Source organism: Peromyscus maniculatus, chromosome 5 (genome assembly GCF_049852395.1).
Source record: "Peromyscus maniculatus bairdii isolate BWxNUB_F1_BW_parent chromosome 5, HU_Pman_BW_mat_3.1, whole genome shotgun sequence".
Taxonomy (NCBI): Eukaryota; Metazoa; Chordata; class Mammalia; order Rodentia; family Cricetidae; genus Peromyscus; species Peromyscus maniculatus.
Genome location: NC_134856.1, coordinates 70,975,933 through 71,097,828, shown reverse-complemented (window position 1 = coordinate 71,097,828; position 121,896 = coordinate 70,975,933). Strand labels below are relative to the sequence as shown.

Here is a 121,896-nt window from a genome sequence, read left to right as displayed (position 1 = left end):
CGAGGACTTCCTTCCAGGGCCTCTGCTCACCATGGGGCTTTACCTAATGGGTCTCATACTGAAAAATACTTCTCCGGACCCCATAGAAATCCCAAGGATGTTTGATTCTGCAGTGGGCATTTCCAAATGGTGGTGGCGGTTTAGCAGCTTTGACTCAGTGACAAGGGCAGTTCGAGACAAGGGCGAGTATCCCAGGACGGCTCTTGATCTTCGCTTCTTTGTCCCATATTAATTATAGGCATCTTAAAGTTTGTTGTTTTACCAATACCTGTGTTTCATTAATTGTTTATGCCACGAAGCAACACAGTCAGAACCTTTCGTGTGTCTGGGTTTCCAGAGAAGAACAGTAAGTGGAGTGAGCACTAGGGAGGATTCGCTGGTACCTAGATTGGGTATCAGTGGTGGAGAAGTCGGAAGTTCAGAGTTCTGGCTTTGGCGTTTCACCTCTTTGCTTCTCACTGGTAAGGGAGGGTGGAGCTTGTTGACTCCTAACTGTTTGTAGGCTTGTGTATGGTGAGATTAAAATTCTTGGTACTGGAGAGTCGGCTTAGCAGTTAAGAGTACGTATTATCCTTGCAGAGAGGTTCCGTTCCCAGCACCCACATGGCAGTTCACAACCATGTGTAACTCAGTTCCAGGGGATCTGGCACCATCTTCTGGCCTCTGTGGGCCCCCCACACACGGTGCACATACACACATGCAGTCAAAACACTTAAAACACACACATCTAAAGACCTCTGAAAAACTGTCCTTGTTCCCCTGTGAGCGGGCACACTCTCCTTTTGAAGGCTGTGGTGGACAGAGTTGTTTCTGAGATTGAGACACTGGCCTAGGAAGGGCTGAGGATCTCTCCCAGGGTTTCTACTCTGTGTGGAAGTGGTGTAACAAGACATTTTGGTTTCTTGATTACAAACTGAAACTTCTTTTAAAAAGTTTAAGATTATAATCAGTTCGAAGATGATTGCCAAAACAATTTGTACTTTTTAAAAAAGGCCATCTGTTCATATTAAAACAGCCCCACAACTATTTTAACCATAATTTGAGTAAGAGTGACTTCAAAAGCTCACATTCTACATTTTTACGTCAAAACCAAGGTTCAAGAAATCTTACCTGGTGTGTTTGTCAGCTTCTCACTACTGTACCAAAATGCCTGAGACAACAAGCTTATAAAGAGAAAAGGTTTATCCTGGTTTCAGTTTTGGAAGGTTCAATCCATGATCAGTTGACCCTTGTGCTTCATGTCATAGTGTGTGGTGGAACAAGGCATCAAGGAAGGGGTGGGGGTGAGGGTGAGGAAGGACTCCCACAGTTCCTTGGAGGGTATGCCCAATTATCCAAAGCTTCTCAAGGGCTTCCAAAACCTTCCATTAGTAACAACCTAAGAAACATGCCTTCAGGACATGAGCCTTTGGAAGACATTTCACAGCCAAACTGTAGCACTTTCCCTAAAACATGCTTGTTAGTTGTTTAAAATATTTTTGTGAAATGGCCGGGCAGTGGTGGCGCACGCCTTTAATCCCAGCACTTGGGAGGCAGAGCCAGGCGGATCTCTGTGAGTTCGAGGCCAGTCTGGTCTACAGAGCAAGATCCAAGACAGACTCCAAACTACACAGAGAAACCCTGTCTCAAAAAACCCCAAAAAATAAATAAATATTTTGTGAAATGCAAGAATTGAGATAAAAAGAATGCTCAGAGAAAATAATAGGAAAAGGCCAGAATGAAGTATTTATGTATGACCATATATTTGCATTTTTAGCAAGGACTTTACTTATATTATCTCACTTAATCCTACACCAACACTGGGAGGTAGGAATCAGCTTCACTGAGTTGAAGCCCAATGGGTTAGCCCACTTGTTAGTGGAAAACCTAAAAAACATCGGCCTGTTTGATTCCAAAATCTGTGCCCTTAAGCTCCTGAAAACACTATCCCAGAAAACACTATTAACAATGGAGAAAAGGGTTGGTTTGGTTATTATAAGTAGGAGTTCCAGAATGGCAAAATGATGCATTAGTAACGTAGAGAAAGAATGACCGAGACTGGAGGGCATTTGGTCTCTTTGCTGCTGTCTAGGAAGCGAATGAATGCACAGAGCATGACTGAGGTTCTGGGGCTGGGGAGGAAGGCTGTGGGAGAAGGATGGGGTGGGCGAAGTGTGTGAAGCTGAAGGGATGATTTAACCCTCCGGTCACAGCAGTTAAGCTGGGGGTCGTGTAGCAGTGGATAATGGAGGCGGGCACAAAGCCTGGAGCAAGCTGGGATTACCAAGGAGCCAGAGAGCCTCTGGATAGGAGTCAAGTGTGGGTCCAGAGAAATTTCTGTGTGCTAAGGCCAGGCGGGCCAAAGTGTCAACGAGTCAGCACCTCCCTCTGCCTGCGGGGCACCAGAATCCAACAAGCCAGTCAGAAGTTTTGCTCTGTCGGCAGCTGGGCACACAAACCCTGGACTAGAGTTGGCCACAGAAGTGACATACAAGCATGGAATAGATTCCTTATGAGCAGGCTTGCACAGCATCTCCATATGTGATTTGGAAGATAACATACTTGAACGGTTGTTGGTTACTTTGTTTTCATAAGTGAGGCAAAAATCTATGTATGTTTTGCTTCACTTATGAAAATCTGTGTATGTTTTGCCTCATTACATAGCCCGTATTTAGCTGGTTGTCAAGGTGATGGTTCCATTTCAATATAATCTTGAGATCTTCATCAGTCTTAAAGGATCTCTAAGATATTAAAGGACTGTTCTAACTGAAAGTGACTAAGGTCTAGTAGTTATTATATAACGCACATAAACAGGAAATAATTCAGAGGAAAGATCTGTATTTTTTGTAAGTCTGGAGACAGTCTTCCTTAGTTTTAAACTCTGGGAAGCCTCCATACATCCAAGAACCTAGGAACAATACACGATGAATTGCTTAGTGTATTTCAGAAGTGAAGAAACCTTCTAACTCCTTCTCCACAGTGAAAACGGCTGCAGTGCACCTAGCTCCGTGGTAGAGAATGTGTGGTAGCATACTGAGGCCCCAGATTCCACTCCCAACACAAAAGAGAAAGAGGAGGAAAGGGGAGGAAGAGAGGAAGCAGAATGGGGGAAGGAGGAGGAAGAGAGAAGAGAAAAAGGATGGGGAGAAAGAGAGGAGGGGTCTAGGGATGGGGAGGAAGAGGAGTAGGAACTGGAGGCTGCCTGGAGAAGAGATGTGGGGAGGGTGGAGAATCACCAGCGAAGGTCGGTTCAGCCCTGCAGCCGCCTGTCTCCACACAGATGCCAGTCCAAAAGGGGACTTCTTCAGCTGCCTGAAGTCTGTGGGCACCAGCTGCAGATGAGGAACTGAGCTAAATGCCAGGTTCTTAAATGCTGCATGTGGGAGCATCTGAAACAGATCTTAGTCACTTGGACTCTGCCTCAAACACCCACACAACAGAGACGGACCCCAGTGCTTAAGAGAGGAGCAGAACAGCTGCACACCTCCGGAGACTCGGTTGTTTGAACCCATGCTCCTTCACCCTTCTCACTTCAGAAGTGGGGTTTCCATCCCAGATCTGAACACTGAGAACATGTACTTCTCCAGACAGGGAGGGCATGCGCTAATTGCAGTTTTCAATAGCTTTTTAAAAGGAACACTGCACTCAATTACTTCCCAGTTTCATTTCCAAGCATCCTCCTGCCCCAAATCTGGGAATTTATAACATCCCACCAGACGTTGACAGAGTGAATTGCTTAATATTGATAAAATTCAGCAACAGAAGTTCATATGTGGTTTTTGGTTGCCCTGAGACAACAGGTTCCCATTCGTTTCTTACCACGGTGGGAAAATGTAAAGCACAAAACTCGAGAGAGATAAAAAACTTTCTGAGGAAATACTTCTTTATTATCCTGATAGCAAAACACATACCAAATGTACCATCTTAAGTGTTTCCAGTGGATGCAGTGTGTAGCATTAGGTACGTGCACACAAAATTCTAGAATGTTTTTATTGGCAGAAATGAAACTCCATAGCCATTAAGCACTCCCAGCCCCTGGCAATGGCCATTCCATATGCCTTCTATGGCTTTGCTTCTATCTATCTCATAGGTATTTAGAGGCCTTGTATGAACAGAATCACACAGCATTTGTGTGATTTGTATTTTTGTGACTGATTTATTTCATTCGGCATATTTTCTTCAAGGTTCATTCATGTTGCATGCCACAGTCTTTGCTTTGCCTTTTTTTTTTTTAACAGAGTCTCATGCACCCCAGGCTAGTCTCAAACTTCCTACATAGTTGAGGACACCTTGAACTTCCAATCTTCCTTCCTCCAACCCAAGTGCCACCATGCCCCATTTATGTGGTGCTGGGGAATCAAACCCAGGGCCTTGTGTATGCTGGGCAAGCAGTCAGCCAACTGAGCAACATCCCCATCTTTTTGTTGTTACTTTCTGGGTATCGAACACTCCATTGTCTATACATCCCATGTTTTGTTTATTCATTCACCCATCAATGCCTTTGACAGATGATTGGGTTGTTTCCATTTCTTAGCTATTTGTGAACATTTGCTGCTATGAATGTAGACCTTCTAGGAAATAGTGAGTTCTTAAGCTGCCCCAGGGAAGAGTAGGTACACGTGAGGCCTCACTGAAGAGTAGGGGCAGTGGAAGATGCTCACGATGCTTTACAAAATCACCAACATCTCCAACTATGTCAAGACCTCAAAGAATGTCGCTGGCCACATCTTCAGTGTATATGCTCATTTCCTTCGAAAACAAAACAAATTATTTTAAACAAAATTGTTTTCCTTTTGGACTGGCTGACAGTGTTTAGTATGAAATGAAATATTCTAAAGTACATATTACAAAGGATATAGAAATGTTACACTTATTAAAATCTTTCAAACCATCAAATTTGGCCCATCCATTTATTAGTAAACTAAACTAGTTCCATGGGAAGATAAAAACTAGTTTTTGTTGAACATTTGATTTGTAACCAATATTAATTCATGACCATCCTAAATTGAATGTTAACATCATCTTATTTCAAAGTCATTTGGATCTTATTAAATATCTTGAACCAATTATCATCTCATTGTTATACCAGTTTTGTTACAGTTTTTTTTTAACACCTGGGCTCCCCACTGGACCCTTCCCTGTCCCCTGGAGAAATAGAAATGAAGACATGTGGAGAACAGTGGCTGCAGTTAATGCTGTTGTAAGTATTTTCTGCTTGAAGTAATGATGGTAGAAAGGTTTAAAAGCATTTGCAAATGTGATTCCTTCCCATCAGAAAGCTTCCTTCCCTTATTGCTGTTCCAGAGGATAAAGAGAGAGCAGACTAAACTATGAATTAAGAAGATCCTGGAACATTGTTAGACCCCTCCATCATATGAATATTATGCATACTTCATTCCTGTCTAAGGGACTGTGAGGCAGAAAGGATGAGTAAAACATCTGGGTAGAAAGAAACTAGTTTACCTAGAGATGCACTTTGGAAACCGTAAGTTTTATCTTCTTGTAGTGGTTATCAGAGAGACCACAGAAATTTCATAATATAAATTTCCCTCTAAGAAATACCATTCCAAACCAGGTATATAAACCAAAATCTCAGCTCTTGGGAGGCGGAGGCAGAAGAATGGCTATAAACTTGAGGCCAGTCACAACCCAAACCAAAGTAAACAAAAAGGCCACCACATTCTTCACTGACACATACAACATGGGGATTTTTATTTCTTTGAATCCATTTTCAATTATTTCTAGTTTTCATTTTTCTTGAGATCATCGAATCAACTCCGAGCAGATTAACATCAGAGATCCAGGAATCAATCACCGCAAGAGTTTACGGTGCAGCAGTCGACCAAGTTCCTGCATGTGTTAATCTTCATGGGGGAAATGGAGATGCTTGTTGGACTAGACAAAGAGAGCAGCCACTGAGAGAAAAATGGAAGGCTGCCAGGTGCAGAAACACGCTGTCCAGAAAAATCACGGATGGTAAAGATCATCCTCTCTCCTTATATAAGCGGCCAGATGTTGTTGAACTCAAGTTTTTAAAAAAGCTCATGAGTCATAGAGAGCAGCAGAGCTTAGCAGCTCCATCAGCTAAAGCACGTTGTAATATGTGTGATAAGCAACTTGTAAAATGAGGAGAATTGATTCTGCAGCAAACAGTTTTGGAATTCCAAGGACTCCTTAAGTTATAAATGTGAATGATATTGAAAGCGAACGTTGGGTAAGTGAATGAGAACTGTGTATACAGTGTAGGATCAAAAAAACAAACACACAGCTAAACTTAGGACCAATTGATCTAAAATACTCTGGAAGATATTTAGCTTTTGATAGTCCTATTTAGCTGTTGATAGTCCTAGCTGTCTTTTATTATCAAGTGTGTATAGGTGTGTCAGGGTTTATTTCTGTCCATGGTTCATGGGAGTGGGGGGCAGGGAGGCAGACAACGGGAGTATGAGGCAGCTGGTGGGTCACCTTGCCTACACAGCTAGGAAGCCAAGAGCCATGGATGTTCTATTCTGCTTGCTTCCTTCTTTATATTCAGTGCAGGACTCTTGTGTAAGGGACAGTGCCATTCACATCCAGTATGGATCTTCCTTTCTCAGTTAAACCATCTAGAAACACCTCACAGACAATCCCAGAGTTTTATTTTCTAGGAAGTCCTAAACTTAGTCAAGGTTAATTATCAAAGTGGATATCTGCACGCATATTTTAGAGATAAGAAAAATGCCTTTGACCTTTGTCCATTCAGGAATCTTGATAGTTAAAGAGAGTTGAAAGGACTTTGGGAGGTCTAGACTGGCTTTAAAAATGCAGCAGCGTACCAGTCCACATGGAGAGGAGGCTGAAACGTGGTTTACCAGAAGGAAAGATGTCTAAGCTATGACAGCTGGCTAGGCCTGTAGGTGGGAGAGAACATTATACAGGAAATGGTTCAATGTATTAACCACTGTATAACAGGGCCTTAAAGGAGAGGCTTCCCTTTAAAACCTGGAGGAGAACTTCATTTAGAGTGAGAAGAAAGAGACAGAGCTTGCCATTAGAGGGAGGGGGTGGAGCCCGAGGAGGCTTTTCAGAGACAGGGTCAAGGGGTCTTCGGAGAAACTCCTGGAGCAAATATCAGACTTTTATAAGATTTTGGTGATCTGATAGGAGGTCTCATATCTCTTTGTTTAGTTCAATATAGCATATGCTGCTGTGGGATGGTCTATATGTCAAATTGCTCTGATTGGTCAATAAATAAAACACTGATTGGCCAGTGGCCAGGCAGGAAGTAGGTGGGACAAGGAGAGAGGAGAATTCTGGGAAGCAGAAGGCTGAGGCAGAGACACTGCGAGCCGCCGCCATGACCAGCAGCATGTGAAGACACCCGTAAGCCACGAGCCACGTGGCAAGGTATAGATTTATGGAAATGGATTAATTTAAGCTATAAGAACAGTTAGCAAGAAGCCTGCCATAGCCATACAGTTTGTAAGCAATATAAGTCTCTGTGTTTACTTGGTTGGGTCTGAGCAGCTGTGGGACTGGCAGGTGACAAAGATTTATCCTAACTGTGGGCAAGGCAGGAAAACTCTAGCTACAATATGCTACCAAGAGCAGGAAAGGGCCAGGTAGGATAAATTAAGAGCTATGGAATCACAGCACAGACTGTGTCTCAACGTTCCATTACAGAAAGCGCTGCAGGGATGTAGGACCTGATGTCTTAAAGGAGCCGGCCCTCTCTGGCCATCACTTCTATAATGCCCACCTCATGCATCATGCTGTTCCCCAGGGCTCCTTTCAGGAAAGCGTGTGTGTGTGTGTGTGTGTGTGAGTGACAGAGAGAGAGAGAGAGAGAGAGAGAGAGAGAGAGAGAGAGAGAGAGAGAGAGAGAGAGAGAGAGAGAGATGTGCTAGGGCTAGAAACCAGGCCCTTGTATCTTACAGGACAGAGAAAGGAGACGAATGTCCTCCTTATATCAGAATGAATCCAGGTTACCAATCTTTCTTTCCAGTGGCAATCAAGACTCTTTCTGCTTGACTCTCAAGAGTCAGCCTTTCCCCTGGAACATAACCTGATACCCCAAAGTTCTACCATCCCTAAGATCTCCTTGGGGTTTCTTTATTCCTGTTTATAGACCTTTCACCTCCCCTCACCATTTTCTATCCTTCTCTGTCTTCTTACTTATTATTTATGACATGGGTGCTGACCATAGGACTTCTCACATATTATCCCAGTGCTGAGCTATAGCTTCATAATTCACATTTGTAAAAAGGGTCTTATTAAGTTGCCCAGGTAGGCCCTGGACTTGGGATCATCTTGTCTATGCTACCCTGCCCTGCTTCCTCTGTAGTTTTAAAATCTGTTGTTGCCATGGTACTGATGATATGATAGAAAGTCAAGTTTGTTCTTAGGTCAAGAGAACAAACCACCCTTATTACCCCATATTATTCAATCAACAAGTATTTATCAAAGCTTTTTAGCACTGTGGTGGGAGATTTCAATGTTATTTCTGTCTCAAGATGGGTGCATATACTGCGTGGGTAGGAATGAAATATGAAATTTGTTTCTTTTTCTAAATTTAAAAACCAGATGTAAAGACTTACTAGCATTTAACACGTGGCTGCCATGGGAGCCGTCACCTGGCCCTGTATAAGTTGTCACATGTCAAGTCTAGTCTTTAAGGTAACTTGAGGGCAAAAAGGGGATTCTACGATGTGGATGGAACGACAGTTCAGGGCATGTACCATACAATATGCTTCTGAGCAAACTGATTTGGGATGACACTGTCTAGTTCATTTTCTCTAACAGCTTAAGATAGTTTAGATTTATTTGTGTATGAGTATTTTGCCTGCATGCATATCTGTGTACTGCACACATGCCTACTTCTCACAGATGTCAGAAGAGGGCTTTGGATCCCCTGGAACTGGAGTTACAAACGGTTGTGAGCCTCCATGGTGAGCCTGAGGCTTGGTTCTTCCACATTTGCTGTGTTACACTTGTGACAGAGTCCTCTGAGGACACCTAAGAACTTGCACAGACATCCTGAAGTTGTGTGGGACAAACAATTTTCTAGGTTATTGTTGGATATTATTCACATGGCAGAACCAACTTCCTTGTTATAATAAGGAAGGTCTGGGGTTTTGTTTGTTTGTTTTTCCATGTAACCATCCGTTGATGTTAGATTAGGTAGTACCAATGAGCTTCCATTGTGGAACCATGCTGATCAGTACTCAGTAGACTGTTTTAAAAATGTCTTTTAGCTGGTTTGGTGGTTACTGTTTCCAAGAATAAGACTGTAAGCCCAATCATTTTATACTACTTCCATTTGATGATGGATTGCTGCTGTCACATCCAACCTTATAACTTTGTGAGTTGGATAACACCCGGCTCATGATGGGCAGCTCAGGTCGCACGGTAACTTAGTGGCTCGTTGTCAAATATTTAGTTTCCACTAAGGCTACCTTTGAAAGGAACAATGGTTGTCTGTATATGACAGTAGATCCTTGATCCAAAATTCCAAAGGCCGCCTCTGGGATTCAACTTTGGGGCCCTACCAATGGTTCCAAACTGCATCCTTATCTACCATGGATGCCTCAAGTACCATCGGGTCTGCGGGAATGTATGGACCAAGGAGTAGAGCAGCCTGCACAGCAGTCTGGGCCTGTTCTAGAGCCTTCTATTCCAGGTCCCACTTAAAACTAGTAGCTTTCTGAGCCGTTTGGTACATGGGCTGGAGTAATACACCCAGAAGGGAATATGCTGCTTATGGGATCTAAGTAGGCCCACTAACCATTGTGCTTCTTTCCTGGTGGTGGGAGGGGCAGATGAAACAACTTAGAAGGAAAAATCTCTACATGCACCACACTCCTAGAAATTTTACTGAGGTAGAAGCCCTTGAATTTTGATTTTAAATTTAGTTCCCATTGTTCATGCAAATCCCACATTTTTTTTTTTTTTTTTTTTTTTTTTTTTTGGTTTTTCGAGACAGGGTTTCTCTGTGTAGCTTTGCACCTTTCCTGGAACTCACTTGGTAGCCCAGGTTGGCCTTGAACTCACAGAGATCTGCCTGGCTCTGCCTCCCGAGTGCTGGGATTAAAGGCATGCGCCACCACTGCCCGGCTACATATTTTTATATGCTATCACTGTGCTGGATAGTTTTATTAACTTGACAAAAGCTAAAGTCATTTGAGAGGAGGTAACCTTAATTAAGAAAATGCCTCCATAAGATTGGGATGTAGGCAAGCCTGTAGGGTGTTTTCTTAATTAATGATTGATGGGGGAGGGCCCAGACCATTGTGAGTAATACCATCCCTAGGCTGGTGGTCCTGGGTTCTATAAGAAAGCAGGCTGAGCAAGCCATGTGGAGCAAGTCAGCCAGCAGCACCCCTCCATGGCCTCTGCATCAGCTCCTGCCTTGAGGTTCCTGCCCTGTGTGGATTTCTGCCCTCACTGCCTTTGATGATGGACTGTTCCATGGAACTGTGAGTGTGGTAAACCCTTTCTTCTCCAAGTTGCTTTGGGTCATGGTGTTCCATTACAGCAATAGTAACCCTAACTGAGGTGCTCTCTCTCTCTCTCTCTCTCTCTCTCTCTCTCTCTCTCTCTCTCTCTCTCTCTCTCTCACACACACACACACACACACACACACACACACACACACACACACTTGTTTCTGTTGCTGTGATAAAATACCCTGACCAAAAGAAACTTAGGGGAGGAATGGGTTTATTTTAGCTCACAATTCCAGGCCATAGTCCATCACTGCAGGGAAGTCACAGAGGCAAAAGATGGAGACAGCTGCCCATAGCACATCTACCCTCAAGAACAAAGAGAAACAAATGCATACATATAAACATGGCTGGGAGATGGCTCGGTGGGTGAAGACCTCAGTTAGAATCCCCAGAACCACACAACAGCTGTACACATAACACAAACATCCACGATTTTGGCTCTCTTAGTAGGAGATCGGAAGTGGAGACAGGAGAAACCCTAGAAGCAGTGGACAGGCTAGCCTGGCATCTGCGGTGGAAAACAACAAAGAGGATCCTGCTTTAAAACAAGGTGGGAAGTGAGGGCTGATATCCAAAGTTGTCCTCTGATCCCTACACACAGGTGCCTGCATTCACATACAAATTCATGCACACATGCACATTTTATACACATGTACACACACACACACACACACACACATACATACACAAAGAACATGCGTAAGTAGATATGTTTTTACCCACACATTATAACCACTGAATAATCAACTTCTTCATCGATCTTATTAATAGGAAATGCACAGGATATATGTCTTAGTTAGGGTTTCTATTGCTATAAAAAGACACCATAACCATGGCAACTCCCCCCCACACACACCCCACCCACCCAGAGACAGGTTTCTCTGTGTAGCCTTGGCTGTACTGAAACTCACTCTGTAGACCAGGCTGGCCTCAAACTCACAAAGATCTGCCTGCCTCTGCCTCCCTAGTAACTTCTTGGATAATAGGCGTGCACCACCACCGCCCTGCTGACCTCGGCAACTCTTGTAAAGGAAAACATTTAATTGGGGCTTGCTTACAGAGATTTAGTTCATTATCACCATGGAGAGAACATGGCAGCCTGCAGGCAGACATGGTGCTGAAGAAGAAGCTCAGAGTTCTACATCTTGATCAGCAGACAACAGAAAGAGACCGTGCCACGCTAGGCCTGGCTTGAGCATATGAGACCTCAAAGCCTGCCCCCAGCGACACACCTACTCCAACAAGACCACACCTACTCCAACAAGGCCACACCTCCTAATAGTGCCACTTTCTATGGACCAAGCATTCAAACACATGAGTCTATGGGAGCCATATCTATTCAAACCACCACGGCATATAACTTTCCTGAGGGGGCTGACTTTCTAAAAGTAGTCACAGCAACATACACCCATCCCATTTGATCTTATAATACATTACTATTCTTCTATCAGGTTGTGGTAGTCTTCTTCCTTCCTTTGTAACTCCAAACTTAAAAGAAATGTGGTAGAAGTGAATCCGCCATACAAAATCCAATGTAGGCCCACCCCTTACCTTTATAACACAGCTGCCATGTTTTGAGGAAGCCAGGGCCTTAGAGAAAGGCACGCGGGAGATGCTCTCAGCTGAGAGCCAACAGTGACACATAAACGTTCAGGTCAGGGTGTTTATGTGACTTTCTATGAGAAGGGAAATGTCCCATGTCTGCCCTGCCCCTTGTGGTATCGCATGCCATGCCAGGTTACTGAGCAACGGTGGTATAGCTGGCTTGAACGAGGACGTGCATCGCTGCTTTTATTTAGCACTAACTTAATCTTGAGCAGTTAATGGTTGTCCTTCCTACTAGGCAGTTTAGTGTTGAAGCTCTCAAAATTTAGGTCTTCTGTCTGAAGCGTCAGACCTCATGGGACAGAAGTACCCAGACCATGCCTCTCCCAGACACAAGATATGCCAAATAAATACCTATTGTTGGTTTAAGCTCCTCAGCCTGGGGATGTTTTGTTACAAAGCATCCTAGTAAGGGTTCTACTGCTATGATGAAACACCTTGACCAAAAACAAGTCGGGGAGGAAAGAGTTTATTTGGCTTATGCGTCTACATCACTGTCTGTTGTTGAAGGAAGTCAGGACAGGAACTCAAACAGGGCAGGAACCTGGAGGCAAGAACTGATGCAGAGGTCATGGAGAAGTGCTACTGACTGGCTTGCTCAGCCCAGGGCCAGAGCCCAGGGATGGCATCACCCACCATAGGCTGGGCCCTCTCCCATCAATCACTAAATAAGAAAATGCCCTACAGCTGGCTCTCGTGGAGGCATTTTCTCAATTGAGGTTCTCATCTTTCAGATATTTCTAGTTTGTGTGAAGTTGACATAAAACTAGCCACCACACAAAGCAATAAATAACTGATTCCTCTCTCTGGATTGTGTTGCTCTCTGTAGCAAACAAACAAACAAAAAAACACAAGTGTCTTCCCTGTCCTTTCTTATTTTTTTTTCTTTGTTAGGGTTAAGTACCACTGCAGTACATCACAACCCTACCTATCTACTGAAAATTGCCACCATCTGTCTCTTCTGACCCAGGTTTCTCAAGTGAACCTTCTGCACTCAGCCTTCTGAAGTCTACTCAACACTCACCAGGCTCTCCTTAAAAAGTGAGGCCATGGAGCCATGCTGTAGATGCCAGCATTTGGGAGGCAGAGGTAGGCGGATCTCTTAGTTCAAGGCCAGCCTGGTCTACATAGTGAGTTCCAGGGATACATAGAGAAACTCTGTCTCGACTCCCCATCCCCATCCCCAAATGAGGCCATGGTGACGTGAGTTCAGGCTTACTTCCCCCGCTTTGAAAATGTAGGATTGTGCCCCAACTTTTCATGTCTACATGTCTTCATGTTTGCCTTTCATTTCTGAGGGAAGTCTGCTCTGGTGGGAAAATCCATCCACTTCCAGCTGGGAAACCACATGCATCAAGAACAACCCAACCAACCCAACTTTGAAAAGGTAAGAAAAAGACGCCTTTTCGGTAAAAGCAACCACTTCCGGGGGCACTGCAGCCATTAGCAAGGATCCTGGGTGGATGAGCGTGGAGTCCGACCAGCCCAGTGTCCTCAGCAGGCTCAGGCAGCGCAGACAGCCTACACCTCAGCAGTGCTCCTTCCTGTCTGCTCTGAGCTTCCTCCACACGTCCATCAACAGTCCTGTCCCATGATCCTCCTGGGCATGGTGTCTGCAGTGCATGAAGCCTCCGGAGCGTGGCTTTTGTGACTGGTGTGGACTGTCTTTCCACAGTTCCTGCCTCTCCCCACACTGCGCACCACATCGGGTCCTGATGTGTTAACTGTTGTTTTGCCGGTCCTTGTACCACAGCTTTGTCATGCCCACGGGTGCGGTCCTGCTGTGCAAAAGACGAGGGTACCTTCTCTACTCAGGGTTCGGATGCAGCCCTGAAGTCTGACTGCGGCCAGGTGACCGTGCAGGCTCCCTCAAGAGCATCCTTTTCTCGGTCTTTCATACCTCTTCACCAATCCCCTCCTTCCTTCCTGGAACCAGCCGGTCCTCCCATCTTGGGATCCGAAGGGATTTCATGAATAGCAAATTAAGTAAAATTTGCAAATGTTGAATTTTCCAAATTAGACAGTTGGACAGAGAGTGTAGCTAAGGGTTTTTAGACTGCATTATTTCTATTCCAAAGGGAGGGAGTAGCTCCCTGATGCCTGGGACGCTCTCTTTGGGAAGACGTAAGCGTCTACCACAGGAGCTGAGCTGCTCTGACAGGTTGTTTTCACTGTTTCAAAATACCAGAAACATGGCGACCCATCAGAGACAGCCAAAGAACACAGGGAGACGCTCCATCTGCACCTCACACTTGAGTACGAAACTGAAACTCGAATAAATTCCAGCCAGTTTTTAACTAGACATTTTAATTTGTTTGGAAAACCCCAAGGTATTACTAATTTTATTGTTTAAAGAGTCTAAAATTTCCAATATAACACATACACTTCTTTACCCACTCTTTTTTGCTTTTGTGGTGTTGGGACTGTGTGTGGCAGGAAAGGGTCCCACTACGGAGACACATTTCCAGCCCTACTCCAAGTCTGTGGTAGTTAGTGTTGTCACCTTGACAGAATCTAGAATCATCTTAGAGATGGGCCTCAGGGCATGCCTGTGGGGTATTATCTTGATTACATTAAATGATGTGGGACACTCATCTTAATTGTGGGTGGGGTCATTTTCTGACCAGGGGATCTTGGACTGTATAAAATGATATAAGTGAGCTGAGCACTGGCATGCGTTCCTCTGTTTCTTGAGTATGGATGAATGCTGTGTGACAGCTCCTTCCAGCTCCTGCCGCTAAGACTGACTTCCCTGCAGGATGGACTGCAGCCTGGAATGGGGAACTACAATCCTTTCTCCCTTAAGTTGCTCTCGTCATGGTTTCACAACAGAAAAGTAACCAAGCTAGTCCCTCACAAATGCTAAATAAATACACGGATTTGTTGCTAATTGGATTTTATGTTTTTGGAGTGATGTGAGTAAGCTCAGCAGTATCAAACCCCAGTCAGAGCTTTGCAAGAGAAAAAGAAATAATGTTTTCCCCAAGATGACAGTCTTTCATATCAGCATCAGAATAGTCTGATACACAAAAAATGCAGAAATATATTTACTGTTTTTTCTTTTTGATGCATAAATATACAAGCCATCACAATTTTGAGATAGATCAATTTTCTTTCTAATCTGAACAAACACAATCCCCACAAATGATAATGATGTTTTCTTAAAATGCAAGATTTTTAAGAAAACATTTCTAAGCTGCATACTTCATGGATAAATTTCTATTCAAAACCAAGTGCGTGTCTATTTTTCTAGGCCTTTGGGTAGAAATATGGCATAGTGGGAAAGTGTCTATAAAATGTGAGTTTTATGAATGCAGTCCTACACAATTATTAATCAGTAACTTGGGTATGGAACAAAGCCAGAAGTGACTCCCTTTGTGACTTCCGCCTTTGGGGAATCTGGGCATAGTCTGTTTTCTTCTCTGGCTGAGACAGAGATATGCAGGGAAATCTTTCTTCACAAGTAAAATTCCTTGTTCTTACAAAGCAAGTCTGGGGAGGAAAACAGGAAAGCAGCAGATGGCTCCTGGCTTGATGTTTACTTATCTTAGTGCATGTTTTGGATTTAATCCAGGTTGACCATGGGATAGGTACACACAGTCATGTTTTTAGGCTACTGGCTCACACGCATTTCAATGATTAAAAGTATATGAGGGGTAAGCAGTTGTGAAACATGTCTTTTTTTATTATATTATTAGTTTAAAGGACTCTACAATATAGCAATATGCCACAGATGGTTCAGAATCAAACAAAGGCTGTTTAGTTATCTTGCATTTGCTCCTTTTAGGAGGCAAGATACCCAGCACTGTGGACTCTTAAGCTTATTTTTAATTAAAGTCCCTACAAATTAGGAAATGTCACATATGATGGTGCTAATAGGTGTGTGTGTGTGTGTGTGTGTGTGTGTGTGTGTGTGTGTGTGTGTGTGTGGTGTTATGTACAAGAACTTCCGTATGTGTGAGTGCTTCCTCTGGCACCCTGGATTGTGTGAGAAGTCATGTAAGGACATTTAGCTAAATAATTCAACCTCTGCTCATGTTTAGGACAATATTTAACTCTCTTATTCTTCCATGCAAATAAGAGAAAAAATTTACACTTGCTTAGTGTTGATTTTTTGAAAACACCCTCTGCCTCTCAATCCCACCCTTTGCCCACATCCCACGTGGATAAAAGGATTCCGCTCAGGAGGGCGGGCCGTGCTGCCATTGTGTTTTTTCCTAATTAAAATGCAGAGTATTAAACACAGTTGAGTACATCCATGCACACGCGACATGCTGTCATCACACACAGGAAGCAAAGCTCAAGAGCACACAGTGAAGGCTCATTTCATAACATCATTAAGGTCCATTGTACCCGCACTTCTGAAAGGCTTTGTCAAAGCAGTTAATAACGGCCTGTCAGGAGCGGGCAAACAGACAGACGCTCACGTGAGGCTGTCCTTTCGCTCCTGGATTAGCAAGGGAATTTAGCTATGTTCTTACTATACAGGCTCAGGGCTAAAGCTAAGGGACCGTAGGTTCTGATTACTGTAAAATGTGATATATAATAAAAAGTCTAGCACTAAAGGAGTTAAGTGAACAATATTTGAGTTCTTGGGTGGGAGTACCCCTGGGAAGAGCCATTGAGCATAGTGACATACCAAAGCAGAAGGTGTATTCGGGAGCAGAAAGGTGGGAGGGATTGGGGGGATCAGAAGTTTAATTTGGAATGAGTCAAAGGCAGGCATAGTCTTCTCTTCCTGAAGAACCTTTAGTATTTACATTATAATCTCTGGGGCTTGGGGCAAAAATGAGCCCATTAAAAAAAAATCTTTTATACCCAGCTGAGTGAAGATAGCTAGGGAGACGGACTTTACACTCTGGCTTCCTGAGCAGAAGAATCATGTTATCTGAGAAAGAGACGTTGAGGATTTTTGCTTCATCATATTCGGTATTTTTCTTTCCCATGTTCATTGATCACGCATATGTGCTGAAACAAGAGAGGGTGAAAAGGTGTCAGGGTTTTATTTTTAGTTTAAAAACCCACCAATGATGCGTTAGATGCCTTTATGACATTTTCAACAAGTGTGTTTTGTGGCACCCTTCCCCCGTCAGCATCAGTTGGTAACAAAACACGAGGCAGCCAAGGTGTGATTTGATAATAGCAGCCTGACAGCTTGTGATCAATTACTGTGCATCTAAACTCGTATGTGCTCATATGGCCTAGAGACCCAGTCAATGCTGGACAAAAGGTTCTCTGGTGATTTAGCTTTGGGCTCTAGTCAGGATCTGGTAGAAATGTTGAGGCCACAGTCTGGTTGTCCCTGGTGGAGACAGTTTTCCGTTGGTGAAATGACAACAGCTTGATTGAAAAGAGAGAAAAAAAATACTGGAAAACACTATCTATACCTGAGGAGCCTCTTTTGGATAGCAAGAAATGGGATAGGATCGTGAAAAGGCTGAGCAGTGAAGGCGTGGGAAAGGGGGCCGTCCTAGAGACTGCAGCCTGCTGTATTAAGGAAGCACTAGGCATTGCTACTAGAGCACTTATATACCCAAACCCTCGGTCTTGGTGGCATTTGGCTTTCTAATTTCTAATAGTGAGACATTTTATATATATATATATATATATATATATATATATATATATATATATGTATGTATATATAATATATATATAATAGTGAGTGATTGGTTTCTTTGGGTAAGATGCCCTCTTCCAGATCACTTAGGGTTAATTGGGGTCACACCATTGAGTACCATGCTGGAGGTCTGTTTCTCTTTGCTGACACAACTCCTTCCAATGTGACTGTAATCCCAAGCAGTCAGTTACTAGACACAGACAACACATGGTATATAGAATATTGGCTGCTGGTGGTGACTAGCTGGGCATCGTCAATGACGATAGAGAAAAACCAGTGTAGGGCCATTGTTCTGCTTCCCACTTCTCAGTACAAAATACAAATAAGCATGACATGTTTCCATCATCCTGATACGCACCTTGAAGGGTACTAGAAGGATTAGAAGAATTCACCGTGTCTCACAAAGTGTTCCCATCACAAAATACAGCTACATTTTACTACTGTTTTTAGTAGTTTGTTAAATTGATGCCAGCATTAAGGTGTTAGGCAAAGAGGATTAGGGTTTGGTATGCAACACTTACATTTAGGTCTCGGAAGTATTCGTTGTAGTCTAAGGCATAGCCCACCACAAAGACATCTGGGATCTCAAATCCAGCATCTTAGCAGAAAGGGACAAGGAAGAAAGTTTAGAGCATGCAGGCATACTATTGCCATATGCTGCTATGGCAGTTACATGGGGAGCAGAAGTGAGAAGTAGTGTGTAGGACAAGCCCAGTGAGTGCCTGGACCAGGATGATAGCTTGGGGACACAAGGCAAACAGGAAAGCATGTATGAGGAATTGGTCTGTAGTGTACAGAGTCGAGAAAGTGTTCAGGAGGCCCCGTGGATAACGAGAAGTGTGTGTATGTTAGCCATGTGCCTTTGTTCACAGAGAGTGGTATGTCATGTCATAATGCCTGAGGAGATGCTCTTAAAAGCGCAAAGGACCATTCAAACAGAAAACATCATGGCTCTGCCATACATAACCACATAACCAGGTGTACCGGTGGCAGCAAGCAATTCTCCCACTGTGTCACTGGACTCAGCCGGCTGAAGGACTGGAAAGCAAGACTCCTGGGAGACAAGAGGAAAGGAAGTGGCTTGTTCAGCTTGAAGGGGAGACTGCTGAGGGTTCTTTCTGTGCCAATCTGGGCATCTACACGGCCGGGGATCCTAATTAGCTCTTTATCGCTAATGGGAGTGGACTGAGAGGAAATGGACACAAATGCAGTGTAAGGTACTTGGGTTCAGCAAAAGAAGGTGGTTGAGAGGAAGACGATGTTTATTAAGAAATAGACAATGGGAGTAGAGAGTGGGGGCTGGAGAGATGGTTCAGCAGTTAAGAGCACTGGCTGGCTGCTCTTCCACAGGACCCCGGCTCAATTCCCAGCACCCACATGGCAGCCCACAACTGTCTGTAACTCCAGTTCCAAGGGATCTGACACCTTCACACCAAGGCACATAAAATAAAGTTAATAAATTATTTTTAAAAAGAAAAGAAACTGATGACAGTTCTCTCCCAGAGATCTTCAGGCAGGATAAATGTGTGTGGCCCAATGGTTTTCAAACTTGCTTCAGTCTGTTGGAATCTTGTCAGTTCATTTATTATAGTACAATAGAAGAGAGACATGGGGCTGGAGAGATGGCTCAGAGGTTAAGAGCACTGGCTGCTCTTCCAGAGGTCCTGAGTTCAATTCCCAGCAACCACATGGTGGCTCACAACCATCTATAACAAGATCTGGTGCCCTCTTCTGGCCTGCAAAATAAATAAATAAACCTAAAAAAAAAAAAAAGAAGAGAGACATGGATGCCTAGTTATATGAAACTGCCCTTTGGTCCAGCCTGTGGACTAGGAGCACAGACAGTGATCTTTATGGTCACCACAATCTAGGGTTTGTTTGTTTGTTTTTGTTTTTGTTTTCTCTGGAGACATTGTTTCTCAGTATAGACCTTGGCCGTCTTGGAACTCTGTAGACCCTCTGTAGACCAGGCTGGCCTCCAGCTCAGGCTGGCCTATCTCGGCCTCCCAAATGCTGGGATTAAGGGCATGTGCCACCACCACCCAGCCCATCATTTTGATCTCTATGACCTGATATACTTTCAGTTTACAGAAAGTACTAGAAATAAAGGATCAGTTTTCTAGGGTCCTGAATTATGGGGTCACTGAGTAGGTAGCCTGTTTGATTCCTTGAGCTTGCTCTTTCTAGGAAGAATAATTCAAGAAGAGCTGTGGATAGTGGTGCATGTCTGTAATCTCAGTCAGTGCTTGGGAAGCTGAGCCAGGAGGTTTTTAAGTTCATTACCAACCCGGGCTACACAGACAGGCCCTGTCTAAACAAAGAGAAACAAATTCAAAGTGGGGAAGCAAGGGCAGAGGAGAAGACACCAGCATTTGAGCACATAACAAAGAGTCAAAGACGCTGTCTCGGAATGCACTCCAGAAAGGAGAACCAGATTCTGAGCTAGCTAACACGACAGAATTAGATTCTGGGGAACCCTACTTGAACACTTTCCAGTGAGCAATGTAGTCCCTACAACGGGTGTGGCAATTCAGACTATGAAAACTGAAGCCCCGAACCGTGGCTTGGGTCGAACATTGTGATGCTATGGAGTAAGAAATGGATGAGTCGGTGGGGTTGTCAGGAACCAGAGGAGCCCCATGGCTGACTGCCGCGTGCAGGTCCTGCCTTGTGGGCGAATGTCGTGACCGGAAGCAGACTGCCTGGGCTCAGGGCTAGCCCTCTTCATATGGTTATATGACCCTGGCATTTAAGCTACTTAAGCTTGTGACATTCCATTTCTTCATCTGTTAAATGGGTACAACAATAGCAGCTGTTGTGAAGACTACATTAGCTAACCCCTGTGTGCCTGTAAGAACCAGGCCTGGCACATCAGAGCTTCTTACAGTGCTAGTGGCTGTTGTTTAAAAGTGTGTGTGTGTGTGTGTGTGTGTGTGTGTGTGTGTGGTGCTGGGGAGCTAGGATACTTCTTGGCAAGTGCTCCAGCACTGAGTCACATCCCCACCCTAGCTGCTCTTATTTTATGTTGTTGTTATAAAATGACACAAGAAATTCATAACTAATTGAATTTGGCTTTATTTCCTTGTATCTTCTCGAGACCAGGTCTCAGGATATCCTTGAACTCATGACCCTCTTGCAGGCTCCTCAGTGCTAGGATTATGAGCACATGTCATCATGCCTGCCCTTAACTGGATACATTTTTTTTTGTTTGTTTTTAAGATTTTGTTTTTATTTCTCTCTCTGTCTCTCTGTCTCTGTCTCTGTCTCTGTCTCTCTCTCTCTCTGTCTCTCAGTGTGTGTGTGTGTGTGTGTGTGTGTGTGTGTGTGTGTGTGTGTGTGTGTGTATGCAGGTGACTATAGAGCCCAGACACATCTGATCCCCATGAAAATGGAGTGACATGTGGCTGTGAGTTGCCTTGTATAGATGCTGGAGTAGAACCTGGGCCCTTCAAGAACAGTATGTTTTTAACTGATGAGCCATCCCTCCAGCCCCAGGTTTTCAATGTCAATTAACAAAATTTCCTCACAAAATTTCTGCTTGATAACCCCACATAATGATATTGACATACAGACCAGATCCCAAAGCCAGTATTCAATAGGAATAGGCATGGACTCTAGCTATCTGCCCAGAGGTGACCTGTGGTGCAGTTAGGAATCCGCAAAGGACATACGTGTTAAGAATGAAGAAACCCTGGCTCCTGACCCCTCCATACTACTACTTTGTCTAATTTTTTTTCATCTTACTAATGAGAACTGGAGCCAAATTATCCTAGGGGCTTCAGAGCAAATGCAAGTTAGAGAATTTTAGCTGAAGTCTGCCTTACGCAAGTTAAAAAAAAAAAGTCACTGCTTGTTTAGAATAATAAATAATTAAGTGGCTTGTCTGTCCCTCCTGGTATCAGAACCAATCTTATTATGAGGAGGACAGCAAGGCACCCCGGATAAGCAAAGTGCCCCAGAGCACATGTTTGAGTCAAGTGTGAACCCAGCATCCTGAGAGCTCTGCTTGCTCACGTTCTGTGTGTGTTCCTGAATTTTTGATGGAGGTAGCAGGGAGATTAATGAATGTGCAGGGTCTGGAAGGAGGTAGGATAATCCTTCTAAAGCTTTGGGGTGCCTCTTTGATTGGTGGCAATAGCTGCCAGTTAGGGATCCTGAATGTCTGAATTAGTCCTAGGGGAGTAGGTCTATCTCCACCCTAAAACAGACAACTGCATACAATGTAACAGTAGAAGCATCCACCCGCACCAGGGGAACACCTGTAATCCCAGGACTCAGGGAGCTGGAACAGAAGGGTACATGCCTATTTAAGGCCAGCCTAGGCTACAAAGCTGAGTTGTATAGTAGCCTGGACTGAGTTACATACCAGTGAGGTTTTTTAAAATACAACAAACAAAATTTAAAACAAATCCAATATATACAATGGAGTTGTTGTGAAAGATGCAAACATAAAGATGTGGACGCTCAAGGAGCCCTAGCCTCCATCGCAAGGTGGTGGGGACAAAGAATTTGTCGGACTATTAGTCTCACATGAAGTGCCAAAATGAAACACCAACACCAGACAACCACCCCAAACCCTGAATCACTTACAGTCGGGTCTGAAGCTGTCACTTCTGGCTGTTCTCTTCACCAACAAACTGCCATTAAAAACAAACAAACACACCCCCCAACATTTAACAACTCCAATGAATCGGGATGCGAATTGCATAGAGAATTAAACACCGTTGAGCTGCGTACCCTCCCCCGAAGCCTGTGGCCATCATGGCAGCCTGCTTTAACTCCCGCCTTTGTGGCTGCAGCATGGCATCCCTGTGCTAGATAAAAGGAAGCGTGCTGAGCCACTGCTGAGGGCTCTCCCAGCTGCTCCCAGAAGCATGTGGAGAAGGGCTCCTGTTAAGGGCCTTCCTCTCCCCTCTCTCTCTCTCAGGCTAGCAATCAGATGAGCTCTTTGTCAGGGTGGTCAAACCACAGCATCCCTGGTTCAGGGCCAATGGCTTGGGACAGTGTTCTGTGAGAGGATGCTCCTTGGTCTTGTTTGGAAGGACAGAGCACTATACTGTGGTGTCTGACTCACCTGGCTACCTTAACCATGTTGGGTTTGTATTTCTCGATGCTGCTGAGCAGTGCTCTCATAGTCCTCCCAGTTCCAACAACGTCCTTTGCAAAAAGCAGAAAGTTCGACAAAGCAATTTGCACATATACAAATGCTCGGCAACATAACACTCTTTACACTTGCGGAGCTATTCCTTATTAATACAATGCACATTAATTTCAAATACCAGCCAACAGGAGTCAACATAGGAAGCAGAATCAGCTATGTGTTCATGGGCATATCATTTGGAAGCTGGAGATTATGCTGGTGAATATTCTGTTTTTGCATCCTTTGGCTGTGTTGAAGGATTCAGTTCAGCCTCGGGAGAGCATGTGAGCCCTTCCTCATTGAGTGTACCCGGACTCTTGTATGCACAGTCAGGAACTAAATTTGGCCTGGAGGTTACATTTCACAATACAAGAGACACATGAATTTTCATGGACATGGGATGTACGTCTGAATACACTGAAAGGATAAACACCTCCTTGGCCTCCCTGCTCCTTAGGGGGTGCTGTGGCTGGGAAGCTAAATGTGTCTGGGCAGCAGCTGGCGACAACCAGGAGTTCCGAGCTCCTGGGCTGCAGTGAGCACAGGGGCTCCGCTGCTGATGAGCTGTGGATGAACAGAATTGGCCGCTGCGATTTACCGTCCTCCTGACGGAACTCAGCTGTCAGGCGCTGATGAGGAACACAACAGGTCTGTGTCTAGCCAGGGTCCAGCGACTCATTTGGCTGGAAGGTCTACTCCCTGAGTTGTGTGGAGCCAGAACTGTGCATACAGAAGGACACACAGACAAATGTGGAACAAAAGCCTGACCACAAGAAGATCCTCTGGATTTTTGGTGGCTGAGAAGACAGGTGTGCTCTTGAGGGAGCATGACTGTTTACTGTGGGGGTCTGCCGCAGTCACAAGACAGCCTTTCTGTTTCTTTCTTAACAGAAAAGCAAAACCAAAACAACCAAAGACCCCCCCCCAAAAAAAAACCCATAACTTTTCCTTAGATTGTCATGTTAATTGATTGAATTTATGTTTTTTGAGGCTCGAGAATGGATTAGAGGTCATTAGGTAAGGAGAATTCTAGCCTTGGTTTTCCTGTTAAATAAATAACAGTAAACACATCGACTGGTCCTACAAACTAGGTTACTCTCCCTGCGACTGTCCGCCTCATAAATCCACGAAAGAACCGACGAGATGTGTGTGAGATTGGGTATAAAACAGGACCAGCTATCAAATAGTCATTATTAAAGTGTTGACTTTGAATTATTTGAATCTAGTGGCTACAGTTGGCTTCTGTTGAACACATCTGAAGAGCCGCATGCAGCGGGGACTCAATACTTGGCCAATTTGATAAACAAGGCAAGGATTTTAAAATTCACGATTGGATTCTTATCACTTCCAATACTGAAAAGGAAAGGCCAGCTTACCTCAACAATGAGGACATTCTGGAGGGAAATAAAAAGACAAAAAAAAAAAAAAAAGACATTTCAGAATATGATTAAAAAAAAAAAAAAGCTTGGGTCACAAGATAAACGCAAGTTTTGCTGACAGTTAGAATTTCAGAATGTGCTTAGTAGATCTTCACCATCCTACAAGTCCAAACAGTCAGAGGAAACTTAAGGATCCCATATTCATTTTAACCTCCCTGTGGAATTACTCGGTGCTGCAATTTTATTGTCTTTATTCAGGTTAGTAGCAGGCTCATGTCAGACCTTGTTGTCTGCTTGAAGCAACTGTCCATAAAATTATGACATCTCAATAGTGCCATGTCCCTCTGTCTCCCATCTTTGGGAGGCCAAGCTCACCAGGAGGAAAGCCAGCCAACATAAACTACATCATTAATGGACCTCAGCAGATGATCATATACTTAACTGTGACAGCCCTATTCCCAGATAGCCACCCAAATCCCTGGTGTATTTACCCTTGCATTTTCAACTCTGAAGAAATGGAGTGGGGGTGGGGTGGGGTGGGTAATCGAAAGGGCTTTGAGGGGCCTGCTGTGTGTTTTTACTGACATGGCCAGACCCCTTGCTACATGCTCACAAGGTATTCATCTACTTTCCCCTAAGAAACAATTACGCTTCATCCCAATTTCTTGTTAGGTAGCTTCTTTACCCAGTAGGCTCTAAACGTCATGTAGTGGGGGATTGTGTTTGTCATGTTTACTGCTGCATTCCCAGAGCCTACCGTATTGCCTGCATGCAGAAGCAACAATTATTTTTGAAAAGAATAAGGACTGTTAAGCGTATCAATGAATTAAAATCAACCAATTAATTGGATAAGTAGTAATATGTTAATGCTGCCCACCAAATTATGACTATAATAATATGCCATTCCAATCACTAAAAGTGGGAAGAATAATCCTTGAAAGTAATGGGGTTTTATTTTATGCTTTTCAATCTTTTATACTTATTTATTTTTGTGTTGATGTGTGTGGGCACGTGTGCCAGCCCCCTGAGTTTTCATTCATCCTTGATTAATCAGATCAAACCATAAATTTCTTATTTATATCTGATAAAAAGAGATTTAGTGAATAAAAACATTAACAAGTCACCTCCCCATACAAGAGCACTGGTGAAGTTATATTTTACAATCCATGTCAAACATGTAGAAATGTCTTTCTGGTAGTACTTTTCTCTTAGGTATGACATTCTTATTAAACCTATTTATTAAGAATATTAATTTTCACTTGGGAGGCAGAGGCTAGCCTGGTCTACAAAGTGAGTGCCAGGACTGTTACATAGAGAAACTCTGTCTTGAAAAAAAAAAAAAAAAGGAACATTAATTTTGTGATCAAGATGAAAGGCTATATTGTCTACTCCCAAAGCCTGTGCATCCTTTCCATGCCATTGCACATTAATATCATGTGTGAGGCTCTGTCCATCATGTCCTCTAAGGCTCACACTATCGGGAGTCCCTTTAGCATTTTGAACATGGCTTGCTATGGCCTTTGCCCTTGATCCATAGCACTTAACTTGGACATGTATTTTCAGTTTGATTGAGGCTTTACCAAGCCTATTAGCTAACCAGGATGCTTAGAGAATGCTGTGGCTAACTGAATTTCCTTGTTCACAGTCCCTTTTGGGTTCAATTATGTAAACAAAAATTTCTTTCCAAAATATGTTGGTATGTATTCTTGTCTAAATAAGTAGGAAGCCCTGAAAAGAATTGTCTGTCTGTTTCTCTCTCTTTCCTCCCTCTCCTGCTCTCCCTCTCCTCCTCTGTTTTCTATTTAGAAACTATGTAAAATAGAAGTCATCTTTGAAAAGATTAACCACAAAATTCTAAGACTGTAGGTAGGAAGTGGACTTGGATGTGTATTGATCCTGAGATACATTGTCAAAATCATTCCTCCATATTTTCAGTTTGAAAGGCTTTAAAGAAAAATACCCCCTCCCACTTCACCTCTCCTCTCTCCACATGTTGCTTTAAGAGGCAGTGGTCACTTGGAACCCTGCACTGTCTTCCTGGCTGGTCTGCCTGTATTTCTCATATGTCCAGAACTTTACATTTCTAAAAATACATGCATTAAAAAAATCCTTTTTTTGCAAGGCTGAGATTGAAGGCATCCGAGGCAAGTGTTCTGGCCTCAGCCTGATGTACTTACTAACACGTTTTGTATAGCTACTTTGGATTTTCAATGTATTCAAATCATGTTTGAAAACAGAAAACCTCAAGATTTTCCCTCGTCACTCCCTCCTTCCTTTTTTCCCCAAAATACACTATGTAAGCAAGCTCTCTTCCACCAAGCAGTACCCCAGCCCTGAACTTTTCTTAAGCTTTGATGTGTATTTAATTTTAAAGAATTTAAATGCATTTGTGTACTTTAAAAAAATTAAACTTACCATAATATCATTTTATATAACCAAAATCTAACATCTAACAAAAATGATAAATTCTTAATATCACATAAAGCTAATCACATATTCAAATGTTTCCAGTTGTCCCTAAAATGGCCGTTGTAATTTGTCTCTTCAATCTATGGCCACACATTGGACTTTACTGTATTTTGAATGTATTCTCCAGAGTTCCTGCATTAGAAAAATCAATTAAGGTGGTGCCCGATAGAAGGTGATCCAACCATGCGTTCTGCCCCCAAAAACGGAGTACTGCCATCATTACAGGAATGGGTTAGTTGTTTTCATAGCAGATCGTTATAACAGCTAGGTAGGTCCCCTTTCTTATCCCTCTTTCTTGTCTTTCCACTGTCTACAACGGGATGATACAGTATGAAGGCCCAAGGTATGGATGATGTCATTGTCCCAACCTTGGAAGCGTTTGTTAGTGTCTAAGGGAACCGATTCTTTCATTTTCATGCACCAAGATTGGACTCAAGGGCTAGGAGACAAATGGCAACCCCTCTTCCTCTGGTCAGCCCAGAGCACTGACTGACAGGAAAAGGCATCCAGAAAAGCTTTTGTTCCAGGTATGTTAGTGCACGCCTAAGCATAGCACCTGGGAAACAGCCCGAAGAGCATGAGTTCCAGGTCTGCCTGGATCATACAGCGAGACTCTATGAAGGAAAGAAGGGAGGAAGAGAGGGAAGGAAGAGAGGGAGGGAGCGAGGGGCAGAGGGAGGAAGGAAGGGAAGGAAGGAGGGAGGAAGAAAGGAAGGAAGAGAGGGAAGGAGGGAGGAAGGGAGGGAGGAAGAGAGGGAATGAGGGAGTGAGGAGGAGCTGGGGGAAAAAAAAGAAAGCACTCTGGCAAATGAATCATTTGGGCTCATTTCTTTCACTTTGTGTAGCTCATTTTCCTTGTGAGACATCGTCTCCATCTGTCTTGAACAATCGGCACTTCTTCCCTAACCAGCCTTTCATTACTGTCCTACTGCTTTTAATTTGCTCTGAGCAGTCTACTCAAAGTCTCGCTTTCTGAGTGGGCAACCTTGGGGATTTTTTTCAGAACTCCCTGTGCCTCCCAAACACTTCCCATCTGATAACCGTGATTGCTGAATCGGAGATGTTTGCCAATTACTGTCTTAGTCATCTCCTCACACCTAGCTCACTTCCTCCCAGAAAGCCAGTAAAAATCTGCGGGGGCTGTAGGCGAAAATTCTATAGGGACTCTGGAGGCTCCAGTGTGTGGTTTTGTTGCTATTCTGAGATCTGAGCAAAGCCCATCACTTCGAGTTTTCCTAATGAAGAAGGAAGCAAGCAGGTAGGCAAGAATTATGTAAACACACCATTTTCTTAAGCGGTCTATTCCTACTTTAACCTTTGAAAACACAGAGCGATCAACATACCACACTGTCTCAACAGCAGCAACAGGGGGTTGTGGGTGTGGTCACCCTCAGAGGGATTGGCATGGCTATGATGGGCTGGAGGGTGGCTGCTGACTGTGAGGAGGAGTGTGAATATAAATCCCACAGAGAAAGGAATGCCACTCAGCATTTCATTTTACATGATAACTCTCAAAATCGCCAGAGTCATCCATCAGTGGGCATTTCCACTATTGTTCAGGGCCTAGTCAGAGGCAATAAAAAGGAATGATTTAAACAGTTAAGGCAGCCAAGGAGGGGTGGTGGTGAATTTTGGCAAGTTTCAAATTCTGGCATTTGATTAGAAACTTATTGGGGGGGGGGGGGGGGGCTTGTCCCCTGAAATCTTGCACCGAACCTGCACAGCTGTGCGTCTTCACTGCCAGATCTGGGCCTGCGTCCCTGCTTCTCTGGTTTTATTTCGCCCTTTCAGGGGGTTCTTTCCCACACGAGTAGAATCTTCCCACTTTCACGGATACACACATTTTGTGAAGTGCCAGGATTAAACCAACTTGGGCAAAGAGAAAATGGGAGCAAGAGTGTGTTGTGCAGACAGCTTGAACACACTGAGTAAATGCTCTTCGGTGTGAGAGGTGACTGAACAGAACCGGGAGGGCTCCTTTTGTTCCATAGCTGTGACCTATTTAGAATCGTGACTCAGCCAGCCTCCCTTGACATCGAGAGAAGGCAAGAAAGGAAAGGAGAGCGAAAGACAGAATCCTCCCTCTTCGTGAACTCCAACATCTTTAGAGGAGCCCAGAGGTCCCGGAGCTGTTGGTAACGCACATGGCACAGCTGAACCGGGGGAACTGTGTCCATGTGCTTTCTGAGGCTCTTTCTGTCAGAAACAAGTTCAAGAACCATTTCTGGGCCTCCTTTGGGCTGCAGCCCCCGTCCTGCAGCTTTACACACACAGGCAAATGCTCGGCACGGCTCCGCCCCTCCACTCTCTTGCACTTCCTTCACTCTAGTTTTTATTCATATTAAATTAATTAATTTATTGAATTGATATTTATTAGCTGATTTTTTTCTACACTATAGCATGATTATATTCTTTCCCCCTTAAGTAGCTCCATGACGTCACCTCTGCCCAAACTCAGCAAGTTCAAGTCTTTATTGGGACAGTCCTTCTGCTCTAGAAACCCAACCCAGCTACATTTTCAGCTATTTTACCATTTCCTTGTTCAGTTCCTGACTTGTTTCCTTAGTCACGGAGGGCCAGCCCTGTCCAGCTTCCCTACTTCCCCCATTTCTAAGTCTGCTTCTCTTTTCTCTTCCTTCCTCTGTGTTACTGCCACACTCCCCACCCTCTCCCTAAGATCATTCAGGATCATTCAGTTCCTTCAGTTCAAGAATCTTTCTTCTTCTTCTTCTTCTTCTTCTTCTTCTTCTTCTTCTTCTTCTTCTTCTTCTTCTTCTTCTTCTTCTTCTTCTTCTCCTCCTCCTCCTCCTCCTCCTCCTCCTCCTCCTCCTCCTCCTCCTCCTCCTCCTTTTTTTTTTTTTTTGTCCAAAGAAAGGGCTTTGTGGAATGACTCAGGCAGCTATTCTTGAGGTGCTCAGCAAGTGAATGAGAGAAGCCATGTCTAGATTCCCGGTACTGGTAGGGTAAAAACAGGATAAACGCAAATGTACTGGCTGACTGATGGATTGTATGATGAGCATACGAGAAAGCAGAAGTTCGATGATGACCCGTAACAACCTTGCCACCCTTGCAGATATTTATTACAGTTTTGGATTCTTCAGCCACTAAAACGAGGGCCCATTTGGTAACGGAATGCTTTATTCTCTTAAGTTGGCTCTGGCTCACGCACAAGTCTGCATCACCGGGAAGAGATTCTGGGATTGATAGGATTTCTTTGTTGTCTTGAAAAGTCTTCTTGGGCAGACAAGACTGAACAGGTGAAGGGTTGACTGTAAACTGCCCTCTCCAAAGGCTCCTGGGTTGAAGGCTTTGTGCCCAGGTGGTGGCAGTACTGAGAGGAGACCGTGTCAGGAGGACACCCGATTTGCTTCATCACTGTGCTATTTGGAAGTATCGACACATTAGAGGAGTAGATTGCTGGGGGGCATGTCTTTGATACATGATTTTGTATGTCCTACTTTGGAAGACGCTCTCTCTCCCACCCAGCCTCTCCTGTCTGGCAGGGTGAGCACACCCTTCCTTCACCTCCCTTCACTCGTCATATTCTGCCTCACCACAGGCCTGAAAGCAATGGAGCCAATGGACTGGACTCTCTGAAACTGTGAGCCAAAATGAATCCTTCCTCTCTTTGGTTGTCTTCTTGGGTGTTTTGTTACAGCACTAAAAAGTCTGAGTAACACAAGGTCCTTATTTTATAAGTAAAAAGACATCCCTGAATGAATGTTAAAGGAAAAATTTAATCCCCCCCCAACACTCTACCTACCACTGCTCCACCCCGAGCAAGGGGAACACTCTACCTACCACTGCTCCACCCCAGCAAGAGGAACACTCTGTCAACCACTGCTCCACCCAGAGCAAGAGGAACACTCTGTCAACCACTGCTACACCCCCAGGTAGGCAAGCACTCTACCACTGCTACACCCCCAGCTCTAGTTATTTTCAAACACACACACACACACACACACACACACACACACACACACACACACACACACACACACACACGCCCAGCCACGCACTTATTCACGTCCTCCATCTTTTTAAGTTTCATCAGTCCCGAAGCCTCTTGCCTCCTCTTGGCGACTCAACACCTTTCTCCTCCAGCCCTAAACTAAATCAGCTGTTCTTTCTTTTTCTTTTTATTTGATGTGTCCTTTCATAGCTACCTTCATTAACTTTTGTTGCTCTCCAAACCATGCTCTGTAAAGCAGCCAAAGTGTTCTTAAAATATGAGTTGGATCCCATCACTTGCCACCGGAAACCTTGCCAAACTGGCTTAGATTTAACATTTCCCTCTGCCATGTCCTTGCTCAAAATCGACTGAAACGGTCTTTCTGATTTCTACCTGAGATGATGCACTTACTGCTCCCCCCAGCGTTTATTCCAACCTGTGCTGGACCAGGCTGCGTATAGGCGATGCTGGAGATGAGCTGGTGAGCCCGGTGGACTCTGCCCACTTCACACTGACTTTCTGGTGGGAAAGGCAAATAAAAAAGGGGCTCCTAAGTAAGTGCTAAATTGTAAATTGCAGAAAGGGCTCTAAGGGAATTGGGCTTGAATATAGATATATGCTGGGCTGGGGGATGGTCGAAGAGCATGCCAGGCACCCATTCCTGACAGCTTTGCAGGGAAACCATGCTGCACAGAGCAGATATTGGGGTTCAGCAAAAGGAAAGTGGGTTCCAGGAAGAAGGCACAGCTTGTCCAGGGGGTTGGCGGGAAAGATTTAGCTAGTGAGGGTCCAGTGCCACGAGGCCAGCAAGGTATGACAATGTGGTAGGGGTTGCTAGCCAGATTGAGCACGACTTATTGCAGTCAGGAATTTGGCTCATATTTATGGAGCGTTAGATGAAGGCTTGTTAGGTAAACCACACACACCTAGTTATATTGGAAAGTCAGGTAATCAGTGAATAATTTTTTAGGGTAAGTGTTAGCATTCTGAACTGCCCCTTGGGGCCGCCCAACTTCCTGACGTCATTTTATGTAAAAGCCTCCTTTAAGGAAAAATCCCTTCCTTATTCCTCTTTTCCTTCCTCGCTTTCTGGCCTTGAGGTATGCACACCTCCGCTTTCCCTCTTTCCTTCCTTTTCTGTTTCTCTCTTTTCCTCTCTGTCTGTCTCTCTCTGTCTCTGTCTCTGTCTCTGTCTCTGTCTCTCTCTCTCTCTCTCTCTCTCTCCCCATCCCTCTATTCCCTCTAGCCTCCCCCCAAAATAAACTTTTCCACGTGGATGCTGTGCCTGTATGGTGTGAGTAACTTTCCACCATGCCACACCACCCACCACCAAATCTGCATGGTGTGTCTCCCTCACCCGTGGGACACCTTGGCCCAAGCTGCCAAGGCCTCCTGCGGCACCGTATCACTATATTGATGCTGCGTGACTCGGCAGGTTCCCCCTGGCGTTTTCTCTTACCCACCGGCAGTCTGAGAAACCCTGGGACCCCGTACCTTCCAACTGGAGGATCACTGGGACCCTTCATCCTATCAGTAAACCCCTCCCTTCTGGCCATTTTCCATGAAGTGAGGAGGATTCTTCTCTTCTCGACCATGGTTTCTCAAAATTCCAGTATCAGCAACCACGCAGGCCCTGCCCTCAGGCCCTTGTTGCTAGGTGACGGTGACAGGAGATGGGACAACTTGTGCCTACTCAGCACCCCATGGCCCAGAGTCTTTAGATGATGATCTACTGGCTCTCTTGTGTCGTCATTAGTCCTTGCTGACCCTTTGGGATGCTGAAGGTCAGTCTGTTGGACCTTCTATCTCATTGTGGAAAATGTGTCTACCACCTAACCTCTATCTAGCCTGCTGGAGTCCTTCCTTATTGCCTGCTCCCTCATGCTCCTCCAAAGCAGTTACATCATCACCTGTCACCAGGTCCCTTTCCACAACATGTGCCCCCTCTAAAACGGCCGGCCCTTATCCCTCTCCTTATCTGTAATTTCATCTCCAGCCTCCTTTCTCTATTGCTTAACTTTGTTGCCAGGACCTCATTCGCCTGTTCCACCCGCGACCTTGGCGTCATCACATTGTCCTGCAGCTGCTTGTCCCTCTTGCCTGACCAGCTCAGGCCAGGGAATGCCCAGACTTGGGGGATGGGGCGGGGCAGGGGGTGGGGTGGGGTGGGGTGGGGGGTAGAAGGACAGATGATGAGTGCGGCCTTGAGCCCGGCCCCAGGCTGACAGGAGGGCGAGGAGCCAGTGCATTGGGGGATGGGGACCCTTGGGTGCTTGGGGGTCCCAGGCCCCTCGGCTGCCAAGCAGAAGGGGTGGTGGATAAACTGCGGAAGTGTCCGGCCACTTGACTGTATTTCTGCCTGATTTTTTTTTTTTTTTTTTTTTTTTTTTGAGACAGGGTTTCTTTGTGTAGTTTTAGTGCCTGTTCTGGATCTCGCTCTGTAGCCTTGGCTGGCCTGGAACTCACAGAGATCTGCCTGGCTCTGCCTCCCAGTGCTGGGATTAAAGGCAAGTGCCACCACCCAGCTCTGCCTGATTTTTGAACGCTTAAGGTTCTGTTCCTTATGTGTTCAGTTTGTCTTGGAAAAACAACAACAACCCCAAAACCATGTGACCGAATGATTAGGCACCAGAGACCCATCCCTGTAGTCAGGGGTGCCATCTTGATTGAGGTCAAAGACAGACAGGTCATTTGGCTTCATAGCCATCTTTTATGTGGTTGAGGCTTGCCTCTGCCAAGTCTTCCCCCTACCCCACCATGTGGCAGATTTCCTCCCTCCCACCCACACCAGGCCTTCTTTCTGATTTGTCCTCGTACACTTACAACAAATTTGATTTCTTGCAGCTTTACAGTTTGCTACAACGTGGAAGTCAGAGATGAAGAGGCAAGCTTTGTCCTGCTCAACATGCACTGATTCTCCCTTACCTTAAGATTTATAAATTAATTTTATTAGATATGATTAAAAATCTGTTAAAATTAAAACTATTAACACTGGGAATTAAACACAATGCTTGTTTAATAAGACATCAAAGCTGCACCTCAATGCTTTTATATACAAGAATACACCTTGCTCTGGCAGCTAAACTTTATAATTTAAAAAATCACCCAGATGATAATGGTTTGATTATGGTTATGCCATATTTTCTCCCTCTTAAAATAAAAGAGGATACTTTATTTTTGATATTGTAGGAAAACATTTGAGAGATTTAAATGCTTCAGATCACTTTCCCCTTCTATGACACTGTTAGATTAAGGTTTCAAAAGTTCAGATTTTAACATTAATAGAATTCTGATACTGTTTGGGTCACAAGCTCAGGATTTTAAATTTTCCTTGGTTGTCTTCTAAATATAAACTTACACTTCTTATCAAGCTAAAGACATCTCTGTCCAATCTGTACCTGGCTCTCACTAAACAAAAAATGTACATACTTTTAACACAAATATGTAATTCTGCTAGAACTCATGGGAATGAGTCTACTGCTGTTCTATAGATACCCATTGCCTGCTTTTCTACAATATGGATTTCAATACTGATTGGTAATACTAATATATCTAAAACTTTTATGTCCTTTTGTAAAATAAAAATTCATTTAAGCCTCAGAGGATCAAAAGAAGCCATTGGATCCACTTCTTAGAGGTCAAAAAGACTCTAGATAAGTATGACTGTACAGCTTGAGTTTTCAAACTCCCCCCTCCCCCAATTACTAAGGCTGTGGCCCTAAAGGTTCCAAATAAGTTCATAAATTTTAACTTTTATCTCTAGTCTATATTCTTCAGCAGGTTTTCACTTGGCTGACAGACACATCCAAGCAGCAGTTGCTGACTGCAACCTGTTCCAATGGACCATGAGCTCTGGACTTGCTGAAGGCGGATGTGATGTGGACCAGTACAGCCAAATGTAATTATTCCCTGTCTCTATGGCTAGTTCAGATGACCATATGCTTCTGATAAATACCCATTTATTGGCCTTGGCATGAGTCTGGCAGGAGGAGCAAAACTGCAAAATAGGCTGGGAAAGGAGTGGGGTAAAAAATGGGCTTAAAATCCATCCTTACCTTTGACTAGCCTTTCAGCACCCCTGGGCTCTATCTGTGCCCCATTTCAGCTTGAAGTAGTTATGAAAGAAAAAATGTTGTCTTGTGCTCCCTGCTCCCAAAACAGGCTAAAAGGCTAAGTTAAATGTAAACTTCCTGGCACAGAGGACAAAATGGCTACTGAATGCCCATTGATATACCAGGAAACTGGACCCAAAATTGTCAATTGATAGATTTATTAACTAAAATGGTTCTGCAATAAGATAAGACACTTGACCTTTTTTATGCAGAACCAAAGAGGCATTATATGCCCTTAAAATTATTATTTCTTTATAAATCATTCAGGATTATAATCTGGCTATACTCAAAGATCAGAACTACAGGGCCTTAAAATGGTAATAGATCATGATATTGCTGCCAATGGCTTAAAAAGTCTCTCCTTATCTAAGGTCTATTCATGCTTAAGAATGTAAGTCTCCTTGTCCTTACTAACTTCATTAAGCTATAATTAATTAGGAAAACTCTATATCCATATTTAACTTATATATGCTCTCAAAGTTAATTTAGATATACCTAACATATTTTGTTCCCCTGGTTCTCAAACACCTTTAGAGATCTGAGAATATAGCATTTAATATAAAAGCTTTTTATGATAGAGAGACAGGTCAGCTCCTGGCAGCATCCTGTATCTTCTCGAAGAAGATGGATGGCTGCAGAACTTCCACCTGGGGGCTTATGGCAAGGTCAGCCATGAAGCAAAAAGCTGCCTTGGACTGCTGCTGAGATCCTGTCCAGACTGTGAAAAGGTAGAGCAATGGGGGATTGATTGCCCCATGCTGCTAAGTCAAGGTGGTTCAGTCTCTCCAAATTCCTACTCCATAAAAAAATTCTGTCAGATCTTCTGGGCCTAGCAGCCAGCTAAAGGTAAATACTGCTTCTGAGACTTGTGCACCCCAATGGAGAGACTTGGGATTGCTGCCTAAGTATCTGGAAAACTGCCTCACTCTGCTTATTAACTTATCCTTCTCAGATCTGATGGTGTTTGATTACCAGATACTAATAGACTTGCCAATTTTACAGCTCTCCACCAAACCCCAAAGCACCCTGGTAACTCATTAGTTAAGTTTTCTATTAAAAGTACAGACAGGCATGCCTCATTCATAGACTTCATGGTACAGGAGAAACTGGTTCCAGATATAAATTTGGAGGTTCAAGATTTTAGCATTGATAAATGTAGTTTTTTTTTTTTTTTTTAAATATTTATTTATTTATTATGTATACAGCATGTATGACTGCAGGCCAGAAGAGGGCACCAGATCTCATTACAGATGGTTGTAAGCCACCATGTGGTTGCTGGGAATTGAACTCAGGACCTCTGGAAGAACAGTCAGTGCTCTTAACCTCTGAGCCATCTCTCCAGCCCGATAAATGTAGTTTTGATAAACAGATAGAGCATTGACTACAAAGAGTTCTTAGGAGTCCTTGAATTTCTATGAATTTTTAACCCTTTTGCTATGACACCAAGATATAAATCTGTTCCAGCTATCTTACAGATACCTGCAGGTTTCTGGGAAAAGTTCTGCTACTGTATCAAGAAATCTGGTCTGATGAAAACTAAGTCTCCAGAGTCCATTTTTCACCCCACTCCTTTTCCAGCATATTTTGCAGTTTCCCTCCTCCTGCCAGACTCATGCCAAGGCCAATCCACGGGGGTCCTCCAGATAAGCCAGCCCCTGCACCAGCTCCAAGGATGCCAACCACCAACGGAAGATGCCAACCGGACAAATACTGGCAGGCTGATTTCACCCACATCCCTACTCATAAAACAACTCTGTATCTCTTAACTCTTACACTTTTACAGGATAGATGCACCCCCACCTCCAGAGAAATAGCAGGCGTGATGGCTCCTGCACTCCTAAAGAACACCTCATCTCTCAATTCACTGCTGGTACCACCCCTCCAGGCTCAAGTGGGCACCTACCCAGCAACCAGAACCTGGTTGCAAGATGTCCCAATAAGGCGCATAACCACCCTTGTGTCTTACTCATTCACCCTCGCCTCTTCTGTACAACCAGGGGACTTCTCTATTCCATTCTTTCTGGCAGTTATCACTTTCCCCATGACTAGACCTGATGGCCCATGATAACAATCTATTTTTTTCTCCTAGCAACCTGCCTTCTCAGCTCCCTCAAGGAACAGACACCAGAGGACTCCATGATGACAGCCACCCGAATGCTTCTTCACTCACACCTCCTACCATGTGTGACTCTGACTCCCAACGTCCTCCTCCCACTTTGCCCCTTGTCAGTAGGAAGCAGTCTAGAGAATTCACTGCCCTTTTTCCTTCACTTGCTACCCATAACTCGCCTTTTTATAATAACCAAAATGGAGGAATGTTAGCATTCTGAACGACCCCTTGGGGCCGCCCAGCCTCCTGCCGTCATTTTATGTGAAAGCTTCCTTTAAAAAAAAAAAAAAAACAACAACCCTCCCTTCTTCTTCCTCTTTTCCTTCCTCCCGCTCATCATGAAGTGTGCACACCTCCGCTTTCCCTCTTTCCCTCCCTTTCTCTTTCTCTCTCTTTCCTTCTCTTTCTCTCTATCTCCATCCTCTATTCTCTCTACCCTCCCCCCAAAATAAACTCTCCACGTGAATGCTGTGCCTGTATGGCGTGAGTAACTTTCCACTGTTATACCACCCACTGCTGCATCTGTGTGGTGTGTCTCCCTCACCTGTGGGGCACCTTGGCCCAACTGCCAAGGCCTCCTGCATGCTGTATCATTACAGTAAGTATGTCCCAAATACCACACAAGACACAGTTACAAAAAATACATTTACTATATATTTATACTGAATATTTATTCAATATTTGAAGTTCAAATTTGACTGCATGACTTGGTTTTTGTTAAGTCTGGCAACTGCTAATTGAGAGGCCATTGAAAGCTTTCAATGGGCAAGTGGCATGGCCCAATTTGTATTTTAAGAAGACCCCTTGGGTGGCTTTGTGGAGAATGATTTGAAGGCTAGCAAGAGTCAACCAGAGGTTGAAGTTCAGGAAAGCAGGTTGGTCTCAGAGGGTAGTTCAGTGGAGGTGGTGGGTTGGGGTGGGATGTCCAGAGCCTTGCAAACCTTGACGTGAGAAGAGCCATCTAGGAGGTTACCATCAGGAGCTCTTGTGTGGCTCCTGAGATTCTGAATTTCTAATAAGCTCCTTGGTGGCCTATTAAGGACCTAGGTGGTGAGGACCCAGAGCCAGCAAGCTCCTAGAAATAACCACAGCCCCAGGACCACATTAGGCCTCATCCCTGTTTTTGTAAACAAAGCTTTATTGGAAGACATCCATCCGCTTCAGCATCACCTCTAGTTGCTCTCATGCTACCACAGAGTCGAATAGCTGCAACAGGGATTGTTAGTCCACACTGTCTAAAATATTTATATTTGGCTCTTCAGAGAAAACCTTGCCTGCCTAGACTATACTTCGGGTAATGAGGGTCAAGACTTGGAAGACAGCCAGGAAGGTAAAAGGCAGATAAACACCCAGACCAGTTGAAGATATGGTGGTTGGGGGACGGTCTGCCCTGGCTTAGCTGGCCTTTCCCTCTGCTGGGAGCTAGGCCCCTGAACTTCATTCTTTAAAATCAAGCGTGTTTGCCTGTTGCCGAGTGGCTAGTCGTTGTTGGTTTATCTTAGAAGTTCTTGGCTCAAGGGGCTCTCCTTGGTACCTGCTTCAAAGTATAGAAATGTTTCTTCACGAACAGGAGGCTATAGCTATAATTAGATAGCATCAGGTAGCCTGAGAGAAACTGTCTTGCCAGCAGGTAGATGATGTTGACTCCTGTTTGTAGGCACTCCTGGCTAACTGTCCACCTTTCCCCCTGAATGCACCCCCACTTTGACCTCTCAGTAATTTCCAGCAGGAGACACCAAAGCCAAGACCTGCCGTACCTTCTGCCTGCTCTGCAGCTGGGAAGAAGTCACTCCCCTCCCACCGCCACCTCCAGCCCTCAGAGGGTACACCTGTGCTTGTCTGTGAGGGAAATCACTTCAGAACAAAACAGAAAGGTAGGAGAGAGGAAGGCCAGATGGAATCCTGTAAGAGCTGTCATCTTGACAATCCTCTCAGCAAAAGCACAAAGAGTATATAGACCTTGTGTAGTAGTGACTGTGTGGAAAGAACTAAGCTAAAATGACTAGAAGGACCCTTCCAGGGTGTTAAAAGCTACGGATTTCAGGAAATTGCTTCTAGTATTTTAGCTTTTTAAGGCCATTTCCTGCTGTAACATAGTAATGTTAAACGATGTCAAAAGATGCCCAATAATAGGTTCATGTTAACAAGTTCACTGCAGTTGCCACAGAGCAAAGTTTACTACTCCTGGAACTCAGGAGGCTGTCTTCAGAGGAAGAAGAAACTGTTTTCTAGTCAGAGGCCGTGCAGCTCAGTAGCGCTCCAAATATTATGATACACAATTTTATTAAATGAGCTGCTGTTCTGCTTTTCCCGATCCGAGGAATTGTGTAATGATAACAGCTGTGTGTAATAGACTGACCCATTCTACTTAGAAAGCTGTAGTTTTGTTTGTTTGTTTGTTTCTGGGGGGTGGTGGTCAGGTTAGAACAGGATATGTGAAGAGGAGCAAATTCTGCAATTGCTAATTGCTTTCCGCTCCCAGGGAATCTGCATTTCAAATCACTCCACCAGGACCGTCTGCTTTGTAAAGCAGCCCTCCCTTGGAATCCCAGGATTTATGCTAGAATCCAAATAGTCCTTTCACTTTATAATTAGTCAAGGGCAAGTTTGGAACTCCAAATCAAAATAGGGTATTCCTTCGCGCTTGCCCCCCCTCCTCTGAAATCTAGTAGGTTTCATTCTTTGTGTCGGGGTGGGGGTGTTAGCCCTCCAGCAAAGGGTTAAAAACTGTGCTCTCGAGAAGCACCCCCGCCCCCCAACACCACATTGTACGTTTCAATAAACCGTTTAAATGTCTTTCCACAGTGCTCGCTGCAAAGCAACAGAAGAAAAGCAGACCAAAGAGAAAGCTTCCTTGGGGTAAGGGTGCCTCTGAGGTGAGTAGAAAGAAGCCCAGCTAGGGCCCGGGCTTTTGTTGTCTGAAATGAGACTGGAATTGGAAGCCTCAAGGATCTGGTCTGTGGCACGGCCTAGCAGCTTTCTAAGGGCTGTGTTCTGGAGAGGAGAAATCATTAAAGGGCTTCACACATCTATTTGCATGAATTAGCAAACCCAGGAGAGCTTCTGAAATGCATTTGGAGCTCTGACCCGACATGAAGGTCACATAGACGTCCCCAGAAGTGTACGCCTCCTGAGAAGTTACATTAACAAACCTTTCCAGCCAGTGTTGAAAGATCCTCGCCTCCTATGATCTGCATCTCACCCATGGACTGGTCGTTCTGCAGACATCGGGAAGCGGGGAAGAAGAGGAGGACAGTGACGTTAGTGCACAAGGAAACCTTAAAAGCACATTTTCCCCACCTCCTTGGTTAACGGCTAGTTTGCGCCTGGCAAACACAGCGCACCGAGCTAGCTCACATAGCTAGCGAGGGCTTGTGGTTGCCTATGGTTACCAAGAGCCACTTTCCTGCAGGCTCCTGAGACAAAGCCAGCTAATGGCTGGCTGGCGGGGAAAGGCTGTGGAGGGGCGGGGGTGGACAGCTGAAGAGAGGATGGACAGACTTAATATGCCAGAGACGGTACCTGTCCTGAGGCAGACAAATGGGAAAAGACAGTCACTTGCGCGCACTTTCCTGAGGGGAGGGGGTCCGGGAGCGCCACGAGTGACTTCCAATGAGCCCTAGCTAGCTATGTGATGCAATGGAGAACAAGCCAATTCTGATTTCACAGGAAATGGGGCCTTCCTCTAGTCTCTGTCGTTGGAAATTCAGTCCCTCATCGGATGACAAGAGCAATTGCCGCAGACCATGGGCTCAAGCAGGATCTGCTCTTCTGACACGAGCCCTCAAGCTTTAGGACCCTTCTGTAGCTCCAAGAATATGTGAACCTGGCAGATTTATTTTTTAGTTCAAATCTTTATTTATTTAGTTTATCAATTAAATTTATCAATTTAATTCAAACGAGTTCATCATTCATTCCCCCCCCCAATGTTTAAATATCGAACAGTCCTGTATTCTAAGAAAACTTCAAAGAGCAAGCAAGCATACAAACAAACCAGCAAATACTCATTTGCTTATTTATTTATTTTAAAGTGTACCCCACGAGAATCACTTGGGGAAGAATTAAAATGGAACTTGTCCTCTGCTTCTGCCTCTGCCTCATGACAGACACAAATCAGAGGAACTGAAGCAGACAGACGCAGCCAGTCTGCTTCGTGACCAAAACAAGAATGTGGTGATGTTGCAATGCCTCGATACAGATGATGAACTTGAGGAGACAATCATATGTGTGCCGTGCTGAAGCAGGAGATGTCCTCTGTCACCGGCGCGGACAGCCATTCCATTTGTTAGTCTAGCCGTCTCATCCCTTGTCTTGAAAAGGATTTCCCTCATTCTGGAAGAGTTCATCCCATAGGGTCAGGCAGGGCCGGGCTTAGCAGTGTGGAGAAGACAGCTCTGCTGGAGGAGCCTGCCAGCCCTAGAGTCCGGCCGCTCAAGCCACTTCCTGGAGGCATTTTCTTGAGCTGGCTTGAGTTGGATTCTGCTGCCTACAGGTAGCAATCTCTGTCGGGATATACAGTTACTTTGTCAGGGGATTGGTTGTCTGGGAAAGGAAAAAAGAAAAAATAGCCCAAACACCAATATGACAATTCTGCCAGTGAAGTACCTTTGTCTGGCCCAAAAGGGTGGGAAAAAGGATCAAAAGTGGAGAGAACGAGAGACCTTAAAAATGTTCACTTCTGAGCCAGGCATGGTGGCACATGCCTTTAATCCCAGCACTCAGAGGAGGCAGGGGCAGGCTGATCTCTGTGAGTTCAAGGTCAGCCTGGTCTACAATGTGAGTTCCAGGATAGCCAGAGCTACACAGTCAGACCCTGTCTCAAAAGAACCAAAATAAATAAAAGGTTCACTTCTACTTGCTAAAGCATTTTCCCTTAGTGCAGCATTGGAGGGAGCATCTGAAGGCATACCGTTAAATTAGATAATACTAACAGTCTGATCCTTGAAAGAGAAGAATCACCGAATACCCAGAATTCTAGGCTTTATTTGTATCAGTGATCCAATCATATTCACAGGCAGTTACTGATGGTTTTTAGTGGTGCTCTTACCCTGCGTGGAAAAGTCACAAAACATGACAGAATCCACTAACAAGAGTTTTATTAAGACAAGGAGAAAAGAACAGACGTGATCAGGCCTGCTGAAAGGAAACGTGTGTGAAGGGGGCAGGGGAACATGGGGGCTGTCTTTTACAGGCCAAGCCACACCTGTGCACACATGCCCACGTGGCTATTCCACGCATGCACATAGATCACGTGGTTGGGCAGCGCACTTTGCGCAATCACACAACCACGCATCCGACACCCTCTTGTGGCCTCCGGGGCACGTGCACTCATGTGGCATGCATAGACACATCTATATATAAATCAAAATCTTGAATCTTTAAAAAGTGTCAAGGTAGAATGCTTTCTTATCGCTCCAGGGGACACTGAGATACAGGACTCAACGTCGGACGATCTGTATATTAGAGTCAGCTGTGCTGTGACCAGCTTCAGGAAAACACATTTTCAGGTCAGGGATAATCATAGCTGGACAAAACCACAAGCCACAAGGCACCACGTAACAAGTGAGATTTGGGTTAAAGGATCAGAGTACATTTTGAAATAATTCTGTTATTATACCTACTCTGTTCAATGTTCATCTCTATCCTATTGATTTTATATTTGTTTGCTAAAAACACAACAACAACAACAACAAAACCATGGACCTTTGGAAAACTAAATATTGTACTCAAAGTCACACAGCATGCTGCCAAGCGAGTCTCATTTGCAAAGGCCTTTCTTAGTCCAAGATTCTAAACATGTTTTTAATATTAGATTTGTCCTTAACCCATCTGGAAGTTATGTCTTCCAAGTGTGTATATAGTCAATTATCCAAACACCCTTTACTGAATTATTATTTTCCCCTATGGGCTAGAAATGCCCATTGTTAAAAATAATATTTTTTATTCTCATGTAAAAGGGTCAGTTTCTATATTTTTCCAACCTAACATGGCTATTCTAGTATGAACTAATCTGATATGCTCAATTAATTAATTTGACTTACCAAGTAGTTATAAGCAGGAAATAATGCATTAAACTTTTCCTAATAAACTTTTATTCTTATAATGTTTTATTCTTATAATGTTTTTAAGTATGTCTTAATATCGAGTGGGGTCTTTGCTTTCTTTTTCTTTTTGTTTCATGTCTTGGCTGTTTTTGTTCTTGCTCCTTCTTCTTCCGGTGGGTGGTTTTGGAGATCGAATGAGTTGACTGGCGTGGAACACTGGGAACAGAGAGCGGTGCCTGGCCAGCCTTCAGTCCACCAGACACCCACAGTTACTGTTTAGATCGCAAGCACTCCCGCACCACCACCATGCTGACAGTTTCGTCTCCAGCTTGGTGGTCCTGGGAGGTGGCAGCACCTTTAAGAGATGGGGCTTAGCAGAAGAAGAACGTGTCACTGGGGGCTTGAAAGTGATATTGGCACTCTGACCACCTCCCCACTCCATCTCATTTCCTGGACACAGGGTCAGTGGCATTGTTACCATGCTCTCTCCATCATGTGAGGCCTCAGCACAGGTCCAAAAGCAATAAGACCAATCGATTGTGGACTGAAGCCTCCAAACCTTGAGTCCAAACAAGCCTTTCCTGTTTGTAAGTTGGTTATTTCAGGTATTCGTTACAATGGTAGAAAGCCAATAACTCAACTTCATGATCATTTTCTCCCTTGTAATCCATTCGGAGATGACCTCTTCCCAGGCCCACTGGGGTCTGCAGCTCCCCTGGTTTAAGGACTATAAAAATAAGGGAGTTTTTCATTTTATTTTATTTTATTATTCTTATTTTCTTTTTTGTCTCCTTCTGAGATAGAAAAGGGAACCAGGAGATCCAGTTCTCCATCTGTAAGCTTTCGACCAACCTTGGGGCTTTCATTCCATTGAGCCCTTACTCCCGTTTTTTTGTTTTTTTGTTTTTTTTTTTAAGAAGGTGGTGACAGACTCCTGAGTCTTTCCGGATGGGTGGCTCCTCTCAGCTCCTCACCTCTGTAGGCATTCAGCGGGGTCACTTTCTCCAGTCTGCAGTGCCTGTGATCTCCATCCGCCTGTCCACTTTCTAGAGCTTAAATGCTGACTTCCCCCACCCATGGAGGACTTCTCTTTCTCCTTTCAGTCCTCTGGGGCAAACATTTGATCTCTTTGATCTCATTCTCTTGGAGTTGGAAAAATCTCCTGGTCAAAAGAATAGACTCTCTGGCCTGAGTGGAGACCTAGCATTCCAATCAGCCAGGTCATTCACTTGGCTGAGGGACCACACCTAGGAAGGTGAGCTCAATGGGTAGAATAATGAGTACTTTAACGAGAGGTTGTGTTTTCTTTCCTAGTATCCCCGCCCCTAGTGCAATAGCTTTCAAGACCACAGCTCTACAGACAGGGAAGTCTGCTCTTCCCTGAGCATGCATTCACTAACGCGTTGAGTTTCCCACGATTTGGTCGTCCATCCTTATCTTCCTCCAAAGCCTTCCTCTCTGCCATACGGCTGCTTGTCAAGCCATGCATCTGACCTCCATGCCTGCATAAGCAGCATGGCCTCTTTTCTCCTTCTCCATCCTCTTCCTCCAGGCAGCAGCTGAAGTTTACAGCTGGCCTGCCTTGGTTTTCTTATAAACTCTAACAAAATTCTTGGAATTCTGCTTGGGTCTGTTCTTCAATTCTTTTATTAACAAGATCAAGAACCCAAATGGGGGGACCATGATTTCCCCTGTATTAGTTCTAGCAAGGCTTCAGGAAGGGATAAAGTTAATTGTATATATCCAGTCCGCTGTCTTTAACCATGATCTATAGCTAATGGTTCCCAACTATCATATGCAAACTATTATACAGAACTAGGGGTGGTGTTTGTTTTAAACTTAAGGTTACTCATCAGTACTTCACCTGACTGGATTGGTGTATTCTGTTGCTCGATCTTTAAAGCAGAGTTGTGCTAGCCTCATAAAATAAGCTAGGTGGTTCCTTCTCCACCCCACATAATTTAGAAGTTTTTTTTTTTTTTTTTTTGAATGAATGAATGGGTTGATCTGTTCCACCAAGGTGCAGTAGAGCTCAGATGAGGAGCCCAGATCCATCCCAGTTCTACCTAGCAGATATGGTCCCACCCCTCCCTAGTAGTCCTAGTAGCAAGAAGCATACAGTGACTCTTGAGAGCAGCATGGGCAGGGAGTAAAGTAAGGTACAATAGCTGAAGTGGCCAAGAGAAATAAACATCATGGTAAAAATGCTGATGGTAAAGGAGGTGTGGACAGACGAAAATCCTAAAGGAAACCTCTGGCATTTAGCTCTGTCATTCTTAGAAGAAATATTTGGAAAGTTAGTTTAGGTGACTTGCCTTCCAGGTAATGCTACACACACAGCAGGTCCAGACAGCCCAGTTGGTGATGTGATTCTGCATACAGAATTGGATGGCTTAGACATCTCTTAGTGGAAAACAAACTGAGGAAGAAGAACTACTGAAAATATCCTGTCCCGTGGAAGAACCGGAAGAGGAAAACCAAGAATATAAATAAACAAAAGAACCACTCTCTAAGCCATTTATTTTCCAAGGCGGAGTATTTTGCTTTGAAACCCCTGTGTCCTAAGCATCCCCAGCATTCTCCCCTCCACAGCTGCCTCCACTCGTGGCCTGCTCACGCTCACTGCTGATGCTCCAGGAAATGGACAGCGATGCAGAACAGAAATCTTTCATGACATGAAATTTTAATGTTCACAGTGGAAAACGTCTAGTTAAGATGTTGCGCAGGGCTCACATTGAGTCCTTTCTTTTTAGTATGTGTGATACCGAGTCAGATAATGAGGACGACTGAGCTGGCTCTGGTGTCCTGGTTTTCCAAGCATGGGCCAAGGGAGGTAGGACATGACTCTTAATTGGGTCCCTTAGTTCTTTAAGCTGCATGGGATGGCACGGCACAGGGAGGCTGCCACACAGAGTCTCGCACATTCTCTGCGTCTGTGCCTGCTTCCCACTGTGTAGTCTCGCTTGTCTTGACTTACTGGCTTCAAAGGAAGATGAGGCGGGACAACGTTCCATTACTAAACCCAAAGGGCTGAAAACTACCATGAGAATGTTTGGGAATTTATCGCCCCTTGACATTGTCTTACCGTTTTGTTTGGTTTGGGTTTTCTGTTTATTTATTTATTTTGATGTTTCAAGACAGAGTTTCTCTGTGTATCCCTTGTTTTTTTATTAATTTTTTTTTTACTCTTTTGGGGGTCTGCCATCCAGATCCCTAATAAATCACACATGGAGGCTTATTCTTTATTAGAAATGCCTGGCCTTAGCTTGGCTTAGTTTCTTGCCAGCTTTTCTTAACTTTAAATGAGCCCATCTACCTTTTGCCTCTGGGCTTTTCCCATTCTCTTACTTCTGTAAATGTTACTCTTACTCCGTGGCTTGCTGTGTAGCTGGGTGACTGTCCCCTGGAGTCCTCCTCCTCTCTCATTCCTTCTTTTTCCCAGATTTCTCCTTCTCTATATTCTCTCTGCCTGCCAGCCCTACCTATCTTTTTCCTGCCTTGCCTTTGGCCATTCAGTTCTTTATTAGACCATCAGGTGTTTTACACAGGCAAAGTATCACAGCTTCACAGCGTCAAACAAAAGTAACACACCTTAAAATAATATTGTACTACAAGCCCTGACTGTCCTGGATTTCACTCTGTAGACCAGGTTGGCCTCAAACTCACAGAGATTTGCTTGTCTTTACCTCCTGAGTGCTGGGATTAAAGGCATGTGCCACCACTGCCTGGCAGTTTTCTCTTTATTTAAGTGTATTTTGCTTCTGAAAACATTTGTTTAGAAACCCATTTTGACCATCTCTGGCATGGGGGTGGTAAAGGAGAACCTGGAGACAGTGAACAGATAGCTGGTATCTACTACCCTAGAACAGACCCTCAGGTTCCAGTCAGTGGTGTCCCCCTCCCCTTTTTCAAGACAGGGTTTCTCTGTGTAGCCCTGGATGTGCAGGAACTCAATCTATAATCCAGGCTGGCCTTGAACTCAAAGATCCACCTGCCTCCTCCTTCCAACTGCTGGTATTAAAGGCTTGCATCACCGCAGGGAACAATTTTACCTCTCTGTGCTTCAGTTTTCTTGTGCATAGAAAGAGTGTATTCATGGTTCTTACCTCCAAGGATTATCAGGAGGGGTGGAGGCACTGAGCACTGAGAAAAGTACCTTGCATGCAGAAGTCACTAACACCTGCAGGACACACTCTCTCTTCTTGCCATCTATGGTCTGAAGCAACAGGTGCACCTGCTGTTTCCTAACACTGGGGTTGTGATTTACTCTTTGTTCGAGTTACTCAATACACTGAATGCGTGTAAGATGTGTAAGCTGTGTGCCTCATAGTTGTGGTCCACTGCGGATGACGGCAACCCACAGTGGTGGTGGTGGGGGCGGGGGGCTGACTGCAACCCACGATGGGGGGTGTGCTGACTGCAATCCAGGAGGCATGTGGTTAAGAATGGTGTGCTTCCAGTGACACTCTGAGTCATGGTCACCACTGTTTGAAACAAGTTCATCTGTGAGTTTATTTGGGGTTTCTTAGTGATTTCCCAGCTCCTAAGCCATAGTCCTGATGCTTTACAATGGTCCACTTGGTGGGTATAGTTTTTAATCTCCTTTTGCTATTTTCATCAACAGAAGCACCAGGGATCATGTTTGGAACTCATGTTGGATTCACGTTTTTAACTACCCAGCTATGGATAGATAGATCAGTAGGCTTGGAGCTGACCTTAGAAGTGCCTTAGAAGTCTTTATGGTCTGGCATGGAGTTCAGTGACGGAGTTCATGTGTAGTATGTGGAAGGCTCTAGGATGGTCTCCAGAACATTAAAAAACACAGTGGTAGAAGACCTAGATGGGATCTAGCATGGATGGGTAAGTTTCTGATTATTCCAGATTGGACTACATTATTACCTTCTGATCATAAAAACTGTGTAAATAGATTTGTCTACTTGTTAACAAAAGAACTTTTTCCAAATTTCAAAGTCACAGAAAAATTCAGTGTTCACAAATTTTGACAAACATTATGAGTCCCCTATTTGTGAACTAATTCACCCCTGCTGATGGATACCACTGGCTGCAGAGGACCCTGGATGTCAGGCACTCATCATGGCCTTTGTCCTCCAAGCCATGCCTTTTGTTCATGCCACATCTTGCCATCTTTCTTCACACAAGTCATTATTATAATTCATTTATTTTATTGCATGTATCTCTGTGTGGTGCCAGTGTGTGGGCGTTCACATGTGTGTGCCTATGTGCATCCCTGAGTGTTCATATATGTGTCAAGGCCCAAGTTTGATGTCAGGTGTCTTCTTTGATTGCTCATTCCATTCTATATCAAGGCAGGGTCTCTCACGTGAACCCAAAGCTTGCTGATTCTGTCAGTCTAGGTAGACAGCCTGTCTTTTGAGTGCTGGAGATACAGGCAGACTGACACGCCTGCCTGACAGCTGTGTGGGTGTGGGGCATCCCAACCCTCTTCACACTTGCACAGCAAGTGTTTTACACACTAGGCTATCTCTTTAGCCTGGTAATTCTTAATTTTGCCTGGACTTGACTTGTTTTTCTGTGTTCCGACGTTTTACACATTTCTGAATGTTAGCAAACCATGACAGAATATAGTGGATGTTGAAATTGACAAGAAATCAATTTAGGCACCACAAGCCCTTTCTGCCCTATTTGGACCACTGCGGCTAGCACTTGGCAGCATCCAGTGTTTGCTGAAGCATCAGAAGCATGTGGGCATAGACACTTTGCTTATATTTTAATACTTCTCCCCTTACTCGTTTTAGACGAGAAGCATTTCCAGATAGCATGTGGTTTTTCTTGCTTCCCCCTCCTCCTCCAGACTCCTGAAGGAGCTCATTTTCAAAGGGAATAAAATAAACACAAAACCAAAGCGATAAACAAACACATATGAAAAAGGATCTGTAAAGACAGATGGAGAGTCAGAAATGACTCTGACTTTGGGCATCATGGGAAATGGAAAGACTAGGAACATAGACCTACTCACTTACATTTCCTTGTTCTCATTACTGCTATGTATTATATCATCTCCCAGTCTCCTCAATATTTTCAAAAGGCTGAAATGCAAAAATCCATGGAATGAGCATTAAGATGAAAAATTATTGATTTTTAATCAATAATTTAATGCAATTTTAATGTAAATGATACATTAAAAATGCCAAAGTAGTAATAGTAATCAGGAGCATGTGTACATGCGTGTTTTATATGCACAATTGAGTTTCCTTTGCATTCCCCGAATTCAGCATTCCTAACTTTGTAAACATGGTGTGACTTTCTCCCATATCTGAAGGGTTTCCTGTTTAAGGACAATGATTTATTAATCCTTCGTGATTGGTGCTCTCTCTACCCCATCTTCAAAAGGGTTGCTGGTTAGCCAAGAGCAATCCCCAGTTAACAGAGCAAAGTTCTTCTTGAGAAATAAAGGAATGTTTAATTAGAAAAAGGGACCACAATGATATGAGGAAACTAGACCAACAGGAATAATGACGGGTTGCTGAGGAAACAGAGAAGGATGAGAGCAGAAGCAGCCACTTGGTTCTAGAAGATTCTGAGAAAGAGGAAATGGAGTTTCCAAACAGATCCAGCCACTGTGCTTGCCATGAACCTTGTGTGAAACCTTGGCGCAGGGCAGGATATCCTTCTGTTTTGAACCGTGGTATGGACTTCTTGTTTTGATTTCAATTATAGTTTGAAATCATGGAGCAGGACAAACAAGCTGAGCCTCTCAATACATCTGAACACCCCCACCCCTTGCTCATTTCCCCACCTCGGCATGCAAACACACACACACACACACACACACACACACACACACACACACACACACACAAAGACTGTGTAGAGCACACCTTAACACATGCATGGCCAAATCCCGGTGGTGACTAGTTCTTACAACACCATTTTCTGCAGCTTCCTCCTCCTCCTTTAAATAACCCAGGAAAGATTTATAACTGTAACTTTAAAAACTAACTAGATGACTCCTGGCTGGGGTACTCACAGGCTCCAGGGTTGAACTTTCTGCTATTATTCAGTCAAATGGACATAGATAGCATCATGTCTTCTCAATGTGGACTTCTACCTGTAAATTAGTGCAGCTTTCAGACACATCAGAGAAGGTTCTCTGTGCAGTGGATGGTGGTTGATGGAGAAACTAACACCCACAACAGGCCAAAGTGACTAAGAGAGTGTGGGGTGCTCGGCCACAAGTGGGACATCTATTTTATACCCCGTCCCCAAGGTTCGGGGACCATCACAGAAGAGGAGGTGGAGAGACTGTAAACCTCGGAGGCTGTCTTCTGGATGTGACAGGACCTCTACTCTCATGAACTCACAGCGCTGTGGGGGCCTGCAAAGGTCCCACACAGGATCGAGTCGGTCAGCATTCTAGTATAGAGCAAGAAGGAGCTTCAGGAGAAGGAAAGGAGTCAGTTTTCTGTAAGGGTGTGGCCCCGGCAGGTGGACCATGCTCTAGTAGATGCCCCATACCCAGAAATGTATGGACAGTACAAATTAGAGTCTATGGACCATTAAATAATAATTTTAAGAAGAGGACACAAAGTTGGGGTGTAGGGAGGAGTTAAGGAGAGGAGTTGGAGTAAATATGTATACAATGATGAAATGCTCAAAAAAATTAATGAAAACATTTAAAAAGTTAAAAAAAAATCAGTCAGATGAACACTGTTCAAATCTTAAGGCAGCTCATTATCGTTGTGTTAGGATTCCTAGACACAGCGGGGATAAGAAAGGGCCAAGGGAGAACACTGGAAGAAGTTGCCTTCCTGGGAAGCATCCAGAACATTCATCCACTTTAGGCATTTAGATGAGATCTTTCTTCAGCCCCACCCAGTTTCTCTAGATTCACCGGTAGCATCCCTGCTCATCTCTAGCTATTTCTAAAGATGCCATGCCTGCAGAATGAAGTCCCATTTTGTCATAGAAATGTTGAGGCTGCAGTTAGAGCATATTGCAAAATACCAGAACATGGATATCTATTTTTATTCTTTTAGGTCTTCTAAGGTTTTCGGCTTAGTTTTATGTTTTGAGACAAGTTTTTTTTCTGTGTAGTCCTGGCTGTCCTAGAACTCATTCTGCAGAACAGGCTGGCCTCGAACTCAGACATCCGCTTGCCTCTGTCCCCCGAGTGCTGGGATTAAAGGTGTTGCACCACCATGCCCAGCTCCTCTGAAACTTCTACAGCTGGCTGAGCCTGTCAGAGTTGTGCAAGGTAGACTTGTCTAAAAATGAGCCTCCTGCCCTCCTTGTAGGACTGTTTGTGTTGAGGGTGGGGATGAAGGAAAGAACTGTCGACTTGGAGGAACAAAATGGTCCTGTATTTTCCAAAATCATCTGGCCAGGCTGCCTGCATAACACTGTTCCTTCCTACTTCTTGGCTCGGATGTAGCACCTGGGTCCCGCTCAGCAGACCCAGTCTCCAGGTGACGCCGCCCTCTGCCCCTTTAGGGCTTGCACCTGTGGTGATGAGCCTAGGTGTTTTAGCTCAGCGCTAACAAAACTGCCTTATCTGTTTTTGGTATTTGGACCTTCATCTACCTTTGCCTTGGGCAAGCCTGATGGTCAGAATCATTAGCTGAGAATTCCCTAAGTCTTAGCTGTGCTGAGTACACAGCTGTCACGAATCCCAAGACCTATGAGATAGGATCTAGCAATTATGGTATTTATCTACATGAGTTTTAAAAAAAACATATGTCTGTATAGAAACCTGCATATGACAGCTTTACTTATAACTGTTAAACAACAGAGAGGTCCTAGTGTAGGTAATGGACAATATACTATGGTACATTGAGCCAGTAGACTGGGTTATTTGGTGTTGAGAAGTGAGCTAATCAAGCCATGAAAATAAATGAAGAAAACTTAAATGCATATTTCTCAGTGAGAGAAGTCACCCTGTATCACTTCAGTTACATGGTATTCCAGACAAGACAAAACTGTGGACGTAGTTTTTAAAAAAGATGAGTGGGTACCAGAGGTTGGGGAGAGAAAAAACAAGTAGGCAGAGCTTAGGATTTTTAGGACAGAAACTATTTCATATAGCATTTTAATAGTATTGATAAATATAGGTCATTGTACAGTTAGTCAAACCCATAGAATGTTAAATACCAAGAGCGAGCACCAAGCTGAGTATCATATCACATGCTTTTAATTCTAGCTCTTGGGAGGCAGAGGCAGAAGGATCTCTGTGAGTTCTAGGTTGGTGGTGGGGAGGTGCTCTTTCTACCTTCTGAGCAGCTTTGTAGGAACCTAAAACTGTCCTAAAAACAAACTGTTAAAAATTCCTCCTAAAAATAAAAAAACAAAATTCCTGCTAGGAAGAAGGAGGGTGGAGTCAAGGAGTCGCCAGCCAGATGCAGAGGAAGCAAGACGAGAATGTTGTTTTGAGAAAAGGTACCAAGCCACATGGCTAAACATAGATTAAGAATTATGGGTTAATTTAAGTGTAAGAGCTAATCAGTAACAAGCCTGAGCTACCAACTGAGCATTTATAAGTAATATTAAGCCTCAGAGTCGATTAGTTACATATTGGCTGCTAGGTATTTGAAAACAGGCAGGCAGGAAGAAAAACTGCCTCCAGAGTTATAAATCGAGAGCAACAAATTTGTAAAAGGATTTCAATTTCCCCTTTCCAGCTTGTGCCTGCTTGGGACATGCTTGCCAGCCTCTCTACTGGGTCTGGCCACAATCTACCTTTCTGTGTGACTTGATCCTCTACATTTGTGCTCTTCCAGAGCTTCCCAGCACAATTGTGGTCGGATCTCTCTCTCCTCACCTCCCTTTTCCTCATCTTTTGTCTCCTCTCTTTCTCTACTTCCCCACCTTGCTTTTCTTCTCACCACCTTTTTCTTGCTTACTTCTCTTTTCCCAAGACAGAGTCTATGTAGCCCAAACTGACCTCAGACAAGACCCTCCTGCCTCACCCTTCCAAATGCTGGGATTCCTGGAGTGCTCCACCACGCCTGGCTAACAGACTGCGTTCCTAAGGAGCTCCCCGGAAACAGGGATGCTGCAGGACCCTAGGCCACCCTCTGAGTAGCCAAGATAAATGTTCCACGTATGCCAATCTACTGGCTAAGCTGAGTACATGTCCTGCATTTTATTTTATGCCTGCTGCTGAACCCTCTACATAGAATGTCTCCCTGCAATAACTCTGCCTGTTAAAATCGTGATCACCCCTAGACCGCCAGATCGAAGTCCGCTTCAATGTGAACTGTTGCCTGACTGCACCTCGCCTGTCCGTCAGCCTGCTTCTGGTCAGCCAGGCCCAGTTCAGGAAGCACTGTTGCTTCCTCCTTGTGACAGCCTCTCCTTAGTCAAAGTAGCTGTGTCTGTTCACCTCTGCTTCTTGGAAAGCAACCTGAAGGCGGGCTGTGTGCCTGTGTCCCATAGACGTTCCTTACCACCAAGATGGCCTGGCTCTGTCTGTCTGTCATTCACTATCATGCCCACTCTTTCCCCTTTTATGGATACTGAAAGGAGGACATTCGGTTCAGCAGATATTTATCAAAGTATACTGGGTAAACGACTTTAATATGGCATTTAAATTAGACATCATGATGGCACAAAAGGAGAGATGTCATCCCCACTTTATAGGACCAAAGAAAAGTCAGAGCCCATCTCCCACTTGGATACCATGTTGTTTTCTGCATACAAGAACCCAGCATATTCCTACATCCTGGGAAACTAAATCATAATAAAGCATGTTTAATACAAACTTACCATGAAATACTATGTCTCTGAAACTCAAAACACCCAAACTTAAGATGAGACGATGTTTCCAGATTAAATAGGATCATATATGGAAAAATCAATTATGACAACCAATGGTAATGATTGACAACCTTCAACAGAACATTTGACTTCTCCTTTACTGTGACCCGCCTGCTGTGGCTTGAGTGTTCATGCTGGATCCCCACTTACTGGTTGAAATATAATCACTAATGGACTGATACTAAGAAGTGGGGCCTAGCAGCTGGAGAGAGAATTCAGTGGTTAAGAGTACTTGCTGCTCTTGCAGAAGACCAGGGTTCAATTCCTAGTATTCATATAGTGGCTCACAACCATCCTTAACTCCAGTTCCTGGAGGTCCAATGCCTTCTTCCACTCTCCACAGGAACTGGGTCATGTGTGTACATGGCACACAGATATACACACAGGCAAAAAAAAATCCATACACATAAAATAAACCTTTAAAAAATTTAAAGGAGATTTTATGGTTTGGTCTTTTGAATTAGGATCTCTCTATGTAGCCCTGGATGGCCTGGAACTTACTATGTAGACCAGCTGGCCTCAAACTCAAAGAGATCCTCCTGCCTCTGCCTCCCAAGTGCTGGGATTAAAGGCGTACGCTACCATGCCCAGCCTCAGGTGGGTCCTTGTGAAATGAATAGGTCTAGTGTCCCCATAAAAGTGATACTGAGAGCCACCGTGTCCCTTCTACTGTGTGAGAGCACAGATGGAAGGTGGTTCTCTATGACCTGGGACGCAGTCTGCAAGCGTCTCCATCCGGGACTTCAGAACTGTGAGAAATAAACTTCCTTGTTCGTAAGCCACCGGGCTTATGGTAGTTTGTTATAGGAGCCTGAACAGATTGAGACATTACCTCCCCTGCTTCTCAAAACAAATCAAAGAAGCAACAACAGCAGATTTATGCACTGAAAAAATCCTCACCAATTTTCCTTGGGTTAAAAACTTTTAGTATAATACAGGGCTAAAGAGGAAAGGCAATTGGTGTGAAATATACATGGGACAGGAGACTGGGGGAAGGCCAAGTACCAAGTACTTCCTCTTCTGTTTTTAATTTTTAGATTTATGGGTTTTGCTCAAATTTCTCCAAATATCTAGTGAGGTATCAGCGATATACAAGAGGGTCAGAGGGCAGATCGCTTCTAGAGACATTTTTTCGTTAAAAAAAAAAGAGAGAAAGAGAAATGAAGTATAAGAAAAGATGGCCTATTTGACGTAGGCATGTTGATCAGTAGTGCGGGCTTGCAAATACTTGGAGTATGAAGTCATGTCTTCAGAACTGGGTGGGGTGCTGAGTTGTTACATTTTCTCTTTTCCTCAGGAGGCCAGGGCTTGCAAAGCTGAAGAGTACATGTGAAATGAGTTGGGTGGTCTTGGGAAAAATCTGTGTAAACATCATGGCTCATCTAAAAGTAGCACCAGACTCTGCACGGGTCTCTCCATATTATCCCAGCAAAAGCTGGACTCTCATAGTGTGCTCCAGCAAACCCTCACTCTCTACTGAACGTTTTTTGTAACCACAGTCAGAAGAAAGTCTTCGGGGAAACAACAGGAAATGAGGTTGTTTTCTCCCTGAGCTGGTGGAAGCCTGGAAGATGAGCGGTCCTGGAGGAGGACCACAGCAGTGTCTGGATGAGAAGGGCTGAGCTCTCTCCACAAAGCAAAAAGGAGGGTCCGGTGTAAGAAGTTCCTGGAAGAGGTCTTACCCTAGCCTGCCAAGGAGGAAGGCAAGGTGTCTGAGGAGAGACCTTTGCTCCTGCTGCCTGTGCTGCAGATCACCCTGATGGACACTCGCCAGTGTAGGTCCAGGGTAGAGAGGCTCTGCGCTCCGACGGTCACGGTCACGTGATGCGGCCGTGGATCAGGGAGCTTGGGACTCAGTTGTTTTCCATCAGGCACCTCTAGCTAGCAATAAAACACAGGCTCCTCCCCTTTGCTCTTGTCATATACTCATTGTCATTGGCTGAGGAACACACGGCTCTTTGTTCCATGGGGGAGGGGAGGGGGGAGAGAACAGGAGGGTGGAGGGAAAATACTTCAAGCAATGAACAGTCTTCAGCTTTTGTCGCAAGAACACTAATGCTGGCTGGCATAAGGCTTCTGAAGTCAACAGAAGATGAAGTAGAGGGAATTCTGAGAATCAGAAATCTACAGAATCCCAGAATCCTTGAGAGTGGAACAAAGGGGCCACTTAGAGTTCCTGATGCTCCTGCAGTTGGCTGGGCCTGACGATGGCTGCATCTTCTTAGATCAGAGAAACTTGCTGGGCCCTATTACAGTTTAATCTGACCTGTCCACCCACAGGACATGATGCTTTGAATGCTGCTTCTCCAGCTGGTGGGAGGCAGGAAACTTTGGGAGTTGGGGCCTCACTGGTAGAAGTATATACTAGGGGTGAGCTTATAAATTGATACGTGACCCCTGGTTCCTTTCACAGCCTCTGATTTCTACTCCACTGTGATGTGAACAGCCCTGTTCCATGCTCCCACCACCACGAACTAAGCTGCCTGCCAGGCTTTCTCTGCCAAAACCCACTGAAATCCTTCTGTGACTGGGTGCCCAAGGCAGTCTTTTCTCCCTTAGGTTGTTTTGGTCAGTTTGTTTTTTAATCACAGTGACACAGGTGACTAATACAGACCCCAGGCATACAGCCACTTGCAGAGGGAGGCAGCCCAGGTTCAGGACTAGCCACCACAGCACTGAGGCTTGAGTTGCCACATGAGGGTACCCTAGCCACTGGGGGCAGTAGCTCTTGCACATCAGGATGTCTGGGTAGATTTTCCAGCACTGCCAGGGAGGAGACCTCTAGGGGGAACTGGATCAGCATCTATTGGCTCTGAATGGATCCCTGTCTATTCTAGTTGCTATGGTCAGAGTGAAGATCTGCTCTGTGTGTTGCAGGGAGATGGAGGTCACAGTCCCATAGATCTTCAGAGACATTCCTGGCTTAATTCCTGGGCATAGCCATGTGGCATGTAGCTGGTTCAGCAGCCAGCAGTCTCTAGAGCAGCAGGGGCTGTGCATTCTGACTCCCATCACCTGCTGGAAACTAGAAGATGGGCACTCTTCTGTAGCTGGCTTTTTTTTTTTTTTTAATTGATGGAACTCATGTTATTAGAGACTGGAAGATTTGGGGAAAGGGCTATATACCAGAGGAATGGTATGTTCAGAACTGTTTTGGATACTTAAGTTCTGTAAGAGACCTAATCCCATCTCATCCTGAGGACCGGTGACTTTGGCCGCTAATAGCATAGACATGGCCACTCTCAGATCTCTCAGCACAGGAATCCCAAATGACCCAAAGGAGGCTCCTTAGACAGAACATGGAAGACAGAGATGGGAGAAGAGGTGACAGTCACCTGATGCTAACTACAGTTGACTCACTTGGGGACATTCATGAGAAGCCCGAGAAGCATGCAGAGGCAGAGAGGGACTCTTGGATATAGAAAGTAGAACAGGTTTAACTTAAATTCGGTGTACTTTTGTACACATTCATAAATAGGTCTAATTTTGTGTTTACTGACTGGTAAACAGCATTAGGCTTGGCTTGACTTTGTGGTCCTGGAGAACTTCACAAAATCTTGTCTCAAAATAAAAGGGCTGCCGTACAGCTCAGTGGTAGAGTGACTGCCTAGCATGTGTAAGGCCTTGGGACCAATCCCCAGCATCATGGAGTGGGAAGAAAGAATACAGCGCGATCCCATTTATATCATCAACTCCTTAAAGCAGATGGACTCATAGAAAGGAAAAGCAGAATGGTGGTTTCCAGGAACTAGACTTGCTCAATGGACACAGAGGTTTCCATTTTGCAAGATTAGAAAGTTCTAGAGATGTGCTGCACAACAAAGTTAACACACACACACACACACACACACACACACACACACACACGCACACACACGACTACTGCTCTATATTCTGACGAATGGTGAAAACACCCAACTTTATGTCACATGATCTTTTAAAAACTACAATGAGACATGACTTTAAGATACTATTACACATTAAAGTACTTTACAATTTTTGACATCTGGTGAGAGATTACTAGGCACGGAGGCAAGAAAATGTTGAGAACAATCAACTCATTAAGATCACCTGAGAACTGACCCAAGCGGTAGAACCGGAAGTCAAAGTCATTGCAGCAGTCATCAGAACGGGATTCTGTGTGTTCAAGCAGACACGCTGGATCCTAGCATGTCATGGAGAGAGAGCCATGTGGCAGGAGTGGGTGGGGAAGCAGCCCACAGCTGACAGCAGGCTAAGAAGCTGGGCTTCAGACAACCTCAGAAGACAGATTCTGCCAACAACCCGAAGGAGCCTGAAAGCGGCTACTTTTCCTAATTGAGCGTATTTGGATGCAGCCCGACGACAACCTTGATTTCTGCCTCGAGAGGCCTGAGCAGAGGCCCTAGCAGTGCCAGGTCAGACTCCTGACCATGGGAACTGTGAGATAGTAAAAGATTTCTGTTGTAAGAGCTGAAATCTGTGGTAATTGGTTATGCAGTTAAAAGAAATCTACACAGCTGGCCAGGGTTGATTGATTATAGAAGAGACACTGCGGAAGAGATACACGGGAGGTAGCTGACAGAAATAGAAAATAGGAAACTGGGCGCGGGGGCACATGCTTGTAATCCTAGTGCTCAGGAGGGTATGGCAGGAGGACTTCAAGTTCAAGGCTGGCCTGGGCCACAAAGTGAGACTCTGCCTTAAAACAAACAGACAAACAAGCAAACAAACGAAAACAAAACAAACCCACAACTGGAGACTTCTGGCTAAAATCAATGCCAGTGGAAATTGTAGTAGATTGACATGCTCAAAGTACACACTCGCGTGACTGTCAACCCAGAAGTGTACACCTCACAAGCAGAATCTAGTTCAAAACTGAAGGTGAGGGGAAGGGCCTTTCAGACAAAAGGTGCAGCATGCTCATCAATGAGAGATCTTCACTCAGAACATGTCACGGGAATACCTCAGGCAGAAGGAAAATGCTACCAGAAGGAAACAGATATGTGCAAATAGAAGAATATCAGAAATGATAGTTATGCGTGAGATTCTCCTCTCATTGAAAGCTGTGAAAAGGCAACGTTCAAAGAATAGTTTTAGATTTAGAAAAGTTTCAACGTTATTACAAAGAATTCCTGTATAGTCACCTCCCCATTTCTCATTGTTTAGACATCTTACACAACTCTGGTACATTTTCCCACAAACACTGATACGTTACCGCTTGCATTTGCCTTTCATTAGATATACTTTACATCTAATTATATGACCAGAGTTTAAGTGGGTTGACTATGTTCCATAATCCAACATTTTTAAGAGAAAAAAATCACTTGAAAAATAAAACCCAACTCAGAAGGAAAGTATCTAAACTTTAAGAAAAACAAAAGGGTTCACAGGCCCATTTCTAAATAAATAGATAACAATACATGCTAGCAAAGCTTATAAAAACACTGACTCTTAGCATTCTCTTACAATTAGAATATTAACTTCATTAATTAAAACAGTAATTAATAAATAAATAGTAATAGCTAAACTGGTGATGGGTACCAGGGCAAGTTTTACTTATATAACCTGATTTTCTAGATGGGAAAATAAAATCTTTTTAAAATTTTATTTTATTGTTGTTGTTGGTGGTGGTGGTGGTGGCTGTGGTGGTGGTGGTGGTGGTGGTGTGTGTGTGTGCACTCTGCACACTCATGCATGCATGCATGCATCATAGAGCACATTTGGAAGTGAGACAGTAACTTTGTGGGGCTGCTTTTCTTCTACTTTTAGAGGTTCCAGGTCCTGCCATGGGTTCCATGACTCAGATTATTCGGCTTGTGTGGCAAATGCTTTTCCTGGATGAGCCATCTCACCGATTCTGAAATGGAATGTTTGACAGCTGGTCCAAATCCACCCAATAATGGGCAGAACAAGACTGTGGACCTCCACTTGTCCCTTAGTAAAGTCTTCACATTTGACTCCTATGTGTAACTTCAAGTTAACACAACATATCAGGGCTCATCAACCTGGCAATGCTGTTGGTGTTGATACTCAGAAACATGTCCTCACAGGCTCCCACCTTTTCACGTCTATTTGGAAAGGTGACAAGGTAAAGCAGAGCATGCATGGCACTGATAACACTATTCCATGTGGTCCTCAGAGGAGGACTTCACCCAGGTCAGCTCTGCCGTCTGACTGCTGACAGGGATGCTCACACTGAGTCACGGTCTGGTGGCTGGGCCTCTCTTGTGAAGACTGAGCATTTGACCATCAGGCAGACTCTGGACAGAAGACAAGATTAGCTCTGTTATGGTCACATGTAGTGGCTTTTCTTCATACAGAGCTTGAGGCTCTGTGATACCTGGGGGTAAACCTAGGCTTGTGAATGGGAACACGTGGTTGACATACAGGTTCTAACTTAGCTATGCCTAGTGATGCTCTGTTTATGAGATTTTCGGAACTATCCCTTACAAAATTTCAGGGCTGATATAAGCTTGAAAACCACCAGCCTACTAGGAGACACCACAGTATATTGGTTAAGCTTGTGAATTTGCAGCGTGACAACTTGGGTTCTAATTCGGGTGGTGCTAGTAATGGTAGTGTGTCTCTGGCCAATAAAGCCCTTTGAGCCCCCAATACAGCTGGGCTTGGTGTAGGCTTCCAGCAAAGGAAATAATTAGTGCTACAGTAGGGATGCATGAATGGGAGGTGAGATGGAGGGGCCAGGTTCAAGGGCAGGGGAAACAGGGGAGGCTCACTGGAGAGGCAAGGGATCCAGCTCCCCGGACAGACTGGATATAATCTGTGTCACACCATCCAACATCTCCTAGGAGTATAATTCTGGGTGTCCCTTTAGTGGAAAGACAGCCCCTCTGTGATCGTAACTATAAAAGCTGAGGCTTGGGGAGGGGAGCCTATGTCTTCTCCATCTAGATGGAAGGTGCTCATTCCCAGTGAGCCATCCTCTCTCCATAACGGGAGTTTTGCTTTCTTCTGCAGATTCCAGACTTCCTTACTCTAGTAAATAAAGCAACTGCATGTTTCACTGGGGAGAGGTAGGGCTGGCACACAGAGCCTAGCCTGCTTTGGGGCTTCCCTTCACTCCTATTCCATAGGGCCCTACGCTCACACCAGCCTGTCCCAATACTTTGATGCACATACAGAAAACTACCGTATTTGAACACAATGGTTTACAATTTCACATGTACACATATAAATGTAACTATAACATGTGTATACACACATATAGGAAAAGGATGCTTTGAATGCAAAAAGTAACAATGAAATTTTAACCTATTAGAAAAGTTATATTAGTACAAACCCTATTCTACTAAACTTCCTTTCACATAATTTTCAGACCTCTAAGATATGTGATATACAGTCGGTTTAAAAATAAAATTAAAATAGTTCTTCCCATGTCTTTCTTCTGCTGCTCTGATGCAGCCAGAGTCTGCAGCCTCAGCCAATGCCCTGCCACGTTGTGTGCATGCACAAGACACGGGGCTTCCGTGCCCTGGAAGCACATGCCCGGGAGGAGAAGCGGCCTTTCTCTGTTCCCAGCTTCCCTATGAGAAGCCTGGTCCACTAAGGTCAGCTTCCAACATGGACCTGCTCATTTCAGTGTGCTCCTCGTGAAAGAGAAAAAAACTGAAAGTAAATGTACGCCCTTTGACAGGATGGAGAGGCATCCGGGCTCTTGTGGGGTACCAGATCATGGAACATGGAACAGTCACTAGAAAAGGGAAGCGCCACAAAAGGACTAATTATTTTTCTTCTTCTTAAATTGTGAGGCAAAAAGTAATCTGAGTTGACTGAAAGGCTTTCCCACCTACCTCTAGTCACTGAGTCTGACTGTTAACAAAACCAAATAAAATGAAGCAAAATTGCTTTTGCCATCTCTGGTTATCTGAAGATGTCAGAGGCCCTAACCATCTCGCTTCCCTGCAAGAGAATGAAGAAAGATATTGGTATTTGGTGAGTGAGTGTGTGTGTGTGTGTGTGTGTGTGTGTGTGTGTGTGTGTGTGTGTGTGAAAATTAGACCACGTGATGTCTTGATAAGCCCTGTGGATGGCAGGAAACTCTGTTAGCGTTTAGATAGTGTGAGTCAGTCATCACAGAGGCATTCATGGGCTGATAAGAGCAACATGAGCCTGATATGACACTCTAGAACTTGAGGGGAATCCAGGGCTTCTTTGTAAGTATGACCTGTTTTTCCCAAGAAACACAAACTTGAAAAACAAAAAACAATGCGTTGACACTTTCTGCCTATCAAATTGGAAGCTGTATTAAAGTAAGGCTATCTGGAGGTGGTAATACCATGAAAAAAGGGACACCCTTACCCACTGCTGGTGGACTATATGAAATACAACTGTTTTGCAGGGAAACCTGGATATCAGCTTTCCAGTGCACTTGATTCTGGGAGCAAACCCAACAAAAAAATGTGTGCCCAGCACTTGGATGAGCAAGTATGTTTACCACAGAACTAAGAATCTAAATGTATGCAACAGAGAAATGCTCCCAACATCTATCTGTAACTGGACATACAATGGGACCCTTGCCAGTTGTTAAAAGAAACCTTATATTCTTCTTGATGCCCGACTTGGGATTTTCTCCAGCCGACACAACAGGACCCCTATTTTTGAAGCCATTTAAATGGAAACACAATTGGTTAACAGGAGAGTTGGGGCAGGATATGTAGCTCAGAAGGCCAGCTGCTCACCTGGAAGGCGTGAGAACGAGAGGAAAAGCTCTAGCTCCACATGGTTTAGAAGCCTGGCATGGTGGCACACACTTGTATTCCTGGTGCTGGGGAGGCAGAGAAGGAAGTTCTCTGGGGCTTCCTGGCCAGCCACCCTGGCCTACTTGGCCAGCTCCAGGAGAGGGAAAGACCCTGTCTCAAAAACTAAAAGGTGGCAGCGGCACCTACAGAGCAATACTCTGGGTTGTCCTCCTCTCTTCATACACATAGGCACGCATGTGCACGCTCATCTGCATGTGTCTTCATACATTTGAAGGACACACACACACACACACACACACACACACACACACACACACACAAGGGTGGGAAAAGAGGAAGGGACGACCGCTCATAGAAAGGCAGGGTACAAGGCAGATTAAATGCAAGTGACAGCAATGCTTTCCTCCTGTCTCTGCTTCTGTTTACTATCTAAGCTCACATTTCCCCCAAGGGAAAAAATTCTCCCTCTTGAGTGTGAGATTTTTCAGAAAGATCTGATCTACTTTTGAATCAGTCAACCCTTGTTACCAAGGTGTACATGTGCTATAGTGATTATCCAATTTTGTATCAGATTGTTATGTGACTTTTCTTGGGGAGACATGATCAGCTACTCACCCAGAGAAGACTCTCTAACAACAGACCAAGGAAATTATTCTACTCAAGTTCAGCTTGTTAAACAAAGGAGTTTATTGGGGTTACTTACAGGAGCATGGGGTGAGGAGATACAGTAGTGTGGGTGATTCACAAGATGCTGTGTCACTGAAAAGTTCCACCCCAGTGTGTGTCACAGTCTCCCTAAAACTGTCCAGGTGGAGTCATGTCATGTGCCCTCACCCTTCAGCCTTCTGCCTCTTACATACTCTAGAACCTAAGATCCCATGCTGTCATGACAGAATTGAATGCAGCTTGGAGATGGGGTGGGGTAGCATGGGGAAAGTGGCTGGAATTTCAGGTGAGGAACTAATGAGCCCTCTATCTACAAGGGAATATCCATGGGTGTGCTTTGGTGAGGGGTGTGTGTGTGTGTGTGTGTGTGTGTGTGTGTGTGTGGTCACAGCTATTCTCAATAAGATGGCCACACTATGCTGGAAGATAGTGTTCCACAACACACATATTATTACAAACCGAGTATTTTTGCTCCCCAGATTCATATACTAAAATCTTAAACCCTCATGTTAGGCTGTCCTAATGCTGTAAGGATTTAGCATTAGCTAATTCATCATTAGCATTAAGCTGGAAAGTAATTATGGCATGGCATTAGTGCCCTTCTAAGAGACCCAAGGAGAAGTCAGCCATCTGACTTCAGGAGGACTCTCACTAGAACCCAACCATGCCTTAGTCCTGGACTTCAGTTCCTAGAACCATGAGAAATACTCTTACATACTTGTTTACATACCACCCAGCCTCTGGTATTTTGTTAGAGCAGTCTGAGCAGATGACTGCGGTGCTAATAGACTATTTAGAAGAAGTGCTAACACAGTATCTATCCTTATACCAACGGCTGAGCTCCGGGTGTGGACCATTGAGAGAAGCTGAGGGGTTGGCCTTGTACAGTTGGGCCCTCTGGGAAACGACTGGTGTCCAGAAAGCAACTCCAATTAGTGTCTGTGACAATTTCAGTTGATGCAAGTCTTTACCAGAGTTTTCTTTCCACAGTAATTGGACCCGATCTTCTTGAGAGGTGTAAGCCTAATAATCACGTCTTACTTTATTGCAAGTAATGGGATCTCTCAGTGACATGCTCTGGGTAGGGATCACGTTCCTATACTTGCGTGACCATCTCTAGCTACGATGCTTGTTGAAGATCAGATGAAACGTGTTGCCAGCATTAACAAATGATTTCGTGTCCCTCACAAAACTCAGTGCAATTGCTTGTCTAGAACAATTTACCCACGACCTCAAAATCCAGCAGAATGCTTCTAGAATATATTGATTTCTAACTAAAACGAACACAGGCTCCATAATGCTATCCCTGGAGATGCTTCCTTTGTACCATGTACTTAATATAGAGAGAAACAAAACACAGCATGAGCCTTTGAAATTCAGGTTTTCATGACAACAGACCTAAATGGTTAGGATGAATGACAATATTTTAAACATGCCACCAAAACAGTCAAATGCTCTCATTCAGTTGGGGAATCCCAACTGTGTTGCAGGAAGTATTCCAAATTGAGCAATAATGCTGCTTTTTCTGGGCACTCTCAGTCAACAGTCCTCTGACTCTCCTCTCTGGTATTAGTGATGGAGGGAGTAGGGTAGAAGATGGACCTAGAATGAACTTCAAGTTTATTTGGGAAGATTAGTGGAGATTCTAGGTGTCCACATTTTTAAAAGCCAATGAAAAAGCTAAGTGTGTGGGTGCACATTTGAAATCCCAGAACATGGGTACTCTTCCAGAGAACCTGGGTTCGATTCCAAACACCCACATGGTGGCTTGCAGCCATCTGTGGCTCTAGTTCCGGGGGAGTTGGTGCCCCCCTCTGGCCTCCATGGGCACTGTATGCATGCATATAGCACACAGACATGATACATAGACATACATGGAGGTAAGACACCCATAAAATAATACATCTTTAAAAAAAATTCCAGAACATGTGAGGTTGAGTCAGGGGAAATCATGAGTTCTGAGTCTGAGCAACTTGGTGTGACCTTGTCTCAAAACAACAACAACAACAACAACAACAACAACAACAAACAAACAAACAGTTGAAAAGAATTATGCTAGTCACTAGCAGACAGAATGCCAGTCTCCTGGGGGATGAATGCAGTCCTTCTCCACTCTACGTCAGATAAAGAGAATGAATTAATAGTTGTTTATCTCTGTGGAAATGCTTTTTCACATACAAACTGGCGAAACAATACAAGTGTACATTAATTTTTCAGAACTTCAAAAAATAAAATCATTGGAATGAGAGAGAAACCTGGGTCAACACTGGGGAAAAGCAAGAGCGTGTGGCAAACACGCTCTGAAGCAACATTCTATAAATGGGTTGATCTGTGTTGGAGGGTTCTTTTATCCAGTGAACACATCTGATGAGGATAGGAAGAAGAATAAAAGACTATGTATCTCAAAGAATCTATTTTTTTCCTACCAGGTTACTCCATCCCAAAATTAGATGTCATATTTCTTCTTTACTTCTGTTCAAGATTCTAGAAGGGTCTAGAATTGCAAAGATTGATGGAAAAATTCCAGGTTTTCTGAGGTTATATGAACTTTCATCTACAAAGCCACAGCCCCAGAGCTTTTAGCCCCTTGCTTCCCATTCCTCTGGAGGCCTGAAAACACAGACCTAGGGCAAATGGTTGCTACATTGATTCTTCAGGAGAGGGGAACAAGCCTTGCTCTGCAGCCCAGCCTGACCTCGAACCCCAAATCTTTCTGCCTCAGTCTCCTAAGTGCTAGGATTATGGGCATGTGCCACCACAATGATTAATTTTTAGAATTAAAAAAAGCAAAACAACAATCATGATAACACAGTTAAGTGGACAAAGATTCAAGAAGGACATTTTATATATAAATACAATCTATGCATAAGAACTATATTTAGAAACCAAGGATCCTGCTTCCAAGGCAAATCACTGAAAAGGGAGATCATTTCCTGGCAACTTTTTCTAATAGGTGGTTGAAACTAAACTTTGAGACTTTCAGCCCAATCAGTAAACCTTAAGTTATCAAAATTCAAAGTAATTATGATTCAAAAATCAATTTGCAGTATTAGAAAAGTCAAATTTTCTAAAATATTGTCTAAATCATATGCCTTAGACAGCATTATGCAATTTTAGAGAGAATTAGCTGTGTCTTAGTTCCCTTATGAATGCACACACATCAGAAGGCCACAATGAAATTCCCTCTATTGCTCAAGTGACCAAGCCAGACTTCTGTTTCCTTTCTCTTAGGTCGCCGAACAGGCTGAGAGCAAGTCAGCACGTCTCCAGACAGAAATGAAGTGGGTTTGTCTTCGTTGGCACCATGTCAGCCATTAAGGGGAGGAAAGGGAAGCAGCAGGCTGGATGTGTTGTAATCGAGGATAAGAGGAGACATGACAGACAGAAGGTTGCTTCTTAAAGAAAAGACCACCAGGGCCTCGGTGCACTGATTCACTAATACGCGTTGCTGAAGTAAAAGCAGAACAGCTTCATTTCTAAGATTTCATTCATATTGTTCGCTGGCAGAATCTCCAGTAGTTAGCATTCAATTCCTCGGTACTTCCTGAGCCTGGATGGATACCCACGTCCCCGACAGAGGGTGGATGGATACCCACGTCCCCGACAGAGGGTGGATGGATACCCACGTCCCCGACAGAGGGTGGATGGATACCCACGTCCCCGACAGAGGGTGGATGGATACCCACGTCCCCGACAGAGGGTGGATGGATACCCACGTCCCCGACAGAGGGTGGATGGATTCCCACCTCCCCGACAGAGGGTGGATGGATACCCACCTCCCCGACAGATGGCTTCAAGGCAGAGAGTCTTGTCGCAGGTCTCACCCTCAAGGGCCAGGGGCCGGGAATTTCACCAGGAATCTCCCAGCCGTTCCCCGCACAGTTGTCTGTGGAGTGGGTGGTTGTGAGGAGGAGCCCGAGAGCAGAGCAGAGGGCTCGGTGCCAGTTCGTCCCCTCCTGACAGAGCTGGCGTTGCCATTGGTGAAGAAAATGACAGCACAGAGGTGGGAGAAGAAAGCTGAGGGCCCCGAGCAACGGAGATCACTCATCCAAGCCGCTGGTGGAACTGCATGGCAGTGGGACCAGACTGCCCAGGATTTCCCTCCCTTAATCTTTAAATTGCTCTTTTGGAAAGCAGCAATCCACATTCTAGTTAGGCATTAATCCCTGCCCTGTTTGATGGGCCAGCTCATCAGGCTGTGGACTGGTGCCAACAGCTCACTGTTGTGGGGCCCCAGGTTATTTTGATCTGCTCCATGGCCACAGACTGTATTCTGAACTGCAGCTGGACGCGTGTGTGTGTGTGTGTGTGTGTGTGTGTGTGTGTGTGTGTGTGTGTGTGTGTGATCAGAACCTCAGAGCAGGACTAGACCCCAGCAGTTGTGAGTCCTCACCTTTGACAAGTGAGAGACTTAATCAGCTGTGACATCAGAATCGTATCCAGAATCTAGAATCATAAACTCCTATCCTGCACAAACTGCCTCCCGGGAATGGAAGCTTTCCCTAGGTGTTGCATGGGAAGTTGGCCTCTACTTTTTCCTTCACATTTGGGCCAAATAAAAATGACACCTAGTTTAGGGAGCATTCTTCCCTCACCAAATAGTGGCAAGGTCCTAAGGATCAGGCCTTATGAGTTAAAGGAGGCCAGGATCATGCTGACATGAGTGGTGTGCATTCTTTCTCCTCCACTGTCTTGGTACTTGGGCATGAATGTTGGCTTAGCTATTCATTCATTTATTCTTTCAACAAACATCTGATGTTCTTAAGTTGATTCTAACAGGTGAGATTAGTTATTCAGCACAAATTCTCCCGTATAAATGGAATAACAAGGTCTAGAGATTTTTGAAAACAAAGAGGATTGCATTTTTCTCACTAAATTATTGACTATCCATTTTAACTCAAGACCAATATAGCAGACACCTGGTAATGCCCTTCAACCCATCCTTCCTCCCTCCCTCCCTCCATCCCTCCCTCCCTTCCTTCCTACGACACAATATCACTGTGCAGCTTCACCTGGCTTTTAACTTGCTATGCAGCTCAGGCTGGATTTGAATTTGGTACCCTCCTGCTTCAGCTTCCTGAATTCGGGGTTACAGGCACGTGCTACCACCTGTAGCCTCTATTTGTCTGGTGACACACAAACCTGTTTACTTAGTGAAAAATTCACTGGACTGCGTGTTTATGATCAGTGTACTTTTCTGCATGTCACATGTCAACACGAAGTCTATTAACCATGCAGACAACAGGCACAGTTCCAGTACTCCAGGAGTGACTGTGCTGATAGAGACACACTACAGTGTTTACAGAAAAAGCTGCAGTGGATGAATGCCAGTGTCCAGGGGATCCAGTGGGCTCGGCCGACCAAACACGGGCACTGCTCCTCCTGGTTTGGCTTTCCTTCTAGTCTACGCTTGCTTGTTCATCACAGCAGTGTGCTGCTCTGTGAGTTCATCACAGCAGTGTGGTGCTCTGTGAAGGGGGCATCATAGGAGGCTGCTGAGGAAAATGAACTATTTTATTCTTTGTAGCCTTGTTCTGTTCTATTATGTCAGCTGAAACATTTAGCCTTTTAAAAATTACAAACAGAACTACTGAATTTCTAAAATTAACAGAGGTACCTCAGCTTGATAACAAAAGGAATTATTTCAGCATTGTGTATGAGATATGTGCTCACGATGACATATTCTCTCAGTTTCTGTCTTTTTCTCTCCATATTTAGTTGCGAAACTGAGATTGTCTAAGGATTTCTAAAGCTGACAAAAGCTAGTGTTGTGGAAAGTAACCACTTTTCTTCAGCACTGGATAGAGCCAGGGCCACCTTCACGCTAGGGAAATGCTCTAGCACCTAGCTCTACTCCAGGCCTGGGGAGTGAGTCCCCGCTTCTGAGACAAGTCATATTATCATGTCTCTCCATTGGGATGTCTCTCTTCAGATCTCTATGCAACCCACTGCGCCCTTCCATCAAGACCATGTGCACCCAAGAGCTCCCTGGAGGCTCCGAGGCAGCATGCCAAAGCACATTAGGGAGGCACTCCAGCCAGACGCGTGAAAGGCGGGGCCACACGGGGCTCATGGCTCCGTCACTGCCTACGCCTTCTCTTGGATCAGGCTCTGATTTTAACAGTACACAGTCTTTTAAAGCATTTTTTTAATTATGCATTACTTGTGTGTTTGTGCGCATTTGCCATGAGTGTGTATGGGTGGAGGTCAGAGGACAACTTTGTGGAGTCTGTTCTTTCGTTCCACCTGTATGTGGTTCTGGGGACAGACCTCAAGTCGCCAGGCTACAGCGGCAAGTGCCTTTACCTGCTAAGCCATCTCAGCCCCCTTCCCCCAACCTTCTTACCTGGAAACACCCTAAGGACACACCTAAACTTCTAGAAGCCTCTGGTGAGCCTGGAAGTATCTACAGAAGCCTGAGCCATGGCTTCTAGCGAAGTCCCTTACTGCATCCTTTCTGGGGTGGAGGCCTTTTCCAGTCTGTATGTGGATATTATCTAACATCTCAGTCAGTTCCTTTCTTTAGCCAATCTGATCTATAGTATCAACTTCTCCCTGTGTGCTGGTGACTGTTTATTTTCATCTCTTATTAAGGTGTCTTTATGGTACCAAGGCTCATCCTTGCAAATATCTACTAGGATCTTCTTATGAGCATCTACAGGGTCCTTCAAAGCTGTACAAAACCATCTGCTTCTCCTGCTAGTGCTTCTCTGGAGTTTCTGATCTCAGTAGGGCTCGTTAGGTATCAGATGCCTCAGTCAGAAAAAGTGAGTCACAGAATTCTCTCTCTTCCTCCTATCAAACAGATTCAGCCAGCCATCTATTAAGTCAACCACTTAAGGAATTAATAGTTATTGATTATTGCATAATATTCTAAGAAAGTGGGAAAGGCTTTGTAAATCATTTATATGGCACCTGAATCATAAGGAGTCAGTGGATTGCTATGAGTCTTAGCAATGCTACCACTACTACTTACCGCTTCGATCAATTGTTAGATACACAGATGACAGACAGATAGAATGAATGACAGGGCTTAAGTATCTGTCAGTTTACGTTAGTTCAAAATTACATTCAAAAATACTTAGGGGAAGCACTGTTCAGCCCCTGGCTGTCTAGTGAAGCTGTTGCTGCATCCTCTGAGCTCTTTGCAGGACCCCAACAACACAAGCCATTGTTCCCAGGACAGTGATCTGCCTGTGTACTGCATCTCCTTCTGGCTCAAGAATGATGAAGGGAAAGCGCAAGGTGAACTTGGTTTCTTAGAAGCAAATGAAATAAGATCTGAAGAAAATACATTGCAGCCAGTAAAGAGAATTGAAAGTGGATGAGATTCAAATGTACCTGAAAACAGTTGACCAGCCATGGGTGCCCTGCTCCCTTAGACTTCTGATGAAAGCCAGCACCCTGGGGACTATGATGCTTTCTTTGAAGCCTGAGAAAATAATGTAGTTCATGCCTTTTTAGGCTTGAGGTACCACCTAATTCAAAGGCAGTGGAAGCCCAAGCAAAGCCACAGTATGAACATTAAGCATCCCTCCTTTAGCAGCTTGAAAAACAAGTCTCCATCACACTTATAAAATAGCAAAATTATTTTGGCTTCAAAACAAATAGGCTTAATGTTGAAATAATATACTCATGGGTATTCTAAAATGTAAACTATCAAGGTGAATAGATAATTAAAATGTGACCATTACATCAAGGAAAATGCAGCCAAAGCTTTAAGATGATCTCGTAGATTGGTATTGCCATTTTGTGTACTTTAAACATAGAAGAATTAAAAGGGTGGATGTTGTAGAATATTAGTTTAAGATGTGCTACATTTGTTTTTGTTGTGGAACATTTGTTTTAATGATGCAAAGATGTGTTGCATTCTTTTATGTTGCATTTGTTTAACTCTGTGAAGCTGTGTTACTTTGCCTGTCTAAAACACCTGATTGGTCTAATAAAGAGCTGAACAGCCAATGGCAAGGCAGGAGAAAGGGTAGGTAGGGCTGGCAGGCAGAGAGAATAAAAAGGAGGAGAAATCTGTGAAGAGAGGATCAAGGAGTGAGAAAAGAAGGAGGAGGACTTCAGGGGCTAGCCACCCAGCCACCCAACCACCCAACCACCCAGCCACCCAGCTACATAGCAAGACACTGAGTAAGAAGTAAAGAAAGGTATACATAAATACAGAAAGGTAAAAGCCCAGAGGCAAAAGATAGACAGGATAATTTAAGAAAGGCTGGATAGAAATAAGGCGAGCTAAGGCCAGGCATTTATAAATAAGAATAAGACTCTGTGTGATTTATTTAGGAGCTGGATGGTGGGCCCCCAAAAGAATAAGAGGGAGAGAGAGAGAGACTTATTTCAAAATTGCTTCATTACATAAACATGTACCTTTCTGACATGTTGTCACTGCATGTTATATTTATGATGTATTAAACACTGTAATTTCTCATGCTATATTTGACATTCCCATTCATATATATGGTATATATGAATTCACACATATATGACACATCATATATATGATACATATTATATATAACAGACATATTATGTATGTTATATATCACATACTATATATGTTATATCTATATCACATATTTGATACATGTATATGTATGAATTCACACACATATATATATATTTTATAAACTCTTCCAGGCTTCCTAATACAGCCTTTCATTGAACATTCATTGATTAAAAAATCAAAACAGATGACTTTCCACAATAAAAGCATTAGATGCAACAATGGATTCCTTGTTTAACCACAGAATGATGATGTAGCCATGCTTCCAAGTCCCTTGCCCCAGTGGAATACACATGGAATGCCGCTATCTTGATAGCTGACCTTTTTGTTTCAGTTTAAGGAGATTTTGTGAACACATTGAACCAGTCAGAAAGAATCACTATTGTGACTTCACCAGAGAGCACAGATATCAACCAAAAGGAACAACCCTTGAAATACTTTTTGAAGACCTCCAAAAGGACAAGAAATAAGGCTCACATCATAGCTAAAAGATACACATATTGCACTTTAGTTCAATGATACTTTGTTTCAAAAGCAAACAGCTTTGACTTTATTTACATTACCTCAGAGTATCTGCTGGTCACAAGACATACTCTGCAAAAGCCAACATACAATGAAGCCACGGCTTTACTTACTAGATACAAACAATGCCATGCTTTAAAATAAACCATGTTACAGAAACATAAAAGATATTTAGTGTCCTATAATGTAGCAAACACTCTTAGGATCTGGGGACTCTGCTGTGAATAAAACAAAGTGTCCATCTCATGGACTCTCAGTCAGGAGAGGCCACAAATACAGACAGGCAAACAATATGTCATTGACACATTCTTAAGAAAGTAACACAGGATAAAAAAAATGGAGAATACTACTTTAGATCAGGTCCAGCAGGTGATGTTTAGGAAGTAAGAGTACAGAGGTATCATTTCACCCCAATTAGAATCTTTATAGAAGTACCATTATAAAGATTTGATGGACAATAAAATTGAGGTTTGCAAGATTTAACAATTTGCCAAACTGGCTTCAAGTATTTTCACAAAGTTTCATGATAAGTGAGTAGTGTCTGCTTTCCCTCACCTTGGTCTTAGAACAAACTCTGCCTATCCTTTGCATCCTTAGGTTCTTCCGCCTCCAGAGGTCTAGGTAGAAGGACTTTCTATGATACAAAGAGGCTATCAATACTTCAAGTCCTTCCTTTGCTTCTGGCCCTCGGAACTCGCAGGGTCCCAGCCAGTCCCTCAGAGGCACATGAGGTGCAGCCTGTCATGTCCCATGCACATGGTGCTCCGACCATCCCTGTTTTGGGTTTCCTCCTGGTTCTGAAGATGTACGAGGGATTGGAGAGGGCTGTGTCAGCAATAACTTCCCTTTTCCTGCTGCTGCAAGGAGAACCCTACCACATCATCTCTGTAACTCATGGCTCAGCCAATGACTCGTCCCATGTGCTCCTCTAATCATCTGCTTCCACGCTTTAGCAAATGCCAAATCCTGGTACCAATTACGCTGTGACTGACAGGTATTCTCTGCACTCAGCAGAGGCCAGGTCCTCTCATCTTATGAGGCTTTTCATATACTATGAAGAACAATCGAGAATTACTGAAGTAGAGAGTCACTTGAATCTTCACATATCATGCCCACACTCATACATTGCTTCACAAAAATGGAGTAAATTAAGTTTTTTACTTATATGAATAAGTGATAGCCCACTTAGATACATGGACAGAATATAGATTTTTACAGATCAGCCTTGGGATTGCTGACCAGTTAATACACATTTTAATTTAACAGGGAAATTAAAAAGGAAGTTGCTACAAGACTCATTTTACAGGTCAACCACAAAGCCTACATGTAGAAGAGTCTCCTCAGTTTACCAAGGGCTGGCTTGAGGCCTATGAGCTGCTTGTTCCCATCTGAGCATGGCAGGCCTTGGCTCTAAGAAGCCTGAGGCTGAAGTATGAAGACACAGAGATGTCAGAGGTCCTGATGTTCCTCTTGGCTCTGCCTCTAGTTCTTTATGTTTGGAGCATAGCCAGATACTTGTACCCACTTAGGGTAAGAGGAGGCCTACTTACTGTTTTCTAAAATGAACACACTTCAGAAAAAAGGGATAAAATAGCTAAGTATGAAAATGGAAAATTCCCAGAATGGTGATGGAGATAAAGTGATGGAGATAGCGAGTCACATAAATTATCATTTCTGCAGGATAAAGGCATACAATCTTGAATCATTAGTTACACAAAAGAAATAATTCCTAACAAAAATGCAACATAACTGGTTTTGATTATTTCCTTTCGCTTGATTTTTGAGTATCCTGGGTAGCTTCATCAGTATTAGTGAGGAAGTCACATCCTTCCAAATGCAATATCTAACAATAAAAAATATTTAGAGTAGCTTTCTTTCATTTCTTTCTGCCCCTTTTTATTTTAAAACTACAACTCAAATCATTTCAAAGCAAAGTTTTCTAACACAGTATAAATAGAAAACACAGAATAAAAGATCATTTCATTCTGGAGCCAGGCAACAAAATGTCATGACCTTTGCCCTAGGAGTTTGATTTTCAGTAAAATTTCTTCATAGACTTTTCTAGCAATCAAGTGTTTGGAACAGTAAATGTGGGAAAATTTTACTTGAGGACAGCACTGCTTTCTAGGATATGATCCAAGGCATTTGAAATGAATGCTGAATGGGGCCTTTTATAAGAAAGTGTATTCAGTATTGCTAGATCCACAGCAAAGGCCCCGGGGCCCAGAGCTGCATCACACCCTTGAACCCCACCACTGAGTGCAGAAGACCCTCCTCAATACATCTTTGTAGAATTGCATTTAGTCAAACATGCCTTCTGTCTTTTGTAAAGACTACCACGGTACATTTCAAGGTACCATTTTTATGCAAAAGACTGCTTATGTATTTTGATGATTTTCACAATCTCATTCAAGTAGGAATACATCGGTGAGCAGCCTGGCCTAACATTTTGCCTAAGGACTGCTGGCATGGCCAGAACTTGAAGGGCTGAGCACTGGAACCTTCCTTGTATCACCGTGGTTTGAAAGAAAATGGCACCCAAAGGGAGTGGGCACTATTAGGAGGTGTGGCCTTGTTGGAGTAGGTGCGGTCTTGTTGGAGGAAGTATGTCACCGTGGGAGGTGGGCTTTGAAGTCTCATATATGCTCAAGATACTGCCCAGTGTCTCAGACCACTTCCTGTTGGCTGCAAGGCGTAGGAGTCTCAGCTCCTTCTCTAACATCTGTCTGCCTGCACACTGCTATGTCCCACCATGATGATAATGGACTGAACCTCTAAACTGTAAGTGAGCCACCCCAATGAACTGTTTTCCTTTATAAGAGTTGCTGTGGTCATGGTGTCTCTTTACATCAATAGAAACAAACCCTAACTAAGACAACTACTAAACATTTCATTGGATCTGAGAACTACTTCTCTTCCGACCCTGGTAACTGAGATTATCAGAAGCAGGGAAATAGCATGGCCTTTTTCCAAATGACCACTTTGATTCCAGCTAATGTGAGAAAAAAAAAAAAAAAAGGAGGAGGAGGAGGAGAGGCCTTGCTGGGGTCAGTATGAAGGAAAGAGGATGGATTTCCTTAAAATTTATTTTAAAATTACATTTTATTTATTTTTGTGTTTGTGCGTGTATGTGTGTGCATGTGGAGATCAGATGGCAATCTGTAGGAATCAATTCTCTTTCTCCTTCCAATTCTCTCTCTTTTGTGGGTTTCAGGGATCAAACTCAGGTCGTCAGGCAGCAAGGACCTTTATCCGTTGAGCCATTTCTCTGACCCCTAAATGCAAATTTTTGCTTCTATCCTGGGGTGGCAACCAACCCAGCTCTCTGGCCTGTTGTGTCAGTAAGTGAAAAGTGGATCATCTACCTTGCTTCAGCAGCTAGCCTTGAACTTGGGATCTCCTTGCCTCAGCCTCTCCAGGGTATATGTCACTGTGTTCAGCAGACCTGCCTCTTTCATTGTAAGAGTGCTCATCATTGCTACCTCAGGGTGCAGGATGCATTTGTTTGCACTGCAGCTAGCCTTGCCAGGCTGGGAATCCTTCTGAGGCCACAAACTGAGTGTGATTTATTTTTCCTCCTGCATTCACAGGTCTACCAGAATCACTGATCCAAAGACTTCCAGCAAATGCTAGCTAAATGGATACATTTTAAAACATTGCCCGTGTATATCTCAAATTCTTTCACCTTTGCACAGGAAAGAGTCCTGTGCTGGCCAGTTTTATGGCAACTTGACACAGGCTAGGGTCATCTGAAAGGAGGAAGCCTCAGTTGAGGAAATGCTTCCATAAGATCTAGCTGGAGGACATTGTCTTAATTAGTGATGGATGGGGGAGGGCCCAGCCCATTGTGGGTGGTGCCATCCCTGGGCTGGTGGTCCTGGGTCCTATAAGAAAGCAGGCTGAGCAAGTCAGTATACAGCACCTCTCCATGGCCTCTGCATTGGCTCCTGCCTCCAGAATCCTGACCTGTTTGAGTTCCTCTCTTGATGTCTTTGAATGATGAACAGTGAGTGGTATAGATCGGTGGACCAAATAAACCCTTTCCTTCCCAAGTTGCTTTGGTCATGTGTTTAATCCCAGCAATAGTCACCCCTAACTAGGACACGAGTTGCTGAGGAATCGGCTGAAGTGCAGGCTGTTTCTGGGGCTGGGTGCATTCCGAATTGTCTGGGATTAGCAACGTTAGCCACTACAGTGATGTGGAAGTGTAAACCAAACAAACCCTTTCCTCCCCAGCTTACTTTTTGGTCATGGTGCTTCATCACAGCAATAGTAACCCTGACTAAAACGATCCCTTTCGTGTCATAGCGAAAGACTGATATGCTAGCTATACTTGGCTCTAAATTTGGTTTTCCTATGCTCTCATTCTCTAGTTTATCCTCTAACATAGAAGAGTGATACTGTGTTTCATCTTGCTTCCTGTTCCAAGTCCAGGGAGCTCTTAGCTTCCCTGTGAAATGACCGGTGGACTCAAATTAGCAGCACAAAACCCTACCTTACTGCCTAGTGCCAGACACCACTGGCAATGTTGGTTTCCTATCTCGAATTTATGAAATACATAACCTTGTCCAGTGAGCTGAACAACAGCCGAAGATTCAGAAAAATCCCAGTCTCAACACTTCTTGTGTACAGGGGTGGGTGCGCTGGGGATCCAACTCAGAGTCTTCTGGATGCTAGGCAAATGTTCTGTTTCCTGGGCTACACCCCAGCACCAAGTATTTAATAGTGGGAGGAACAGGAGGGTGGGGTGGGGGATCGGGGTTGGGGAAAGCAGAGTGCTTTGAAAGTCTGATAGCCTGAGTCATAACTTTCATTGGACAAGTTGGCTGACCACAAGCAAGTCAGTAAACAATTCATGTATTTTAAAATCTGTTCTGTGTACAGTGGAGACAATGATTACCACGTTAAGCGGCTGGAGGCAATTAAGATAATGTGTGCGAAAACGCAAGTGAGTAAGTACTGTCATCAATGTGAGCTGAACGTGAAACAGCTAAAAACCTCAAATTTCTGGGTGTCAGTGTGGGGTAGAGCACTTTCCTCTAATTGCATACCCACCCAGCTTTACTACAACTAACTACACTGTGCAAAATTATAAGACTACAAAGCAGTTCAAGCCCACTTAAATTTTACTACAAGAGAATATAAAACAAACCACCACTGAATTGCCCTAAATTAAAGCTGATCTGGAGCAGTTGACATTCAATACAGTTAACAAAAATTGTTATTACACCTGACTTTTTGCATTAAAAAAAAAAAACAAAAACCCAAGTCTGTGACTATGGTGTTTACCTTACAGCTGAGGAGAGAGATACATACAGGGTTAGGTAATGTATTTTTTTACAAGATTATTTAAGCATGGTACATCTGCATATTCATTATCAAATCTCAATTAAAATATGCTGACCTCAAACATAAAATGCAGTAATATTTAGAATTATTTTTACAAAAAAATCAGTTCCTTTGAGACAAAAAAAATTACATACATCAATACTAGTATTTCATCCAGTGAATTATGACAAAAGCATTCAGTCTCAAGTCCTTCACTAGAATCCTGACACAGCAAACTGTCCCTCAAGGCAGCTCCTGGTATCCCTTTTATTTTTCACTTTATTTTATTTTTTAAATTTTATTATTATTATCAATTTGAACTCACTCTGTAGACCAGGCTGGCCTCGAACTCCCAGAGATCCACCTGCCTCTGTCTCCCAAGTGCTGGGATTAAAGGTATGCACCTCCACCGTCCAGCTTGGTGCCCCTTTTTGAACTGTCTCTGTGCTCTGGTTGTGGCCTCTCACAAATGTTGCTCTGCTTTCTGCTATAACTGTTTTTTTTTTTTTGTTGTTGTTGTTTGTTTTTTTTTTTTTCATTTTAATGGAGTCATGGAGCCTTTTGAGTCTAATTCATCTGAGACTCTTCCATGGTGCATCATAGCTTCTTTCCTTCCTTGCATGCTGTGGAGTCCTTCCTTCTCAATTGCTGAGTGGTGTTAGATTCACGGGTGTACACCATTTACCCACCCCTTCAACCATCATGGACATTTGGGATGGTCTAGTTTGAATAAAGTAGTCATGAACATTTGCAGACCAGCCTTGGTGAAAAAATGTCTTCATTTCATTTGGATAAATGCCTAGATGAAGGGTTGTGGGTCATGTTAAGTGTGTGTTTACTTTATAGGAAACTGCCAAAGCAGTTTCAAGCTGCCTGGACCATTTTACGTTCTCACCAGCGGGTTTCAGTTTCCCCACCCACCAACAACTGTACTTGCTTCACTTCTGGATTGTGGGCATCCTAGTAGGTGTGAAGGAGGTGGCCTCCTAATTTTGCTTTGGATCTGTTCCCACCCCCACTCCCACCCCACGTCTAATGATGCTGACAATCTTCCCACTTTGTCGTTTACTACTTATCTGTCTTTGCTTGGTGGAGGGCCTAGTTGTCTCTTTGACAATTGAAAAAGATTCAATTCCTTGTCCTCTTTTGAATGAGTTATAAGTGCATTATGTATTTGGACACATGACCTTTATCAGATTCTTTTAGAAATTATTTTGTCTAATTGGTGCCTGTTTCCTAAACTATGAGGTCACCCTTGACATCTCTCACTCTGTGTTCACCTCCCATGTGGTCCTGGTTCTCACCAACACTGTACACAGATCTCACACTTCTCAGTCCCCACAACCCTTCCATCCCGGCTCGCCAGCTCTCTTACCCAGCTCTCTATGGCTGGCAACCTTTTATCTGGTTCCTCTGGTTCTGCCCTGCTGCTGTCCATTCCATCCTAAGCACAAAATCCTTGCTGTCCTCTGAATCTATGAACCAGACCGTATTGCCTTTCCATCTGCCCTGAAGGCTCCTCTTTACTGACTTCAAAGCTACAGGTGCTTACCAAAATGGAGATGATTCCATTTACTATGTTTTGAAAGCAGATTCGGCAGTATAGGTTAACACAATCTTTACACTAAGTAAAATATAACCATGACATCTAAATGTTCCTGCCCTTTTACCATCAAAATGCAAAGCATTTTGTGGAGTACGGTTTAAATGGCTGCCCAGCTTTCAAGGCAGAGTCACCTAGCAGAGCAACTGTGGAAATGGATAAGCTGATAGTTAGCTTCCCTGGTTGGCCCAGAGGCAGCTTAGCTTAGCAATGAGAGTGTGACATAGTCAGGGGACACTGGGTGAACTGCTTGTCTTCACTCGATCCTTTAGATAACGGCATGCGTATTGATTAGGTTTCTGAGATGATCAACTGTGTGATTTCCAATACTATAAATTCCTCTGTTGGGTGGTGTTATTGTTACTATGGCTCCAAACCCTTTAACCCATGTCAAATCCAAGCTCATAATTCTTTATGCTCAGACAACAGTTAAGTAAAATTTCCCGATGATTATGGCAACCAAGAGGTTAGAACCAAGGCAGGCATAAAACCTCTTATCCGAGTGCTTAGAAATGACCAGAATGACCCTTTGAAGTTTGCCCAAATGATTTAGCATGCCTCGATTAGAGTATATTTTCATTTTTCAGAAGCTAATAAGGATAAACCCCTTGGGACAGTGATTTCAAAGCAAGCTTCAGAATCTGTTTTTCTCTGTCACAGAGACTAGCCTTCACCTCCTGAAGGCCAGCAAGCAGCTGGCTCCAAGGAGCATGAGCAAATCTTCCTCGAATCCTACGTTAGAAACAGGATTTCCACGGGTATTTTTGAAAAGGGACAGAAGATTTTTAAATTCAGGGACTAATGAAATTTTATGTTTCCCCTAGGGAAACCATTAGACTTCTGGGAAATATCCATGTGCCTTGAATTTTTCTTAATGTTGATAAATTGAATGACCATGAACTGAAATACAAAAACTGAAATTCAAAACCCACAACGTTCCTTGACTGCCTCAGCTCAAGGGCTCCAAAGCTATAAAGTTTCAAGCCAGATAGACAAAAAGAAATCATAGGTTCAGAACTCAAAATCATATATTTAAATAAGAAAACAAAGTTAATAATAGCCCCAAGTAAACATTGTTTTAGACACTGAACCCACTTGCTAAAGTTTTCAATATTTTCTTCAGGAGTGAGGAATGTGACTATTTCTACTAGATTCCAATTTGGTCTTAGTTTCTGTGAAAATAAAAAGGAAGTCATGATGTGCTCTTAAAAAACGTACTCCTCAGGCATTTGCTTTCTGCTTTCTGTTTTGTGAGCCAGGGAGAGCAAATCCAACGCCCTATGGCCACAGGACTTCTGTGCGAAAATAAATGAGATCAAGAGGAAAAACAGAACAAAGGTGAGCCTGCGGCCATGTAGTACCTGGCAACCACATTCTTCTTGGCCTGCCAACACCCTCAGGCTACAAGGTGTTCACTGGCCCCAGTCCCCCATGGGTGCAAGAGGATCCTAACCTTACAAATTTGAGAGCTGGTGCAAAGGCAGAGTTTCAGAGAAGTCAGTGACATTTATTTTGGAACATATCAAGAAAATATGATCCCGAGTCCTGCTTTGCTTCATCTAAGGTCCAGCTCATGGAAATGCCTTTCAGGGAATTCTAGAAAAGCTTCAACTGCAGATGCAGCTTCCTTCTCTGGCTATACCCATGCCAATGCAAATAATGTGACATCAGGCCTACCTCAGGGACAGTGGTGATAATAATAATAATAATAATAATAATAATAATAATAATAATAATTAGATCCAGTGTTAGTGTTAGGATGATATAGCCCCAGGGCTCTTCCTCACAGCATTCAATTTATTACTCATAAAATATCTTCTCATGAAATTTGCCCATTTGCTTTTATTTTACTAGGGAGAACACTATGACCAGAAACATTCAGTAACTTGGTACCAAAACAGAGTACGCGATACTGAAATTTGTACCGATTACATCTTCCTTTTTCTTTAAAAAATTACTACATTTTTATTTGTTTATTTGTGTGCATGCTACAGAGTGCATGTGGAGGTCAGAGGACAACTTGTGGGAGTTAGTTCTCTTCTTCCACTGTGTGGGTTCCAGACATCACTGAATTCAGGTTGTCAGGCTTAGTGGCAAGCACTTTTAGCAGCTGAGGCGAGCGCGCACGCGCGCACACACACACACAAACACACACACACACACACACCTGGTCTTGCTACTCAGCCTAGGTTGACCTTGAACTCCAATGCTGCTGGGATAGAGGGTGTTCATCACCAGACCCAGCCCAGATTCGTCTTTCTTCTGTACTGTGCTTAATGGTGCCCATATTGCTTTGTGTTGTAATTGCCTTTCTTCAAAGGCTTCTGACATTTGGACGTGGAAATCAGTCCGGCTTCTGTTAGCATGGTTTCTACAGAGACGAAACCTTCACAGACCAGGTCTGCTCGATAGAAATCAACACACCAGAGCTTCTCATTTTCCTTTCAGTGACCCCTTCCCAAAGGAGGCTCCCATGATTCCACAGGCAAGGTGAGAATTGTACAGGCCACCCAGCCGTGGAGTGACTATTTTCAAGCCTGACTGCTTGCTTTGACACGTAGGATTCACTGCTGTGGCTGGCACATCACAGTTTATTAGCACCAGCAACATGTTCATCTTGGTAAGTACAGTGGTCGGATCTCAGTCTTCTTTGCTTTGCTGATTGTTTCGATGCTTTGGTATTTTTGTTTTTTGAGATAGAGTCTTGCTATGTAATTAATCCAGGGTAACTTCAAACTTGCAATCCTCCTGTCTCTGCCCCCCAAGGGCTGAAATGACAGGGGAGATTTCAAAGTCTTCCAGATTATGGGTAAATTCCATCTCTCTGGTGGCAGAACCACCCCTCTCCACTTGGCTCCCGGAGCGCGGGTCCCTGTGGCAGGCTCCTCCTCATCCTTCTTCACTGGTTTTATCCTATTCTCCTGGTTTCTAAATATTTGCATGCCCCGGACTCAGCCCTTAAGCATGTTCTTCTGTGTAGAATTCTTCTCCATGTACTCTCATTCCCTGGATCCATTCTTTATCACGACAACATCATCCCACTCAACTTTCTGAGTGACACATCCAGCTGCTTACCCAACTTGGCTACCTAAGAGCAAATAGGCCCAAATCAAACTCCTGGTTCCCTCTTTATTTTTTTGTTAGTGAATGACAACCCAGTTCGTACTTTTGCTCCAGCCCAAGCCTGGGGTCCACCAGGATCGAATTCCTCAAGAACAGCTTTGTCTCTCCAAGACCCAGTTTAATCCGAGGACTTCAAGCTACCATTGTCTCTCATTGCACTGGGTTCCCAAACATCTCCCTGCTTCGACCTTGGACTTATTCCTTAAAACACCAGTCAGATCGTGCCACTAAACTCAAATCCCAAGAAAAACTTCACGCCTTTTCCAAAGCAAAGGGCTAAACCCCTGACATGGTCTGCCAGAGTCAACAGTATTTTACCTCTGTTTCCCACTCTTAGTCATCTAATATCTCCAGCTGATTTTTCTCAGGCTGCCTAAGCTTTTCTTCAAAAGTACCAAATGCACCTCTGCCAAGGGCCTCTAACCTTGCTGCCGCCACTTTCCAGAGCCGACTTCCTGGTCCATATGGCATGCACCCTTCTTTTCTCCAGGTCTCTGCTTCAAATGCCTATAGTTAGCAGCTAGCTGCCCTGACCTCTGGCTCCATTTCCTTCGAGCCCACCTTGTCTCTCTGACCCTCTTAGTTTTCTTCATAGAACTTTCCACTGATATAGTTCATATCTTCCATTTTATTTCCAATGTGTTCTATCAAAAAGGTAAAGTTGGAAATGTCAAGGAATCGATTTTGTTTACTGCCTAAAACCTGTCACGCAGAACAGGGACAGACACTCAGTGTGACTCTTTGTGGAGAGACTGGGTTACACAGCACTGTGTTCACTGGAACACTAGCAATAGCATCTCTCTTTCCTGCAAGGCCCACGTGCCGTATATTCACGTTTTCCCATTAGCCAGTCAGGCGCTAGCTCACTGGTGCCATGGAGGACCTAAGCCCTATCCCTTCCCTCCCTGCCATCTTCAGCCAATAACCACACCATTATGATCCCAAGAAAACCACCATAGTTCTCAAGTTCACGTAAAGTAATAATGTTGCTCCACAGAGAGAGATTTCTTACATTCATGCATTTTTTTTTTTTAACTGCAGAAGAAAACTCGTTTCTGTGGGAGATTTTCAGCAAGTCTCCCTTCCCCATGACAAAGGCCCAGAGCTCAGTGCAAAGGAGGCTGGGCAAGCAAGATGCTGGTGTCAGCTGCCTCTGTGATTGAGGCAGGGTGGTGTGCTGGGGAGCGGGGACAGCTGCTGACTAGGCGGTCAAGAGCAGCTACTGAGGTGCATGGTCTTCTAATTGCAGAAACAAATCCTCTGCTTGTGCTCTCTTGCCGTGTTACAGACTTGATTTTGCTAAGTGGATATCAGTTACTTATTCTGTCTCCATGGGAATAATATTTGGACATTTTCTGTTGTTTCTATTGTGCTCTACAAATAAGAATCCATTAAAGTGTCTTCAGAATGTGCTCAGTACTAATGAGCTCATATTTGTAAAACATGGCAATACTTTGATATAGTAGCCTCTGAAGTAATACTTACTATAAATTTAGCTGAACTTTTAAGAAAATCTGTGCTATCATACTAGAAAATATCTGTCTATCTGTCTATCTATCTATCTATCTATCTATCTATCTATCTATCTATCTATCTATCTATCTATCCTACCTACCTACCTACCTACCTACCTACCTACCTACCTACCTACCAATCACAGGTCTAGGGCGCAAACTCAGGGAGTTGTATATGCTTGGCAAGCTTTCTGTGACTTACATCCTAGCCCTTGGTTTATAGCCCAAGCTGCCTTGAACTCACAATTCTCCTGCCTCGGCCTCTTACATGTTGGGATTCCAGGTCCCACACTGTGTAGCTTAAAGGCAACTTACTTTAAGAAACAAGATTGTCAAAGAAAACCTCTATTTTTTAGAAAGATGTTACTTCATCTTTAAGTGACTCCCCAGAACTGCGGTCATGTTCTTGGGATCACAAGAAGACAAGCCAAAATAAGGGATTTCTTTTCTTGAGTGTCCCTTTCTAACTGATGTTTTCATTTTGTTTTCTTGTGTGGTGTTTCTCCTTGTCTGCCTTTTCATATTTGAACATGAGATACCAGCGTAGCCTGCTGGAATATGGTGTACATCTACTGGGGAGGCTGGGTGGGGTTGGTGAGATACTAAGAGGTTCCCATGGGAGAGATGTCTTTTTCAGCTGTGAAATTCCATTGTCATATGGAGAGGCCTCCTCTTCAGATCCGTTCAGTTTCTGCACAGAACACCCACTGTCTAATCCCAGGACCAGTGTGGGCAGAGAGCTATAATATGTCTGGCTGGTCGGAAAGTACACTGGCTGTCTCAGGACCTTGTGCAGAGACTATAACCAAAGCTGCCCAGACGTCTGCTTTACTTCATAGCCACACTCTGGACAATTTTTTTTCATTGTTTCTTCTTTCGGAAAAATTCATCTTCCGTCTCCCGCAACAGTGGGTGACTAGGTGCGAGGGGAGGTGAGTATGCACCAGTAGAAATGGGATCTGTGACCAAGATGTGCAACTGGTCTGTACACCACCACTGCCCATGTCTGTTGTGTCTGCTGTCTTTAGAGTTCCAAGTCTCTCAGTGCCACAGCTGCTCTTCTCTGGCACCTTCCTGCCCAGGCCCTAGGGTCTGACTTAACTTCCAACACCATTCGGCTCATGACCTCTGGCCTTGCTGTCTCTCTCCTGCTCAGCCTGTCACCTGAGGCTGTGTGTCAAATTCATGTCATTCTAGTGGAGGATGCAAAGCAGGTGCGAGGGGGCAACTCAGATCTGTCAGGGAACCAAGGGAGCTGGAAAGCCAGCCTCGCAAGATCCCAAAGGAAGGGGAATCCCAGAAAAAAAACCAAACAAACAAGTGAGTCGAGGTCACGGGAAGCAGACTAGAGAGGCTGTTAAGCCCTGAGTTCTGGGGTCAGACAGCTTAATTTTGCATCTTGGTCTCTTCCCCAACCAGCTTTGTGATATTGGGTATTTTCTTTAACGGTGCCTTATTTTCCTCCTTCGTAAAATGGGGGTAATAGCAGTTGCCTAATTCATCATACTTAGGAATTAATATTCCTGAAAACACTTAAGTGAGTACTTTTGAGATAGCAATAAATGAATTATTTTAATTATTATTTTGGATACATTTAACTAAATGATTGGACTAGAGGACTATCTTTTATTTTGTTATTTGTGTGTATTCATGTTTTGTCCACATCTACATCTGCATACCACGTGCATGTCTGGTGCTCACAGAGGCCAGAAAAGGGTGCCAGTCCCCTGAGACTGTAGTTGCATGTGGTTGTAAGCTGCAATGTGGTGCTTGGGATTGAAGTCAGGTCCTCTGAAAGAAAAGCAAGTACTCTTAACTGCTGAGCCATCTCTCCAGCCCTTGAGGAATATCTTAATTTAAAAAATACAAGAGATAATTTTCTTTGTAGATTTGTTCTACATGTAACAAGTGAACTAATAAAGTAGCTGATAGAGGGAATGGCTATCTCTGGAGAAGCCTTGGCTCACCCACCTCTGACAGGAGTTTACTTGTATCCAATAAAAGAAACAAATGTTGTATTACCCAAATTTTCAAAACATATTCACTAATCTTCTAAAATTATTAACAATTCTAACTTTTAAGAATGTTACAACCCATCCTTTTTTTTTCCTAGCCCAAACTGATCTGTCCTAGAAGGCTCTGGATGTGGCTGTCCCGGTTGTTGTATCAACTTGACATAAGCTAGAGACGTCATGGAAGAAGCCAACTGAGAAAATGCCTCTATGAGATTGCCAGTGAGAGGTCTGTGGTGCATTTTCTTGATTTGTGGTTGATGTGGGGCCTCGTTCACTGTGGGCAGTGGCACTCCTGGAAAAGTGGTCCTATGCAGTAAAAGAAAGCATTCTGAGCAAGCCATGGGGAGCAAGCCAGTAAGCAGCTCTTCTCCATGGCTTCCGTCTCAGTTCTAGCCTCTAGGCTCCTGCCCTGTTTTCCCTCAGCGGTATGAAGAGCTCATCATATCAGCTCGAAGATGAAATAAACCCTCTCCTCTCAAGTTGCTTTCCGTCATGGTGTTTATGACAGGAATAAAAAGATAACTAAGAAGGTGTTTGCCTAGCAGGTACTAGACCCTGGGTTCAACCCCCTGATCCATAGGAGAGTAAAACGAAACCGCCTTTTGTGCAATTGATTCATAGGTTGATTTCGTCTTAAGTAGAGGCAAGGAACTGTGATGTGTTTCTCCTGCAGCCAATCATTCGCCTGCCTGCAGTGTGACACGTTACAGGCATTTAAGAGAAACGGCAGGAGGATGTCACTTCCTAAGAGATCTGGGCTCTGAGATGGCTGGAAACGTGCAGGTGTTCAAAAGCCATTTTCAGAGCTGCGGCTGGAGCTCAAATAAGAGTGCGTGTCTTCTTGGGCCTGATTTGCATCCTTAGTACCAACACAGACTACTCAATTAGTTAATTCATCTGAAGACAAATTTTAATCTTAAAAATTACAACATGGGAAGAGATCACATCATGCATTTTCATGTCTTAGATTCTGTAGTTGGCTGTTTTGATTTTGGGGGGTGAGGGGCGTGCTGGGGCCCAAATGTTTTAGAAACAGCACCATGGCCTTTTAGTTGTCCTAAATACAGTGTTCTCTCTACTCAGCCAGAGGTAGGCTTTACAGGTCAGGGAAGCCCACTCCAAGTTCTTTTGTTTTACTTTGTTGTTTGAGACAGGGTTTCTCTGTGTGGCTCTGGTTGTCCTGGAACTCACTTTGTAGATGGGGCTGGCTGGTCTTGAACTCAGAGATCCACCTGCCTCTGCCTCCAGAATGCTGGGATTAAAGGTGAGCGCCACCACCACCAGCACACTCCAGTTGGTCAGCGGTGACCTTCTGGTGTCATGACCCAACACTTCCCTCTGGACCAGTGGATCTCAACCTTGCAAATGCTGTGACCCTTTAATACAATTCCTCATGTTATGCTAACCGTCAACCAAAACATTACTTTTATTGCTACTTCATAAGTGTAATTTTGCTACTGTTATGGATTGTAATGTAAATAATTTTTGGAGACAGAGGGTTGTCCGAGGGGCTGTGACCCAGAGGGTGAGAACCACTGCTCTGAACTGTGGCAACTTTGTCAGTGAAGGCACAGCTGAGTCACTGCAGCCTCTGGTCCCTGCAACTGCTTTTCCTGAGTCAGGCCTGCTGTGGCTCCCAGCTGTGGCCCGTACGAGCTGCAGGCTCTGGAAATATGCGGCACCCTTTTCCTTCCTGGCAATCATCCTGTTTTCACAGCATGATTTTCTAATCTGTCACTATCTTTTTTCAGTTCTGTTTCTATTGATGTGGAGGAAAAAATGCTAGGTAGACTGACAATTTGTAAACTATGCTGGTCGGGGAATCTAGACTTAATTAACAAAACTAGATAATTCTCGTCCGTGAAAGTTATGAATCCTTAATATTTCAATGTGCTAGGATTGTCCTTAGCAACGCTAAGCTCAGGCCATAAAAGAAATATACGCTGCAATTGAAAAGAGGAAGAAGAGGGCTGAAGAGATGGCTCCGTGGCTCAGTGTACTGACTGCTTCTCTGAAAGACCTGGGTTTTATATTAGCAACCACATGATGGCTCACACCATTTCTAACTCCAGTTCCAGGGATCCCATGCCTTCTTCTGACCTCCATGGTCACCAGGCACACACGTGGAGCACAGACACAGATGTAGACAAAATACCCATACACATAAAATCAAAGATTAAAAAACTAAAAGAAATGGGGCTTTAAATTTAAACAGTGACCACCATGAAAGATTTTAAAGAGACACCATTCCTGTTGAAATTGTCTAAGCTGTTTTATTATATGTCTGATTGTGTTTATATTTTCCTCTTCTAAAACCAAACTATTTCTGTAAAAACTGCTGACAAAGTCCCCATAGTCTCATAAAATAACATGAAACATACAAATTTATAATGACTATTATGGTCTTCAACATCAGTTACCAAATACTGGTAAGAACAGCCTAACTTATAAAGGAAAATTAGTTTATTGCCTGTAATTATTTTTGTGCAGGAAATTAGGTGTTACTTGATTGTAACAAATTACCACATTGTTATAACCCTGTAGCATGAATCTTAAATGGTCTTATTAATAAGAACAAACCTGGAGCCAGGTATTGGGGTGAACACTGAAAGATCAGAGAAGCAGAACAAGCCACAGCTACCTCACCTTGCCAATTCCTCAGCTGATCCTGTTTCCTCAGACTGGAAATCTCTGTGTCCTCATCTGATAGATCTCAGCTGAACTGCTGCTCAAAAGCCTAAAAGCTTAACCAGCCTAGTTCCTGGTCCTCAGGCCTTAAATACCTTTCTGCTTTCTGACACTACTTCCTGGGAAAGGCGTGAGTCACCATGCCTGGCTGTTTCCAGTGTGGCTTTGAACTCACAGAGATCCAAATGGATCTCTGCCTTTGAATGCTAGGATTAAAGGTGTGTGTGCCACCATTTTCTGGCCTCTGTATCTAGTGGCTTTTCTTTTCTCTGACCCCAGATAAGTTTATTAGGGTGCACAATATTTTGGGGAACATAATATTACCATGCACTTGCTAGGCAGGCAAGCAGAACCCAGGACCAGGTGCCAGTGTTGTGCCTCTCTGGCTGGCTTTGACCTTTCTGCCTGGTTCTCAGGATTCAATTCTCACTGTATGTTTTGCTTTGTGCTATGTTCTATTTCCTACATCCAGGTCTCTTGATCAGTTCACTCAATACACCTAAGAGAGTACAGAGAGATGCTCCAAGATGAAGATGTGGTGGTTTGAATAAAAATGGTCCCTGTAGGCCCATAGGGAGTTGCATTACTAGGTGGTGTGGCCTTATTGGAGTAGGTGTGGCCTTGTTGGAGTGGGTGTGGCCTTGTTGGAGTAGGTGTGGCCTTGAAGTGGGTGTGGCCTTGTTAGAGTAGGTGTGGCCTTGTTGGAGAAGGTGTGGCCTTGTTGGAGAAGATGTGGCCTTCTATGGAGTAGGTGTGGCCTTGTTGGAGAAGGTGTGGCCTTGGAGTGGGTGTGGCCTTGTTGGAGAAGGTGTGGCCTTGGAGTAGGTGTGGCCTTGTTGGCGTGGGTGTGGCCTCGTTGGAGAAGGTGTGGCCTTGAAGTAGGTGTGGCCTTGTTGGAGTAGGTGTGGCTTCGTTGGAGTAGGTGTGGCCTCATTGGAGTGGGTGTGGCCTTGTTGGAGTAGGTGTGGCCTCGTTGGAGAAGGTGTGGCCTCGTTGGAGGAGGTGTGGCCTCGTTGGAGGAGGTGTGTCACAGTCTCTTCTCACTCCCTGTGGATTGGATCTGGATGTAGAACTCTCAGCTAAGTCTTCAGTACCATGTGTGCAACCATGCTTCCCTCCAAGATGAAAATGGACTAAATCCTCTGAACTATAAGCCAGGCGCCATTAAATGTTTTCCTTTATAAGAGTTGCCACGGTCGTGGTGTCTCTTCACTGTGATGAAACCCTAATTAAGCCAGAAGCCAAGTTGTGATTACAAGCTATGGGTCTGGAATCAAGCACAGCTTCACTTTCCGGAAGGAGGCCTTGGGAACACAACCACAGCTGACCTCAACAGGCTCGCCTGCAAAGGCGCTGTAAGGATCCCTGACTTGACGGGTGGCCAGCAGGCGGGTGGGGGCCTGACCTGTGAAGGTTTAATGAGTTGGACACATACATAGCACAGAATGGTGGTCACCCAGAAATGCTCAGTGAATTGGGGCTCATGTGTAGCTACTCACTTGCACAGGCTGGTGGATATGCCTGCTTCCTTCCCAGGACTGTGGCCTACAAGCAGCTCGTTTCTACAGCCACGATGCCAAGCTCCAAACCCAGGTCTTCTACCTCTCTGGGTCCAGCAGTGACTAGATTTCCCTCTCTGATGCAGGCAATAACTCTATTCTCAGAAGGCTTTCACTAAACTGTATAATTATACTGTATAATTTAGTAACACCATCCTGCATTACTTTTTTTACTTGCTCTCCCACTTTTTGATTTTCATCAGGGAAGTCAGACTCAATATGAAACTAAATTTGATTGTAAAGAGTGCACATTAACAGCGCCAGCGAGATGGCTCAGTGTCTAAAGGCACCTGTCCCCAAGCCTGAAGTGCCAGGTTCAATTCCCAGAACCCAAGTGGTGGAAGGAGAGAAGCGACTCCTGCAAGTTGTCCTCTGACTTACACACACACACACACACACACACACACACACACACACACACACACACACACACGATAAATAAAAATATAATAAGAAGTCTTCTCAGCCGGGCAGTGGTGGTGCACGCCTTTAATCCCAGCACTCAGGAAGCAGAGGCAGAGTTCCAGGCCATCCTGGTCTACAAAGGGAGATCCAGGACAGGCACCAAAACTACATGAGACACTCTGTCTCGAAAAACAAAACAAAACAAAAGTCTTTTTAAAAGAGTGCACATTCATAAAAAATCTACATGCATTTATTAAAAGAGTGTAAAGAACAATAAAACTAACACGTATGAAACAGACTGGCATTTTGCTTTAAAGAAAAGCAGCAACAAACGCCTCTGACTTGGTGGAAATCTCAAAGTAGCCTTGCCAGATATGTGCTCCACTGAAGGTTCTTCAGCCATGCGTGCTGAAATCCAGGAGTAAATATATCTCATGATCCAGAAGTCAGGGCCTGGAGAGATGGCTCAGCAGTGAGGAGCACTGGCTGCTCTTCCAGAGGACCCGGGTTTGATTCCCAGAACCCATACAGCAGCTCACAACTGCCTGTAACTCTAGTTTCAGAGGATCCAACACCCTGTTCTGTAGTCCACAGGCACTAGGCCCATGTGGTGACACACACATGGAGACAAAACACACGTGCACATTTTAAAAAGTCTTGCAACAACAACAACAACAACAAAAGAGCCAGACGTTGAAGAAGAAGGCAGGTGGACCAGACTCACTGCTTCTGGATGCAGCTGAGCACAGCCACATCTCAGCATCTCTGTTCAAGAGCCTCGCAGTCACGAAGCACGGCTTTCACACCTACTTCCTGTTACGTTTAAGGTTTGTATGTGGCTTGATCCAAGCTATGCCTATCCGTGGTTCATTATTTATTGAATAGGTCTCTAGATCAATGTTACAGAACCCAAGATTTAGGAAGAATCAGAATAGAGACAATGTTTTTCATAGTATTTCATTTAGTCAAATACTTGGCAATAATAATGCTAAAAGGGTGGAGGAGAGAACTATTACATTTTGAAAAAAAAATCAATTCCAAGTTGTATATTTTTTTTCCACATTTCACTACCCCCAAAATCAGGATGCATTTCAACAATGCATGTTATGCCCATGTCATGGCTTAATTTTGCAGAACCTTTATTTATTTTTCTTCTTGATGGAGCAGAAAGAGAGGTGTCGTTGACAGCCAATGATGCCTTAGATTTAATGAAACATTTTAGACCTTTTTTATTTATCTTTCATTGACCCTTCTGTTTTAGGTTACCTTCCTCATCCTTTAATTTAGCTCGCTCTCTCTCTCTCTCTCTCTCTCTCTCTCTCTCTCTCTCTCTCTGTGTGTGTGTGTGTGTGTGTGTGTGTGTGTGTGTGTGTGTACATGTGTATATGCACTTTGAACAGATCCAACATCCCTAAGAGCTAGGGGACTCTTCTGCAGAGAAGGGACTCTCTAAAGTACTGGAGTCTTGTTTCCTCACTCTAAGTCCAAGATGAGAACCCAGGAAAAACAAATTTTCCACTGCCAAAAAAAATTAACTTTCTTATATGAGGGTCAGTAGAATAGAGAGAAAGAGAGAAAGAGACAGAGACAGAGAGACAGAGACAGACAGACAGAGACAGAGAGACAGAGACAGAGAGAGAATTGACAAAGTACATTATATAGGTAGGAAAATGTCATAATGAAACCATTTATTTTGTGTAACTAATAGACTCTTATAGAAAGAAAGGAACAAAACCAGTTCAGCAAAAGGCCTGGTACAGGACAAAGTGAGGATTACTAACACTGAGCTACTGGGATGCTGTTTCTGCTTTATCCAACCTTCTCATGCTCACCAGCATGGATTACCAAGGACTGACTTAAACCTTTGTTCTCAGCTGTGCCAACAAGAGGGGGAAAACAGATGCTAGCTTTTCTTTACCTTCCTGGGAATAGGTCTGTGGCCAGCCTTCAGCTTCAATGTGCCTCTTTAATACGGATGCCAGCTTCCCAGGGGCTCGGATCCCTGTGTGGTTAATCTCACTGTGGTTACATTTTGGGTTGTGTTTTATCTTCCATTTTTTTATTCTTTCTCTTGATGTTGCCTCCACACGAGAATTATGAACTAATACAAAGCACAGTGTATTCAAAGAACTGGCAGGACAGGGGGCTGTAGATGTGGGGGAAGTCAAGCCTGTTTAAAATAGCATCCCTCCTGGAGCTGTAAAGCCTTGAAGCTGGGATACTTTCTGTGCTCACAGGTAAGCTAACCAAAGTGAAGGAAAAGCGACCGACTGAGGGATACACCCTCACACTGGCTTATGTATAAGTTGATGAACCTTTAAAGACATTTAAGACATTTAAGAAAAAAGAGACAAGTTTGGCAAATATCACACCCTCATGGGAAAAGGCTGGCTGGAAATCCATTTTTCTGGCACCTAACAACATTTGCCTGCAAGTGCTCCCAAATCTCCCAATTGTCTGCCTTAAGTCCTTAGAACAGGTACTTCAAAAGGCCTCCTACACAGCCTGCATTTAGGTTAAAGAAGAGTTTATTGATAGGAATCTTCCCTAGATTGGGGTACTCCCTGCAGAGAGGTTTTGGACTGGCTTTTAGCAGGCAACAGTGAAGACATCCTGGACTGAGATCAGTTTTAAAATTCAGGTCTTAGAATTGGTGTTTCTGAAACTACAGAGGTGAGATAAGCTAAAAATTCAAGCTATGTGTTTTGCAGATTTGTGTTTAAACATCACACAAGAGGCTGAGTGGTAATATGCTTGCCTACCATTTGTGACAGCCTAGGTTTGATCCCCAGAACCACATATACCAAAATAGTATGCAGGAAAGATTTCACTCTCTTCTAATCCCAGCCAAGAGAGAAAAACTAGCTCTTGGGGGTCTCCCATTACTGAAAGGTGGGTTCTCATCAAGGATATGCATGCATTTATGCATGCATTGCTGAGGACTCTGGCTTATTAAAGGGGGTCTCCCTCAGCTTCCAATTTTATTTGCATCCAAGACTTTTTCATCTGCCTCTACATGAATGTTAAAAGCCGACTGCCCAAACTGGCACACATCTACCCCAGCCTCGCTTCTGCCACTGTTTACATTCTGATATCAGGCTTTTCATTTTGGACCCTGAATATTCCTAGCCTTCTTGTGAGCACCACTGAGCACTTAAAACACTTTTCAGAGTCCATTTCCCCTAGCACTTTTAGAGGCCTGTAAGAGAAGGACTTTTATGGGATCCACAGTATTCCATAAAACTGCCACAGTCATTTTCTCCATATGAATGCATATGTGTTGGAGTTTAAGAAAAATAAAATACTTTAAGTAGTTTAAGAAGAATAAAACACCTTAAAAATTAAATATGTAAAGCCACAACGGAACATAGATGGTCAGAAGACATAATGTGCCTTTGGGTTCTAGCAGCCAAGCAGTGCAGACCCCTAGGCAAGTCAACTCCTGGGAGAGGTAATCAATTTGATTTCTTGTTAAATAAAGTAAATGGTGAATAGTAACATACATTTCATCAATATAACAGGACAAGCTACTGAGCATAGCTGTATGTGTGTATAGGGGATGTCATACCTGTAATCTCTTTTCTTTCATGCAAGACTTTCAGATCTGATTGTTTCTTAAAAGCAAATTGTTACATAACGATGACAATTATTTACACATGCTATTTCTCATATATATATATATATATATATATATATATATATATATATATATATATATTTGGTTTTTCGAGACAGGGTTTCTCTGTGTAGCTTTGCGCCTTTCCTGGGACTCACTTGGTAGCCCAGGCTGGCCTCGAACTCACAGAGATCCGCCTGGCTCTGCCTCCCGAGTGCTGGGATTAAAGGCGTGCGCCACCACCGCCCGGCCTCTTGTGTATATTTTAAGAAGAAAATGTAACTGATTCCCTAAAGTTTTAGCAAACACATCAATAGCTTATACAACAGTGAAGTTTTCTGTGAAAACCCTGGGGAATTCTGAGGGAAATGTTTGCATGTTACAATGGACATGGGCTTGAGAGATAGCTGGGGTTAGGTTTTAACACCATTTCTACTACGTCCTGGCTTGGGACATTGTGTGACTTAACTCACCTCCTGGATGAAAGGTGTGAGAGAACCCTAGCAGGACTTCTGATCGGGTTAGCTGAGATATGACTGTCATGAAGTGAGAATTAAGCATCAGGAGAAAGACAGAGGAAGGACTGGAGAGGAAATGGATAGGCTGGACTCCAAGAGGAAGGAGGCTTCACACTGTTAGGGAATTCAGGTTGCCAGGGCCCCTCCTTCCATTAAAGAACAGGAATATTTGCCAAGCCCATAATACATCAGTCTCAGGCTGGAGAGATGGTTCAATAGTTAAGGGCACTGGCTGCTCTTCCAGAGGTTCTGAGTTCAATTCCCAGCACCCACATGGTGGCTCACAACCATCTGTAATGAGATCTGATGCCCTCTTCCGTCATGCAGGCATACAAGCAAGTAGAGCACTCATATACACAAAATACAAAAATAAATAGATCTTTAAAAATAGTAAAACAACAACAACAACAACCCATCAGTCTTATGCTAATTTCTAAGCTGCTGGTCTCTAGACTGCTACCATTCATGCAAATTCATTTCATATCTTCTATAAAATTCAGCATAAGGACAGAGACATGTCCGACTGTCTAGATCCATGAGATGTTTAGAGCCGTGTGTCCCATAGGAAGGTCCAATGGGGCATCCTTGGGAAGAGTACCCCTGACATGACCTATGGAGGCTGAGGACTGGGAAGAGAGAAAGGAACTTTCCTCTTGCTATCCTCAGAATCCTATCCTTGTTTTCCTAGGATACAGATGGAAATGGCCCCTGCCATGGGCTCTGAAGATCAAGAAAGGCAAGAATACTGAATCATCCTTGTCGTTCATTCTCACACATAACTTATCCTAGTTTTCCTCGCACAATAGGATAGAAGAGGGGGTGGTTAGACTTCACTTCCCACTTAACAGCGTTTAGAATCATCCGGGAGGGCCATCTGTGGGCATGGATGTGAGGGCATTTTCAGAGTGATTAACAGAACGGGGGAGGTTGTTGTCATTATGACCACAATACTTGACAGAAACATAGGAAGAAGGATGTGTGGCCCATGGTTTCAGTCCCCAAGGTGTAGAGGAGTCGGTCACCTGGAGCACGTGGCACAGGCCGCTCTCATCACAGCAAACTAGGAAGCAGAGAGAGCAAGACAGGAGCTAGACCCAGACTATAATCTTCAAAGCATGACCCTAACCCCGGTGGCCACCTTTCTCCAGCAAGGGCCCACAGCCTCCCACACCACCCGCTGGGGAAAGACGAGCTGTGGAGGTGCGGTCAGACTCACGTTGTGGCAGAGATGTTTTCAAGCAGTGTGAGCCCTGGGTATAGGTGGGGAGGAGCGAGGAAGCACCAGAGGCCCGCAGAGGAATGTGAGCTGGTCCCTCCTCCTCATTTATTAGCGTTTTGTTCTCACTGACCTCCGCCCTCAGGCGTGCTGAAAGGGGATGACCAGTTCCAGTCTGACCTAGCGCCTGAAACATCTCTGAATGGGGACAGCGTGTGTGCCATGGGTGGAGAGTTGCTCATGCCATGGGCCAGACTGTGACTCCGGCTTTCCCCTCCATTTTGGATGCTATGTAATTAGAGGGATATCTTGCCTGAGTGAGCAGGCAGACTGTTACATGAGGTAATGGCTCGGGAGATGATTTGTGTTACCTTGGTGATGGACAAGAGGAGACATATTTGGCTAGAAGAGAAGAGACATCACAGCTGGGCTTCAAAGGACCTCAGGTGAAGGGCAGAAACAAAGAGACACAGTGAGTGAGGACTGAATGTCAGCGGTGAAGAGATGATGGCAGGTGCTGCCTCCCTTCTCCCCGGGAGCCCTGGGTGAGAACCACAGCATCCCCATCCACAAGAAGTAATGTGGCAATTAAAAAACGTCTGCCTAGGTGCAGTGCTAATGAACACAATGCCCCTGTTTTAGAAATGAACACTTTTTCCTGTAGTCATGTCATATAAGCGTGGCTTGGCATGGCATTTAAGAGTTAGAATGTTGGCCTCTAGGTGGGAGCCTGGGGAAAACAGAGAGAGGATGTTTAAAGGGTAAATAGTGTAAAGGCTCCAGAACATTAGAAAAAGCCCAGAACAGGTTAACATGGTATGGAACACAACACTGTTGGCAAGATAGAAGACCAAGCCTCAAAAAATTCAAAAGGATAGAATGATTACAGAGTCTGATTTCTGCAACAGAATTAAATCAGAAATAATACAAAAGTCTCTGGAAACCTCCTGCAGGTGGTTGAAAATCAAACATAAAATAACCAACAAATGAAAGAGGAAGTCCTGCCGGTCATGGTGGCACACAGATATGCTGAAGAGGCAGAGGCAGGAAGATCATGAGTTCCAGGCCACCCTGTGCTGCATTAAAAGTAAGTAAGTAAGTAAGTGAGTAAGTAAGTAAGTAAGTGAGTAAGTAAGTGAGTAAGTAAGTAGTGAGTAAGTAAGTAAAGGAGAAAAGAAAAGAGACAGAGGAAGTCAGAACAGAAACTAGAAAACAAAGTGGCCCTCCCCTCTTATAGGATAGACCCTAACAAGGCCAGTTTTTTGTTTGTTTGTTTTTTGTTTTGTTTGTTTGTTTGTTTTCCAGGGACAAGTTTGCTAAGACTTCTGCCCCATATTATCCCATCGTCCTATGTTGACTCATGTCTGGCTTCAATTAGACCTTCAGGAAGTATGTCCAGTCTAGTAGCCAATCAGGGTCCTACCTGGCCACAAACAGGAACTGTTCTTGCTATTTTCAGTCAAACAGACTCCTGACACAGCAAACAGACCCCTGACAGACACTGCAACCACATTTGCTGACCAATGTCATGAGCTAATCATAAGATGATTCCTGTACCAGTAAGGGTCTACACCCAATCACTTCAAAGTGCACTTAACCACGCCTGGAATTCCCCTAATTCTGCTTAAAAGGAGCCTGTGAGCTTCTCTCGGGGTCGCCATTTGCCAGTTTGTTGGATGGTTTGACCCCAGCATGCTAGATTTTTTTTTATTAAAAGCTCTTATTGATTGCATACATGACTGGTAGTCTTTTATGGGACTTCTCATGGACCATAAGAGAAAATAGTCTGAACGTTGAAGCAACATATCAAAATCTATGAGACACAGCTAAAAATGTTCTGAAAGGAAAGCTTACATCATCACGTTTGTAGTAGACAATGAGAAATATCCTAAACCTCTGAATTAAATCTTCATCTTAAAAGCAAGCCTCAAGAAGGATGCAAAAACCATAAAAGCACATCCTGATGTAAATCAAAACAGTAAGATAATGGGAAAAAAAATCAAGGAATTGCTAACTTCCTTTGAAAAAATAATTTAAAAAAAGGCAAACAGTGAGGCACATATGAAAGATGCTGGAAAGAGAGCTCTCAGAAGAGAAAGCCTAGCGTAGCTTCCAGGGCCCTGGGGTTCAGGAGAAGGACTTCCTGCAAAGAACAAAAAGGCAGGCAGAGTGATAAGGAAAATGGATTTCAGATTCCTACATGGTGAGAGGTGTTGTTGAAAACGAATAGAACTATAAATTAAATGGGATAAGTGCTTCTGCATATAAATTGAACCTCAATAAACCACCCTTTCACTCTTCAAAGAAAGGATTTTGTTTATGTGCTAGGACAACACAGTGAAGACAAGGGCCAAGTGAATGAGAAAAGTCTTGTTCAGATGGAAGGATGGCTAGTTAATTCAAGGTAGAAGGAAGGTAGAGAGGAATGCTTTTATGAGAGCACAGAACCCACCAAGCAGGTGAGGATGCCCATGAAAAAACAAAAGCATCTTCACTGTATCCTGGGAGATTCAGGAATTTAGAAGATGCAACTTAACCCAACTGCAGCTACCCTAGACCTGAGGCAACTGGAAAGTGTCACATGAAAATGTAGGCAGAATTCCAGGCACATCCTCAAGATGGCTGTGCTGGCTATTTTTATGTCAACTTGACACAAGCTAGGAAGAGAGACTCTCAACTGAGAAAAAAAAATACCCTTCTAAGATTGGGCTGTGGGCAAGTCTGTAATGCATTTTTCCCATTGGTGATTGATGTGGGAGAGCCCACCTCACTAGGGGCAGCACCACACCCACCACGGCCAACTCAAGCAAGCCAGTAAACAGCATCCCTCTGAGTCTCTGCTTAGATTCCTGCCTCCAGGTTCCTGCCTCAGTTCCTGCCCTGACTTTCCTCATTGATGGAGTATGACCTGAGACTTGTAAGGTGAAATAAACACTTTCCTCTTCTTGTTGTTTCTGGTCAAGGTGTTTTATCACAACAATAAAAACCCTAACTGCCTTGGTTTCTGCCATTCAGTTTGTGATGGTGTGGGTATGTACCAATAGGAAGCCACTTATGACTGACTATAGAATTCAAATGCGCTTAGTCAATGATAATACTGTCATGGTTTTGACCAAAAGAGTTTCTTAATAAATAGCACATCAGTTTTAGTGACTTATTGGCCATTCAGTAATGAGCATCACACAACTAACATTATGGTGAAAAGAGACTAAGTCAAGGGTGTGTTTAGAAAACCACTGGTATCAATTCCATTCAGAGGTGGCCAGGAAGCCATCATAGGCTGGTGGAGGAGCATCTGTGGAAGATCCCATGCATGCAGCCTGGTCTCCTCACATTGACATCCCCTCCAGACTTCCCTTCTCCACCTCAGATGATGACTACAGAGAACCAAGTCTCCCCACAGGATTGGATTCTCTCCTACAGGGCTCCAGGACCAAGAATAACACTGAGCATGAGAGCACTTCGGTCTTCACTGGACTTTCTTCACACTGACCATCATCTTTATTCACATGGACAAATACGGGTGATAAGTTTTGAAGTCCCGGTTATTGGATATCCATCACCACTGATGTAATAAGCCAATCAAACCAAATTGATAAATCCAGGTTTAGTGAACAGAGCAAAGTAACTCCCCTGGGTGACCCTCAGGAGGGCAGAAGAGGAATCACATGGCAAATACCATGGCCAGGTCTTAAGTAGTCTGTAGGTGTGGTCTTGAGCAGCCCTAGGGAGGGGCTAACTCTTGGTGGGCTTTCTGAGGGGCAGAGTTTGGAGGGGGCAACTCCAGTAGATATCCAGCAGACATCATTCTCAAAGAGTCTTTCCACATATTTGAAAATAGAAGAGTATTGCTTAAATTCTTATAATTGTCGTTGTATTCTTGTACATTAAAAAAATTATACTCAAGCTGGGCGTGGTGGTGCACACCTTTAATCCCAGCACTCAGAAGGCAAAGGCAGGTGGATCTCTGAGTTTGAAGTGAGCCTGGTCTACAGAGTGAGTTCCAGGATAGCCAGGGCTACACAGAGAAACTCTGTTTTGGAAAAAAAAAAAAAAAAAAAAAAAAACAACAACAACCAAAAAAACCAGTAATAACAAAAACTATACTCTTAATTTTCACTTCAGTGTTTAGACATAAGACTCTTCATTTTTATAACTTTACTAGTTCTTTTGTTCTAAGGAATTTTGAGTTCTAATAATTATGAAATAAAAATAGAACATGTAATGACTTACCTTGTAACTTTTTAGTCTGATGAAGTCCACCTTCATAGAGACAAATCGATCTGAATTTCGGCTGATGTTCTTAAGGTGTTCTACAAGATCAGCACAGAATTTATAACCTCCTTTCAGCACACACAGGACCAGAATATCATGGTAGCCTATGTCTTTCATTATATCTTTAGCCAGCCGCTCAATTCTGAAAAAAAAGTAAGAAATAAAAGATACATTAAGGTGCACCTAATAAACAGTAAGAATGTTTTATACAGATCGGAACATTCAGGTGAATATAGAGAGAAGCTTAGGAAACAGAAAGCTCCAGGCAGATAAGTTCTGTTAAGGTGAAAACAAAGTATGCTGTGGAATAATTCTCTTGTACACTGAGAAGATTTGTAACTTGAATTGACTTAATAAAATGCCAACTGGCCAGTAGTCAGGCAGGAATTATAGGTGGGGCAACCAGACTAAGAGTTCTGGGAAGAGGAAGGGCAGAGTCAGGAGTCACCAGCCAGATGCAGAGGAAGCAAGATGAGAATGTCATACTGAGAAAAGGTACCAAGCCACGTGGCTAAACATAGATAAGAATTATGGGTTAATTTAAGTGTAAGAAGTAGTTAGTAACAAGTCTGAGCTACCAGCTGAGCATTTATAAGTAATATTAAGCCTCTGAGTCGATTATTTGGGAAGTGGCTGCTGGGTATTTGGGAGTTGCTGGTGGGACAGAAACTTCTGCCTATAAAAGTGTTTAGAACATACTTCTAACAGTGATATCACAGCTCCTGTATTTTGTAAACAGTGACTATTAGCGATCATACATGCCACATATCATTCTATCATTACAGAACCTGCTTGTCAAATTTTAAAGTGTTTTGATGGTGTTTAGTGATATCTTCATTTTATAGCAAAGAAAGTAGAAATAGAGAGAGTGCTGATTGGTTTTTTCGCTAACTTGATACAAACCTAGACCTATGTGGGAAGCAAGAATCTTAATTGAGATAATGCCTCCATAAGATTGGCCTGTAGGCAAGTCTGTGAGGTACTGTTAGACTAATGATTGATGTAGGAGGGCCATCCCTGAGCAGCTGGTCCTGGGTTATATCAAAAGCAGGCTGAACAAGCCATGAGGAGCAAGCCAGTAAGCAGCCTTCCTCTGTACTCTCTGCTTCAGTTCCTGCCTCCAATTTCCCACCCTGCTTGAGTTCCTGTCCTGACTTCCCCCAGTGATGGACTGTTACCTGGAAGTGTAGGGAGAAATAAATCCTTTCCTCCCCAAGTTGCTTTTGGACCTGGAGTTTTATCACAGCAAAAGAAATCCTAATACAGGGAGTGATTCTCTCACCTTATACTGGAAGAAAAGTCAAGTTCAACATAACCAAAACAATAACAACAACAACAACAAAGCCATATATTCACCAAAGGAGCACACCACATATGGGAAAGCTGCTCCCATAGAACACCAAGAGGTGCAATAAAGGATGAAAGCCAATATGGAGGATGCTCCCTGGAGGCAATGAACAGGCCTTGGCCTGCCCCTGGCAGCTCACTGGAACTGTCTTCACAGGTTTCTACTCATTCCATGTCTACAAGGGCATAGCTACTCCCCACATAAAACTAAAAACTTAAACAGAGGTAGGATCTCAAGCATGTACTTCAAAAAAAAAAAATCCACACTAGCATTTAAAGTTGGATTAGATTAAAACAGACAAACTGAATTATGTATGTATGCACACACAATTTTATAATCTCTATATTCTAAATATGTGGTATAGATTCTATATTACACTTTCTAAGTGTTCATATATATGCACACATGCTATGTTTTCAGGTAGTATTTATCTAAATTTGATCATGCAAAGATCGTACATCAGGATATCTGGCATGATTTTACAAAGAGGCATTTAAATTTATAATTTTTCATTACATTTATTTATTTAGTGTATGAACACATGTGTGCATACATACCACAGTGTGTATGTGTGTGTGTGTGTGTGTGTGTGTGTGTGTGTGTGTGTGTGTATGCACACACATGCATGTGTATGTGGGGGGGTGCTTGCATGCATATATATGTATATGTATGTATATGTATATGTATATGTATATGTATATGTATATGTATATGTATATGTATATATGCAAGTACATGTACATTTGGAGGCCAAGGGTCAAATTTCATAGGAGGGTATCATTTCGTAGGAGCTGTCCATCATACTTTTGAGACAGGGTCTCTCAGTGGGTCCTGGAGCTTACCAGTTAGGATAAGCTGGCTCCCTGCAAGTCCCAGGGCCTGCCTGTCTCTGTCTCCCCAGAGCTGGAATTACGTGCATAGGTTACCATACTAGTCTTTCCCCCAGGTTCCGGGGCTCAAACTCAGATCCCCATGCTTGCACAAGGACTTTTCCAACTGAGCATCTCCCCAGCCCCGCCTCCCCAAATCTCACTTTAAACACAAAGGCTCAGATTAAAGCGAAAGAGAAGGGCATGAGATATATATATATATATACACATACCTTTTGTAACTCAATTGGAAGACAAACAACCAAACAAGGAAACTGGCAAAGGGCTTGGATAAACACTTTTAACCCCCACAGAAAAAGAATAGGAGTAGCCGATAAGCACACTAATGATTCAGAAAGTGTAAGTTCAAATCACAGGGAGATATCATTATACATCTACTAGGACGTCTGTGATCCAAAGGACAGACAATACAACATGTCAGCAAATATGTGGAGAAAACTGGGGTCCTGCTGAACTACTAGGGAGGCTGGAAAAGGTTACAACCTCTTTAGTAAACAACCTGCAGTTCTTGAAACTCACCAGGAAGTCCATAATTCTACCCCCAAGGACCCCATCCAGGAGAAACGAAAAGATCCACCCATACCACAATTGTACGAATACTGTTCACAAGTCCGAATTAGAAGTCCAAAGGTTCACTGGCTGCTAGATTGATGATTAGATATTTTATGACTTCATTTCCACGACACATTCAGAGACATTTCCAGGGAAAGAAAGCTGACAGTAGCAGGTTAGTGTAATCGCAAGACTAGATAGTGGAGATGGGATGGACCCAAGCATAAAAATGTGCTTGTAGTATAGAATCATTCCCCCATAATGGGTGAATTCTGCAGTCTGTAAAATATGTCAAATGTTTGTTTTAAAGGTGAGGACTGAAATCCTGGGCCCCACTCTGGACCACTGATGCAGGACCACTCCTCTCCTCTCCTCTCCTCTCCTCTCCTCTCCCCTCCCCTCCCCTCCCCTCCCCTCCCCTCCCCTCCCCTCCTCACCATAAAGGATAACAATACATACTCTACCAAGTTCACTTTCACCCAGACTTGATCATGCTTTCAATCAGGGCACAATTAACGAAACCACAAAATTCAAGTGAGGAAAGTAAGAATTTGTTTACACACAGGGCCTCTCAAACTGATGCTAGGGGAAATGGCTTGTGAGGTGTATGAAAAGTGAATAAATGAAGTTACTTTTTGCACACATTGACATAACTGTTTGAGTCAAGAGCCTTCATTACAATTTTGGGGGGCAAAATTCCCCCAATCTTTGATATGCTAATGAGATTTTGCACGATGGAAAACTGCAAAATTCCCTAAATTTATTTGACAGAAATTTTCTTTTTTTAAGGATCAAATGTGGTTGCCATGGGAAATCCATCTTAGGCCATGATAAACTCCAAACTAGAACTTGTTTTTATGATATACTATGAGTTGAGACAGCAAACAACATACAAGTCTTAGCCAATAGAAATCTTAGACAATCTAGGAATTTGTGTAAGTGACAAATCCTTTTCCTTACTGACAGTGATTGATGGAAAGATATTATCTGGGAAAGCGTCCTGTGGATAGTTTTGAGCATTTCTTTTGCTTCAAGGACTTGGTTCACAGAGTGAAATTGAACCTCACCAGATTATAACAGATTAAAAAACAATAGACTATAGATGGAGGAAAGAGTCAGCCTGGGGACTCCAATTGCTCACTCTCCACTGTCTTCCTCTCTCTGGGTTCTGGGCCTCTGAGGAGTCGCTGATCCAGGACCTGGTCTTCCATGTGAGTGTGAAGATTTACTTATTCAGTCTTGGTACAGGAGTGGTCTAGGTGGCTTAGGTACTGAGGCGGTTCTGTTACAGGGCTACATCTACAAATCCAGATCCATGGTAGTAAATCAAAGGCAGCCTTTTAAGAACCAGGAGCGAGGGGAAATGTCTAGGACTAGAAATGAAGGACCTAGAATGGGAGAGAAAATACCTGTGCTCTCCACAGACAGGCTGAAGTTGCACATTCTGTTATTCTCAAAACATTACCACGGATGGCCATAATCATACACAAGCTGACTGGCCAACCAGTGACACACTATTCCAAAGGAAAGGAAAGTTGCAGGGAAAGGTCAGGGTTTTCAGAGCGTGTCTTGTGAAGGTAAAGTTCACCTCCTAACTCCCCCTGGTTAAACCAAAAATCTGTGAAAAGCATGAGACAAATGTTTCTGGGTGCAAAGCCATGCTTTCCGGTCCTCAAGTCCATGGTAAGTACAGGACATTGCTTTTTTGGTGTGGGTGGGGGAGTATTATTTATATTAGCTTATGTGTGTATATCTTTCTTACCAATCTTCCTGAATAAATGCCTACATACACCACTCAGTGAAGGCACACACTCCTTGCGTTCAAGTTTGCTACCTTATAGAAGTTCTCCCTACCACCAGGAAAAGTCTCTAACAGTACTGTAAGTGTCCCACAAGAGGGGACCACCCAAATGCAGTGCTGACCCACCACACAGCACTCACCTGTCCACTATGATGCCATGAGGGATGAGCACACACTCCAGATCTCCATAATAGTGCTGTGGATACGTGAATAAATCCAAGTCATATCCCGGCCAATTATCCATAAGCTGTAAATCAAAGTAGTTCTGTTATGGTATTTTTCATGATTAATTTATTTTCTTAAATGTAAATAATAAGAAAAACACCCGTCATTTGAAAACAGAATAATGTTGAACAGGGAGATTAGGTCTGCACATCTCAATACATTAATATCTCCCCTCAAGCTCTTAAAAGCTTAGTCAGAGGTTCTTGTTTATGCAATCTGATAGAACAAGGGAGTGCTAAGATAACAGTGTATACTCCACTCCTAACTAGGCTACTATTTATGCACCCTGATAAAACAAGGGAGTAGTAAGCTCAATGGTGTGTTCCATTATTGGCATCATACAATATAAAAATGCAAACCTAATGTCTTTTAAAAATGATTTTATTATTTTTATTTATATATGTGTACCTGCATGGGTTTATGTACCTCCATGTGCATGCAGGTACCCTCAAAAGCCAGTTCAGAAGCCAGAGAATATCAGATGCCTTGGGAATGGAGTTACAGATGTTAACTGCTTGATATAGGCGCAGGGAACTAAACCTGGGCCCTCTGCAAGAGCAGTAAGTACTCTTAACTACCCAGCCACCTCTCCAGCCCCTAAACTCAACATCTCAGAGCTAACCTGTTGGAATTATGTAGAAGATCGTGTTTATGAAAGCACTATATTGGTGCAGCTCAATAACAGTGAATGTCCAGTATGTCTGAAGTCCTAAACTCTGTCTCTGGCGCTGTAAAAAGAAGTATGTATGTGAAAGCACATGCTTTGTATCTATACTATAAAAATATTATGACTATATTATACACATTGTATAATAAAGAGTATTTTGATATATTCTGCATTTCTATTCACAGTGAATTGCCTCATCTGCCTGGGAAGGTTTACCTATGAAAAGTATATCCCGGGATCACAGTAGACCCAGACTTCTGGGTGCCCCCATCAGTCCAATAAAGACTAAAATAGGATATGCTTTTTAAGGAACTTCAGCCTTTCTTAGTTAGAATGTGGTGGTCCAAGAAAACTGGTCTATTCACAGAACACAGACTGATAGCAAGGCAGTAATCCTTTCTCTTGCTTAAGACTTAATGTACAAGTTTTTTTTTTTTTTTTTTTTTGGTTAGAATAATAACAAGATGTGGAAGAAAATGAAGGTGAAAGTTACTTTTCCTTTCACATAAACAAGAAGGATACAATAATGAAAATGTTATACCTGAAAACCTTTCTGTATAAGGTTTCATAGCTCTTTTTCTTTAGTCCAGCTTTGAGCCATGGAGGGCTTTTATAACACAGACCCAGCCTGATTTTTTAGCTCATTTCTACATCTAGTCCCTGCCTTCAGATTGGTTTCCAGTTTAGTCATGATTCTGTGCATGTATATGCATATATATAATATTTTATTAAGTCTTTGAACATTTTGCATATGCATGTAATATATTTTGACTATATTCACCCCAACTCCTCCTCCTTGCTTCTTTCAGATTGACTCCCTACCCACCACCTCTCCCAATTTCCTGTTCTTTTTTTCTCCCTTAACCCATTGAGCACATCTGTGTTGCCCTCATACTCATGGGGGTGGGGCCTCATCCACTGGACCGTGTTATCTACTAGATGCTGTACCTTGAGAGAAAACTGACTCTCCTTCTCCCAAAGGCCATCCACGGTCACTAGCTCCTTAACTAGGGGTGGGGGCTCATGAGCCCCTTCCTCTCCAAGCTCAAATGGTGACTGGATTGAGCTTGCCCAGGCAACCACAGTCATGACTGCAGCGGTCCTGTTTTGTGCAAAAGATAATACTGCCCTCTGGTCCTTCCTGATCTCTGGTTCTTTTTTTTTTTTTTTTCTGCTCCCTCTTCTGAGCTGGTTCCTGAGCCTTAGGGGGAAGGGGTGTGATACAGATGTCCTATTTGTGGATGCGGACTCCACAGTCACTTATTCCCTGTACTTTGTCTCTGCTTTAATGGGCATCCAGTGCACAGAAACCTCTCGAGGGGGTCTGAGAGCTGCACTAATCTATGGGTAGAGAAACATGATCGGTTTGTTTGTTGTCTTGTTGGTTTTGTTTTGTTTTGTTTTGGTTATTTGGTTTTTGAGGCAGGGTTTCTCTGTATAACAGTCCTAGCTGTCCTGGAACTCATTCTGTAGACCAGGCTGGCCTCAAACTCACAGAGATCAGCCTGCTTCTGTCTCCTGAGTGCTGGGATTAAAAGTGTGCACCACCAGGCCTAGTCCAAGAGACAGGAATTTATAGGGCAGTTTGACAGTATGTCCTTTTAGAAAAATAATTGTAAAAGGTTCAATACTGTGGCCTAATAGCTCCCCAAGCATGGGTTCTTGGCCGTATTTGCAATACCAGGCATGTTTCTATGGTGCAGGTCTCAAATCCTGCAGCATCTGGGGGGTCTCCAGGACACCTCATTCTTTCCAGCTCTGATTTCATTCATCTCTCTTACACACTGCCCTGTTCTTCCTACTCCCTCCGTCTCTATGCCAAAGTTCACCTCCTTCTTGGAAGCTCAGGTCAATCTCACTTCTTCCTGGAAGCCTCGATGACTGTTCTCACGTTGTGATCCTTTAGCCTATTCCCCTGGGGTTCCCTGCAGCTCTGCTTTAGAAAAGGCTCCACCTCGGGCTCTTTGGGGACATTTCCACACCTTCCATTCTCGTGCTCTGTCTTTATCTCTTTGCGGCTGGTTTAGAGTCCGTTCCAGCCACTCCATCTTGTACTGAAACATTCTCCACCCTACCCCCACCCTTCTCTGGATGAAGGACTCAAAACCAATTCCCTTTGACTCGGGTTTTAGGAAGGATGTTTTATGGTAGAGCCCAAGCCACTCTCATCCTGATTTTGGTCTCTAGCCAGACCAAACTCATGCCATTTCTCCCCAAATTTATCCCTTCCTTATCTCAACACATTCTTCTGGTTCCTCAGACTGAGACCTTGGCATTGGCTTCTTCTCTCCCTTTAATCTTTGTGCCGCTCAGTCCTTCATCTTCTCCCCAGTTCCCTCCTGGTGCGAGCAGAACCACACCTGAGCAAGCGCCACTGCTCCCTCTCCTCCCTGATCTGGGTCTACACAGCCATCATTTCATCCTCGCCTACCTACCGCGGAAATGGCCAAGCCTGTCCCTGCTTCTCCCACCATGGGAGCTGTAATGAGCTTTGAGGAGTGAATTTCACACCGTGACATTCTCTTACTCCAACTTTTTCAAGGGCTTCTCATTACATGCTGAGTAAAACCTGGAGCCTTCACTGTGGCTCACAAGAATGCCCCTCTCTTGATTCTCTGGCACCTTCTCTTCACTCTGCTCCAACCGCTTTCTCCTCACTGATTGAATCTGCTGAAAATGTATAGTATTCCGTTATTTCTTTAGCCTATGATACTCTTACTGCACATGACCACATGGCTTGCATATTCTTTTCCGCAGTCTTCGTTCACGGTCGCCTTTATGGAGAGGCCTTTCCTCACCACAAATATAAATTGGCACTCTCTGCCCTTCCCATCCCATTTCTGTATCTTTCATATCTAATTTACTTTCCTTCATAGCATGTATTACTACTAGGTGTGTACGTGTGCGTGTGCGTGTGCGTGTTCTGACTTGTCTCATCCCGCTAGAATGTGAGCTACTTCCGGCAGAGACTTTATCTTACTCTGTGTTCAATCCCTAGTGCTCAGATCACTGATCTGAGATCTGTTGAGTACTAAAAAATATTGAAGAATCAAGTGAACGAGACAGTCTTTGTCTCAGAACTCAAACCTCAACCCTTAGTTTGTCTCCTTGGATAGAAATAACGACTCTTCAAAGCTCTGGAGATTCGGAGCTGCAGCACTGGCCAAAGAGTATGCATCATCTGCATACTCAAAAAGTGTCGTGTTCGCTGCACCTTACCAGCACGCTGGTTGGCGTGACTGGTGAACTTGCACAGAGCAACTCTGGGTCTCACCATGAACATTCCAGGAGTCTGCTGTGACCTTTAACACCAGAGTGGCTGCCCAGTGACCTAACAGCTGCACCTGAATGGCATACAGCCTCTGTGAGAGGCCCTGGCACAGTCACGACCATCCAGGGAGATCACCCAAGCATTCTTTTCTGGCTTTCCTTCTAGACATACAATGCTACCCACCCTACTTCCTGGAGCTCGTCTGCTCACAACACTAGTGATCTCCCGAGCTCTTTCCTCCCTTCATGAAAATCCTTACAGATCTTTGCTCTGAATCACAGAGATTCCTCTCTATGCCAAGGTCATGTTCCCCTCTGATTTTTACTGCCTTGAGATTAGGAGACCCTGTTTTCCTTTTCTTTCTTTGGTTTTTGAGACAGGGCCTCACTATGTAGGCTTAGCTATCCTGGAACTAGCTATGCAGACCAGACTGGGATTTAGACTCAACGGAGATCCACCTGCTTCTGCCTGTCCCCTGAGAGCTGGGGTTAAAGATGCGTGCCACTGTGCCCAGTCCTGACTCCCTTTTCTTTAAGATACAATAAAACCTATGGAGTGCATAACATCAAATAGTGAGTGCGTAACAAGCACTGAACAAATGCAACCCCCCCAACACACACACACACACACACACACACACACACACACACACACACACACACACACAGAGAGAGAGAGAGAGAGAGAGAAAGAGAGAGAGAGAGAGAGAGAGAGACATATGCCAAAGGAAAGGAAAAGATGATAAGAAAATTATGAAACAAATCTATACGTGAAAATGGTCAGAGCAATCAGTAGCTCAGAGCAACATGAGTAACGGTGGATATCACAGATTTCAAAATCTAGCTCCTCTGGGGCAAGTCTGTTAGCTACGGGACCTTGGACATGTCAACGTCTCTAAAATAAAGGCAACGCCTGCCTCACATGGCTATTGTGAAGGTTAAATAAGACAGAAAATTAATACAAGCCTCTCTAGCATGTGGCCTATAGTGCTTATGCAACGACATTAGCCATGTAACTATACTGAAGCATCGGTTGTCTGTATAACTCACAATCATTTATATAAGTATGTTTTAACTCATTTAAGGAAAAACCTCAGTGTGATTTGCCAAAGTCTTACTACCCCAGCTCAAGCAGTAAAATTAAATCTGGTAGAAATGCATTTCTCTAAAACTGTTCTCACAATCACAAGCGGCCATTGTTTGCAGTTAATCTGAAATGGTGCTTTCAACTGAGGAGATAAGACAACCAGAGACAAGAGGCTCCAGGTCTGTTTTACTGTCTTTGCACACGAATTGTGTAATGAGTAAGTCTATCCCCAGAGGGATGCAGGGTGCCTCTGAACCTTAGGTAATGGATTCACTTGCTTTAAAACAAATACAAAAAACAAACAAAAAAATGAAAAACAAAGAAATCTTTAAATAGTTTCAGGATCACAGATAACATGTTCTAAGTTTATTCCACACCACACAATGCCTTCTCTGTTCAAAGAGGCAAACACATCTCCAAGCTGGAGAAATGACAAACACAGTAACTGAGTCATTTTTATACTACGTCCAAATCCAGAACCCATCTGACTCTCTTGTTCGCATTTAAAGCTACATCGACAACCTATTTTTCCTCTTAGACTATTTCTTTCCAGGGAGGAAAACGGCTCAGAACCACATGGGATGCAGCTCAAGTCTGCTTCTGTCCCCTTCCGGGCTCCATGCACTTGGCCCCACTCTCCCCATTGGTGTCCGTGCCTGTGCCTCTCTCTCCAACAGCACAGAACCCCAGACAGCAACATCAGCTGGCCCAGCCCCAGAGCCCAACTCAACCATGCTAGAATGGTGGACACAAGGGTTGCTGACAGCAGGGCCCATGTTCTTCTGCTAATGCAATGACAGAGCTCAACGGGCCACAGGACATGTTGGGTCCCAACGCCTTCCTCTTCTGCATTATTCCTCTTCCTCTTATTTATTTTCATATATTGCCACTCCATCCGCGTGGGAATGAGCATGGACACAAGGGAAGGAGAGAGTTAAGCATAACAGAAACTCAACAGTAACTTTGCTCTTTCTCATCTTTTCCCAAACTTACTTGTGTAGGTACCGACTATGGATCCTTGGACAACACTTCAGTAAAGCACAAACTGGAGGGACAACGCTATTTAAGAACCTGACCCCCAAAAGCCAGCCAGGCAGAGAAGATCTTATCTCCTTGAGAAATAATCAGGAAGTATCAACTACACATCTGGTGACTTGACTAGCTCCAAACCAAGTGACCCAACTTTGGGCAAGATCTCTGGACTCAGTCTACATCTTTTCTTCTAGCAATTATTGTATGCTACTATTTATTCGTTATAATGCATTAATGCCCCTCCTACCCAAGTCAACTGAAAGTCACCTGCAGATAAGACCCATTTTAACTTTTTTATTAGTGGATTGTTATTTCACATTTTCATATGTGCGCACTATGTATTCTGGACCTGCCCTCCTCCTTCTTTTTCTCTCTGAACCCCTTCCAGCCAACCCCTCCTCCCTGTAATTACCTTTTCTCTACTTGCTTTGGTTTTCTTTAGTGTCCCAGATTGTTTAACCAGGGTCACCTGTGTGACATTGAGTTTGGACCGACCATCAGAGCCTGGTGGGCTCCACAGTGGGTACACAATCCTGCCTCCCCCTCTCCCAGAATCTGTGGATTTCCCACAGATCAGCAGCATGTGATAAAGTCCTGTGGGTCCCTTCTCTCTTCACAGCTGACTGTTACGAGGGCCTGACTTCTGTGGGCCCTGTATCAGTACCCAGCTGCTGTGAGTTCATGCTTCCCATCCCTACATCCTGCTCTTTCCCAGCCCCCTTCCCCATTTTGAGGCTCTTACATTCTTTCCACCCTCTCTTCCACCATGTCCCCTGAGCCTTACGGAGTTCACTCAATGTCTTGTCTCGGGCAGACACCTCAGCCATCCTTTATTTTTTACCATCTAGAGCAGCTATGGGTCTTTCCCTTTATTTCCTTTCCCTGGAAGGAGAGACTTCTCTGTTCAGGTATCCTTTATCTGGTAGAGCTGGACCATGAGTGGCTTAGATTTCTTAGTAGTCCCTCTTCTTACACAAATTGTGCCATGTCATGATTAGATCCTTCAGCTCCATATTTCTCTAACCGTTACCTTTGCCACCATAGCTCTCCAGACCTGGTTTTTCCTTCCTAGTCATTGTTAAACACCGTGGATGCTTTACTAAAGCCCACCTTCCTGATCTTTCTAACTATTCCATCTTGTAGCTCCCTCAACTGTCCCACTCAATTAGTTTTTCCTAATTCTACATGAAGCAACACAGTCCCCTAAGCCCACCCGCCCTCCAGAGCAGCCCTGATTCTGGAGTGACAGGCTCCTGTGCAGCACAGTGCTTGAAAGCTGGCTCAGAGTCCGCGGCTGTCACCTGCTCCTTACGCACCTAGCCTAACTACATAACGTGAGGCTTTACGTCTTCTCTCGGAGCCCTCATCTTCGTTTCTGTAAAATGGAGAGTGTTGGGTACCTACTTACGGATTTGTTCCGATTAAATGAAGGACGTGACAAAAACACAAAAGAAGTGCTTGTTAAACCCCTGTTTTTTAAAATCATTTTAATTTATTATTTATTATTTTCCTACTAGTTTTTTTTTATTGTTATAACATCCTCTTGATTATTTTCACCCCATCCTTAAGAGCTCTCTATTTTGCTAGCACACTTATCTTCTCTGGCTTTCCTAACGCTTTCCTTTCTTCAGCACCTGAATTTTCTCTGAACTTTACTATCCAAGTTCTACTGGAGAAATTAACATATGCGCGCGGGGGGGGGGCGCATTTCCATCCTGCACTGGTGACTGCCAACCTTGGGGGCACTTTGTGCAGTATAGCAACTGCTCTTGGGGCCCAAGCTCCACACCAGCTAGTGTACACAGCTTCTCCTCTCCCTACGCAGGCTTGCTATGTTCATGCATCTCTCACTAGAAGGTCTCTGTTGACACTAATAGATGGGACTATTATATTTACACTGTTCTATCATTTGCTTTTTAGACTTCAATAATCTACCCATCCTACTAGTGCGTCTAGATTTATCTCCTTTTGATTTTTTTTAATAATCAGTGGTGGGGATGGATTTTATGCAAGGCAAATGCTCTGCCTCTGAACCACACCACCTGCCGGATCATGTTCTTTAGAAGCATCTAGGATTTACTATACAGGGTACTCTAAGCATTCTAAGGGTGGCTATTTGGAAGACGCTCCACACTAAAGGGCTCCTGCCCACTTCCATGCTACCTGCTCCTTTGGCAGCATCTGACATTCTTGATGATCTCATGACCCTGGCAAATCCACTTCCACCCAACTGTTCCTAGGCGTCTCCTCTTCTGCTTTCTGCCATACAGCTCTTCATTTTTGGTGGTCCCTTTGGCTCTGTGCCACAGTGTAACTCTCATATTTGGGGGCTCTCCACAGGCATCTGTTGTCAACAGTTGTTTTAATTTCTTCCATTTTCCACTTTGTTCTTCATTTATCCCCCAAATATTAACCAGCCTTCTGCTGATGGTTTCCCAAATCTACCCTGTCACATTCTGGAGTTTCAAGTGTGAATTCCAAATTGCCTACAGGGTAACCTGAGCTGTGTGCATTATAGACTTAATAAGGGAGTTAATTTCATGATTTCCTCTTTCATATTTTCACACCCCTCCCTTCTGGTCTATCATCCCTAAGGCGACTGGAATGTTTTTATTGTAAAAACACAAATCAGATACAACGATCTCTTCTTTGCTCTTGCTATGTGCCTCTCTGTGCCTTGGGTCCCCTCATGGTTACCTTCTGTTTATGCTTCGGATCTTGGGTGAAATGTCACTGCAACTCCCATCTTATGAGCAAAGACACTGCTCCCCACCGGCTTCCAGTAACTGTTCTCCTTCCGGTTGCCCACCGGGCTGTCTGAATTATCTTGACTGTGTTTTCACACTGCTTGCCTCTGTCCCTCCCTTAGAACACACATTCCAGGAAAAAGAGCTTTTGTCTTGTTCCAACAGTAAGACCAGACTAGCAGAGCAGAATAAAAGCACCCCTCCTTTAAGAAAGGCAGGACTTGCTGTTAAATTAAGAGCTGAACCCCACATTTCAACCTGAACAGTTCTATTTAAGTGAGAGGCTTTTCCTTTCCACCCCCTCGTTCTAATTCAATCCATTCATTTCCATAAACAGATTAACTGCGAAGTACACGGGGAGTTTGGGAAGACAGTCTTAGTGACACGTCGGCCCCACCCACCACCCTCACACCTTTTCATACCAGTCCTGGTAGTCATAACCACCCTCCGCTGGAGTTTGATTCCAGGATTCTGGGAGGTGGGTACCCTCTGGTTGATACCTGAATGATCCCTAGAATTGAAGAGTTTCAGATCTGGCCCCACCCTCCATCCTTCCATCACGAGACACACTACTGGGTATTTCACACATTCAGTTTGTCTTCCTTCACAGACAAGGCTCAGGGCGCTCCGACTGCCGACTTCTGCAGAGCCGCGCCCCAGATTGAAAGCTCGGATTTCATTCACTTGTGCTACTTTGTATCTTGGCTGCCCTGAAGAGTTCTCAGTAGCTTTTTTTTTAATGAAAACAAAACTCGAAACTCAATGAAGTGAGAAGGCAGCCGCTAGAGCAGCACGCTGGGGTCTTCCCAGACCCCAGCTCGCAGGCCAGGTTCTTTGTGGCTAGCACAAGTGGGGACCCGGTAGCACGCAGGCTTCCAGGCCAGGGATCCGAGGAAGGAGAGGAGGGGAGGAGTTACTGGGAACTCGGGATGAAGGAGCGACGTTAGTAGAGGTTTCGTCAGTTGGGGTGGAAAGGAGAGGCCAGGATGCGAGGAAGGCAGCGATCTCCGCCGGGAGGAGGAACAAAGCCGTGGCCGGTTCTCACCCGAACGTATTTCAGCTAAAAGGGGATGCTACGAAGGGAGGGGAGAGGAGCGAGCTAGGGAGCCCGGGGTCCGGAGTTTGCATTTACCACGACGCCTCGCCCGGAGTCTGGCGCCTTCTCACTGCTCCCGGCCATGTCTCTCGTGGGGAACGCGGGGAGGACAGACGCCGGGAGGATGTGGAGGCCCGGCTGCGCTGGGGGATGGGACGCGGGGGATGGGACTGGGGCCGCCCCGCCCCCCAGCCTGCGGGCGGGAGAGCCGCGACCTCAGCCGAGCCCCATTCCCGAGGCGGCGGGGGAGCAGCTGTGGAGCAGCGCCTGATGCACCTGAGCGCGCTCCAGGGAGCGTCCCTGGCGGCCCGCTGCTTGTGCCTCTGCCGGCTCCGCACCCCGCGGGGATATGGGACAGTTCTGGAGCGAATGCAGCCTCTTGTCATTTGTTCCCCACACCCCACCCCAAAGCCCATCGCTGCAGCCCCCAGGCCAGCAATCTCCAAGACTCCTCCCTGCCAGGTTTTAAATGCACATTTGTCCCAAGTCAAAGCATAACAGAGCGGCAGTGCTGAGCTTTCTCGGGCATTGGGAATGGGCCGGGAGTACCCCGGAGGGGTTCAGCTCCTGGCGTCCTGCCAGAAGTTGGGAAGAGCCACAAGCAAGCATTTCCTCTGACCAAACCCTAGTGATCGGATGGACCCAGGGCAGGGACTTTTTTTTTTTTTTTTTACAAAATACTGTATCTAATTTACCACTTGACTCTAATTGTTTCAGGTTGTAGCTGAAGGCAATTGCCCTACTCGGATTAGAGAGCCCTGTTTTATGAATCTGTTATCAGACCCAACCCCTAATCCCAGCTTTCTCCTAGCCTAGCGCCCTCCTCTTTGTTCTTTCCTCCAAGGTCCTGCTTTCTGTTTATGTGTGTCCGTCGTTCCCCACATCTTGCCAGAGCCTGAACACGGCCCGCTTTTGGGCTTAAAGGCCTCACGTGGGTATAGTTCTCTTGATTCAGTCTTCTCCCAAAGATTTTTGCTGGGCTAGGGTGTAGCTCAGTGATAGAACGTTTGCCTGGGATGTGAAAGGCCGCACCGGTTCTGAGCCCAACAACAGCAACGCCACACACACACACACTGCAAAAGAAATGTTCAGTATTCGCTTTCTGGCACACACTGGCGAGAGGAATGCTGATTGTGTCTGGTTTGAAGGGGAAATAGTTATCCATCAGTTCATGTTGCCCTAGATTGGAATAACTGTGTAATAATACTGTATTTATGTGTGGTGGACAAGCCATGCTTAGCACTGTGGCTGTTAATGTCCAAGTGCGGGAATTGTGGAAGAAGAGGGGTACAAGGTGCGACCCCGTGCTGGCTGACTGGCTGTGTCAATAGGTGGCGGTCCCCAGCACAGAGGTAAACCGTGTCAACCAGTCATTTCTGTAGCTGCCTCTCACCTGTTTTCCATTTTCATTCTTCAGTACAGGGCCCAGGAGATATTCAGAAGCCATATTTTTGAAATGTCCAGGAATTGGGCTGGAGAAATGGCTCAGTGGTCAAGAACACTTGCTTCTCTTATGGAGTGCTCAATTCTCATCACCCAGATGGTAACCATCCATAACTCCAGTTCTGAAGGATCTGATACTCTCTTCTAACTTCTGTGGGCATGAGACATGCCCATGTTGCATGCAGGCAGGCAAAGCACCCACACACATAAAATAAAATAAAACAAATCTTAAAAAAAGAAATGTCCAGGAACTGAAAAGTCATGTTGTTATGGTAACAACCTAACTCTAGAGTCCGGAGTGCAAGTTAATGCTGTTCACTGGCCACACTCTTCCCACTGGGTATGGTGTAGATGTGGGGTGGGGCTCTGGGGAGTTCACAAACCATGCTTGAAGATACTATCACTTGAGTGTCCAACTGCTTCAAGGTCAAAGTCAGCCTGAAGAATCTCATTGTGAAGTCATAGGACAAACTGGGGACAGGAGATGGCAAGGCACTTGTCTCAGCAGAAGAGCATGTGTTAAGGATGCTCGTTGGCTGGAAAATGGCAGATAGACCTTTTCCAAAAGACCATCTGTTTAAATATAAACCCCAATGAATTCACGATGAAAAAAATATACAGCTAGCTTGAAGGACGAGAATCTTATGAATTCATGTTCCAGAACATTCTATATATACCATTGTAGGACATTCTATAAAGAATGATGAATAAACTCGTTAAAATATCAAATTTATTTTACTTCATATCATTATATTTTGTGTTGTCAGACTATAATTGATGCTCTGGACTACATGAATGTAATATAATATTAAATTATATTTGCAATGACCAGGAGAGAAGAGCAACAATGTATCTATCCAGGCTTTATTATTAATCTTACATTAGGGATTTTTAGAGGCAAACCTTTTAATTTTTGTAAAAAAGGTAGTGAAATAGTTTTGGATAGGAATTTCAATTCTAGTATGACCCCTATGTCTTTAGTGCATGAGTCTAAACTAGTAAGATCAATGTGTTGGATTTCAATTCTCTCCTCTGTAAAAGGCATGATAAAGCATTTCTGTACTGCATATGGTAATGAGGTTAAAATGAGATAACATGTATGAAAATCCTTCAAAAATGCTAAAAACTGTAACATTATCAATTTGAGATGATGTGGAAAAAAATTCATGAGCAAAGAAAGGTTTATGACTGCCAAGAGAAGAAGAAATGCCCTCTCCCAGGGGTGAGCCCCTTAATTGGTTATTCAATACAAAGTGGTCAGTTCTGAAACCACTTATACAAACGACAAAAATGGACTTAGCTTGTTGTATTTGTATATTTGTGCATACATATAATACATATAAATGTATATACCAATAAGAAAGTAAAAGAGGATGTCTATTGCGGGGGAAGCAAGGAGGAGGATGGAGGGACAGGAACTTGGAGGGGCTGGAAGGAGTAATGGGAAGGGTGTGGGTGATGTAATCCTATTTTAATTAAACATGTATAAAAATAATAAAAAGATAAAAGGGGAAGATTTATGAAATTATCTCATATAAAATTACAGGGAATTGGTGTGTGTGTGTGTGTGTGTGTGTGTGTGTACATACCTGGAGGCTAGAGCAAGACAGAGTACCCTGTCCTGTCACTATGCAACCTTATTCCCTTGGGATAGGCTGGCTCACCGAGCCTGGAACCCCATCAGTCTTCCCGTCTCCACCCCAGACAATGCTGGATTACAAGTGTGCACAGCCACACACAGCTGCTTTTCTATTTGTTATTTTATTTTAAATATGTGGGTGCAGGGATCTGAACTCAGCTCCTCATGCTTGAGTAGCACCCATTCTCACCCTCTGGGCCATTTCTCCAGATCCTAGGAATTGCTCTTTAAAATGGACATAAGGGGCTGGGAAGATGGCTCAGTAGTTAAGAGCATTTGCTTCTTTGCAGAGGACTTGGGTTTGGTTCCCAGCACCCACATGGCAGCTTACAACCATCCAATGCCAGTACCAGGGGATCCAGTGTCTTCTTCTGACCTCCATGGGCACCAGGCATACACGAAGTACACTTAAATACATGAAGGCAAAACATTCATACACATGAAATAGAAATAAATATTTTTTAAGAATTGACGTAAGATTCAAATACATTTATTTATTTATTTATTTATTTATTTATTTATTTATTTATTTATTTATTTATTTATTTCGGTTTTTTGAGGCAGGGTTTCTCTGTGTAACTTTGGAGCCTGTCTTGGAACTCCCTCTGTAGACCCGACTGGCCTCAAACTCACACAGATCCTCCTGCCTCTGCCTCCCAAGTGCTGGGATTAAAGGTGTGCGCCACCATCACCCAGCGATTCAGATACACTTATAGTCTACAGATAGCCTGGGACTGATGTGACAAAAGATACGGGAAAAACATGAGAATATAATTAAAGCAATGGATTTTTTTCATTAAAAAATGTTACGTTAGTTCAGAGCGTCCACTAATAATTCTTCTGAGATGCACAAAATCAAAGGCGCACACCGTTGCCATGTTAAAAGTTAGTGCACGGCATTTCCCAAGCATCCACTTTTCCATAGTTTCACTGAATGTCCTTCTCTTTTTAAATTCTCACCACTACCATGGTAGAAACACAAATATTTACCATCAACTGAGTCTCCTCCAAGCTGGAAGTACTTACTAATCTTTTGATGTTCGGGGCACTTGGACTTTTGTTAGTGAAGGAGCATTTCCATCTGCCCACCTTGTGCCCAGTCATCCAGTGACACTGGATGGGAAATTCAGAAGGGCGTTTGACTCTTTCCAAGTCCCAAAACAAGAAAATAAATAAATAAATATCCTGCAAGCCTGGGAATTGTGTTGAAATACATAAACATCTGAAACTTGGTGACTCAGATGGTTAGTCAGAATTACTGGCGGGAATCTGGAGAGACGCCACAGTGGAGGAGGGCCAGTGATAATGATGATGGCGTTTTGCTTTTCCATCACGCTGAACAAAACACTTTCCAAAATGAACAAAACAAAACAACAACAACAAACAAAACAAAACAAAAACTTTTCCTCCAGACGGTCAGTCCAAGTAAAAACTTTTCGACCTCTGAGGTAATTTCCCCTCTCTGCAGTAAAGAGAACTGAAGCTCTGAATAATTGTAGCAAAAACCAACTTAAACAAAAAGCCTCTTTTGTATTCAATAAGTATAGGAGCCCATCTTTCTGGCCTCTCATTGCAGACTGAACCCAACTTGTAGTTCTTGAGCAAAGGAAAGGGCAGTTCCCACAACTAAAGCCAGAAGCTGCTTGGGGTTAGGTTTTATGTATCGCACCTTCTTCTGTAATTGACCTTCTGTTGAAGATCTCTCTGAGGGTAGGCAGAAGCACGTTCTCTCACAGTACTGTCATACATGGCAGCAGCAGCGGCAGTAAGCTGTCGGGCTGCTTCAGAACACCCTCTGACTATCTCCCCATCTGACCGGAAGAGGATTTGGATAGCTTCAGAGAACAAGAATAATGTGTTCATGTGTCCCTCCAGATTCCAAGTCCTGGCAGGCGACCTCAACTCTCTTGGCCACCACAAAGCAGTCGCTGAAAGGACACAGCTGCAGGAACTGTCAACTAAGCACTAAATAAACCCACAGGGTTGGAGGCAAAAGTTCTGTACCTGACCCTAACACAGTGTGGTTTTGAATGAATGGATTAGCACTGGGTGGTGCTGTGGCAGCTTATGCAAAATTAAATGGTGCCTCGGCCAGTGCTGAGTCTCTAATGGAAAAGTGTCTAATTCAAACAATCAGAACAAAACCACAGAGAAACCAAATTTGAATTTTCTAAGGTCTACAACTTTGGCTAGTACCCAAAGAAGACTAATGGCTTACTGGCTGGTGACAAGCTGTGTATTCTGCTTAGTTGTGTAGCTATCTCTGGCCTGGGGGGAAGCAGGGAATGCTGGATTCTGGGGTGCGTTTTAGAGTTAAGGTTGGAGATGCTTAGGAGAGAGGTTGAGAGTTGTGAGTCAAGGGTGAAAAAGATTGAAAGAGTCTTGTCATTTTTTAAAAAACTTTTAAAGTCCTCAAAAATTGCAACATAGAAGACTTAAATTTATGGTTTTAATGTTATCTCCAAGTAAGAAATTAGATATGGTATCAAAGAAACACAAAAAGGAATAGATACTATCAACACTTTTCAAACTGTATATTGATAGTTTTTGTAAAGAATACGCAGTAGGAAATTTGAAGGCCATGGCTTAGTTATATCTCAACTCCTCAAAGACCTTGACTTTGCAGTTTAGGCCATATTTTAAGTTGGCATGAATCTTTATTTTTTTTTGTACTTTTTAATTTTTACTTTATGTATATGGGTGTTTTGCCTGCATATCTGTCTGTCTGTGCACCACATACATACATGACCTACAGAGTTCAGAAGAAAGCCCCAGATGCCCTTGGAAGCACAGTTACAGACAATTGTGAGTGCTGGGAATAGAACCTGGGTCCTTTGGAAGAGTAGTCAGTGCTTTGAACCACTGAGACGTCTTTCAGGTCCCAAATCTTTATATTTGTCCTAGAAGACCAGGATCTTATTTCTACCTGCCCCACTTCCTGGGTGTCAACAATATCAACCTTCTCAGTAGCAGCCACCGTGTTGTCTCCTTTTAGCTCACAGGGGCTTGTGAAGATAATTGGTTTTAAACTTCGTCAGCATATAGAGTAACTGGTGAGCCAGGAAGCACAACTGGGAAGTGGTATGACAAGCCACACAGTGTGGGTGTGCGGAGCTCCTGGCTGTGGTGTCCCCGTCCCCATCCCCGTCCCCCCCCCCCCCCCCCCCCCCCCCCGGCTTTTCGAGACAGTGTTTCTCTTTGTGTCCCTGGCTGTTCTGGATCTCACTCTGTAGCCCAGGCTGGCCTTGAACTCACAGAGATCCGCCTGCCTCTGCCTCCCAGTGCTGGGATTAAAGGCATGCCTCACCGCTGCCCGGTGCTCCTGGCTATTTCTAACCAGGGATCCTACAGCTCGGACCATGGGAGCAAATGCAACAAATACATCAGATAGTTCTGTGGCTTCTGAATGAAAGCCCGAGAGTTTGTGTTTCTAACCAGGGAGGTTAAGTACACTCATTCCTTCAGCAGGGCTTGTGGGAGTCTTTGCAGGTTGAACCTAACACAGAAGATCAAACTAGCCGAGGCTTAGCTCTTCTGTTTATAACTTTAAAGGGAAGTTTAAAGGGTATTTTTCTGTTTCACTTTAGTGTATAAAAAGTGACTTCCTAGCCCCTTACACCCTACCCACAAGGGAAAATAAAATAGAGAAAATAGAAATAAAGTTCAAAGGCATTTAAAACATGGGTTAATATCTTGATATCTTCAGGTTCTCTGACGGTGGAAAGTTCATTTTACATAGTTGTTGTTAAACTTGAAAGTTGCAAGGAGCAAGACTGAATCCACGATTGTCCAGCTGAAGCAAGCTTTATTAAATACTGGCCAGGTCCATATCCAGGATTCCCAGAGAAATGACGCTGAATTAGGTCAGCTAGGTGCCTTTAAAGGCCACACCCACAAGGCTACGTCTTTCTGCTTTTATCCAATCAGGGACAAGCATACATCCTGACGTACTTCCTGCCTATGCACCTCTTGCCTATGTGTGATCAAGCATGTCCAGTGCTCTTGGGGCAACCAACCTTGTTTACTGAAGAGAAAGCACATGCCTCGTTATCTTATGTGGACAACGGCCTCCAGCATTCTGGGAAGTTATCTGTCCTTGGGGGAGTGGGGATTAGAGGTTTGCTTTAGCTCTTACATTGTGACTAAATG

The 121,896-nt window shown here is 43.9% G+C and overlaps 1 protein-coding gene across 3 annotated transcripts; it reads right to left on the bottom strand.

The window, feature by feature from the left end:
- Positions 1–3,850: 3,850 nt before the first annotated feature.
- Prtfdc1 (phosphoribosyl transferase domain containing 1) lies at positions 3,851–114,894 on the bottom strand. Of its 3 annotated transcripts, XR_013051446.1 has the most exons (10): positions 114,702–114,884; positions 104,682–104,788; positions 99,909–100,092; positions 40,003–40,068; positions 24,205–24,222; positions 22,763–22,845; positions 22,279–22,325; positions 18,210–18,286; positions 16,887–17,036; positions 3,851–4,728 (listed from the first exon to the last, which is right to left on the bottom strand). XR_013051446.1 is itself a non-coding variant. In XM_015997458.3 (9 exons), the coding sequence occupies exons 1-9, from the start codon at positions 114,747–114,749 to the stop codon at positions 16,989–16,991; spliced, it is 678 nt and encodes a 225-aa protein (XP_015852944.1). In that variant the 5' UTR covers positions 114,750–114,883; the 3' UTR covers positions 15,730–16,988. The 3 variants fall into 3 exon arrangements, 2 of the variants coding, with proteins under 2 accessions (XP_015852944.1, XP_042133956.1); XM_015997458.3 differs by lacking the exon at positions 3,851–4,728 and having other exon boundaries at positions 15,730–17,036; positions 114,702–114,883; XM_042278022.2 differs by lacking the exons at positions 3,851–4,728; positions 24,205–24,222 and having other exon boundaries at positions 15,730–17,036; positions 114,702–114,894.
- Positions 114,895–121,896: the final 7,002 nt, after the last annotated feature.

Coding starts and splice junctions, on each gene's coding strand:
- Prtfdc1 (XM_015997458.3), bottom strand. CDS start 114,749: ATGGCCGGGAGCAGTGAGAAGGCGCCAGACTCCGGGCGAGGCGTCGTG. Junction 40,069..99,908: donor TCAGACTAAAAAGTTACAAG/GTAAGTCATTAC, acceptor CGATGTCTGCAG/AACGACCAGTCCATGGGTGA. Junction 22,326..22,762: donor AACATGGTTAAGGTAGCCAG/GTGAGTCAGACA, acceptor TTTTAATGGCAG/TTTGTTGGTGAAGAGAACAG.